Genomic DNA, 144,179 nt, shown 5'->3' with positions numbered 1-144,179 from the left:
AGAGAGCCCAGTCCATCTGGCATTTCTGAAGTAGCACCAGTGGGTAAACTAGTTTTGTTATCAACTGGTTCTACATCAGAGCAGTGAGTTACCTAATTTAGAATCTGATGTCAATGATAAAGCCTTCCTGAGGATTATAGATGGCTAACGGTGAAATCTGGGTATGTTTTTCACTGAGGAGTTCTAAGTGACATCAAACAGACAAGAGTGAAGTTTGAGTAATCTATGATGTCGCCAGAACCCCCTTGGTGACAAACATCCCTGTAACTCGCTTTTTACCCATCTATAATTTTATGTTCCTCAAAATCATGTGCAACTGCTTTCAGCTTCTACACAATATGACCTCTAATTAATACATATATATATATATATATTACCTAGCAGAAGTCGCCACTAGGTAGTTATAGTGAGGTCTGCTTTTCAATGGAAAGAGCGTTTTTTGGTTTGCTAATAACTTTGGCCCATTTCACACATCTTCACAAAACTTTTATTCTTTTTACTTCACCCACCTCAGCTCCTTCCTAGAAAGTTTCAGGGTAATCCGTCAAGCGGGGACGAGGAAAAAAGGAAGGTTGCAAAAGGCAAAATCCCCATGCATTTTACATAGACAAGGCTGCAGCAAAAACTGTTGAACAACGTTAAACCAAATTTGGCAGGAAGCTAGATCTTTGTCCACATATTGAGCTTTTTGTGATATGCTATAAATCCATTCAGTAGTTTTTGATAAATTTAGGGGAAAAAATAATTGTAAATTTAGGCAGTAGGATCAGCAGGAGTCTCAAGACTCATCAAGGAGCACCAATTTAAAAGTAGAACATTCTGATTTGCCTTGGTAGCTTTATTTACCTTGGAGTACCTTGCTCCCACGGTAGTCAGACTCCAGCGAGCGCTCTGATTGGTTGCCAGCAACATGAGAAAAATGTTTCTGGCAGCCATTACAGGACTCTAGCACTCGGTCCCCTATCCCCCCCTTTCCAGACCCTTAAGAAGTCCCAGGGAGCCCAACCCTGGAACAACATTTTGTAAAATAGGAAGGGGGCTCACCCTGGGGCCGATTACTTTAAGCGAGGGGGGCACACCGTGTCGGTCCCGGAGCCACTAATGATGTCCAGGGACCCCATCCCCAAGGGCCAGCTCAAATGCTATGTCCCAGGGAGCGTATCCCAGCACATAGTGGCTTCCTTGCCCACAGCGGCACGGGCAGGGAAACCTGTGTTTGCTCTTGCTTGGCAGGAACATTTTCAACACTTCCGCCAAGCGGGAGCAAATACTAAGTTCGCTCCCAGCGGGCGGGAGCTTAAAAAATGCTCCCGCTAACCAATCAAAATATTGCTCCAGCCTAAAGGGAGCAGCATTAGTAGCTACTCCTTGTGGGTGGGGAGCAATGCTGGCTGCCACTGTATGCGGGGAGCAGGCTGGGGTCGTGGTGGTCTTGGGGCTCCCCACCGCTGCCCCCAACTAGACTATGGTATGCGCCCTGGGTGAGCACCAGGGCACCCACCTTTTTTTTTTGAGCAGGGCCCTGGGGCCGAAATCGGCTCAAGTAGGAAGGCGCGTGCCCATTCCCACTAAGAGGGGTGCCGGGGTATGGGGTCTCCGGGGCAAAGTCGACCCGGGTAGGGGGGCCGCATGCCCCATTCTCATGAAAATTGCACGGGGTTGGGACCCTGGGCTAAAGTTAGCTTGAGGAGGGGGGCTGTGTGCGCCCCTCCCCCTAAAAATTATGCATGGCACCAGGGGGTCCCCAGGGCTGAAATCAGCCAGGGGCGGGGGCTGGCACATGCCCCCCTTCCCCTGATAATAATGCCAGGCCCAGGGATGGAGGCCCAGGGACGGAGGCCCAGGGACACACATACACCTGCTCTACCACTTCCTCTTTGCTCTTCTACAGAAGCTGTGCTCCCTGTTGTCCAATAATGCTCTGACAAGCTGTTGAGAGAGCCAAACTAGGGTAGCCTGAAATTTCTTTATGACGTAGCAACAGTGTTTAACACGGTCTGTTACCCACCGTTGATATGTCATAGCAGTGAAAAATCATATAAACAATTGTTTATATGATTTTTTTATTGCAAAAACACTAAGAAATTACAGCGAACTGTAAACTCAACTTGCATGACTGACAGTGGGCCCAATACAAAAGGGAGTACACTTGTTTGGTAAATGTAATATTTTGAGGCCATTTATAATGTTCACAGAATGCTCTGTGATTATATGCAAATACACAAAGAACTGATGCATGGTTAGTGATCGTTTTCAAAATAAAATGTAGCCAAGTAATATTTGAAATCTGTAAAAAAGAGTGAAGGTTACAGGCAGTTCTGCTAAACTATTGTACACATTTTAAAGGACCCCTTTAAATACAATGTATCTTAGGGTACTAATTAAACATTTGATCCATGGCATGGATCAAATGTGGTGCGGTGCAGCGGCCAGGGCAGCTGACTTTGGAGCACAGGGTTCACAGTTCGATCCCCGACTCCAGCGGCAGCTCAGCTCAGCCCCATGTGACTCTGGGCAATAGCTCACTTAATTTCCACAACGGCCCCCAGCGCCTTGAGACCCGTAAGGGTGAATAGTTTGCGCTTTACAAATACAGATTTTTATTTTTTTATTTAAAAAACATAATAATGGGAGATCAGTGTTAAACCATTAAGAGCAGTGTTATTATAGGCAACATTAAAAAAAAACAAATTAATTAGTGGTCCCATTCTTAAAGTTCCGAAAGAACACCCACAGTTCTATGGCCTTGTACTGGAGCAGATTAAAACTTTCATGAATTCACAAGAGTTTACAGAAACAGGCCTGGAAACAATACTTCACTTTTCTGAAATCCATTTTTTGAACAAACAAAACAGGTGCTTATGTGAAAATCTACAGAGCAAGCATCAATTCACTAGTGAATAACTTTTTTTTTCTTTTTACCACTTGGGGGGATTTTTTCCTAACCCCCCACCTTTTTATTGGGGAAAAGGGGGGGGGGTCCCATTCCACCATGTAAAACATTTACTCCTGCCTTGTCAAGTGTAAATTATTATTATCTTTTTTTTTTTAGGGTAGGAATGGGTAGAGAGGAGGTAGTGAAAACCCTTAAACATATAAGTTTGTGGGTGAGCACAAACTCGCAGGGCATTTTAGACCTGGAACTACCACTTCCCATCCACTTCCAGCTCCGGTAAGTAGATTTGTTACTACACAGATCTTCACGTGAGTAAATTCTTTTGAGTGTAAAACTAACTTTAGCACATGTAAGTCAAATCAAATCAAATATATACTTTATTCGATTTTTGGCATTAACAATCATCAAAGTAACATGTTAAAAAAAAAAAACCTTCAAAGAAACATTAAAAATATACGCAGTAATTCCATATTTACATAGATCTCAACTCTAGCAGTACCCGTCAGTTAGTTCTTTAGACTCCTAAAGAAGGAACTAGATTTATAGGCAATAGTCAGCATCATACTAATTTTCCCAAATTATGCTTTTCCTTTTTTTCAATATGGATTTCAAAAATCCAGCCATGACGCCCACACAATAATCATTTTCCAACATTTGCAAATATAAAAAGGCAGGACGACTTGCCTACAACCCCCTCTCTTTAACAGTGGCAAAATCCATCTACCTCTTTCAGGTGTATAAAATTTGCAAAATAAAATCATATGTATTGTTGATTGGAAAGACATCTCATCGCATGGGCATCGGCATAAATCTCTGGTCCAGTCGTTTACTGTAGGGAACTAACTAATCGGTGGAAGCTATCAAATCTAAATCTGGTAAGAACATACCTGTCATAACCTCCTATACACCAGTCCAGATATGGTTGTATAGTGGGGGTTACAAGAGTTAACTGGTGTGGGATCACAGTGCATTTCTTCATTTCTGATGCAGTTCTTAGAGACTCCAAGTGAGACGGACATACCACTTTAAAATTCTTCCTGGACATTGAACTCATCGTTTCCGGATGAATATAAAAATCAGGTTTGCCCACATCTATTAAAAATCTTCTAATATAGTTCAGCCAGGTAATTTTATTTGCATGGCATAGACTCATGGCATCTCTAATAATATCTCTAATAAAACTCTATGCCATAGTAACAAAGGCTGCATCGTGATCATATCAGAAATATAGGGAATCCCCAGTTCATTATGACAGTTATAGACTGACAACGCGGGACTGCTAAAATAAATTTAAAAAAGTGTTTTTCTCTTTTTGTAATGGGGCTACATCCTGGTAACCCCAGATTCCTGCCCCGTACATTGCTATACTCAAGCATTTAGCTTGATAAATTTTAAGAAGAATCCCCGGGGGCCTTTTACCCAATTTTTTAGCAAAATTTACCACAGCCCCGATTGACTTCTTAAAAAGGAGAGTCCTGCTCTTAACCGCCGGGTTCCAGGAGCCAGTATGTTCCAATAGGACACCCGGATAGGTGAATGTATTAGTTACTTCTATCCTGTCATTCCCCAAAGGCAGGCTTTTACATTTAATTATCCCCTTCCCACATGTCATTCTGAAGGTTTTCTTAACATTAAGTGTTAGGCCCGACAATCCATAAAACAAATATATGTTCTAATGGCACTCTGAAGGCCCAGCTGGGTTCTCGCCATTAGCACTGCATCGTCCGCGTAGAGTAGCAACACAATAGGCTTGTTGTTATAATATGGAGGGTTTCTTGTCCTGGCCAATAATTCTTCCTCTAGTGCGTTGGTATATAAAGAGAACAGAAAGGGGGCCAGGACACAGCCCTGCCTCACACACTTCTCCATAGCGAACAACGCCGTGCATTCGCCCCCTAATCCATACCTCACCTTTGCAGAAGCCCCAGCATACAATTGTCTCAAAAACTGGACTAAGATAGGGTCAACCTTTACATCCAGCAAAATATCCCAGAGTCTATTATGGATAACGCAGTCAAATGCGGCCATAAGGTCCACAAATGCTACGTAGAGTTTCCCTTCTTTGGCTTGAGTGTATTTTCCCGTTAGCATAGTAAAATTCAACACCCGCTCCATTGTCCCTAGCCCTTGTCTAAAACCATACTGTACCGCACTCAAAACTTTATTATCCTCAGCCCAGGTTTGTAATCTATTCAAGACAATTCTACCCACTACCTTAACTAAAGAATCTAAAAGAGAAATCGGTCGGTAGCATGCAGGATTGTCACGTTCCCCCCCTTTTTAAAAATCGGAATAATCACTGATTCAGACCACGACTTTATAAAGCCCTTCGCACAGCAGGCCTCCAGCACCCGAGTCAGCAAAGGGGACCATAATGGTGGGATGGACTTAAACAAGTCCATCGGCCCGCCATCTGGCCCCGGGGCTTTACCGCCTTTACTTGCATTAATTGCCGCTGTAACTTCGTCCAATGTGACGCGCAGCTCTATAGGCGCAAAGCTTTCCATACCTCCCTGTTCCAGAGGATCAATATCAATAGGAGATTCTTCAGCCCCCTTAATACTATATACACTTGAAAAAAATGGATCCATGTATTTTCATCAATAGCGACCTCGATCTTGGCTCGATCATTATTAGAAAGAAATGGAGCATTTACTGCCTGCCAGAATAAAATGCAATCCTTCCTTAGTGATGCCTCATGAAGTAAGTCCCACGCCTGGTCTTTGAAGTCTTTTTTTCTATTTTTTCTGGCCACATTGTATGCCTTCCTGCATAATTTAATCTCTTCTTGATTTCTCTCTATCTTATGGAGAGCATCTTTCAGGTGGGTATAAGCTTTAGTACATTATGAGTCAAACCATCCGTTAGTCCTCACCGTGGATGCCTTATTTTGGGCTCTTAACGAATTTTGAATCTCACCCGTAATAGAAGAAAAGGCCCTCAAAATTCCATCATAGTCAGTACTATCTTGTAGACGCACTACTATCTGTTCGTAAGCGTTAACAATAATCCATTTAATGACCTCCTCAGCATTTATCTTGTCCCAACGTAAAGAGTAGCCATTCTTTTTTTTTTTTTAAATATTTTTATTGCCATTTTCATATTTCACACATCGTATATCATACACAGTTTTCGAACAGTGAAGTTAGACTGTACATTCCATGGTGGTACATAATATCTGTATATACTGGTGATACATCAAGTGAGAGCTTAAACAACTTACAGATATATCGTGATGTGTGTACCCAGTTATCTCAGGTTCCAGACCTGGCACAGGAACTGGGGTGGAACGGGGCAGAACCTAGGGAACGGGCATGGAAGAACCTCTCCAGAATCGCTAGCGAGCGTATGGTAAAGAGTAGCCATTCTGGCGGACTAAGCTAATATTTTGTGTCCACTCCAAATAATTATTATTCGGTTGACCAACTTGTTTAGGGAGGACTAGGTTGATATCAGGGGCAGGTGGTCACTCAGGATATTGGGATAAATTTTAAAATTATCAAACCATGTTGCGTAGCGATTAGGGACAATTATAAAGTCTATTAGTGATGCTAGTCCTCTGCCAATAAACGTATGTGTAAAATCAACAGGCGGGGTACACAGCATGTTTTCAAAGCCCAAATCATGTGCGGCCATTAGATCATTAAACCTCTCCCCCTCACAGTGTGCATAAAATGTGGCATAGGTACATTAACTTCATCATGTACACTACACAACCCGCATTCTACGTGAGAACAGGCACTAACATTAAAATCCCCGCCCCATAGCGTAATCATATCAGTACCATTTGAGACCATTATTTTGCTTAGTTCATCACTGAGTGAATTTACAATTTCACTCATTTGTCCCTTTTCGATGTTATTATAAAAATTAATTACACATACTACTACATTTGAGTTCAAATAAATGACCAGCATTTGGTAGTATCTTGTTGATTTTGTTGTTTCTATTTTTATGACCTTTATCAAATTCGAAATGTACACACATATCCCACCTTTATGTCTTCCATGCATAGACCGAACAGCAGGGATATGAAAGGTCTTATAGCCGTCTATATTAATCCCCTCCAATATTCAAGTCTCCTGGAAGCATAAAATATCAAAACTATGTATAAAGTCAATCCAAATAGATTTATGTACTTTTGATTGTAGTCCAGCGATATTCCAAAAAAGTTCACTAATTCTCTCTGGGGCAAATACATTTGGAATATCAGGAGAACTGTCGCTATGGGTCAGTGCAATATGCTCACCGCTTTCTATGACAACATTTAGGCATGCATCACTAGTTTCAACATTCAATGATTCTACCATTTCATCCCTAGTATCTTTTATCTCGCTTCGAGCAAAATTGTGTCCCCCATCCTTACTGACTAGCATATTCACCCAGGGATTTAGAGGTGCAGCATTATCTACACAGCTAAACAAATTGCTAATGTCAGGGAGTCAATCATTCTTGTCTAGGGACTAAAGTGGCCTAAATCTATTTGTCACTTCTACATTATATACCGACTTACTTATGGGCTGAATAAAGGAATGCCTATCCCTATTCCAATTAGAGGATCTTGGCTGATAGAAATAGCTCAGGGGTACAACCTTTATGCCTGCTTCCAAATTGTTATTATTATTGCCCAATCGTCGAAAGATTTCACGAACCAGAGATGGGGTTCCTAGGGAGAGCACAACACAGTTCCCTTGAACGCAATTTCTAATCGTACCCACCCATGGGACATGTCTTACCATTTTAAAGGCTGAGAACATATCCGTTGTTTAACCTGTTCTGATCCCCAGGCAATGAATTGCCCTATTCCTTAGCATATACCATGTTTCCTTTTCCCCCTCAAGAAATGGGGGAACATTTGTCAACACAACTGTATATGGTAACACCGCGGGAGGTAAATTTAAAATTTGGTGTTTTGGTGGTTGTTCGTAAGTTTTAATATTTGAAAGCCCAGAGTTAGGGCCGGTTTCCCTTTGTTGGTTGACACCCTGTAGTTTTTCGGTCCTGTCAATTCCCTTTTCTATAGGTTCTGTCCCGTTACCTAAACCTCTGGCAGACAAAGTATCGTTTGGTTTCTTGGATTCTTCGACTATAGTAATATTGTCTCCTGTATTTGTCTGAATTCCGTGAGGCATATCATTACCTAAAGTGTTCAGGCTACGCGATTTAGGTGCTTCTCCCACTATAACGTCCTCTTTTTGATTAATTTTGCCTTCCAATATGAGGTGCCTATTTTGGTTCTCTACTATAGATGCCAGGCCCAGCTCTATCTTTACTAGTCTAGTTAAATCAGCCAATTCACTTAATACACTATATGTTTCAGTATCGTGGGTACCATTGCCCTTTCTTTTAGCTCTCCTTCCAGCACCTTTACTTATACTCTGTAACATAATGCCTTTGCCCTGTTTATTGTTAACTATAGTTTTAAGCAAAACCGGCTCAGACGGAGCATCATGTATCATGACCTGCGGGCTTCCAGACGTATCCTTGGAATTGGGCTTACAACATCTTTTAGGTGGGGGAAGCAACTCTGCATCCAGATCACTAGTAATGATCTCGTCGCTAGTAACCTGGATGCAGCCATTTAAGGACTCCATATTAGAGTTAGCTAAAGATCTCTGTTCCCCAATCCCTGTTTGATGTGAAACAGTGGTCTTGTTTGTAATAACGACACCCTGTGGTTCCCTTTTTAAACCTTTGTGTGCTCATGACGAGCTGGACTCGTAATGGCACACAGTCGTCGTGTGCTCATGACGAGTCCAGCTCGTCATGACACCCACCCACAGGGGAAGCAATGGCGCTCACCCCGTGGGAGGGTTATCGTAACCGGTGAAGGCAGGGGAAGACCTTCCCCTGCCTCCCCCTGCCCCCCCTCCGCGTCATCAATTACGTCAGCGCGCAAGTCGCGCTGACGTCATTGGAGGTGTCCTTTTGATCACCGACGCGCAGGAAGCCGTTTGCTTCCTGCACGTCAGTGAACAAAGAGATAATTTTTGGGGCTGGGGAGGGGGGGTATTTTCTCAAAAGAGACATCGAGGGAAAGGAAAGGGTTTTCCTTTCCCTCGATGCCTCTTTTGTGCATTCCTGCTGCACGATCGTGCAGCAGGAATGCCCATTAGACGCCAGGAATTATTATTATTTTTTTTTTAAAGGGACAAGGCTTTACTGTTTAGGGGGAGCGGCCCCTTAGGCAAGGGTCGCTCCCCCTTTTGGGGGCAATATATTCTTGCTTTGTCTGCCCCCCCCGGGGGGGGGGGGGGGAGGGGGGTGCACACTTATTTTTTTTTTGTTTTTAAATCGGCCCACTAAAAGAGATGTAGTAGGGAGTGGCCCCTTAATGGCACACAGTCGTCGTGTGCTCATGACGAGTCCAGCTCGTCATGACACCCACCCACAGGGGAAGCAATGGCGCTCCCCCCGTGGGAGGGTTATCGTAACCGGTGAAGGCAGGGGAAGACCTTCCCCTGCCTCCCCCTGCCCCCCCTCCGCGTCATCAATTACGTCAGCGCGCAAGTCGCGCTGACGTCATTGGAGGTGTCCCTTTGATCACCGACGCGCAGGAAGCCATTTGCTTCCTGCGCGTCAGTGAACAAAGAGATAATTTTTGGGGCTGGGGAGGGGGGGTATTTTCTCAAAAGAGACATCGAGGGAAAGGAAAGGGTTTTCCTTTCCCTCGATGCCTCTTTTGTGCATTCCTGCTGCACGATCGTGCAGCAGGAATGCCCATTAGACGCCAGGAATTATTATTATTTTTTTTTAAAGGGACAAGGCTTTACTGTTTAGGGGGAGCGGCCCCTTAGGCAAGGGTCACTCCCCTTTGGGGGCTTACGATTTTGGTTGTCTGCCCCCATGGGGGGGGGGGGGGGGGGAGGGGGGGGGGGGAAGGGGGGGCAGGTTTTGCCATTTTCAGGTCGAGCATTCGAGACCTCTTGTATATACTTTAGTATATACTTATATGTTTATATAGTTGGTGGGCTCTGGAGATCAGCCCTAGGACTTGTCTGCTTCCGCTGAGAGACTTTTTTTTCAGATCAAGTGCCTCTATTTAACTTTCTTGATAGAAAACGACCAGCAGAGGTCAGTAAAATACCAGAATCACTTCAGCATTCTCTAGTTTTCAGTCCATAGAAATTGTCTTCCACGAGCACCCATAGACAATAATATTTTCTTTAAATCTTGTATTTTCAGTGATATGACCACCGAAGGCCCAGATTTTATATTAAAAACAGAGCTTTGGACTATACAATTTCCCGCTGAAAGGCAATATTTCTCACCCGTGTGTTCCAATACTTGGCGTGTCACGCAGTTTGGTGCTTACTTTTCCTCCATGTCAAAGAACAGCAGATGTTTCAGGGCGCAGGCTAATGTGCTGCATAGCTAAGTACATATAAGGTCCCAAAGGCGATACCGATTGCATTACAAATGCTTGTTTAATGTAGGGCCCACTAGGCCACCAGGGAGTTATTTGTGGAAAGGGTCACTCTCCTTTGGGGCCAATATTTGTGGTTGTGTCTGCCCCGCAGGGGACCAGATCGCCATTTGTTTTTTAAATTGGGCCCACTAGACCACCAAGGATTTTTTTGTGGGGCGTGGACCCTTGGGCAAGGGTTGCTCCCATTTGGTGAGCATTAATTTGGCTGTTTCTGCCACCCTGAGGGGCAGATCGGCTGATTTGTTTTTTTGTAGGGCCACTAGGCCACCCAGGTTTTTTTTTTTTTATGTTGGGGAGCGGCCCCTTGGACAAGGGTCGCTCCCCTTTATGGGAGGATGATTGTGGTCATTTCTGCCCTCTTTGGGTGGCAGAATAGCAGTATGTTTTTAGGCCCATCTGCCCTCAAGGGGGGCAGAAGCCACTAGACACCGTTTTTTTTTAATTTAAATGTTTGTGTTTGGGAGTGCCCTCAAAGGCAAGGGTTGCTCCCCTTTTACGGGGGTGAATATTTTATTTATACTCTTAGGCCCACCTACCCCTTAGCTTGGCTGGTGGATTGTGTGTGGACTGGTGCATTATTTGCATATGTGATTGTAATGTTTTTTTCTCCTTTTTATTCTAGTGTAAAGCTTTTGATTCCCGTTTGCGATTTCGACAGTGGTGTTCTGCAGTTTTGCGTAGTTGCATTTTTTTGGTAAGAAAAACATTTTTGTTGTATTTTCTCCAAAGGAGTATTTTTGTCATGTAAGAATGAATTTTTTTGTAAGTGATGTCATAATGGCAGCTTATTTAGTTAGTGTTTTGTGCATGGAATTCTTTGTGATGTGTTTTGCATTGTCTTATGTGTAATTTTCTTTTCTCTTTCTTTTTTTTAGTGGGATATTGTTGATCCATACTGTGTCTGTGCAGAGTAGGTGGTGGTGAATTTAGCTGCTTCTGGCAAGTGAGTGGTATCGTTTTGGAGTATATAGGTATTTCTGATAAAGGTGCATTTTGTTTATTACTTATTTTACAAAGTGTTTGTTGTTATTGACATGTTTGACAAGTTACTTTTATTAGTAAGCAGTATGGCTAGCCGTAGAATGACTGCTCAGCAGGTGGTTGGTATGCTTCTTGGATCTTCCTCTGAGCAGGATTATGAGACTGACAGTGCGTCTGAGGTAGAGGAGGGAGGGGAAGATTCAGGCAGTGAGTTTTCTCTCCACATGGAATCATCGAATGATGAAGGTACTCTAAGTGCAGATGAAGTGCCTATTTTAGAGGAGGATACTGCTGTGCCGATGGTGCAAGAGGCATCTGGATTGCAGCCTGAGGCTGCTAGGCTTCCTACTGGAAGTGCTGGACTCTGGGTTGATCCTAACATGGTGCAGCCGGTTTTGCCTGCCTTTCGTGGAGATGCAGGATGTAGAGTGGATTGTGAACATTTTTTTTTGCCAAACAGTTTTTAAAGTTGTTTATGGATGATGTATTTTTGGGTGAGATGGTTGAGCAGACTAATTTGTATGCTGAACAGTTTTTGAGGGACAACAGTGACAAACTTAGGCCCCACTCTAGAGCTACCCGGTGGACTCCCACAAATTTGGAAGAGATGAAGTTTTTGGGTTTGACTTTATTGATGGGTTTGATGAGGAAGCCGTCCATGGCTTCATATTGGTCTACTAGTCCGTTGATGGCAACGGCCATATTTCCTGCAGTTATGACTCATGATCGGTATTTACTTTTGCTACGGATGCTGCATTTTGTTGATAATTCTTTGGCGTTGCCACAAGATCACCCTGACTGTGACCATCTTTTTAAGATTCGGCCTGTTCTTGATCACTTTGTAGATCGATTTTCAGAGATCTATACTCCAGGGAAAGAAATATCTATTGACGAGTCTTTGGTCTTGTTTAAGGGCCGTTTGGTTTTTAGGCAGTACAAGAGGGCACGCTATGGAATTAAGCTGCATATGTTGTCTGAGAGTAGGACAGGATATGTTTTTAATTTCCGTGTGTACACTGGTAGGGATTCCACTATTGACCCCCCTGGTTGTCCGTCCACTTTTGGAGTTTGAGAAAATTGTGTGGGATCTTGCTAGAGGACTGTTTAACAGAGGCCACCATTTGTACCTTGATAACTTCTACACTGCTGTGCAATTGTTTAGGGAATTGTTCACAGTGGACACTTTTGCTTGTGGCACAATCCGCTCTAACCGTAAAGGTTATCCAAAAGAGCTTGTTTGCAGAAAACTTCAGAGGGGACAGTGCAGTTCCTTGCGTAGTGATGAACTACTAGCTGTGAAATGTGTGGACAGGAGGGATGTGTACATGCTGACTACCATCCATGAGGAGTACTTCACCTGTGGCTGTTTGGGGTCAGATTTCTGAAATGCGCAAACCTGTGTGCATTTTAGACTACAATAAGCACATGGGTGGTGTTGATAGAGTAGATCAGAGGTTGGAACCTTACACTGCTATTCGTAAGGCTTACATTTGGTTTAAGAAGTTGGCCATCCATCGCTTTAATTTAGCAACTTTCAATGCTTTTGTTGTGTTCAAGGAGTGTTCTCCTGCATCAAAGTTGACTTTTGTTCAGTTTCAGCAATCTCTGATAGGCAGCCTTGTTGTTGTGGAACAGGCAAGAGTTCCTACAGTTGGAGTGGTGGAGGATGTGGCTCGATTGAAAGATCACCACTTTCCTGATTACATTCCTCCCGCATCCTCAAAAGACTTTCCCACTAGGAGATGTAGAGTCTGTTGGCGAAGAGGTACGCGGAAGGAGACTCGTATGTACTGCCCCGAGTGTCCTTCTAACCCTGGGCTGTGTGTCCCTGCTTGTTTTAGAGAGTACCACACGCAAAATAATTTTTGGGAGCATTTGGGAGCATCCATGAGTGGTAAAGTGAACTGCCTGGTCTGTATTCTATAAAAAATTTGATTCGGTTTCAAGGTTGGCATTAGTGCAATGTATTTAGTTTCAGATTTTGTGTTAGTAGTTATTTTTGTCTTAAAAAAAATCTTAAATGTGATGGCGGTGTGTGTAGGCTGGCGCTTGGCTGGTGGTGTGCGTGGGCTGGCGGTGTGCGTGGACTGGCGCTTGGCTGGCGGTGTGCGTGGACTGGTGCTCGACTAGTGGTGTGCGTGGACTGGCACTTGGCTAGCAGTGTGTGTGGACTGGCGCTTGGCTGGCGGTGTGCGTGGACTGGCGCTTGGCTGGCGGTGTGCGTGGACTGGCACTTGGCTGGCGGTGTGTGTGGACTGGCGCTTGGCTGGCAGTGTGCATGGATTGGCGATTGGCTGGCGATGTGCCTGGACTGGCGCTTGACTGGTGGTGTGTGTGGACTGGCGCTTGGCTGGCAGTGTGCGTGGATTGGCGCTTGGCTGGCGGTGTGCGTGGATTGGCGCTTGGCTGGCAGTGTGCGTGGCTGGCGGTGTGCGTGGTTTGGCAGTGTGCGTGGACTGGTGTTTGGCTAACGGTGTGCGTGGACTGGCGCTCGGCTGGCAGTGTGTGAGTAGTGACTTGCTGCTGGTCACTAAACACACTGCTAGCTGAGTGCCACTCCACGCAATCCATCAGCTTGTGTGGTTGCTGTGTCAGGAATGTGGGCGTGTGAAAGTGATGGGCCCTTGAATGGCGCTGTCTGCTGGTGTGAGTCTTGTAATGTGATGGGCCCGCGGCTGGCGGTGTGAATGGTTTTGTATGTGTCGCACGTATGAAAGGTGTATGAATGGCCTGTAAAGAGGTTGGTGCCTTGTCATGGCTTTACAGCTCACGAGCTGTGAGTCAATGGTTCAGTTTCTCGCCCTTTCAATTATTAACAGTGCATTTCATTTTTGTGAAATTACTTGCTAATACAATTGTATATACTGAACCATCACTCACCCGCGTGCCAAACCAAACCAGTATGTGTGTGCGCTTGAGGATTAGATGGCTGTGCAGTAATATTTGTCATTCTGAAGCAGGGTGTACCTTGTCCCTTTTTGTGCATGTTGTAATGTGTTGTTTTTGTGCCTGGTGGTGTGAATGGTCTTGTGTGTATCACGTATGAAAGGTGTGTGAATGGCATGTAAAGTGGTTGGTGCCTTGCCGTGGCTTTACAGCCCAAGAGCTGCGAGTCACTGGTTCGTTTTTTTGTCCATTTAATTGACAGTGCATTTCATTTTTGTGAAATCTCGTTAATAAAAATGTATATATTCCCATGGTACGACGGGGGTATTGCGCTTCCAGACATCCGACGGTACTATTGGGCCACCCAGCTGAGTGCGATTAATCATGGGTTTTATGGCCCTGCCCTCAGCCCTGGGTATGCCATGGACAGGTGGTTGCTGTGTGGTGGTAACTATTACAGGGCGTTGTATTCGCGGTCCCTGGACTCGTCCCTCACGGGGCCCACTGGTGTGGCGGTGCGTGTGTGGAAGATGGCACCTGACTCGCTGGGCTGGAAGGATAGGCTCACCCTCGCTACCCCGCTGTTTGAATCTGAGAGACTGGGTAGGCTTTGGCACACAAAAGGCTTTGACAAATGGGACTTGATCGGCATCTCCAGGGTCGGAGATGTCCTGATTAAGGGGAGGGTAAAGTCCTTTGAAGAGTTGCAGAAGGAGTATGAGCTGGGGCCATCTGAGTTTTTCCGCTATATTCAGGTGCGTCACGCCCTCCGATCAGTCCTCATAGAGGGTGAGAAGGTGCCTGAGTCCTCTCCTTTGGAGGACCGGGTCCTTGATGGCCATATGCCCGAGAGCACGATCTTGCTCATCTATAAGAAACTGATCAACGTCCGGGCGGATATGCTTCTGGGGTTGAGGGACCAGTGGTCTAGGGATGGCCTCGAGTTGGATGACGAGGATTGGCAGTCTGCTGTTTCCTCTCCTAAGGAGGTTGCGATCCCGTCGCGTCTGAGGCTGGTGCAGCTTAAAATACTGCATCGAGTGTATGTGACGGGGCCAAGGCTGGTTCACATGGGATTCTCGGAGGACGGCCTATGCAGGAGGGGATGTGGTATGGTGGGTACTTTCCTGCATATCATTTGGGAATGTGGTGTCATCACGGAATTCTGGAGGGGAGTCCATGCAGTGATGGGGGAGGTGACGGGCATTGCTATGCAGCCGGAAGCGCGGTGTTGTCTCCTGAATGTCTGGGGGCCCACTGATCATAATGCGGCGCAGACCCAATGGGTGACTCTGGGTAACATGGTCGCTAAGAGAGATATAGTGCGATTGTGGGGATCCGTGGGGCCCCCCCCATTGACCGCGTGGAAAGAAAATATGGACTGGAGTATGCTAAGGGAGAAGACGGTATATTGCGCTAGAGGCCGCCCTCGGAAGTGGCACGCCATCTGGGGGCGGTGGAATCAATACAGGGGGGGAATTTGTCTTGCCCCTGATTTGGATCCCCCCCGAGGAACAGCTTTCCTCCTAACCTTCTTTCCAGCTCAGTATGGTTAATGGACTTCTTTGGCCTCTGCTGTCCCCCTTCTTCCTCTTTTCACAGTACTGTAAATGGTAGATGATTGGGGTCCTGCCTCCCCTGGGGGGCTATCACCATGGGCATTTAGTGTTCTTGCCTTGCTGGGGGTTGTTGTGTGTTTTGTGTTTATTTAAAAAATGGAATCTTTGCACTCCTCCTTCACTGTACTGTGGACGCGTCTCTGTTCCTCTTTATCGAAGCTGCCGAACCTCCGGGTTGTCGGCTGAATAGCTGTGTCCAGACTTTTGAAAATAAAGGTTTTTATAAAAATAAAAAAAAAATAAAAAAAAAAAACCATTCTCAAAAGTGCCCATTTCAGCTACAAGAGACTTTCTCAGCTTTGATGGTTGTGTTATTTGAAGGGCAAATCTTACAAATTATATTCCTGAACTGAGCTGGTATAGAGAAAGTCACTTTGGCTGACATACAGCTGTCTTTTTCATTGAAATAAAAACCTCAGAATGTGAAGAAAAAAAAAAAAAAAAAAAAAAAAAAAAAAACATTTATATACTGAACTATCATTCGTCCTTGTGTCAAATACAACCAGTATGTGTGTGTGTTTGAGGAATAGATGGCTGTGCAGGAATCTTTGTCTTTTTAGTCTCTCTGCCAAGGTGTACATTCCATCTAAGAATAACCTACCAACTGTAGATATTGTGGTAAACCCATGGGAGTTCATGGTGGTGTCTCTCTTGTGAATTCCAACAAGTTATTTTATCCAAAATGTCCTGCAAACCTCAAAATGTCTGTCACATTTTCTTTGCAATATTGTGCCGGAATTCTCACGCTGTAGAAATAAACAACTAATTATGTCAAAACAAACAAACTGGTTTTACAAGGGGGGTCACCTGTGTTTTTGGCCCCGTGCTCGGCGGCCATCTAGGGCAACCTACCAAACCCACACATTTTTTTTTTAAAGTAGACACCCGGGCTTCCAGGGAGGTATGGCTTGCGTGGATCCCCCAACGTTTCCTTACCCAGAATCCCCTACAAACTTCAATTTTAGCTGAAAAGATCACTTTTTTCACACATTTTTGTGCGGGTAAGTTGTGGCATCACCAGGCTCACACATATTTCCCCACCACCCAGCGTTCCCCCAGGTATCCTGGTAAAAATGGTGCCTCACTTGTGTGGGAGGCCCAAGTACCCGCGACAGGCAAGGGCCCAAAACGTAGTGAGGCAAAATCAAAATTGCCTATCTCAAAAGCACCTGGTTTTGCAAGGGGGGTCACCTGGGTTCTTGGCCCCGTGCTGGGAGGCCATCTAGGGAAACCTACCAAACCCACACATTTCTGAAAACTAGACACCCGGGGGGCTTCCAGGGAGGTCGCACATCACCGGGCTCACACAAATTTCCCACCACCCGCGACAGGCATGGGCCCCAAAAAATTTTTGATAGGCAATGTTGATGTCGCCTCACTACATTTTGGGCCCTTGCCTGTCGCGGGTACTTGGACCTCCCACACAAGTGAGGCACCATTTTTACCGGGAGACCTGGGGGAACGCTGGGTGGTGGGAAATTTGTGTGAGCCCGGTGATGCCACAACTTTCCCACACAAAAATGTGTGAAAAAAGTGATTTTTTCAGCCTATATTGAGGTTTGCAGGGGATTCTGGGTAAGGAAACGTTGGGGGATCCACACAAGCCATACCTCCCTGGAAGCCCCCGGGTGTCTAGTTTTCAGAATTGTGTGAGTTTGGTAGGTTTTCCTAGGTGCCGGCAGAGCTAGGGTTAAAAAACTACAGCTAGGCACTTTGCCAAAAAAAGGGTCATTTTTCACTGCGAAATTGAGGTGTGACCACATTGCGTTTTGCGCCGTTTCCTGTCGCGGACACTAGGCCGACCCACACAAGTGAGGTACCATTTTTCTAGGAAGACTTTGGGGAACGCGGGGTGGGTGGAAAATTGTGGATCCACGCAGATTCCAGAACTTTCCACCACAGAAATGTGGGGAAAATGTGTGTTTTTTGGACAATATTTTAGGTTTGCAAGGGATTCTGGGTAACAGACCCTGGTGGGAGGCAGTCAAGTCACCACATCCTGGATTCCCCTGGGTGTCTAGTTTTCAAAAATGTATAGGTTTGCTACGTTTCCCTAGGTGCCGGCAGAGCTAGTGTTAAAAAACTACAGCTAGATACTTCGCAAAAAAAGGGTACATTTTCATTGTGAAAATGTGGTGTGTTCATGTTGGGTTTTGAGCCATTTCCTGTCGTGGGCACTATGCCTACCCACACAAGTGAGGTACCATTTTTATCGGGAGACTTAAGGTAATTCAGATTTGTAAAGCAACTGTTATTACCTATTGATTTTTGATGCATTTCTGCCTTCCAAATGAGACATTGTGTAAAAAAGAAGTCATTTTGAAAAATGACCGATAATTCTCATGCTAGTATGAGTATTCCCAATTTCGAAAATGTGCAAATATGTACTGTTTCTAAACTCTATAATTTGTTCCTATTTCAGAAATACATAGGTGTCTTTCATACCGATTTTTCCATGTATACATTTTCCCACAATAATTGCTATATACCCGGAACATAATAACAAAACCATTGCAAATTGCTGCTCTGTTTTTGACTCTGGGTTCGTCAGGTTCTTGGTGAACCTACAAGTCCTATATATCCCCACAACCAGGAAGGACCAGCGGATGTAATGGTATATTGCTTTCAAAGAGCTGTTATAATTAGAAGAAGTTACAGGTGAAAACGTTGACATAAATGGCTGTTTTTTTCAAATAATTTTCATTTTTTCCTATATTTAACTGTTAGTTTCTATAAAGAAACCTTGATGGATCTACACAAATGACCCCCCTTGCTGAATTCAGAATTTTATCAACGTTTCTAAAATGTATAGCTTTCCAGGATACATTATTGCTTTCACACCCATTTCTACCATTAACTGGAAGGTGGTTGAAAGCACAAAAAATAGCAAAAATAGGCTATGTCCCAGAAAAATGCCAAAACTGTGAAAAACTGTTGGTTTTCTGACAAAAGTCTGTCATTCCCTAAAAGCTGAGAAATGGTGATTTCAGCCCCACAAACCCTTTTTTGATACCATTTGCAGAGAAAAACCCAGACGCTTTCATTTGCAGCCGGTTTTTCCAATTTTTCCCCCCAAAAAACACAATTTTGCTGTATTTTGGCTAATTTCTGGGACACCTCCAGGGAAATCCACAAACCCTGGATACCTTTAGAATCCCCATGATGTTGGAAGAAAAGGACGCAAATTTGGCGTGGATACCTTGTGGTCAAAAAGTTACAGGGGCCTAAGCACGCACTACCCCAAACAGCCCAAAAAAGGCTTAGCACAGAGAGAGGGGGGCGGGGGGGGGGGCATTTCCTAGAGCCGGTATTTTGTTTTTTAAACCAAAAGGATTATCATTGTACTGTATTGTTTGGGGGGCTGCAGGAGCTGTGGTCAATGCTCCTTGGGGTCTTTTACTCTTTTTAACTTGCTAAACTTACCTGCACTAGCACTTTGTTCCTGGGCATCGCTTAATACTGGGTTAGCGTTCTAGCTCTCGCTACCCTCATTGCGCAGGTCACGTCTTTGCGGCTACATTAAGGCCGATGACGCGGACGCGCAGCGGGCGCTCCGCTGGCGTGCCTAAGGAAAGCCCGTCTGCGCCCGTCCGCGCCTGGACGGGCCCGGGCGCCATGACCCCTGATGCCCCAACCGGACACCCCCTAATTTACACCAATGAGGAGCTTAAGACCCTTAGACCCAAACTCCCTAATAAATGTGGTCCCACGATGAAATCTGACAAACCGATTATAGAATGTACCCTATGCCAATTTAAACCATGTTCCATTCTTAAAGTTTCTGAGGACTATGACACTATAAATAGTGTTAAAATGTTGCTCTTAAACTGCCGTTCTTTGGCTAAACACGCAGAAGAAATATGCCTACTGCTGGATGATGAAAAGCCTGATTTGCTTTTTTAAACAGAAACTTGGCTGAATGACGAAGGGGGTCCGGTGATCATTCGAGCCCTACCCTCGGGTTATGCTATATCTAGGCTCGATAGGACTACAGGGAGAGGCGGGGGGGCCTAGCTATTATTTACAAGGACAGTTTTAAATGTTGTATTATGCCTAGTCCCTTACTCAACTGTCAAAGCCTTTATTTTACGATTAGCCTATCGCAGACTAACACATTCTCAGGCATCTTAGTTTATCGCCCTCCTGGCCCGGCAGGCAATTTTTGGAAACATCTTTTGGATAAGGTTGCCAGCCTGGCCAGTCCACTCCCTAATTTTACGCTTCTTGGAGATTTCAATCTCCACTTTGATGAAGTTTTTCTTTCCTCAGTAGTAGAGGTGACCGAAGGTCTTGAAATACTGGATTTAAAACAGTTGAGTAACAAACCCACACACAACAAAGGACATACTCTCGATCCCATTTTATCGAATGCTGCCAACTTAATGGTGGCTGACCCGAATCCCCTCCCTTGGTCGGACCATTTTTTGATTCATTTTTCCTGGACAATTCAAGAGACAGTTCCACAGGTAAAGGAAAGTACCTGATGGGTACAACCCTGGGCTAAACTATCGTACGAATCCTGGACAAGGCATCTAAAAGAGTCAGCCTCCACAGTAGATTCCAATCCAGCTATTGCTAATGACCAGTTCAATAAATGGATAGAATCGTCTCTGGATATGGTTCTACCTAAGAAACTTATACATAAAAAAAAAGAAGGGGCCACTATAATTTATGGTACACACCCAAGCTGCGTGCTCTTAGACAAACTTCTAAGCAGCTAGAGAGGCATTGGAGGAAAGATCCGACAGCGGTTAGGAAGGAGGAATATAGAACTTCTATCAGAACCTACAAGCATGAAATAAAATTAGCTAAATCCATTTTCTTCGAAAGGGAAATCCTTTTAGCAGAAAATCGACCCCGTGAAATATTTAAAATTGCCAAATATCTTTCTTTCCCCCCTCCCCCAGCAATGATAAGGATATCCCCCGACGTTGTAATTTAATTGCTAAAATTTTTTACGACAAAATTCAAGCCATTTATCAATCATTTCCTGCGGTGTTGGAACCCTAAATAACGCCCTCCACATGTCTTGCTGCTAATTTGCTAGAGCTTATTCCCCCTTTACATTTGACCACTCTTCAGAATATCTTTAATCAAGTTAAATCTGGAGCCCCTTCAGATGTAGCCCCTCCTGCTATCCTAAAACAAGTCTCTGAAATAGTTGCGCCGACAATTCTTAAAGTAATTAATGCGTCCTTCGAAGCAGGATTTGTGCCTCTCCTGTGGAAGCAGGCAATGGTGAGAGCCTTATTGAAGAAACCTAATTTAGATTCTGACATCTTATCTAATTATCGCCCCATTTCATTACTGCCTGGCATGGGGAAATTGGCAGAGAAATGTCTCAACACCACAATTTCAACCTTTCTAGAAGATCATAACTGCCTCCACCCTACCCAGACTGGGTTCAGAGCTCAACAGAGCACGGAAACTGCTCTGTTAGTTGTGGTGGAAAGTTTAAGAAAAATCACGGATAACGGGGGCTGCGCGGCACTGATTTTACTTGACCATAGCGCAGCCTTCGATACCGTGAATCACTAGCTTCTGATCCAGAGGCTAAAGGGCGTCGGAATTTCTGGTATGGCATTAATGTGGTTGCAGTCCTTCCTTGAGGACCGATCATTTGTGGTTTTTGATGAACATTTTTCATCGGAACCATTACCTCTTAGGTGTGGGGTGCCTCAGGGCTCGTCCCTGAGCCCCACGCTTTTTAACGTGTATATGAGCCCTTTGGCGGTACTGGTAACCCCTCATGGCATCCAGATTGTTACATATGCAGACAACACCCAGTTAGTAGTTTCTTTTAGTCAAGAAGATAAGTCTGCTCCTAATCTGGCGTTGTGTTTGTAGGAGAGTAGGGTCTGCAATCCTATGATCACCCAGATTTTTTGCTTTTGCTTCATTGGTTTACGACTTTCCCCGGCTGTGGGCCTGCCAATCAGACCCACAGCCTAGCTGTTCTCTCTCGAAATTAACACACATGTACATTAGGTGCATCCACTAATTGGAACTGGGCCGCCGTGTCAGTCCCTGTCTCAGCATACCACAGGTATCCAGGGCATCGGTGTACCCAGGGCCTACCAAGGGCTGCGTTAGAACTAAGGGCAAACCCAATAATCACTGGGACCTGGGTAACAAACAGTGGAATAGAAATGGTCCCAGAGCATACATAGAGATTGAGAAAAATCAACAAAACAAATATTACAACAATTTCAAGGCAGGACCATAGTGTTATTTAATCACACTAGGAACAGGCACATAAATGCATAGGGTAAATCACACTATTTACAATATTTACAAAAGTGCGGGGTGCCACGGGGAAGGGGAGGGAGTGACGAGTTGGGTAGGGTAGTAAAATAAGTGACATAAACAAGTTCATAACAATGGTACAAATCAATTGCTGGGCACCTAAGTGTCGTGCCAAATATTCAAGAGTCGTTCATTGACAAAATTAAATATTATTGCCAAAAAGCCATATACAGGTGAAAGTCCACAGTGCTCAACGCACTATTGAAGGTACTGGCATGATGGGATGTCGACGTTTCGACCCCTCTTCAAAGGTAGGTAGATTATTTCCTTACAGGTGGGGTCTTCCTCAGGACAAAGAGGATGGTGAGCCGGGGAAAGGTAGGCACCTATACAAAAATATGGGTGGGAATTAAAAAAGGAATAGTGCCAAGCGGAAATTCAACTGTAGGACTGGATAAGGATATGACTGCCATAGTTACCAGGGAAAGCGAGAGCATCAAATCAGTGACAGCTTGGCATCTGGGCACAAAAGGCTCCGAAATCGGGTGGGAGTGAAAGTCACCTAAAGATTAATTAAAAAGCGACAGTAGGGTCAACCATGGAGTTTGACTAAAGGTGAGGGAGGTGGGTATTTGACTCCAAATGAATCTAAACTCACGTGTATTGTTTAGCAAAGAAGGGAGGATTAGATTACTCCATCGACAACACACCGCTATGTAATCGGTATGTGAGGTGAGATGAATCACCGGGAAAAACAGCCTCTAAAAACAAATGGAGAGAGCGCTCTTTTAATGAGAGAAACGATTGGTAGTCCTAAACTAGAGAAATACAGAAAAACAGGACCAGGCAACCCACATTATCATCCGTCTACTAAAACATCAGAAAGCGGGACTGGCAAGTCCAGTGTATAATAAAACTGAGAAACTGTATTATTGATGAGTCAAACCAGCATAATTAGCTTATATCCAAAGGGTTGAAAAATCCCCGTAATCAGAAGGGCGATACAATGTGTTGTACACGAGGACCCAATAACCGGACTGAAATGTAACTAGAGGCAAATCCGGTTGAAAAACCGTAACATTAATGGATAAGGCAAAAATTTACTGTAAGTAAAAAGGGGGACTAGACATATGGACAAGTACAAAAATCCTAGGTCGAATTACCGTAACAATAAAGGATAAGGCAAAAATTAACTGAAGGTGAAAAGGGGGACTGAACATATGGACAAGTACAAAAATACTACGTCGAAATAGCCAAGGCACACGGAGTATCTTCCAAATGGTTCTCTTACCTTGAGACGGCGTACAAGTCTGAGCCCGCTCGACTCTGACGGCTAACTGAGGACGCGGAGCGGCTCCCAGATAAAGAGAACGCTGAAAACCGCGTGACGTTAAACCGGGTGCAGCAGCTGGATGCTGCCAGCACCGGAAGATTAGAAGAAAGACCATTCGGGTAGTTTGATTGCGTTGTTTGAAGATAAGATGTGGGTAAGCGGAATCACGGACACAATAAATAAAGTAAATAGACTACATACCAGTGTCAGATTGAATAAGTGTGTAAATGAATGTCGTTCAGTAGAGTGGAAAGACTAAAAGGGCCTCGTCGGGGCCCGGGGGATCGAACTGATCGACGAATTGGGGTTGGGATGGTGAAACATACACGTAAAGGAACGTAAAAAAGTCATGAGAAAGGGTCTAATCAATTACAATCGTATGTGCACGTTTAGGATTGCACAACTGCACGAACTGGAGGGCGTGCAGTCAGACTCGTGGTCTATTATTAAGTAAACACATAGATGCAGTCACTGTGGTACAATGAATGTAATGATTCGAAGCGTCTCAAGGTTGTGAAAAATACATTAAATCGGCACACCATATTAATAAAAAAGGGAACAGTGGTTGTTAAGACAGGCATATGAGCTTATATCAATCAACATTTTCTGATGAGGAAGCAAGAGAACTAGAAGGTAATTACATTGGAAGGAAAAAAGTCAATACATGTGAATGGATAAAAACTTGCTGGATATGACGTAATAGAGTTACAATGAGAAGGAAACAATCAAAAAATGCATGTGCATGATACGTACAATTGTCATACATGTCTCATGGTCAACATCATAAAGTGTCTCAGAAATAACGTTAACCACAGGTTAGATAATGGGCTGGGGAGAGCAGAGAAAAAAATGAACCTAGTTCATGAGCTACCAAGGATAGCTAATTGGGCATTGCTCGGGTCTTGTTCGTTCAAACCAGTTAGGATAGTGTCAAAGCGTATCATCATTTTTGACTCTCTAATGAGCAGGATAGAGGATATATTACCTCCCCGTGGTCCCAGTTCTGTCTTTTCCAAAACAATCCATTTCATTTCATCGGGGTGGTGTCCCAGTTGGTGATAGTGATCGACTAAAGGTGCACCTGTCACATTGCATCTTATTCGACTTTGGTGTTGAAGAATTCTGGCCTTGACTTTCTGCTGTGTCTGGCCAATATATAGTCGGTCACATGGACAAAGGATCCCATAGATGACGTTGCTAGAATTGCAGTTGGTATGTGATTGTAATGTAATGGTCTGACGCTTGTATTCAAATTTCTTTGATTGCATAGTTGTGGGGCATGCTTTACACGATCCGCACTTGAAGTGACCTATGATTGGTGGTAAACTCCAGAGTGACCGAATCGTTGGTTCAACCGGGTCCTCAAGGAAGGAATGCACCACATGGTCCTTGATGCTCATTGCTTTCTTAAAAGAATGCATCGGTGGATCGGGTTGGTCAATCTCCGTGGATATAACGTTCCAATGTTTATTGATGATCTTTTTCACTGCATTACTGCGAGTAGAGAATGTTGTAACACATATCATTTTGTTAATCTGACGTGATGTATTGGGATGTTTGGGTGAGAGCAGAGTATCCCGTGGGTTGTACCAAGCCCTCTTACGGGCCCTCTTAACCAGGCGTTTTGGGTAACCTCTTAGTATTAACCTGGCTGTTAGGTTCTCAGACTCTGTAGTGTAGTCCGTTCGTTTGGTGCAGTTCCTGCGGATCCGTAGGAACTGTCCCACAGGGAGATTGTCGCGCAAGCCGCGCGGGTGGTGGCTACTGTATCTTAGTAGAGAATTTCTTTCCGTTGGCTTCCTATATAGGGTGGTAAGAAGTTTATCATCCTCGTGGAAGATTTTCAAATCGAGGAAGGGTATCTCCTGTGTGCTAGACTGCATGGTGAACTGAATGTTGGGGTCGCACTGGTTTAGCCATTGGTGGAACAAATTGAGTTGGATGGTCTCACCATTCCAAATCATCAATATATCGTCAATATATCTCTTCCACGTGTTGACATGTGCCAAAAACGGGTTGTTTGTGAGGACGAACCGCTTCTCAAAGTTATCCATATATAGGATCGCTAGATCTGGAGCGAAGGCAGCCCCCATCGCGACTCCTTTCGTTTGTACATAGTACTTTCCTTGGAAGTAAAAGAAATTCTTTTTCATAGCGATGGTCAAGAGAGCTATGATGAAATCCGTGGGTACCCTTGTTGGTGCTGGTCTTAGATCCAAAACTTCCCGCATAACCGCCAGTGCAGGCTCCTGCGGAATGCTGGTGTATAGCGAGACTATGTCACAGGTGACAAGTATCTGCTCACATGGGTTGAAGGGTTGTTGATCAATCATTGCAATAACTTGCATGGTGTCTCGAAGGTATGTTTGTGTTTCTTCTGCCAATGGTTTCAAGAAAATGTCTATGTACTTGCATAGAGGTTCCAATAGTGATCCGCAGCCAGATACTATAGGGCGACCTGGCGGATGTAGGATGTCCTTATGTATCTTTGGTAGCGTATATATGGTAGGTAGTCGTGGATGTTGTTGATTAAGATAATCATATTCCAATTTGCTTAGAAAGCCACAATTTAAAGCGTCCAGAGTTATTGAGTGGATTTCAACCATCAGGTCCTTCGTAGGATCAGACCTCAACAGAGAGTAACTGACACCGTCTTGTAACTGCCGTAGAATCTCCGATTTATATGCAGTCGTATCTTGCACCACTATAGCCCCGCCCTTATCGGCAGACTTGATCACAATATCTTTGTTATTGCGGAGGGTTTGGAGAGCCGCTTTCTCAGACTTACTGGTATTCGGTATGGTGTGTTTGTATGTTGAAAGTAAGGTGCCAACATCGTTCAGAACCATGCTCTCATAAGCCAAAATCCTGCTACTCATAGCATTGGCAGGTGGAAAAAACTTCGATGGAGGCCTTAATCCAGTGACCGACTTGGGTAAACTGTCTTCCTTGTTTTTAAAAAAATACCTGAGACGGATCTTACGAAAGAACCCTTGGAGTTCAGTTTTTAGGTTGAATGAATTCGGATGGGCAGTTGGGACAAAGGACAGGCCCTTGCAAAGTACAGCCTGTTCGTCAGCGTTGAGATTATATGCAGAGATGTTAACCACCGGACTGTCACTGGACTCTACCATCTGTAGACTTTGCGCCTCGTCGATATCTCTCCGTGGTTCTCTTGCTGGAATCGAACTTGTTTCGGGGTTGTCCCTCGGCCTCTGTCCCAATTGGTGCTCGGTTGGTTCTGCTGGCCTCGCGGAGGCCCCCTTGGCCAGTTGCCACCTCGTCCTCGCGGTGGTCTCCATTGGCCTTCTCCTAAAAAAGGGAAAAAACCTTGGGGGGGGTACCAGTTGTCTCGGTAGTTGTAGTCGTAACTAGGGCCAGGAGCCTCTGGATCACTGTCCGAACTAACCGTAGAATCGGAGAAAGTGGTGTAATTCCTTCTTCCTCTGAGGCCAGCAGAACCAACCGAGCACCAATTGGGACAGAGGCCGAGGGACAACCCCGAAACAAGTTCGATTCCAGCAAGAGAACCACGGAGAGATATCGACGAGGCGCAAAGTCTACAGATGGTAGAGTCCAGTGACAGTCCGGTGGTTAACATCTCTGCATATAATCTCAACGCTGACGAACAGGCTGTACTTTGCAAGGGCCTGTCCTTTGTCCCAACTGCCCATCCGAATTCATTCAACCTAAAAACTGAACTCCAAGGGTTCTTTCGTAAGATCCGTCTCAGGTATTTTTTTAAAAACAAGGAAGACAGTTTACCCAAGTCGGTCACTGGATTAAGGCCTCCATCGAAGTTTTTTCCACCTGCCAATGCTATGAGTAGCAGGATTTTGGCTTATGAGAGCATGGTTCTGAACGATGTTGGCACCTTACTTTCAACATACAAACACACCATACCGAATACCAGTAAGTCTGAGAAAGCGGCTCTCCAAACCCTCCGCAATAACAAAGATATTGTGATCAAGTCTGCCGATAAGGGCGGGGCTATAGTGGTGCAAGATACGACTGCATATAAATCGGAGATTCTACGGCAGTTACAAGACGGTGTCAGTTACTCTCTGTTGAGGTCTGATCCTACGAAGGACCTGATGGTTGAAATCCACTCAATAACTCTGGACGCTTTAAATTGTGGCTTTCTAAGCAAATTGGAATATGATTATCTTAATCAACAACATCCACGACTACCTACCATATATACGCTACCAAAGATACATAAGGACATCCTACATCCGCCAGGTCGCCCTATAGTATCTGGCTGCGGATCACTATTGGAACCTCTATGCAAGTACATAGACATTTTCTTGAAACCATTGGCAGAAGAAACACAAACATACCTTCGAGACACCATGCAAGTTATTGCAATGATTGATCAACAACCCTTCAACCCATGTGAGCAGATACTTGTCACCTGTGACATAGTCTCGCTATACACCAGCATTCCGCAGGAGCCTGCACTGGCGGTTATGCGGGAAGTTTTGGATCTAAGACCAGCACCAACAAGGGTACCCACGGATTTCATCATAGCTCTCTTGACCATCGCTATGAAAAAGAATTTCTTTTACTTCCAAGGAAAGTACTATGTACAAACGAAAGGAGTCGCGATGGGGGCTGCCTTCGCTCCAGATCTAGCGATCCTATATATGGATAACTTTGAGAAGCGGTTCGTCCTCACAAACAACCCGTTTTTGGCACATGTCAACACGTGGAAGAGATATATTGACGATATATTGATGATTTGGAATGGTGAGACCATCCAACTCAATTTGTTCCACCAATGGCTAAACCAGTGCGACCCCAACATTCAGTTCACCATGCAGTCTAGCACACAGGAGATACCCTTCCTCGATTTGAAAATCTTCCACGAGGATGATAAACTTCTTACCACCCTATATAGGAAGCCAACGGAAAGAAATTCTCTACTAAGATACAGTAGCCACCACCCGCGCGGCTTGCGCGACAATCTCCCTGTGGGACAGTTCCTACGGATCCGCAGGAACTGCACCAAACGAACGGACTACACTACAGAGTCTGAGAACCTAACAGCCAGGTTAATACTAAGAGGTTACCCAAAACGCCTGGTTAAGAGGGCCCGTAAGAGGGCTTGGTACAACCCACGGGATACTCTGCTCTCACCCAAACATCCCAATACATCACGTCAGATTAACAAAATGATATGTGTTACAACATTCTCTACTCGCAGTAATGCAGTGAAAAAGATCATCAATAAACATTGGAACGTTATATCCACGGAGATTGACCAACCCGATCCACCGATGCATTCTTTTAAGAAAGCAATGAGCATCAAGGACCATGTGGTGCATTCCTTCCTTGAGGACCCGGTTGAACCAACGATTCGGTCACTCTGGAGTTTACCACCAATCATAGGTCACTTCAAGTGCGGATCGTGTAAAGCATGCCCCACAACTATGCAATCAAAGAAATTTGAATACAAGCGTCAGACCATTACATTACAATCACATACCAACTGCAATTCTAGCAACGTCATCTATGGGATCCTTTGTCCATGTGACCGACTATATATTGGCCAGACACAGCAGAAAGTCAAGGCCAGAATTCTTCAACACCAAAGTCGAATAAGATGCAATGTGACAGGTGCACCTTTAGTCGATCACTATCACCAACTGGGACACCACCCCGATGAAATGAAATGGATTGTTTTGGAAAAGACAGAACTGGGACCACGGGGAGGTAATATATCCTCTATCCTGCTCATTAGAGAGTCAAAAATGATGATACGCTTTGACACTATCCTAACTGGTTTGAACGAACAAGACCCGAGCAATGCCCAATTAGCTATCCTTGGTAGCTCATGAACTAGGTTCATTTTTTTCTCTGCTCTCCCCAGCCCATTATCTAACCTGTGGTTAACGTTATTTCTGAGACACTTTATGATGTTGACCATGAGACATGTATGACAATTGTACGTATCATGCACATGCATTTTTTGATTGTTTCCTTCTCATTGTAACTCTATTACGTCATATCCAGCAAGTTTTTATCCATTCACATGTATTGACTTTTTTCCTTCCAATGTAATTACCTTCTAGTTCTCTTGCTTCCTCATCAGAAAATGTTGATTGATATAAGCTCATATGCCTGTCTTAACAACCACTGTTCCCTTTTTTATTAATATGGTGTGCCGATTTAATGTATTTTTCACAACCTTGAGACGCTTCGAATCATTACATTCATTGTACCACAGTGACTGCATCTATGTGTTTACTTAATAATAGACCACGAGTCTGACTGCACGCCCTCCAGTTCGTGCAGTTGTGCAATCCTAAACGTGCACATACGATTGTAATTGATTAGACCCTTTCTCATGACTTTTTTACGTTCCTTTACGTGTATGTTTCACCATCCCAACCCCAATTCGTCGATCAGTTCGATCCCCCGGGCCCCGACGAGGCCCTTTTAGTCTTTCCACTCTACTGAACGACATTCATTTACACACTTATTCAATCTGACACTGGTATGTAGTCTATTTACTTTATTTATTGTGTCCGTGATTCCGCTTACCCACATCTTATCTTCAAACAACGCAATCAAACTACCCGAATGGTCTTTCTTCTAATCTTCCGGTGCTGGCAGCATCCAGCTGCTGCACCCGGTTTAACGTCACGCGGTTTTCAGCGTTCTCTTTATCTGGGAGCCGCTCCGCGTCCTCAGTTAGCCGTCAGAGTCGAGCGGGCTCAGACTTGTACGCCGTCTCAAGGTAAGAGAACCATTTGGAAGATACTCCGTGTGCCTTGGCTATTTCGACGTAGTATTTTTGTACTTGTCCATATGTTCAGTCCCCCTTTTCACCTTCAGTTAATTTTTGCCTTATCCTTTATTGTTACGGTAATTCGACCTAGGATTTTTGTACTTGTCCATATGTCTAGTCCCCCTTTTTACTTACAGTAAATTTTTGCCTTATCCATTAATGTTACGGTTTTTCAACCGGATTTGCCTCTAGTTACATTTCAGTCCGGTTATTGGGTCCTCGTGTACAACACATTGTATCGCCCTTCTGATTACGGGGATTTTTCAACCCTTTGGATATAAGCTAATTATGCTGGTTTGACTCATCAATAATACAGTTTCTCAGTTTTATTATACACTGGACTTGCCAGTCCCGCTTTCTGATATTTTAGTAGACGGATGATAATGTGGGTTGCCTGGTCCTGTTTTTCTGTATTTCTCTAGTTTAGGACTACCAATCGTTTCTCTCATTAAAAGAGCGCTCTCTCCATTTGTTTTTAGAGGCTGTTTTTCCCGGTGATTCATCTCACCTCACATACCGATTACATAGCGGTGTGTTGTCGATGGAGTAATCTAATCCTCCCTTCTTTGCTAAACAATACACGTGAGTTTAGATTCATTTGGAGTCAAATACCCACCTCCCTCACCTTTAGTCAAACTCCATGGTTGACCCTACTGTCGCTTTTTAATTAATCTTTAGGTGACTTTCACTCCCACCCGATTTCGGAGCCTTTTGTGCCCAGATGCCAAGCTGTCACTGATTTGATGCTCTCGCTTTCCCTGGTAACTATGGCAGTCATATCCTTATCCAGTCCTACAGTTGAATTTCCGCTTGGCACTATTCCTTTTTTAATTCCCACCCATATTTTTGTATAGGTGCCTACCTTTCCCCGGCTCACCATCCTCTTTGTCCTGAGGAAGACCCCACCTGTAAGGAAATAATCTACCTACCTTTGAAGAGGGGTCGAAACGTCGACATCCCATCATGCCAGTACCTTCAATAGTGCGTTGAGCACTGTGGACTTTCACCTGTATATGGCTTTTTGGCAATAATATTTAATTTTGTCAATGAACGACTCTTGAATATTTGGCACGACACTTAGGTGCCCAGCAATTGATTTGTACCATTGTTATGAACTTGTTTATGTCACTTATTTTACTACCCTACCCAACTCGTCACTCCCTCCCCTTCCCCGTGGCACCCCGCACTTTTGTAAATATTGTAAATAGTGTGATTTACCCTATGCATTTATGTGCCTGTTCCTAGTGTGATTAAATAACACTATGGTCCTGCCTTGAAATTGTTGTAATATTTGTTTTGTTGATTTTTCTCAATCTCTATGTATGCTCTGGGACCATTTCTATTCCACTACCAAGGGCTGCAGCATGTATTATGCCACCCCTGGATGGCCGCCCAAATCTGACACAACTGGCTGCACGACAGCGGGGGCAAAGTGGTGTAATCACCCGTTGCTGTAGGTGTAGTCTTCCTACACCTAACCCTAAAATGGACACATGGATTCCTATCAGTCACTCCTATGGCAGGCCTTATCAATCCTGAAGGCAGAGTGCAGGGAATCATGTGGGACGGTGCTCTGGCGCGAGCTGAGCCCGTCGACGGCTTGCGGAACCAAGTCCTAATAGCCGTTCCATGGTGACGCGGGCCAACTACTTTTAATGCATTATAATCCTGGTGGTTATTTGCTAACTGTGGCATCGCATCACCTACACAGGTCGAGTAAGGTGTCATACGAATTGGAATACGAACCCCTCGCCAGTTCTGGCGACGGGGATAGCATTCCCCCCTTTTAGAGGGGCACGACATGGAAGTAACCTTGAACCCCGGTTAAAGTTGACTCAAGCCTCAGCATCACAAAATGGATGCTGCCACCAGACACAAGTCTGACCTCCTGCTGCTGGGAGACCTTCCAGCGAGGGGAGCTTGGACAAAGGGTTTCCTGTCGAGGGCGGTGTTCGCACCATCCCAGACAGGGTTTGTGTATCCCAGGTAGGCAGGGCTGAAAGGAAGGTGATTGCCAGTGGCACCCCGGTGCTCACTGTGCATAGCCCGGCTCAAACCAGTTTCGGGGGCAACCCTGCCCCTGAGCCGGGGTGAAGCCGGACAAAGGATAGGGGTGTCACCACCCCCCTCCTGGCTCCACCCATAGGTAGGACCTAGTCACGGGCCAGCCCCTTTTCTTAGAATAAAGGTAGGAGCGAGTCCCCTTCCCAAATTGGATAATTCTGAATCTTGAACTACTTTCCACGAAAGGAACTCTTGACTATTTCTGAAGACTCTCCCTTGTGGCTAAGGAGTAGCCACCCTGCACCAGCAGGCACCACCTAAGCGCTTGCGGTTTGCTGTAAGTCTCTCCTACGGATCAAGACTGCCCAGCTCGACGAGACCCGAGTTCCCTGCCATCTCTGACCTTTTACCTACATCATCATCCCAGCTGAGAGTCGTAGGTGTGACGAGACCTGCGGGACCGGCCATCTTCAGAACCTGCACGACGCTTATCTAGCACGCCCACCGAGGGACCCTCGAGTGAGTGCACCTAGGGTTTGAGAAGCCCTAAACCCTGAGCAGCTCCAGCACCGAAGCCTGCCTCCCCAGCATCCACGAGATCTGCGTGGGGGCCCTTCCGCTCCTTGCTGTTCACTGCATTGTCCGACCACTTGCCGACCGGCTTGTGGCCCTCTTCACGACGCACCAAGATTGTTTCATCACTAGTCTGGTTGCTCCAGACTGGCTCTTGCTCCCCTTCAACAGAGGAGTACCACGGACCCTCCTGGTCCACTCCAGACGCCATCTTGACTCCACCGCGTGGGCTTGCCACTGCCAAGACCTGCTGCCCCACTCCTGGGCCCAGCATCATCGACAGCAGACACCTGCGTGGGACAGCTCGCCCTCCATCCTGGTCGCCGCCGTGCCTCCTGGTCCGAGGAACAGCCGAGTCCGACGTCATCCACTCACCTGGTCGAGGTGACTTCAGCCGGTACCCTCCTGGTGCCCACACGATCGCTGGCTAGCGGTTGAGAACTGATTCCCCTCTGCTTTCAGGTTTCCTTCATCACCGATCCAGGCTTGGATCTCGCTGAACATCGTCACTGGTCGCCTGCCAGCAACTTCTTCTTTCAGGCTCCTGAGACTACAACGAGGACTCCCGACATCTTGCCGAACCTCCCGCAGCCTCTGGGCTAGGTAACTCGAGCATTTCGGTGCTCCATCGCAGGTTCGCTCTACAAGTGTCTAGTTCCTTTTTTTCGTTTAGTCCCACTGATCGGAACACTCCGGAATCAGTACCTCCAGACTCTATCCATTCGCATTTCCCTGTAAGTGTAGATGGTTTCCCGTGCCCCTCGGGCATTTGTGTAAATTGTGCAACCAGTAGTATTTTCCTAAGAGTTTTGTAGTGTGCTTAGCTCCCTGACTCATAAAGAGCCAGGGTAGTCTTGTTATAAATAAATATCCTTTATTTTCATAACAACTTGTGTGGTGTCCTTTCACGTGGTGTTCAAGGGGTAAATGTGGTGGTAAAACAGCTGGCTTAACACGCCCTCTAGAGTTTAGCCTAAGACTGCTCGTATCCACGCTACTAGGATAGCTGGTCTATAAGGTTGACTTACAACCATTCATCAATAAGGGTCGTTTGGAATGATACACAGTGATCACTAGAATAGTGAGCACTACATATCAGGCCAACTTCTCACAGTGTTTGCAAGAAGTGTCGAGGTGGATGGATGACTCTTATTTGAAGCTTAACAGTGACAAAACTGAACTTTTGTTCTTGGGAAACTGTCCCCTGTGCACTATTGCTCCCTCCTGGCCCAAATGTCTTGGCCCTTCTCCAACCCAAAAAGCTGAAATTAAGAGTCTGGATAGACCATAATCTGAATTTTAAAAAAACAAGCAAGCAAAGAGGATGCTATGGATTGCTCAGAATGCTCAGGAAGTTTCTCCATCTACTTCCTCTCACTGTTAGGAGAACAGTGGTCCAGGCACTTATTCTTTCTCGCCTGGACTGTGCAAATGTTCTTTATCTGGGCGCCCCTTTGGTAGCCACCAATAGGCTCCAGGTCATCCAGAACTGCGCAGCACGATTACTCACCAACTCTGCTAGACGTACGTCTGCTAGACCTTCTCTCGCAACATTGCATTGGCTGCCGGTTGTGCAAAGGATCCATTTTAAAGCATTATGCATTGCTCATAAGGCCCTCTCTAACAAGGGCCCGCCTGTTAGATCCCTCATCCAGCCATACTGTCCATCCAGACCACTGAGATCAGAAAAAAAGCATCTTGTCCTAGTCCCTACTATAAAGAGGATGCGCAGTGGAGGACGTCGCTACGGGTATAATGCTGCTAAACTTTGGAACAGTCTGCCATTGATGATTCGGTCTAACTATCTTCTGTTCCGTAAACGTTTAAAGACTCATCTGTTCCCTTAAATCTTTTATCTGCTCTAGGATTTGCTATAGCGTTGGGACGCTCTAGGGTATCCATGCGCTCTATAAATGCCCTTTCAATTCAATGGCACAGCGCCCAGATTACCCAGATACATCCAACACTATTAGACGGGAGTACCCGACTGACTATTGGGCTCAAAAGAATCGGAGTTTGTGGTACCGCCACTAGTTATCAGCCCCTCTAGCTCCTCCAGCATGAGAGACCCCTTATGTGTGCGTATGCCACTGCTTACTTGTGACTATGATATATGTACTATTTGGTTCAGGGAAGACCTGGCTTGGCAGTTCGGGCTGAACTGTTCCCATGAGGCACAGGGTCTTGACTGATTTGCATATAGCTGGGTATGAACTGAGGTGGCGACGTGAGCTGAAGAATGATGATGGGTTCAACCCAGATCTGTGACTGGGGGGTTAGTGTCTGAAAAGTTTCAGTGCTCCGTCCATCATCTCATTGTGTTTGGTAGGCACCGTGTGCGCCTGAGTAGTTCCATGAGCGATATCTTCTGGGAGGTTAGTGCATCGGAGTACACATAACAATACCCACAGCAAGAAGTAAACCGTGGATAATTGTATTACTAGATCATAGGCACTAAGGTTTGTGCCCAGCGGCCATCAGCATCCTTGCATTCACGTGCTCCTGATCTTGCTACTGCTGCTAACAACTTCCCACATATTTCGGAGGCGTCTTAGCTGACCCACGTGAACCATTTAAAAAAAAAAAAAAAACCTTACATCAGGTATCATCGTCACACCGTGAACAGAACAATTCATAAACTAAAGTGCTGATTTCCCCGAGGGAAAACAAAATGGCGGCCTCGCTAGTGACAGAAAATTGGATGAAAAAAAAACTCTGGCATAAACAACCACAATGAGTACTAAAACCAAGAAAAAGGATAAGGTCAAGAATCACAAAATTCAATGTCACAATGGCAGACCATAAATACTGCACCTCACTTCATGTTTCAGCAAATCAAAGTCCAGTGCACTGCAGTTCCTGTACCTGCCATTGTTTGGTACCGCTGTTCAGCAGAAAAATTGTAATAATACAAATGGAAAGGTGCACTGGGGAAAGTGTTCTCATCCAAAAAGTTTCCAAGCAATAGTTATAAACGGTCCTTTTTATTTTTTCTTCTTTTTCACTTGAAATCCATAAATGTACATATATCATCCAGCCAACGCGTTTCATTCAAAACATCTCTTTTGAACTTCATCAGGGCTCATATATATTGTGGTAAAAAAAATTCTCATCTCCTATTGCAAAGTCTCTTATGATATTCCAATTAATATAAAAGTTGGTACTTGATTCAGTTCCTTCTAGAAATGGGTCATCTCGGTTCCAAAAGTACTTTCCAACCCCTTTGTCTGTAGGTACTGAAACGGGAAATATATACCCGTCATGGATACCTCAAATGTCTCATATCCCTCCTCAGGCAGCCCAAGGATTCGAAGTTCCAGATCGTTTTTTATGGGAAAACTCGGATCGTCTCAGAACCAAAAGACCTTCAAACATTTCTGAACTCCTCAGTCCTGTCAGCTATGAATAGTTAATAATCTCCCAATATCTACACATGCTGATATGTTGTTTAGCCGTTGTTTAGCCTGCCCCCACTACACTGATCCCATTGCAGACCTAACATGAACCAACGGTTGGTTCACAGCTCATCTGCGACAGTTCTCTCAGCGTATGGTCTGGCTACATCTTGAGCAACCGCTACACTACATTCAACATGGAATACTGAACATCTTTCATACAGGTAGTGCAGTGTTTTCACTAATATTACTAACTTTTCTTGTGGCACTGTTATAAGATACAGTTCATACGTTTTGTCACTTGGGACCTCACCCGCTCTTTCTGTGCTTGACCTGCAATCATGAATCTGCACCTGGATCATCCTCAACGGTTACATAAGCTTGTTATACTCCTATGGTTGCATGATTGTCACTCTTCCAGTTGACACAAACGTAATGTTTTTGAGACTAACAATAGGGATCAGTATCGACTGGTTTCCATTTGCTTAAATAGCTGCGTAACACCCTTCTATCTCTCTTGACATCAACAGACCTACTTGTTAAATACCAACATTCTAGGTTGTGCTTATCTATACAGAATATGCCAGTTATCATAAGTACAATGTATCCCATAATGGTGTACTTATAATAGATAATCCTGACGAATGATTAGAGATATTGCATTAGTTTTGGAATACTATTTATGACACGCTTTACAATATGTCGGTGTTGCTACTGATATTATGGTTTTTACGTTACCTGTTTCTTCCTACAGGAAATATCAGTTGTAATGAGTACTATGTTTGATGCGCCTGGTTTAAATCTGCTCAAGACTCTGGTATCTTGTTCACGATCATGCTTCATAGGATGCCTGTACCACGCCCATATACGCTACAAACTGATTCACCGAACCGTCTCTCAAAATCATGGGGAACACCCCACCTTCTCCTTACACTACCTTATATCCTTAACTTACCAATAACCTGATAAAGTTGATAGAGGTTTCAAATAACCAATGCTCAAATCCTCCTTGCAGAGACTCCTCTAGCCAACATACTTGTCCCGCACTTTTGTAAACTCTAACCCTTATTTCAGCCGATCCCGATGGGAATCTGTTTGTTTTGAATTCTGCATCGCGCACCCGTATTTCTCAATAATTCATCTACTAAATTTTAGACTCACATCAAACCCTCACACATGATACAATACTCTTTATCTTGGCTATCTGCCTTGCAGGGCTGGGTAGCTTCCCGGCCAGATTGGGGCAAGCCAACTCATGGCTTAGTGTGTCCCGGATATAACATGCGTGGGGGAATGAATCTTATATGCATTCCGTGGTTGGGAAGAGAGAGGTTGTCGATGGTTACGGTTTTTATGGCAAATTTAGATCCACTGGCCCCTTTTATCATTCTCCTATCCTTTCTCTGTTCCCTGGAACATTTGGCTCTCACGGTTAGCTACATGGGCAGCTCCCCAACTCACAATATACCTCGGCACCAACTAACACAATTCGGAACACCAGTCTTACCCAGGCCCCAAGAACATCACGGGCAGTCACACACATCAAGTAAAACCACAATGCTTCATATTAATACTGCAGAAACGCCAAACCAGCTTAAATCTCTCACCCAAACACCAATAGGACACATATACCATCAGCTGCCCAACGACTCGCTCAGAGAGTACCCATGCAACATTAACAATCCCATCCTTGGTGGCGAATCCACCACCGTAAACACACCGCACCAGAACATTAGCTCAAAACTTTCCCCAATACCACCTCCCACAAGATACGGATGAATAAAGGGGGTACATGAGTAATATCATACCTATGTGTTCACGTTGATATTGAAATGAACTCGTGAAACAACCTCCAAATACCCTATACAAAAACCAGGGCAGCAACAAGAGTGAATGAGGCAAATGTAAGGCTGGAGTCATTGTAGGCAGTGTGAAAACCCAGGCATGACACGGTCAGGAGTGGTGGTCGCTATTGGCTATCAAATGCCATGCCACAAATTTAATCCCCATTCTCCACTCAACAAAACCAAATAAAGAGCCGCTTTACGAACAGATTTGCATGCCTACACCAAAATGCCAAGATATGAGTTACTTTGTATGGACAAAGAAGAAAACTATATAACTGCAGAAATTACATTAATGTGTGGCCCTGGAAGGGTGCATTCACTCCTATAAGGAAGAAGGGGTGTGGAGTTGCCAGAAAATGCCTTTTCCTATTACCGGTGAGTTTACAAAAGTGCACTTGTAACTTGACCCACACCTCTAGGTAAACACTACCACCTAAAAATCTTTTCTTGTTACTGGCATGGCTTGTATCACATGGCTTGTATGTCGTACAAGCTGCTGAAGGCAATCTATAGTGCCTGTGCAAATTTTAATAAGAACAGAACAAACCAGCTTAGTTAAAGGTCCGCTGCAAGAACTCCACTCTTTTACATTGTCGGTGCTTCAATCTTCATGAAATGAAACATATCAGGCGCCTAAGAATCTTTCTGCTCCCAGCGCGAGAGGAAATAAACCATTTATTTACATGTGGAGGGACAGCCGGAAAGGAAAACAAACAACCTTAAATGTGGAACAGGTGGATCGAGAACAAATCTAAATGAAACCCCTGTTCTTTGTTGTGCAGAAAACGTTTGTGTGTGTTGGTCGAGTTAAATTTTCTTGCAAAACCGCTATTAAAAATAAACATAAACCGGTGACCCTATCCGTTTGTAAAGGATACCTAGGCTTGACCCAAAAATGGTGGGGTTATACTAGTATCGAAAAAAAAAAAATCAGATGTATCAGTCATATCAACTCTCATGATTAATTGGGTAGGTGGCCTATCTTCAAGGTGAAAAGAAGAGAGCTAGAGTTTTTTGTTGTAAACATTTATGCACCAAATGACAACGCCTTCGAATTTTGGAGGGACCTTGACAAACAAAACTCAGAGCTCCCGGATAACTTGGGCATTGTCTTGGGCACCGATTTTAATTTGCCTATGGACAGCATGTCTGCCTACAAATTTATGGGTAATAAAGAGGATAAACAACTCAGAATCTGCTGTAATAATAATAATATTGATTTGGTAGACATCTGGCGGCTTCATAAACCTGCTGGGAGCGACTACACCTTCTATTCCATTCTTACGAATAGATTACATCATGGTGAGCAAATCACTGCTCCACTTCTCCCAATCCCCAAGAATTTAACCCATCATGATTTCTGATCACGCAAATGTGTCAATCCAACTAACTCAAGAGATCCCATCTAGCCACCCAGTCAGTGGTGCTCTAATGATGACCTCCTCGATGACCCCAACAAAAAAGAGATCAACACGGACATAAAATATTTTCTCAAAGACAAACTGCCAAATGACACATCCTCTACTACCCCATAGGGAAGCCCTCAAGGCAGCATTAGGAGGAATACTGATTCATCTTGCATCCTTAAAAAAGAAAGCAATGACTAACCGGCTCAAGGAACTTGACCAATCTATTCAAAATCTCAGGACCCAACACAGGCATTCAAAGGCTCCTCTCTCCTCCCCAGAATACGCTCAGAACAATATGAATTCAATCAAATCCAGAGTCCAAAAATGGTTTGATGTGGTCAAAGCGGGTAGACTCTATAAACAACAACAAAGCTCTGGCTAACTATCTAAAATATAAAAAAAAACAAATCTCTTTTAGCGGCCATAAAAAACACGAATGGAGAGATCACCACAGCCACAAGTGGCATACTTTATTTGTTTAAGTGCTTCTATTATACAACTCCAATGCCACTGCCCTCTTACTAAAATTAACGACTACCTCAAATCCTGTAACCTCCCCATGCTATCACCGCAAAATTAATTAGCTATTAACAAACCCATCACAGAAGAAGAGATCATTGCAGCTATACGCTCCCTCAAAACTGGGAACGCCCCTGGCCCAGATGGCTATACAGCTAAAGTTTACAAAACCTTTGCCAACAGGGTGACGGGTCCCCTGCATGCAGTTTTCCATCAATATGCCTCCATGGGCCTTAGCACTGGGTACGCCACTGAAGCTACCAGAATAGTGATACCCAAGGAAGGGAAAGGCCATCTAAATGTCAACAATTACAGACTGATCTCCCTTCTTATTGATTGCAAACTTTACGCAAAAATTGCTGCTCGCAAACTTGAATCTGTTAGCCAACAGCTGATCCGAAACTCACAAACGGCCTTCCTTAAGGGCAGACTCACAGTGGATAATATCTGGACATTCTGCAACACCCTAGAAAGAGCCAAATTATCCCATGACTTTTTTTTTTTTTTTTTTTTTTTTTTTTTTCCCTTTCCTTTCTTTCCTTTGAAAAAGTTTTTATTGAGCAACAATTCGGTCACAAGTATGGGCCTACAACCACCCGGGCCGGCCGCTAGGTACATAAGGAAATACACACATATCAAAGTTGCAATCCGTCCCCCGGGCACTGCCCCGCAGTGGCTCAAGATAGTTCTCGAAGAACAGCAAGCGTCAGTCCAACAGTAACAGAAACAAAAAAAAAAAAAAAAAAAAAAAAAAACAATAAAAACAAAAGGCGAGTTACGAGGGATACCAGTGCGGTTCGGGCTCCCCCCGGGAAACTCCAGTCAGAACATTGGAGCAATCCGCTAAAGAGAGGAGTACCGGGAGGCCGGGGACGGAGGGGGGGGGGGAAAAGGGGGGTCAAGGAGGATGAACGTCCCTATGTAGTTGTTACAAAAAGCGCCAGGAACCGTCGAGGGTCAGGGGGACATGGCGATATCAGTGTCTACCAGGGGGGGCGTACAGATGCCTCCGCGATACGCATTCCATTGGCCCCAAATTCTACCCCATGCCCCCGGCTTGCCACGGGCCACATACACTGTCTTCTCCCGAAACATACACCAGTCCATATTCTCCTTCCATACTGACACGGTGGGCGGCCGTTGAGCGCCCCAAAGTTGCGCTATATCCCTCTTGGCAATCATGTTCCCTAGGGCCGCCCACCGAGTCTGAGCCGCGTTGTAGTCATTGGGCTCCCACACATTCAGGACACAGCGACGCACCTCCGGCAGCAGTACAACCCCGGTGACCTGTCCCATAACCGTGTGGACCCGGCGCCAATAGTCCGCCACCTCGCGACACTCCCAAAGGATATGAAGAAAGGTGGCGCTGAGCCCGCAGCCTCGTTTACAGAGCCCGTCGTCGGAAAATCCCATCGCGACCAAGCGCGGACCCGTAACATACACCCGGTGGAGAATCTTGAGCTGTACCAACCGGAGACGAGCCGGAATGGCAACCTCCTTGGGGGACGACAGTGCAGACTGCCAGTCTTCGTCGTCCAATTCGATCCCATCCCCAGTCCAAGCCCCCCGAAGGCGCACCAGGAGATCCGCCCGGTGATTGATCAATTTTTTATAAATTAAAGAAATAGTACTATCAGGGACATGTCCGTCAAGTACGCGGTCCTCGAGGGGCGAGGAAACAGGGATCTTGGTCCCCTCCCCGAAGACCGAGAGCAGGGCGTGTCGAACCTGGGCGTAGCGGAAGAACTCCCTGTCGGTCAGCTCGTATTCGGCCTGGAGCACCGCGAAAGTCTTGACCGCGCCCTTGTGCCACAGGTCTCCCACTTTGCTGATACCAATCGTGTCCCACTGGTCAAACCCCTTGGTGGTCCACAAGCTGCCCAGGCGGTCGGAGGCAAACAAGGGAGTAGCACATGTCATTCGCTCACTCCAGCCCATGGCCGCAGTGGCAGCCCTCCAGGTCCGCACAGCAATCTTAGTAGGACCCGTAAGGGTCCGGTCAGCCAGGCGGGAATAAAGTGCCCTGTTGTAGTTCCCGCCGGGAAGCAGGAACTTGTCCATCTCATACGCCGGATTCAAGCCGGGCGCATACGTGGCGTGGTTAATGGCAGATAGCTGCGAGGCCCAATAGTACCTGCGAATGTCAGGAAGCGCGATGCCCCCGTCATACCAGGGGAGAGTGAGCTTGGCAAGAGCAATACGCGCCCGGCCGTTCCACACCAGTCTCCTCTGCAGGCTCTCCACCTCCCGAAAGTAGGCCACTGGGATAACGTCAAAGGAGTTCTGGAGTGCATAGAGGAACCTGGGAAGGGACATCATTTTAAACAGCGCGGCCCGACCCAGCGGGGACAGGGGCAGCCTGCACCACCGGGCCGTGTCCTCCCGCAGCCGCCGAAGTGGACGCAGAAGATTCTGCTCGTAGCGAGCCACCGGGTCCAGCGAAACGTATATCCCCAGGTACTTAAAGCCGCTCAGAGATATTTGAATCGGGAGCCGAGGCGGCAGGAGAGGAGGACCACCAGCGATGGGATAAACGCAGGATTTAGACCAATTGATCGTGAGACCCGAATTGTTCCCAAAGGAGGTCAGAACGTCAAAGAGGACGTCGAGTGACTGCCGCGGTGAGGTGAGGTACAGGAGAATGTCGTCCGCATACAGCGAGACCCGATCTTCAAAGCCCGGGCCCCACCGGATCCCTCTAAGCGAGGGCTCCCAACGGAGCCAGGCAGCGAGTGGCTCCAGGGCGAGAGCAAAAAGCAACGGGGACAACGGGCACCCCTGCCTCGTGCCCCTGCCGAGGGCAAAGGGCCGAGAGACCCGCCCATTCACCACCACTTGAGCCATGGGTCCCGTGTAAAGGAGCCTCACCCAGCCAATAAATCCCTCCCCAAAGCCGAATTTATCCAAGACGGCCCAGAGGAATGGCCACTCAATAGTGTCAAATGCCATCGTGGCATCCAAAGAGACCAGCACGGCCGGCTCGGTGAGGAGCTCCGCCCTGGCGAGGACCCCGTGCAGACGCCGCAAGTTAAGAGCGGTGTTGCGGTGCGGGATGAAGCCGCATTGGTCCGGATGAATAAGGTCGCACACGACACTCAACAATCGATTGGCCAGGACTTTCGCCAGGATTTTAGGCTCTGCATTGAGCAGTGAAATAGGCCGGTAAGAGGTACAGCGGTCACGCGGCTTGCCCTCCTTGGGGAGAACGACTATAGTGGCCAGGCGCTGGTCGGCCGGAAGGGAACCCGCCGCAAGAGAGTCGCGGAACATGCGGCCGAGGAAGGGCGCAAGCTTATCAGGACGCAATTTGTATAGTTCAATGGGCAGACCGTTAGGACCCATAGCCTTGCCCGAGCGAAGGGAACGAATCGCGGTCGCTATTTCATCCGACGATAAGGGGGCGTCCAGCCGCTCCCGGTCCTCGACGGACAGGCCGGGCAGAGCAATATCTCTCAATAGGAGGCGAGAGTCATCTTCGTCCCTGTCAGTCACCGGGGAGTACACCGCCCGGAGGTGGTCAGCGAAGCATTCCACAATCTCATCCGGTTCAGTCACACACCCACCATCCGCAGCACGCAACTCGGGGACCACGCGATTCACTCTCTCCTTTTTGTCCAGCCACGCAATCAACTTTCCCGCCTTGTCCCCCGCGTCATACAATCGGCCCTGCTGCTCCCTATACATAGTTTGGGCCGCGTCAGTGACCAGGGACCTATATTCGAACTGTTTCAGGCTAAGGGCATGTAGCCCGTCCGGAGTAATATTCGCCTCCAAGGCCGACTCCAGCCCCGAGACGTCAGTCTCCAGCTTCACCACCGCCTCGCTCCTAACCTTCTTGGCCACCACTATCTGGGCGAGGGCGTGTCCGCGTATAACAGTTTTAAAGGCTTCCCAAAGGGACAACGCAGACGACACCGACCCCTCGTTTTCACTGAAGTATTGGTCCATGGCCTTAGCCAGGCTGTCACGGGTCACAGGGTCCCGCAGGTACCAGGGGTTAATGGGAGCTATCCGCCCTGCGGACCGCGGCCCGGTGTCAAAGAGAAGCCACAGCGGAGAATGGTCGGAGATACCACGCGCCAGGTGTCTGACCTCTCGAATCCGACCAGTCTGCGCCGCTGGCATAAGGAAGTAGTCTAACCTGGAGAGACTCCCATGCGCCCCCGAATGAAAAGTGAACTGGCACTGGGTCGGATGCAGTAGTCTCCAACTATCCACCAAGCCGAAGGTCTCCAACATCCCACCCAGCCATGACTGGGCAGCGGGGAGGGTCCTCGGTGGGTGACGATCCAGTTCACCCGAAACCACAGAATTAAAGTCCCCGCCCATGAGCAGGAGGCCGTCCGGGAGGTCAAGCAGCATTCGACCCAAATCAGCAAAGGTGGAGTTCTGGAGGCCCGGGGGGACGTAGACTGAAACCAGGGTAAGGGGCTGCCCCTCCCACCTCCCAATCAGACACACATAGCGCCCTCTGTCATCCGAGACTATCCTCGTGATCTCCACCGGAAGGGAGGTTCGCAGGAGAATGCCCACCCCCCTGGAGCCAGTTGTGAAACCAGAATGGGCTACGAGGCGGTATCCCCCTCTGTGCATCGCATGGCAGACATTGCCGACCAAATGCGTCTCCTGGAGAAACACCACATCAGGAGTCAAACGGCGCAAATATTGCAGTACAACACCCCGCTTAATACGGTCCCCCAACCCATTGACGTTCCACGACATAAGCCTCAACCCGTCTCCCCCCATCCCCTCCAATAGAGCAAGAAGCCCCCAGCCCGCAGCACCGCTCCCAAAAATGGATAAAAATCAATTCCTCGCCCTGTAAACAAAAAACACACAACTAAACAACCCCTCTTCCCCCCCAACCCCACCCCAAGTCCACCGCCCCCCACCCTGCACCCCTGCGGGCCTAAGACCCCCCCAACTTGCAGTGTGCCTGTCGCCCCGCTAACCCCATTCTACAAAAAGACCCCGGAGGAGGAAAGGGACCCGAACCCGCCCGCACCCCTCACAGTCCTGGTAAAACACAGTATGCAAAAGAAGTAAGACCCAACTGTACAGTGCAAAAACGCAAAAGCAAGGACCAAAGGTCAGTCTAAGGGGACCCGTCACCTGCGGTGCCCCCAGAGGGCCCGGGCCGGCCACCCCCGTCCGGCAACGAATCCAGCCAGTCACTTGCGGCCACAGGAGTGTCAAAAAAGACTGTCCGCTCTCCATGCTCCACTCGAAGTTTCGCCGGGTAGAGCATCGAATACTTCAGGCCTAGCTCGCGGAGACGGCGCTTCACCCCCTGGAATCCCATCCGCTGTTTCTGGACCAGTTGCGTGAAGTCCGGGTAAAAGTTGACGATCGAGTTCTCGTAGCGGACCGGGCCACGGGTCCGTGAAGCCTGCAGAATAGCATCGCGGTCCCTGTAATGGAACAGTTTAGCCACGATAGGCCTCGGGGGGGCCCCCGGCCGCGGCCGGCCGCCAGGAACCCGATGGGCCCGCTCCACAGCGAAGAATTTACTTAGGCCAACCGGGGACAGCTGCTGCAGGATAAGTTCCTCGACCACGAGGTCCACCGGGCGGCTGTCGGAGGACTCCGGTACCCCAATGATACGGATATTGTTGCGTCGGGCCCGTCCCTCGAAGTCCTCAAGCCGCCGGGCCATGTGGTCGTTGACCACTCTAATGTCCCCAAGCGCGGCCCGCAGATCCGACACCTCCGCACCCAAGGTGGAGGTCCGTGTATCAAGGGCCTGGACCTTCTCGTTGGTTTTAGAGAGGTCGGCCCGAATCAGGGTGACGTCGATCGCGACAGTGTCGATCTTACGGGCCAGGGCCTCATATTGCGTCGCGATAGTTTCCCTGATGCCCTCGATGGCGCCCATAATGTCCTGTAGGGAAGGTTCCGCAGCGACGGTCGTGCCTCCCCCCGCAGCATCCGGGGAGAGGCCAGCAGCGCCAGGGGACCCCCTGCCCTGGGTATAGCGGTCCATGTTGTTGCTCTGGACCGCTCCCCCGCGCAGTGAGGCCTTGGTCTTGCGCCCCTCCGGTCCCCCTTTGCCCGCCATGTGAGCGCCGTCACTCACTGGGACCTCCGATCAAGGGGCGCACGGGTGCCAGAGAAAGGATCACAAACTGTCGGTGTAGGGGTCGGAGGCGTCAGACCCGTCCGTAGCAGATGGAAGCAAACCTCGGACAGAGGCCCAAGAGGCACCCCGCCACCTTGAGCACGCACGCCAGCTGATCTCCTGAAGGCCAAAATCGAAACCGAAAGTGCTGAATCGGTGACTGGCACCGCGCTGAGGCCGCTGTTGTTCAATTGCAGCCCGGCCCCACGGGTCACCTCCACCCCGGCCTCCTCCGTCGGGTGGGTCCCAAAAGTTCCGGCGACGATAACTCAGGATTCCCAGGTCCGATTAGAATTTTGGAAAGAGATATATAGTCAGCTGGTCTTCTTCTCTCAGATTCCATACACCAACTCAGGATAGTCTCAGGATTTATTCCGAGGAGCAGAAAGGGTCCGGGGAGCCCTGTGCTCACGCGACCATCTTGGATGCGCGCTAGGCTCCTCCTGATCCCATGACTCTTAACGCCCCTGACACCATCCACTTACCAGTGGGACACCAGGCGTGCAAACATGGCATCAGCCAAGGCGAAGTAGGATCGCCCAGTATGCGATCTGCTCCTGAAGAGCACAGTGGAATCCCAGGCGACAAAGCGCCTTTGGGGGAGCTGAAACCAGCCGGCGGAGGAGAGGGTGCTGAAAGCCCTGCAACTCATGAATTCCTGGAGGCGTTGTTCGCCTCCCTTCGATAAGATCTACTAGCTGTAAAAGATTTACCTATAGATGGAACTTAGAGAAGTGTGTTGAGACGTCAACACCGTTGGCGAGAGACTAGTGGCCCTTGAGGAGAGCTCAGTAGCCAGAGATGAAGCAAACGTAGCCTTCCAACAGGAAGTCATTCGATTACAGGACCAACAGCTTGAGCTGCAGGTCCACACAGAAGACCTGGAGAATAGGTCCAGGCGGAATATACGCATCTGTGCGGTCCCTACGAGCACAGAGGGCTCAGACCTGGAGGGGTATGTTAAGGCCCTGTTAAGCTTTGTCCTGGGCTCCACAGCTGTGAATGTAGTCAAAATAGATGGAGGTCCGCTTATAGAGGAGAACTGTGTATGTCACCAACGGCGAAAATGGCAATGTCAAAAAGGGGGCACCACCGCCATGTAATGATGGACTAATACACTGTGTTGATATAAAATGTTGTATTTGTAACGAAAGGTATGCGATGCAATTTTGAATTTGAAAAGTTAAGAATCAATAAAAATTGTTAAAATAAAAAATAGAGGTCATCGTGTGGGCCCTCCCCGCCAGCCCAATCGCCCTTCTGCAGATATTTTGTGCACAACTTTCAAGTAAAAGAAGCAATACTCAAGGCGGCCCGAGCTGCTCAGACGCTGCAATTCAGGGACCACACTCCGCAACTCTTCCAGGACCTCGCTGCAAGCACCTTACAGAAGAGAAAGGACTTTCGGCCTGTCACCAATTATCTTCATTCAACGGGAATTGCCTACTCTTGGGGCCACCCCTTTCGTCTTATTTTTCGCCACCAAGGCAAAATCCACCAGTTGCTCTCTCTGGCTGAAACTTGTAAGATCCTCAACCTAGACCTCAGTGAGCATGCCCCCAACGATCCCCTGCAGAGGATAAGGCCTCAGTTGGAGGCCGAAGACTGTGACTTGGATCCAGATTTTAACGCCTCTGCCCTGACACGAATAAAATCGTTAAGGAAAGGTCAGCTGTGCTGCGCTCACTCTCTGGCACGGGGGGGGGGGGAGGGGAGAGAAGAAGCTGACCCTCCCTCCTGAGGTTTCCTGGAACCTAAAGTTGATTGGTGATTTAGGCCTGGTGGGGTCGGGGGCTTTGACTCTCAATGCTATTGAATGACTCTCGCCTCCTTGACTCCTCCCTAAGTACTGGCCTTCCTACTGTGATGGACTCTGCCTATCTCACATATGTTAATAATTTTCTTTGTTTTGTTGCATTGTTAGGGTTTATATTGGTTTGTTGGGGGACCCCTTCCGACGAGCCAACTTCACTATGCCCTCCACACACAAACATCTCTGGGAGAATTTACTTCCTACTATATATCACTAGCATCACACATAGGACCAGGTTGACACTTGCTTGGTCCCCTAAGCCTTGCTCTTGTCCCTATGACCCTGGAGACTAAGATAATCAGCCTCAATGTTCGAGGCCTCAACAATCCTATCAAGAGCTTGGCAGTGCTTTCTTTGCTGGAGCACGTGCAGGGTGACAAATGTATGCTTCAGGAGACACTTATTCTCAAAAGATACACACAGAATGCACACTAAGAGGTTCCCACAGCAATTCTGGTCCTCTAGGAGGGGGAAGAAGGGGGGAGTGGCTATTTTCCTTTCCAAACACTTTTCTGGTACTGTCCCGGGTCCTTTTGTGGAAATTAAAGCTGCCTGCTGGCCCTCCGGGTGCGGATGGGCACATTCCATTTCACAGTGGCATCGATTCTCGCCCCAAACAAGCAGCAAGAGACCTTTCTAACAGAAGACCTAGCCATACCCCCAATGCGGCAGTGGTGGTGGGTGGGCACCTAAACATAGTGATGAATGCGGAGTATGACCGTTCAGGCCTTCGATCTGGTAACACAGGGGCTCTCTCAGAAGCGGGACGTGAATGGTTGGAAGAATGTGGGATGAGAGAGGTGTGGCGCTCCCTACATCCTGATGAGCGGGACTACCACCTACTCTGCGGCCCATAAAATATATGCTGTTAGATCACTTCCTCGCCTCCCAGTCTGCCTGGGAGCGAGTGCTGGCTTCCACCATCGCTGCCCGCTTGCTTTCAGATCACGCATGCATATCGCTTACCCTACGCACTTCTCCCACCCCTACACAGGCCCCTCTGTGGCGTCTCCAAGATGACAGTGCTGCATTTGCACACAACGTTTGCGTTTAAAAACACTATACAGGATTACTTTACATTTAATGACACTGGGTCCACTGCGCTGTCTTCGACTTGGGAGGCTCTAAAGCTGGTGACCCATGGGGCTCTTATAGCTGAAGCCGTGCACAAAAATAAGACGAGGAAAGCTAAGAGGGGGGAGTTGGAGACAATGGTGAGGGGAAACTGAAATCCTTTCATAAACGCACCGGGGCTCCTCGGATATGGAGGCAACTCAATAGAGAACGCCTACAACTTAAACGCCTTGATTTAGATAGAGCCGAACACGTGATGGTATGCCGCAAAAATAAATATTATGTAGGGACTAACAAAGAAGGTTGTATACTTGCGCATCGCCTTCGCAGTAAGCAATTTGCACAAGCTGTTAAGTCGCTCCAGACAGCCTCTAGAGCAGAAGTGACTAGTATGGCAGATACATTCCAGGCCTACTATGCCGAATTGTACATACGCGATACCCCGAACTCATCAGATCCACAAGATTACTTAACGTCTTCTGCGATTATCCCCCTTCCCACGGTGGAAGCTGAAGTCCTAGACAAGCACATTCGTATCAAAGAAGTGATCTCGGCGATTGCTCCTCTGAAATCCCTGTAGGCACCTGGCCAGGACAGGTTCAGTGCGGCTTTCTATAAGACTTTCTGTTCAGAACTAGCTCCCATACTCACACGCCTGTTCAATTCCTCTGCCGAAAAGGGCACACTCACCGAAACTATGCTTTAAGCCTCGATCTCAGTCATCCCAAAGCCTGGTAAAGACCCTAAGCAGTGCAGCTCATATTGTCAGATTTCGCTTCTGAACATTGACGCGAAATTGTTTTCTAGCGTTCTAGCCCAGAGACTCAATCCCTTGATGCCCGGTCTCATTGACCCAGACCAGGCAGGGTTCATTCCCGGGCATCAGTGTGGGGACAACACTAAATGCATATGTCACTTGATGGACAAAGTACACCGATCCCGGGAAGAGACCCTGTGACTGGCAGTGGATGCGGTAAAAGTGTTTGATAGGGTGCACTGGCCCCCATCTATGCACGACTCTCAAACATTTCGGTATGGGGGACATGCATCCAGAGCTGGATTTCAAGCATCTATAGCTCCCCCAGTGCAGCGGTCAGAATGAACAGCGTCAGATCTAGCAGCTTCCCTATAGGTCGTGGCACGGCTGTCCTCTCTCGCCACTTCTCTTTGCTCTATATATGGAGCCCTTGGCGCAGAAGCTACACAACAAACCAAACGCTAGGGTCATCCCTTTTGGTACAGATCAACATTTGATCAGCCTCTATGCTGATGTTATCTTCTCAATCACCCAGCCCTTGACTTCCCTCCCGGCTACTGTAGCTGAACTCCAGGAATTCGGGATGTCCTTGGGCTTCCAGGAAAATATGCAAAAATCACAAATCTTAAATCTCATCTCTAAATCTCACATAGAACGTACTCTGCGCACTCAGTTCGACTTCCTTTGGGTCACTGAGGGCCTCCCATATCTAGGCCTGGTCCTAAGCAGAAGTCTTCTTAAGACCGCAGAGGCCAACTATTCCAAGCTTCTTGCCCTAATTCGCAAAGATCTGACACAGTGGTAACGGCTCCCACTCTCATGGTTTGGAAGAATTGCCGCAGTAAAAATGAACGTCCTTCCCAGAGCCCTGTACATTTTCCAAACCCTTCCGCTTCTCCCACCTCCAGGCTTGAATAACAGGCTTCAAAGGCAGATTGACCGTTTTCTATGGGGAAAAGCTAAACCTAGGCTGCAGAAACAGTTTCTTCAGTTCTCAAAACAAGAGGGGGGGCTTTCAATACCCAACATGTCTCGCTACCACCTGGCTGCGCACTTGTGCTATGTGGTGGAGTGGAACTGCCCTCTCATGGTGAAACATTGGGTCGTTATGGACCAGACAGTAGCGGAATCCCACATTTGGAGGGCGGTGTGGTTGCCTCGGCCCTTTAGAGCTTGGGGGCTCTATTCCGCCTCTGTAACTCGCCAGACACTTCACATTTGGGACAAAGTTGCAAACACTGCGGGACTCACCATGTTCCCCTCGCTTATGACCCCCCCCCCTATTCTCAAACCCGGATCTCCTTCCAGGCATGGCTCCGAACATCAACAAACGATGAGTGATGGACGGGTGTAAGCGCATGGGATAACTCTTTGACCGCAATGGCCCTATACCATTCGACTATGACTTCATGGAAACAGACCGAATCACCCATATGCAAATGACACACTGGGTGCTTAGTGCGGCCACACAACTTAAGGCAGGTAGACCAATCTCCACATTTGAAAAGTGTCTGTTCCTTAAAAAAGACGATAAAACGATCATCTCGGAGATCTACGCACACCCGACAAAGACAAAACAAAAAGGCAGATCCCCAGGACAGAAACGGTGGGAGGAAGAACTGGGCTGAACACTGTCATACAAGGAGGGGAATGACATTTTCTATAGGGTGCACCATCCGGCACACACTACAGGAAACACAGAATCTGCCTACAAAATCGCATCCTATTGGTACGATACCCCCTCTTGGATAAAAAAATGGATTCCTCAATATGACAGCCTATGCTGGCGAGGGGTTAGGCAACCCTGGCACGCTACTCTACCTTCTGGGGCACTGCCCGAAGTTGTCCAGGTTCTGGGACCAGATCCCGGATGATATTGATTGCGCTTTAAACCAAACAATTCCCAGCATACATGCTCTTAGGACTACCCAACGCACTCGCATTCCCACTCCGCTCCATTAAAGGTAGGCAGATGGCCCTGGCACTCAATGTCACACACCAAGTATTTTTGTCCAGCTGGAGCACAGACAGAATCCCGGACCATCAGCAATGGCTTCACCAGCTTTGGTCGCTGCTAGGTATGGAACATTTGTCGATGGCAACTCATACACATAAGTCGGCATACACTAAAATCTGGGCCCCTTTCATCTCTCTCCTTTCTTCTGAGTTTTGGAAGCAGACTTGTCCTAAATACCTACGCATCTTGAAGCTAATTACAGACACCCAAGAAAGGGATAAATCTCTGGATAGCACTTAGGTTAAACTTAGACCTATGATTTCTCCCTTGACTGCAACAAACAAGTTATTTACCTTCAGTAACAATAGATCTGTAAGAGATATACATTAGTTATAGATTCCTTACCTTAGAATTACCCCAGGCGTCAGTCTGAATTCGGACAATTTTTCTTCAGCAGTACCCCTGCGCGTCCATAGGTGGCGTCGGTCAACTCCGTGTTCCGCGTCGTGATCGCCGGAATGACGTCGCAGTATCTACTTAGACATCACCCATGCGTGCGGACATCACTTCTTTACACGATATTCCACACCAGAAGCGCAGAGCCATGCAAGACACTGGCCACTGGTGCACAAAACTAGGGCCCTGAAAGGGAGTCCCTTACTCCAGAAGTCAGTTCGCAGAACGGGGAGGATGGGTGGGGCAGGAAGGAATCTATAACTAATATATGTCTCTTACAGATATATTGTTACCGAAGGCAAGTAACTTGTTCATCTGAAAGAGACTATTAGTTATAGATTCCTTATCTTAGAATAGATAACCCAGCAATACCAACCCAGGAGGTGGGTCTGCGAACTAAGTTCACACCAGAAAGTCCTGGAGAACTGAACGTTCAAAGAAGCCATCTCTCCCGACCGGATTATCCAAGCAATAAGGCTTAGTGAACGTGTGCAGAGATGCTCACATGGCTGGCTGGCAGATGTCACTGAGTGGGACTCCACGTCACAAAGCAGCAGTGGCTGCTGTCGCCCTGGTGAAAATGGCACGCAGCACTCACTAGTGGAAGCTCCTTTTTCGCAAAGGAATAACAGATTTTAATGCAAAGAACGACCCATCTAGAGATGGTTCGTTTGTGCACGGCCCGACCTTTCTTGACACCCACATAGCCAACAAAGAGTTGTTCGCCCACCCGAAATTGTTGTGTGTGATCCAGATAAAATGATAATGCACGTTTCGGATCCAGACGGTGGAGTCTCGCCTCCTCCTTGGAAGGATGCAGGGTGGGAAGAAGGTGGGCAAAGTGAGGGTCTGTCCTATGTGGAAAGAGGTAACCTCTTTGGGAAGAAAAGAAGGCCTAGTTCGGAGGACAACCTTGTCCGGATGGACAGCAAAGAAAGGAGGTTTAGAAGACAGAGCCTGAAGCTCACTCACCCTGAGAGCAGAGGTGATGGCAACCAGAAAATCAGTCTTTAAAGTCGGAGAGGACAATTATGCAGTGGCTCGAAAGGAGCACACATAAGGTGAGTCAACACAAGATTTAAGTCCCACTGGGGCATTTCGAAAGGATTAGGAGGAAAAAGGTGAGTAATGCCTTTAAGAAATCTATTTACAATAGGGGACTTGAAAAGAGATGCTGATCAGGAAGGAGAAGAAAGGCCGAAATGGCTGTAAGATGGCATTTAAGGGTGCCCAGATCAGAGCCCCGCTGGGCCAAAGAAAGAATGAAGAGGAGGACCTCTGAAAGAGGGGCAGAGAGGGGATACACAGCCTTTGCTGTGCACCATGCCACACATTTGTTCCATCTACAGGTGTATACCGTCTTAGCGGAGGGATAACATTTAAGGTCGAAAGCTGTCAACTGCCGCTGCTCAATCGCCACGCAAGGAGGTGGAGGCTGGGCAGGTTCGGGTGGAGGACCGTCACCTGCTGCTGCGACAGAAGATCCTCCCAAAGAGACAGTCTGATCGGAGAATCGATGGCCATGTTTAAGAGCTCAGGATACCAGACTCTTCGTGCCCAATCCGGAGCCACAAGAATGACTTGGGCCTGGTTGCGCTTGATCTTCTTCAGCACTCTGGGCAGAAGTGAAATAGGCGGAAAGGCATATAGAAGACCACAATTCCACTCATGACGAAAAGCGTCGCCGAGCGAGTGCCGCCTTGGAAATTCCAACGTGCCGAACTGCTGACATTGCGTGTTCTCTTCGGTGACCAACAGATCTAACCATGGCTCTCCCCACTGCTGAAAGAGACCTTGCACCACCGAGTAAAGACGCCATTTGTGATCCATCATGCACCAGCAGCTGAGTTCGCCCGCCCTGCCAGGTGTTGAACCACCAGGGACATGCCCTGATACTCCAGCCACGTACAAAGGCGAAGAGCCACCTGACAGAGTCCACACCCCACCTCGCCCCGTTTGTTGCAGTACCCCATGGCAGTGGTGTTGTCCGTGAACACCTGCACCACCCTTCCCCTGACAGAAGGAAGGAATGCTTTCAGTGCTTGACGAATCGCCCGGAGCCCAGTAGGTTGATGTGGAGCCTGGACTCCGCCGGAGACCAGAGGCTGATCTCTGCCTCCCCCATGTGGCCTCCCCATCCCAGGAGCGACACATCTGTCACCACTGTGAACCCTGGTTGGGGAAGGGAGAGGGATCTGCAGTTGACCCAATCCTGGTTCGTTAGTCACCACTGCAATTGGTGAGCAGTGCCCTCCGAGATCTGGACACAATTGGAAAGATTCCTCTGATGTTGCGCCCACTGGAACTTCAGGTCCCACTGCAGTGCCCGCATATACCACCTGGCATGATCGACCAGCAGGATACAGGAGGCCATGAGGCCCAGCAGCCTCAGGGCCATTCTCACCAAAATGCGGGATAGAGGCTGAAACATCGGTATCATAGCTCGGACTCGCTGCTCGGGAGGATAAGCCTGAAACTGCACTGTATCCAGAACTGCTCCAATGAAAAGGAGCTTCTGAGAGGGAATCAGGTGTGACTTCGGCACGCTGATAGTGAACCCCAGCGCGTGCAGGAGGTCCGCCATAGTCTGGAGGTGGGAGATGACAGCCTGGGGCGAGCTCGACTTCAACAGCCAGTTGTCGAGAAAGGGGAAGACTGGAACCCCTGATCTGCGCAGATGAGCTGCGACCACTGCCATCACTTTCATGAACACCTGAGGGGCACTTGCAAGGCCAAAGGGGAGCATTGTAAACTGAAAATGCTCTTGGCCTACTGTGAACCGTAGGTAACGTCTGTGGGCCGGCAGGATGGGGATGTGGAAATGAGCGTCCTGCAAGTCCAACGCTACCATCCAGTCTCCAATATCGAGGGCAGACAAGACCTGAGCCAATATCAAAATTTGAACTTCTCCTTCCGGAGAAAGCGGTTGACATCCCTGAGATCCAAGATAGGACGCAGGCCTTTGTCCTTCTTGGACACCAGGAAGTAGTGGAAATAAGAACCACAACCTATTTCTGGCACAGGGACTAGAGAGGTGGCAGCGAGGCCCAAGGATGTGGCCGTAGCCCTAGAGTCCCTGAAGCACTCGAAAGCATTGTCCGCCTTGGGGCCAAACAGGCGACGGCCATCAAAGGGCATGTCCTAAAGGATCGATTGGACATCCCCGGAAAAGCCAGTGGACCTCATCCTGGCGTAGCGCCTCAAGGCTACTGATGTAGAATTCGTTCTACCTAGCGAGTCGGCAGTATCCAGACCACATCGACTGATGAACTTCGCTGCATCTCTACCCTCTGCAACTGTATGGGAGAGTACAGTCCGGGCCTCCTCTGGGCACTGTGGCAGTATTCTCACAACCGTGTCCCACATAGAGTGGGTGTAGCGGCCCAAGAGACATGCGGTGTTCACCGACCAAAGTCCTAATCTGGCGAAAGAAAACATTTCCTTACCAAGATGGTTCAGATTCTTGGATTTCCTATCTGGGGGGGAGCAGTAGGGAAGGCGCCTTTGGATGTGGAGGCTTGGACCACCAAGCTCTCGGGGCTTGGGTGTTGGGAGAGGAAAATTGGGTCGCCCGGGGCCAGGTGGTTGCATCAGTTAATCATCCAATGCACAGGAGCCCCTGTGCTAGGCTTGGACCAAGTGCCCAGAAGGATGTCTGTGATGGCCTTGTTGAACGGCAGCAGGGGCTCCGAAGAGGCCACTGCTGGCTAAAGCACCTCAGTCAGGAGGTTAGTCTTGACTGCCAGCGTAGGAAGCTCAAGGGCCAAGGCCTCAGCCACCCAACTCAACACCACAGCGTAGGAGGCTCCGTCCTCCGTGGCCATGGTAGAGGGAGAAAGGATACCAAGGTCTGGGGAGGTGTCCAGACCTCTGGCATCACCCAACTCCTCTCTCCAGTCTGGCTCTTCTAGATGGTCTGCCAGAGGGTGTACAGACCCCTCCCAGTAGAACAGGGGTACAAAAGTACCGCCCGGCGCCGGTACCATGTAGATCGACGAAGGTCCAGCTCAGTGTCCAAATCGATGCCGGCCGTGGACATAACCGGCGTCGGAGGTGGCGGAGGCGTCGTCAGAGGAATCGGTGCCGGGGGAGGTGTTGTGAGGTCAACCGGTGCTGATCCGGATCCACGCCTGGACCCCTGGGGAACCTGTGGCGCCGAGGCCGGAGCCACAGGCGTCAAAGGCCTACAGCCCCCAGCCGAGTCCGCGGGAACCAAAGGTGGAGTCGGGCTGCCCAAAGACGGAGTGGAGAGCTCCATAAAATGCACAAAGCCGGGCAGGGGACATTCCGGCTCCCAGAAAGGGAGGGAAGCTTGGATCCGTCCCAGCAGGCTCCGCGAGCAGAGCCGAAGGACAACTACCTTCTGCATCCCGCGTCACGTCAGGCGGGGAGAAGGCGAAGAGCAACGGTGCTTCAACTTACCGAAGACAAAAACTTCAATGAGTAGAGGTGGTGGTGACTCCGTGACTGGTCCTGCGACCTCCCACTTGACCAGGACCTCGATTGGCGCGGTGCTGACTGCGGGCCTCCAGAAGCTTTCGGGACCGCTCCCACAAAGACTTCAGGTTCATGGCACGACAGTCTGAGCACGACTTCGGGTCGTGGTCACGCTCCAGGCACCAGAGGCACACAAGGTGAGGGTTCGTGACCGACATCAACTTGTGACAGGAGTCACAAGATTTGAAGCTGGTCTGACGATGGGACATCCCTATGTGCACCAGGAGTCGAACGACTCAAAAAAGATGGCGACCAAAGGCGAAAAAGTGTCAAAAAGTGACTAGGGGGACCGCTCTCTCCGGATCTGCTCTGGCTGGCGCGGCCAAAAGAAAGAACGGACGTCAGCGCGCAGGGGCGGCGTCTAAGTAGATACCGCAACGTCATTCCGCCGATCACAACGCCGACGACGAATGCGGAGTCGACCGACGTCACATACTGATGCGCAGAGGTACTGCTGAAGAAAAATTCTCTGGATTCAGTCTGACGCCTGGGGGTAATTCTAAGGTAAGGAATCTATGACTTCTAAGTCTCTTTTAGATAATTCTTTGCAAGTGGCTCGTTTGGATGGGGTTGGGGTGGTTGGGGTATTGTGGTTTTTGCCCGTGATTTCGGGGGAAATTTTCATCTTGTTTTGGGTTTGAATTCTTTAACTTGGCTGTCCTAGCAGTTATGCATGTAAAATGGCACCTCATTGGCGTTACCTTGCGACGGCACCAGGTTCTATTCATTAATTGGCATGTATATGGGCACATAGGGGGGTCCTTCTGAGACGCAGCCGGCCCACGATAGGTTGTAGGGGTCATGCTGTGTAACCATTATCTAATTGTATGAACCAATAGAATGGCTAGTGTGCTTGACACACCGGATTTGCCTTCGCAGCCGGCCCACCAGGGTGGTAGGCGAAATGCTGTGTATTGGCTTCTCTATTAGCTTAGCCAATAAAAAAGATTTAATTCTTACCGCCAGATTAAACTTGATGGGAAGACGCTATTCTGGGTTCCATGGGCTCATAAAGAAATAAACATTATACACAATCTACGTTCATGTGCCAATCCTATTCCCTGCTCCACTCTACAAACAAACTTTGACCTACCTAATATTGTCTACGACTCAAAGGTGTACGGAGTAAACAGAAACCCCCTCACGAACCAGACCTCCCGACCCTGTTAAATTTCCTTAAAAAGAGAGGCCACACTGCTTCCCTCTTGTATAAACTCCTTGACACATACAATGGTCAATTTTTGAGATTATTTACCAGAAAATGGGAATCCCAGACTCAAGCAACCAATACTTTACATTTTTGTGAAACAACTTGGCAAAACATCTCAAAATCCCCCTTTGATACCAGAATCACCCCCACTACAGCACAAGCCAGGTTCTGGTCTATTCATAAAAACATACTAGACCCCAGCTAGACTACACAAACTCGGATTGAGGGACTCGCCCATTTGCTGGCGGTGTGGGGGTAAACCCAGGAGATCTTCCATACGTTTTTTACATGCGAGATGGCAAGTGCATTCTAGACAAAAATCCAGAATCTGCTAGATCATATCACAAATATCCCAATAGAAACGGATTTCCTGTCAAATGCCCTAGAACTTCATGACAATCCCTGTACACCAGATTTTTTCCCACACATTGCATCTTTAATAGACCTCCTCCTCTTCCCAGGCACAAAAACAGTTTTTTCTGACTGGAAATCAACATCCACCACCGCCTTTGATAAGTAGTCCTGAAACATCAGACCGGCTCTTTATTGAGTGGTTGAAATAAGCACTGTAGTCGTAGCAAGTGGTTAGAGAAGTTCTGCAATGGGAATTGCAAAGAAGGCGATAACAATAACAAATGTTTTGAATTTCCAAACCAAAAAGACACCAGTTTGCTGATGTGCGTCTGCCAACAACATTTTTAATGTCTTGCACAAGAAAATAATTACAAATAGTTTAAGATACTGAGACGCAAAACACTTACCACATGGAAAATGGCAATAAAATTAGCGGGTCTTTTTAAGCCCAATATATAAATAATTGTTTTTTCCCCCTACTTGGGGGGGGGGGAGGCTTTCATTAAGAAGGTGGGGTTGGTTGGATTTTTTGGTCAGTACAAACACTCTGCAGAGATCTTCTGGAATTTTCTCCAACTGCTGCCAATTTTGTCCGTGAATGATTGAACTTCCTCTTTATGGAACTCACGTTTTACTCCTTTCCATCCCCTGGAAACGGAGTCCATTTTCTATCCCGATTACATCGAGCCCCACATCCCATCTTGCACAACACAAGTGAAAGCACAGAAATTCCTCAAAGGAGTGAGACCCTACAGCGTGTTTGGGTTGTGATCAGAATTTGGACCAGAGTCAGGAACAGAGTTAGTATTCGGCTCAGGGTGTGGAATCAGATTAATTCCCTCCTCATCCTCAGACCTGCTCTTCTTCGCTTGCATGTCCTCATTGTGGGCCTTGCGTATATGCCTATACAGGTCCCCAGACTGTGTGTAGCTACGCATGCAGTAGCGACATTCATAGGGCCTCTCGCGGGTGTGCACAGTGGCATGGCGCCGCAGGGTGTAGGAACAAGAAAAAGTCTTGCCACAGGTTTTGCATGTTGGCACATCCTCCGCAAAGAGACCAAAATTAGGGTGGGCTTCATAATCTTGGAGGTAGATCTGTTCCTGGAGGGGCGGGGACACCATGGTGCCATATGGCTGAGTACCTGGCACTGAGATCATGTGATATGGCAGGTGATCATGTGGAAGAAACCCTTCCTGTGAAGTGCTCTCGTTTGAGGCTCCCCCCTCATCAAACCCCTCCCGTGGGCGGCCACAGCCTGCCATGTGCCCAAGGTCCCCAGCCAATGGCTGGAACATGGCTTCCATTCGCAAGGCCATACTCCGGTTTCGGCGTTGCTCGGCAGCCTCCGACTCCTCATCAGAGATGACAATGGCTTCCACCTTCACCTTAACAGGACCACCACGCTCCATGTCTTTATGGTAGAACCTCGGCAGGCTCTGCACTTGATGTTCTGATGCCCTACTCTCGGAGTCAGTATCTTCAGATGGTGGAGAGGATGCAGCGTTTTCTGGTGGATAATACAAACGAGGTATAGCTTCAGTGGAGCTGCTAGGGCTCGAGAGAGATCCCTCTGGCACAAACGATGCTTTCATGGCAGAGAGCCTTGGAGAATCCCCATCAATGCCAGGTTGAGTGGTGTCAGCCACATCTGGTGTAGGAACAGTCTGCCCTTGCTGGTCAGCTTTCTGGTGGCTGCCTGAGCCCATTTCCTCTTTTCTTCTTCGGAGACCCTCAAAGAAGAGAAGTGCCTGCTCCTGGCTGGGCACAGAATATCGTGATGTGATGGACTGGGTTTCAGCGATGGATACAGGCATTACAAATCGGGAGGAGGTGGACAGGGTCTCAGTAGTGCCAGCAGATGATGTGTATTGGGAAGTTGTGGGAAGAACTTCAGTGCAGGTAGTGACTGGAACAGTCTGCCGAGAGGAAAGAGAGGGCTGAGCCTCACTGTTGCTAGAGGCTGTAATGTTCCGTGAAGTAGTAGCCAAGGTGTCAGTAGTGCCAGTGTGTGCAGTGTACCGTGTGTGAGTAGAAATGGCTTCCCCACAGCCAGCATGCATGGTGTACCGTGACGCAGCAATGAGACCATCACTTGTGCTGGCATGTGTGGTGTAGCGAGAGGTAGTGGACATAGCCTCTGTGCTGCCAGTGAGTGCATTAGATCGGGAGGCAGTGGGGAGAGTTTCAGTGTTACTAGCATGTGTGGTGAACCGGGAGGTAACAGGCAAGGACTCAGCAGAGCCAGTGTGTGTCGTGTACCGTGAGGCAGCAGACAAGGCTGGGGCAGTGCTGGCATGCATGGTGTACCGCGAGGGAGCAGACATAGCCTCAGTGGTGCTAGTGTGCGTGGTATACCGTGAAGAAGTTGGTAGAGCCTCTGCAGTGCTGGCAGGTGCAGGATAACGGGATGTGCTTGGCAGGGCCTCTGCAGTGCCAGCAGGTGGCTGCTCTTCTCTCTTGGTGCTGTCAGCCTCTGCCATGGCCCTAGCTTGTAGCTTTTTCTTGCAAACCTTAACAATGTCATTCATGTGCAGGTAGCTGGCTGCTGCAAGCACATCTTCCACAGGGATACCATTAAAGGTTAGCATCCCCTCGTACATGAACTCCAGCAGCAATCCAAACGCTGTGGCCGTGACAATCTCATTATTGATGAAGACCAGATCACGTTTGTCCAGCCGCTCTTTGTAGAACATATGGAAGAAGGTGCTACAGGAGGCCAGCACGGCCCGATGCGCCAGGAACTGGGTGTTGCCTACCAGGACTGTGCAGTCGCAGAGGAAGCCCTGGTCTCGCTGCTCCCTCAGGCTCTGCAGCAGCTGCTTGCTATGGTCTGGGAACTCCATGTTGGATAGGAAGATTCAGAAGGACAGCATGCTGGAACGGAAAGAGAAAAAACACTGAGATACAGAGGTAAAAAAAGGAAAAGGAAGCAATCTGTACATATTTGTAACAATAGTCAGTACCTAGAACTTGTTGGCAGTACTTAAATGAAGTGACAGAAGTATCTAGCCATTATTACATAAATATGGATCATTGAAAAGTTTTTCATTTAACAAAAGCATCTCTGGTTTGTCAAGACTCAAGGGTGGGTCTCTTATAGCACCATTCAAAAAACCCAACAGAAACCAACACTGACCGTCAACTTCGCACCTCCATTAGGCCGGAAGCCTTTCATATTTCAGTATTAATTTATTACAGACTGATAAGGTCTGCAATTCCAGCATTTATCAGAGAAGGAATTAGACCTTCAAAAATGGCCTTTTCTGCTTTATACCAAGTATGAATAAAGTAAAGCACTTTCTCTATTTTAGTAGCCGAGGTGTGAGTAAGGATATATTTTGTACTAACATTTATTCTGGAATGAATTTGCAATGTTATAGCTTTAAATGACCTACATTTCATGTTCATTTAAGTGTCATAAAAAAAAGTCTAAATATTTTATTATGTTTTGGCACTCCCAGGAGGACCACATAACTACAAACATATTGTGCAGAAACCAATGCAGAATGATTACAGTCAAATTATACACAGATGTATAAAATCCAGAGGGTGCCATATCATCTTAGTGCCATACTCTACCAAGAAAGCTCAAATACCAACGAAGTGCAAATGCAAAGAGGATTTCGATTCAACATTACGGTGAAATATTTAAATAGTACAAAGAACTATACATACTTAATACAGGAACAGGATAAACAGTGCAAACTCAGTAGGTACCTATCAAACATCCAACATATGAGATATGGTTTCAAGGGATAATTACAAAGAACCTATACTACCGTCATCAAACAGACACAATACCAATAAACAGTAGATGCAAACAAAGCAATATATGAATACATTTAACAAATATTATAAAATTGTTGATTTTTTTTTTTTTGAACATTTTGTGAGCAGTCTGTTTCAGTTGGAGGGGGAACATACAAATATGACATGACTTAGATCTTGTAAATAGTTCAACCAGAGATCATACAGCCTCTCATCCCTATTACCAGTCCTTCGCATCAAGGTAAAGGCCTTATCCATGTGCATGGCGGTGTGTCTCTCTCACCTGGTACTTTTGTTTTATTCACTTCACCTATTTTAATTGTATTATTGGGCCGTCTTCTACCTATGGAAGCAGTTCCCTTCCGTGTGGCCACTGTGTCCCACACTTTAGTTCCCAGATACTAATTCCCCACATTCAAGTCCATGTGACAGGAATCCCAGGTAACTGCTTGGTATATTAGTAGTGCTCGGTTACTTGCTGTACTCCTTTCCTCAATGTTCAATTTATCTTTCTTTCCACTGCACAGTACCCCATTAATGATGCTTGGAACCCATTTGGCCTGAGGTTGTCTTCACGCATCTCCGCCCAGACTACTACTGTGCCTTACATCAGAAATTTTGTGCAGTTTTGCCTTCGAAGGACCACCAATTGGTTCCTTCTTGGTGAGTTCACTTTTTTCCCTCCAGCCGCTCATGTCATATCATCACTGCCTCTTCACTACTTCGCACCTCTCACTGATATTTTTGTGCTGCCAACACTATTATGCATGTTTTTATAGATTCACTCCAATCACATCCAATTAACGACTTTTATGTGTTTAGTCACATACATGGATGTACCTAGGCACGTAACACATACTTCATGTTTAGACCGATGGTCGTACCCTGCCTGTTTATTCATGACATGTAATGTATTTTCTCCTTTCTTTTTTCCTTTTTGTTTTCCCCTCTGCCTCTTCTCTTTTAGCTGGCATGAGGTTACATAGGTCGCAACCCATATACTGTCTCAGGCACAACCTTAAATGTCCTGATGAGGATCCCTATATCTAACTAAGGGTTCAAAATGTTGTCGACTATGGTACCTTGACTCAAATGCTAAAATTGTTCATTACTACATGTGAGCATTGGTCCTTACAGTTTGTGAACTAACTATTGTGTTCTCATTCTTGTCACATTGATATGCCTTAGTTTAGAAGCTTTATGTGACCTTCCTTCTGTTTGTGTTCCTGCTTCAATGTTTTTACCTTGTTTTAAAAAATATAAATTAGTATTCATATCTACATCATACGTAGACTTCATTGTAGCTCTATGTATAACTCATTTGACACATTCCTCACTTAAGGAGCCCTTGTTCCTTTAGAATTTCAAACATTGGTAAAGCCAATATCATAGCACTTTCATTATAAAGATAAGACATACTGGCTTTGCAAGGATTGTTCTCTTTTACAGGGGGACACCACCTCAACCCTTGCCCCTCTGTAAATGAGTCCGTATGATGCTCTTTTAATCCTATGTACTTGGTCCTTCACCAGAGCCCACAGCTTCACCTCACATCATTTGAAATGGTTTCCGGTTTGCTTTAGACCTGCCAACTTCTCCTTTACCCTCCTTCCCCTCTCCCAACCAACTTACCTCACCTTGTGGGATGACGTATTCAGAGCTGGGGTTCTGTTCCAGACATTTCCTTCCTCAACTTACCATTATCTGATATGACACTTTTACTGAAAATGTATTTTTTGCTGTCTATATGCTTTACTTTTATTCATGGCAGTGCTAATTTTCAAGTCGGACTTTAGCCGACACCTTTTGATATATATCTCACTAAAAAAAACAAAGGTTAGAGTAACATAGGTGAGAATTAGCAGTGCATAGCAAGGGCGTGAGTCACAGTTAGCAGAGTATCTGTTTTTCGGGCACGGAAACAGAACACAAGTCGGCTCTCAGTTGGTGGGCGCATGCTTAAATGTCATTTGGCTGGAAGCAGACTTGCCTTCGTCTGGTCAGGTCTGGTGGCTCAGTGAACTAATGCATCCACTGCAGAAGCCTGTGTTCGACCTCATTGTCACAGGTTCAAATCCCAGCAGGTCCACTCCGCCTTACATCCATCTGAGGTCGATAAAACGAGTACCACTGAGTTGGGTAACAATAAACATCTGTTATTCAGCGCCTTGAGACCCATGGGTGATAAATGCGCTTTACAAATACACATGTTAAGTTATGCCTCCACTCCTGCAGACAGGGAAGGCATGTTTGACCTCTTCTGACAAGAGATTTCATAATGCTCCCACCAGGCAAAAGCAAACATGTGTTGTGTCTCGGAGCCCTGGACACAGTAATTGAGCCGGCCTGGGGGATGTGTGTGTGTGTGTGTGTGTGTGTGTGTGTGTGTGTGTGTGTGTGGTGGGGGTGGGGGTGGGGGTGGGGGTGGGGGTGGGGGTGGGGGGGGGTTGGGTGTGTGTCGCAGGGGCCTTTAAAGGCTCAAGGAGAAGAGCCACAGGACCATCCTCCCTTTAAAATACTGTTACGGCCCGGGGTTGGAGTCCTGGGGCCTTTTTAAGGCTCTAGTGGGGCTTGTGGCCCCCCCCCTCCCCTTTTATTGTACATTTTGGCCCCAGGATATGGAGTCCCTCCTGGGGCCTAATTAGGCTTTGGGAGAAGGGCCGCATACCCCTCTCCCTCCATTTATTTGCTTGGACCCAGGGTACGGGGTCTACCAGGGCTTTTTTCAGGCACAGTAAAGGGGTGTGTGGCCCCCTCCTCTTCGATTATACATTGTGGCCCCAGGGGATGGGTCCATGGGGCCTAATTAGGCTTCTGAGAAGGCTGCAAGCTCCCTTTCCACCATTTATTTACTCAGCCCCAAGCAATGGAGTCTCCCGGGGCCTTTTTTAGGCTCAGAGTGAGGTTTATTTTTGCATCTGCTGGAGCCTGCAGGGTTTTTTTTATTTCACTTTAGATTTGTGGATCTTCAGTGAATGTGTGGCAACATTCAGTTTAAAAAAAAAACAAAAATAAAAAAACATGTTTTGGCCCCAGGCAGGGTCCCCATCACCGGGACTAGAGGATCAAGGTATCCTTACCCTGCCTCCTAAGTCTGCAGCAATTATCAGAGTCCGTGGCTCTTACCTCTGCCTCCCAACAGTATTCTAATGAACAACTAGCTAACATTCAATATTTATTACGTAAGTGTAACATGCCGACGTCATCCTTATGTAATCAAAACTGTAATATTTCCTTTAGAAATTATAAAAATGAGAGGGTCTCATTCCCATAGAAATTATGGTTAGTGCTCTCAAAAACTAAAATTAGGCCATATTTTCGGAGTTCTTAAATAGCAACAATGCACTTTTAAATTATTTGATATATATATATATATATATATATATATATATATATATATATATTTATACAGTTGATCACTTGATTATGTTACACTTAGGGGAGAGGATGTGGCATTATGGCCAGAGCTGCAGACTTTGCAACTGGGGAAACAGGTTTGAGTTTCGGGCATCAGCGCGACAGTCAATGATTCTGGGCAAACCACCTAATTTCCCCATGCCTAAAACCAAAATGAATGTGTCATTGTGTAATGTAATTGACGATCATGTTCAGTACTTCGATACCTTCGGGTCAAGTCTATGCTATATAAAACTGCAACAAAAAAAACCCAACAATGCAAGTGTTTTGCACACTGCTGTCATTAGGCTATACTTGGGCTACATTTGGGTGGCATTTGTACATCATTTTGGCTCTTTTTTCTCCAGTGGCCATCTTGGGAGACTTGTTTCCTCATTTACTGCAGTACCCTTGGTTTAAAATGCTTTCATTTTTCAACTTCAATTCCATCAAGATGGTGATCAGATGTGCCACACTTTTGATATAAATTCAGAATGTTAGCACACTTGTTGCTCATTAGAACACAGTAAAAGCTGCTGATCACCAGGGAGTTAACTGCAGTCTGCTGCCGACGTTGAAAGTGCATGTGCCAGTCTGCATGTCAGAATGTTTCAATGCAATAGAAGAGGAAGATATTTGAGAACTCACTTAAAACGGGTCCTCATTTTATTTTCTACAGCACTAACCATAATTTCCATGACAAAACGAACCCTCTCATTTTGTCCCTTTCTAAATTAAATGTTTTAAGTATTACTAGTTTGATTCAATCAAGATGGCTTCAGGTGTGCCATATTTCTGTCATAAATTAAACTGTTAGCGCTCTAGTTGCTCTTTAAAAAGCTTTGGGAGGCTGCAGTAGAACACAAGGGAATCAACTGGCAGACTGCTCCTGTTGGAAGTAAACGTTTTACTGAGAATGTTAGACTTAATTCTATGTCAGGACCGGAGGCTTTGGATTATGCTTTCTTTCTTTGCCGTTTATTAACATTTTTCACAGCAGCCAATTAAAATTCATAATTTCAAAGAACTACATTTCCCAGTAATCCACACTTGATGTCATCCTCAAAACACCCAATCAGGTCATGCCTCTGCCGATATAATGCAGGGACGCCATATCTATTCCTCTTTCTTTGGTGCTTCGCAACAGAGATAGGTACCTCCGAACTTTATTCTGAACTTTATTCTTGCTCTTGTGTTTACAGTGTTTAGAACATTATCACAAGCACATCGTGGGTGCTTTACTGCATATCATGCACCCGACACGGGTGCTCAGGAAGCGGAAGTAGAGCATTTATCACTCGGACGTCCTCGTTCTATTTCTAGCTCGCATCTGCGTGCTGCGAGAAGTCCTGGTATACTGGGCAGAGCGAGCCACACTGCCTCCAAAAGTGAGCACCTGCATCTCCGTAGCTGCGATTACAGATAATACAGGCTTTGGCTAATGGGCTGGTGCCACTTGAGGTTTGCCTCTTGGTCTCCCTAATCACTTTGTTATCATCGGGCTGACTTTATCATGGTAGGGCGTCAGTTTATTGCTGAGGACGCCTACCAACCTGACATGCAGGATGGTCTACACCTCCTTGAGGAGAGTTTGGTAGAGGTTATAGATGCCTCAATAACACATTCTGTGACCCGACGCTAGCAGCTGCCCTCCAGCCTTTTTAAAAGTCACCTGCAGTGGTATACCCTCAATCCGCCCCTCTATCAAGCACGTCCCACGCAGATAACGACCTGCTCTCCAATGACTGGCCCCACATTGCGATTTTGACCCCCATCTCCAGCACCTTTAACTCTGATCATGTGTACTCTGCACACAACGTGTCACCAGAGGAGGCAATCCCCTTGCTCTCCACTCATATGACACACAGATTCTGACCCTCCCTCCTCTTCAGAGACAGATTTGTTAAAGATATTGGGAAATTGGTGCAAACCTTTACAGTGCTCGACAAAGTGCAGTCCTCGCTGCACAATGTGTTCCGCAACCAACGCCTTTTTGGGTGGGCTGGCCGATAGAGAGGGCGTTCGACCGGGTGTCCGTATACATCAGGCCCTTCCAGAACACGTCCATACACATCAAGCCCGTCCAGAACATACTAAGGCATAAGCCGTACCTACGACGCTAAGGTGCATCCCAAGTTCTACCCTTCCAGAAGCCGTGGAGGGCACTATTGCTACCACCGAGGTCTTCCCTGAGGCTGAAGAAATTTCAACCCCTCTTTAGGCGCCTCAGGTAAGACTTATTTCCTCTTCATCCGTTCAACTGGGTGACAGGACACAGCTCTTCCCCCACAATTGGAAGTCCATCACGCAGGATCCGTGGGTTCTGGAAACTCTCCAATTTCAAACTTGAGTTTTTCGGGACAGCCCATCAACCCCTCTCCCACGACCCCTTTTTTCCCTTCAAGATCCAACTTTTATTTGAGACGGACTGACCCAACTACGCCAGAAAGGGCAGATCTGCCATTGCCACCCTGACCCCGGGGGTTTTGTAGCAACATCTTTGTGGTCCCTAAAAGGGAAAAGTGCCCATCTGGTCATGAACTTGAAGGAGGTAAATTCGCGGACTCTTTATCGCCATTTTGAAAATGGAGGGTATTCATCTCCTCAGAGGCCTCCTACAGGACAGAGGTTGGATGGTCCATCTCAACCTGAAGGACGCATATCTATTTCCATTCTTCCCCCCATCGCAAGTTCCTCCAATTCATGTGGGAGGGTCAATGGTTCCATTTGAAGGCCCTTCCTTTCGGTCTGTCCTCGGCACCGTGGTGCTTCACCAAGATGATTCGTCGGGTAGTGGACAAACTCCACGCCCGAAGAGTTTGTCTCATCATATATCTTGACGACATCTTGATGGCGCAGGACAAACACCTGCTTCTAACCCATCTTTCATGGACCATTCAACTGTTCCAGGATTTGGGCTTTCTGGTCAATCAAAAGAAGTCCAGTCTTTGCCCCTCCCAGTGCATAGAAGTCCTTAGCTTCCAAATAGACTCAGTGTTAACCCTCCTGTCCCTTCCCCGTCCAAAGTTGAAACTGGTTCAGAAGGAAATTCGCTCAGCTATTCCCGCAGACAGTCTCTCTCTGAGGGTTCTAGCAAGAATTGTGGGTCTGTTAGCTTCCGCCAAACAGGCAATATTGCCAGCCCCCTTGCATTATCAAGCTTTACAATGCCTAAAGATCCGACACCTTCAACAGGGTCATTCCTGGCATTTTGTGCCAGGTTTCCTTCCTCTTAAAGCCGAAAAAGGAGACATACCAGTAACTGAATTTGGAGTGGTGTGATAAGCCCACAACATTTCTTGTAGCGCTTGTTCAGTGGGAATTCTATTGACAACCGCCAATTGTATACAACCTATGACCATGCGGTTCATTCTTTCCACTAAACCATTGGCCCTTGGACAGTATAGAGGCGTTCTCAAATGTGATATATTAAGTTTTCCAAGAAACTCTGTCATGGCATGAGAAGTAAATTGGACTCCATTATCAGTGATTATGGAGGATGGTATGCCTTCTAGAACAAATGTATCTTTTAGAAACTGAATGACAGATACGGTTGTTACTTGGTAGACCATTTTGACCACAGTCCAATGAGAATGGAAGTCAATTAAGACCAGTGCGAACTGTTTTACCACCCCCTTGAAATTGAAAGGACCTATAATGTCTAATGGAATCTTCTCTCATGGTTTATCAGGTACAGATATTGGGGAGCTGGGGGATTTCCTGGTTATCCTAGATTTGTCACTGTTGGCACATGTAAAAGGCAATCTTTTACTTTTGTCTGCACCAACGAGTCCATGTTGGGGAACCAATACCTTTCACGTAACCTTGCTTTAGTTAAGCTTCTGCCTAAGTGGCCCTCATGAACAAGGTCGCTTATTTTATTCCTAAGAGCTTCTGGTGGGATTATTTTATCATTTCTGAATAAAATACCCTGATCCATGCTGAGTTCATAACGTACCTCCCAGAACTTCCTCACATCTGCACTTATTTGATCAGAAGAATTGGGCCAACCCTGTACAGTGTAAGAAATGATCTGTGTCATAGTGTTGTCTGAGTTCATGCAATCTAGCCATTCTTGTGTAGTGATGGTGTTTAGGTTGAGCTGGAAGACAGGGTACTCAAGAGTTTCAAATTGTTCTTCCTTGTCAATGGGACTTCTAGACAGGAAATCTGCTGCAGAATTTTGAATACCTGGAACATATTTGATTGTAAAACAGAAACCCTCCAAGCCTAGTAACCACTTAGCTATACGGGGAGTGTTACAAGAGTTATTTTTTGGTTTAAACATAAAAATTAGGCATTTATGATCGGTACGCAAGCAAAATTGAATTCCCCAAAGAAAGAATTTGAAATGTTTCACTCCCCAAAAACAAGCCAGCGCTTCTCTTTCCACCACCGAATAGTTCCTTTCCGCTTTGGTAAGGGATCGTGAGGCACATGCAACAATCCTTTCTTTGCCATCAATAATTTGCGAGAGGGTAGCCCCTAAACCTTTTCCACTCGCATCTGTAGTGAGAAAAGTCTGACGGTTGCGTTCATCTTTGTTGGTAGGTGCAGGAGCATCCCTTACCGCTTCAATGAGACAATGTTTGGGTTTAAACCCTTCCTTAGAGATACAATGTCCTAGGTACTCTACAGACTCCACACCTAATTGGCATTTCTCTTTTTTAAGTGTAAGTCCAGCATCTCTGAATTTAGAAAGAACCTGTCTTAAGATAGTGTTATGTTCATCAATATTAGCACCATAGATTAGAACATCATCCTGAAAGCAAAGCGTCTTTGGTACATCTTTTAAGATATGTCGCATAATTTTCTGAAATACCCCTGCCGCAGAGGCCAATCCGAAAGGCATGCGACAGAACATGAAGGTTCCCATCGGTGTAGTGAAGGCAGTGAGTTTTCTAGAGTCCGGATGCAGCTCCACTTGATGGTGCGCAATGGAGAGATCCAGGACACTGAAATAAGTTGCTCCACCCATGGTGCTTAGCATCTCATGGATGCGGGGTAAAGGATATCTATCTACTAGTATGTGGTTATTTAGGTCGCGTAGATCAATGCACATTCGAATGTCTTGACTATGACCCTTCTTTTGCAATAACAATGGGGGCGACCCATTCGGAACAATCAACGGGTTGTATGATGTTGAGTTTTTCTAATCTATCTAACTTTTTTTAAAGGTTCCCACATCAGATGTGGAATGGGTCTAGTTTTGTGGATCACTGGTTTAGCATTTTGTTTTAACTGAATTCTGTGTTGAAATTCACCTAAATTTTCTGAAAAAACTTCCGGGAACTCACTTGCGATGTGTTCACTGATATTTGAAGGATTTACCACCAAGACATGTTCGGGATTATTTAGGTCGAATTTAATTCCTAGTTCTTTTTGATGTTGCTATCCTAATAAATTTGACCCATTCTCTACAACGTAAACTTTACCTACAGTGGAACGGTCTTTAAAAGAAATAAGAGATTTAAACATTCCTTTCATAGGTATGGGGTCTCTGTTATAACCACTGGGAGCTATGTCTGCCTTATAAAGTTTATCTTGCTCTTTTCCTAAGATGGATTGAAAGTCCGAGAAGTTCACAAGAGTGAAAGGCGAACAAGAATCCGCATACATTTTGACATTTTTCCCATCAATGGAGACGTTACATTCAGAATAGCTTTGTTGTTCGTGAACTGCGACTTCATTCATTTGTAGAATAATTTTCCTGACTTGCGTTTTATCATCGATGACCCAATTTCCCCCCATCTTCTTTGGAAAGCATCCACAAACTCTTGCTAGGTGCCCTTTCTTGTTACATTTTCTGCACCAAGCATACTTGGCTTGACAGTTGGGGTTGTTTGCTAAATGATTGTTGCTCCCACAACGATAGCATTTCAGTTTTGAATTCTCCGAATCTTCCGTTTGATTACGCCAATTGTCATTTTTAGTTTTGGATGGTTCATTTTTAATTTTGTATACTTCGGATTCTTCATCTAGATTGGTTATTTCTTTTACCTTATCATTAGAATCTGATGACTTTATCTCTTTTATGCAAATCGCTGTATGTTCAAAGGATTTGGCAATTTGTATTGCCTCCTGGAGATCTGGTTGTTTTTCTAATAATTTCCTCTGAATTTCTTTATTGTTTGTACAACGTACCAATTGGTCTCTGATTAATGAATCATTGAGATCATTGAAATCGCATAGTTTGCTGAGACCTCTGAGAACAGCAACATAAGTGGACACACTCTCTTGCTTGCCTTGTGAACGACTGAAGAATTTGTGTCTTTCCAAAACTATATTAACTTTGTCCCCAAAATGAATACGTAACTTAACTAAAGTGGTTTCATAGACATCCTCATCTTCTTCCTCTATTTCTGGTTCCGGTAGTGATTCAAATATTTTCCTTCCATTTGAACCCAATGTGCTGCTTCCTGAAAGCACTGAATTTTCTCCTCCTATGGCTACAAGATAAGATTCAAAGATTTTCTCCCAATCTTCCCATGGAATGCTGGGTTCTCCGAATTCATTCAGAAATGGCGCTGGTTGCGACATGCTTGCAGCTGCCATAATGGAAGAGAACTAAGAAAACGTACTGGTGAGCGTATCACCGTTTGTAGTTTGTAGCAAGGTACGCTCAAAATGATAAATATAAGAGAAGTGCCTTGCACCAACAATCAGTACATAAAATGAAAATTAAAAATGATCCCTGTAAGCATAAACAATTATGTACTTTTAAAGATATAGAGATGAAAACCTGGTGATAATATGTCTAATTCAGATATCAATATGGAATAACATTTTGCACACTCCTAAATATAACATTACGCATTTATCCATGTTACCAGAAGATAGTAGCAAATGCCACCTTAAACAACGAGGTTGAAGGTGTGTGTATCACCGTAAATAAGGTTGGAACACACAGTGTAAACGTTTGCCTTGGATAAATTATTCTAATATGCAAATTATTTATGGTGTGCGTGTCACCGTGAAGTCAAGTTCGACACTCCAATTAGAGAGGTTTACTTGTACTTATAAGGTTGAAGGTGTGTGTATCACCGTAACTGAAGGTAAAACACACAATCACTGTGAAGCTAAGCGACTGTAATATGCATTTATTTTAAGGTGTGCGTGTCACCGTGAAATTATTTCCAACACGCTATATTCTTAAAGGTGTGCGTGTCACCGTGGAAACGAAGCATGGATACGCTAAGGAGTGCGTATCTCCGAACAAGAAATTGAAGGTATTAGTTCCCTTAACGTACGGCCCCACAGTAGCTGGTGCGTCGGAAGCATCCGCCGAGAGGAAGTCGGCTGTGAAGCGGCAGGAGCATCGGAGGCGTTCCTGACAGGAACACTGACTTCGGCGAAACGACCTCAGAAGGACAAATTCGAAGGCAAACACATCAGTAACTGCACTTCCAGAGCTGTAGGAAACGCGGTCATCGATCGCACAACAGCACTACAGTAGACAGGAGCTCCGGCACGAGGGGCAGGAAAGGTCAAGATTCCCAAGCTGAATGTCCGCCTGGTGGAAAGCACAAACACAACTTCCAAAATCAATAGATGCGAGTCTCCATGCCCAACAGTGTTGGCGGTGCTGCAAGCTTGTAAATAGAGCCAGACAGGGAAATGACAATGCGAGTCTTAGAAGCGCAGCGCTAGAGGAAAACCCCTTGGGATCAAGGCAAAGCTTAATCATAAAGCAACATCCAGTTACGCTAAGAATAGTTTTTCCTCTCTTCTGTTAATGAAGCGGTAAAAAGAAGAGAGCTGCACTCAAAGCGCTTGACAAAGAATGTGTTATTAATTCAACGGACGATTATAGAACGTCAGCAGCCCCCCAAATTGTTTAAGTCACCTCACCAGACTTGGAGTGATGGCATCACAGGTGGCATACATGAAGAGTTAGCGGAAGTCTCACAGGTTGCTGGCCACCACACCCTCGTGAACAGCTGGTGGAGTAGCACACAGAAGGGGAGGAGCAGGATACATATGTCCCCTTGCACAGATCGTCGCCAGTGATTAAAAGACGTAATCTCCAGAAGGTAAGAGTAGAGCTTTATTTCCCAACTCCTCTCTCCACCAGTATTCCTAAGACTCCACACTCAACATTCTAAGGTCGCCTCCAGAGACCAGGAGCGAACCAATACGAAACAGGGGTGAGCAAGGAGGAACATACCAAGTGTTAATATACAAAATAAATGCGCATATTATAAATTGGTAAAGGAAAACACGTTGTAACAGGTCTCTTAGGAGAAGCACCTGGTGACAACAGTACATTTGGGGCCCACTCGGTCAGAGGAGCAATGGCCTCCAAATCACTTCTCCTGGGTTCTCAACTATAGGACATTATGAGGGCCACTGATTGGTCCTCAGATTCTACTTTAAAAAAAATCTACTGCAAACCTGTTTTACCTCGGTGGTATTCAATCAGCTTTGAATAAGCATAATCCGAAGCCTCCGGTCCTGCCAGAGAATTTTTTTTAATTCTAAAGTGTCTAGAATTTTCTATTTTATTAAGGAATCTGATGCGAGGATTATCCCACCCGATTCATTTTACAAATTATGTCTGTTGGTTTTTTGCATTATGTATTATTGCCCACCATTATGTTTGATAAACCTCATTGTTTCCGATCTTTCATTGATGGCTGAAGGATCATGACAACGAGATTTGTGGAGATTTTTTTCTCGCAATTTAGAAATTATAAATTTTTCCTTTTGCCAGGTTCCGACCAGAATATGCAATAAGAGTGTTCCAGTGGGATGTTCCTGGGTTCTAGTTTTCAGATTCCGCTCCAGTTTGACAGAGTGGTCAATTGTGTTTGTTCAGATCAACCGGTTCTCAGAGTACTCAAGTTCATAAGACTGTTCGCCATCGCTGGCAAAGAAAGAGGAATAGATATGGCGTCCCAGCGTTATATCGGCAAAGGCATGACCTCATTGGGTGTTTTGAGGAAAAAGTCGTGTGTATTACTGGGATTTCTTTTTTTTTTTTTAAATGATGAATTTGAATTGCCTGCTGTGAAATTATGTTAATAAACAGCGAAGAAAGAGAAAGCATAATCCTCAATTCCGAATCCTTAATAGTATTGAAAATTCTAGACCAGTTAGCTAAAAAAAGAAAAAAGGATTCTCATTTTAGCTTCTAAAGCACGTTCCATAATCTCTATAGGAAAATCAGGAGTCATGAAATCCCAGCCAGCAGAAGGATTTTACACAGGGTAAAATCACCTTAGATCACACCACAATTGCTAAAATTAGTATGATACCACCAACTTATAGTGTAAGTAAAATCCGTTATCACCCTTTATACGTTCTCTTTTTTGTGGCCCTCAAAACCTGGCATTCACTACAATGCATTTCAATGGGGTGCCATCATGTATATTGGTTCCAAGATGGCTGCCACAACTACCTGGTTGAAGTGCTGACAGCCAATCAGATCTAACCATGAGATCTGTGCTTAGGCTCCGCCCAGATACACAAATTTAATTTTCTTTAAATATCTCCAAATCTACTGAATGGATTTACACCAAATAACAACAAGCATTGGCATAGCCAATAGGTCTAGCCTTTGGGACCTTATACGTGTTTAGTTATCCAGCACAATAGCCTTGGTGCAACAACATCAAGTGTTGCATGGCTAAACACTTATAAAATCCCAAAGGCGAGATCTACTGGCTATGCCAATGCTTGTTTATCTTCTTAGAGGAATTCCAAATATTTGACTGTTATTTTACTAACCTTAGCAAACTGTTTTGCTATCCCAACTGCGCATTGTATTTTAATCTACCCGCTGTATGGATGGTTTAGGCCACATTGATTTTATGAACTGCCTAGTATTTTGCACGACCATATCTTGCTGCTAGTGAACATATGAAATGTTCTCGTTATAAACATGAACTTACTGTAGTCTGTGAAAAGACGGTTATATATTTTATATATTGTATTTTTGGTTCTGTTATGTACTTTTAAATGTGATTATGGTTTTTAATGTATGTGCTTTTAGGACCGTTTTTGGTGGCATAAAGACTTATTGATTGACAGCCAACATCAGGTATAGTTTTCACAATTCCAATCCCTTACCATAAATAACAGTAACAGAAGCAGTGCTCTGTTGCTGAACGTAGACTTACAGTTCATAGGCAGTAGTTTTACTTCAGTCTGTAAAACAGAGAGTGACATAGTGGTGGGAAAGAAGGAGAGGGATATATACATGAAGAGGGAGAGACAGAAGGTTGGAACAAGAGAGTGAACACTGAGAAAAGCAAGTGAGGGTCCGCCAGCTGAGAGAATGGATGGCGAAAAACAGATACAGAAAGATGATGAGGGTACAAGAGAGAAGGACGAAGAGGAAACAGGTAGAAGGCACACAAAAAGGTGAGGTAGAAAAAATGTGGTAGGGAGAGTCTAATGGCAAGAGTAGAAGAAGCAAATACAGAAAAGTGAAAGTGAGAGAGAAAAGAGTGTGAACAGAGAGATTATATATTTGTACAAATTGTAACTTGCAGGTCACACATTTCAATTCCAGCAGCAAACTTTAAGAGAGCTCATGTTGATTTTGTGTGTAGAGCTCTTCTCGAGAGTCCTGCCCAAAAGTCGAATTGGGTAGGAAAAACAGCCATTCCTGAGGGAGGAATCCTGGAAAGTGTGGAGGTAGTTTTCTCAGGTGGGGGCAGACTGTCACCTTTGGGATAGGTAGAGGTCCCTGGTGGGGAGGGCGGTAAGGACACACGGAGATGAGGATGCATGCAGTCCAGGGAGGCTAGGAGGCCAAAGTAACAGCGCATGAAAGTAGGTGGGGTCCGGGTACTCTTGGGCGAAGGGGGTGTTCTACATCTAAGCTGAGCGGCAGGGCACGGCTGCACCGGTGGCTTAGCCCACGTACCACGTGGTGGGCCTCGCAGCAGCGCGTATTGAGGACTGCACTGCCCCCTGCACAAAGTCATTTGGAAGCAGTAGTGAAACAAGGTGTGGGAAAGAGCACATCCATGAGTAGTGGAGGGCGAGAGTTTTAGTGCGCGCTAAAAGAAAAAAAAAGGGACGCGAATGCTGCGCGCGCGCGACGGGAAAAGTGAAAGCAGGCTGGCGAGTGGTGTGCGATGTGCACGCACCATGACGAGAGAAGAAAGTCAGATGGCGCCCCTGCTCGTCATTGTGCGCGTAACCGAACGCTCTATGCCACCCGGTCGGACTTTTGAAAGCCCACTCACTAAATGGCTCGCCAGAGCAGCGCATGTGCTGGCTCAGGAGAGACCTAAAAAGGGTTCTTTCTGGAGCAAGAGCTAGCTTTCTGTCAAATTTGGTGTAATTTCATCTAGCAGTTCGGGCTGTAGTAGTGTATAAAAAAATATCTATGGGAATTAACATGGGAAAAGCACTTTACCCCCCCCACCCCTCCCTTTTCTCGGCCCTGCCTGACAGATCACTCCAATATTTTCCATGCACAACTAGAATCAGGAGGACACTTTTATGGGGGAAATTTCAGGAAGGTTCGTCAAACTGCGCCTAAGTTATAAGCGAGTCAAAAATCGTTTTCCCTATGGAAACTAGGTCTGAAGTATAACTACCTACTGGGGACTGCCAGAAGGTAAAAAAATATATATATAATAATATTTTTTCGTGAAGATTCGTCAAACAGCACCCAAGTTATTGGCAAATGAAAAAACGCTCTTCCTATGGAAACTAGGTCCTAACTATAACAACGTATTGGCGCTCGCCAGTAGGTAGTTATAGTTAGGACCTAATTTCTATAGGAAGAGCGTTTTTTCATTTGCCGTCAACTTTGGCACAGTTTGACAAATCTTCACAACGTTTTCAAAACGGATATGATGCTCACTTCAGCTGCTATCTTGAACGTTTCGGGATGTTCTGGGGGCCGAGAACCAGGGGGTGCTTAAAAGCGCGTTTTCCCATGTCAATTCCCGTAGGACCTTTAGACACGGCTACAGCCCAAAATTGATGAACAGAATTACACCAAATTTGGCAGGAAGGTAGATGTTGGTTCAAGGAAGAGCCTTTGTGATTTGGTGTAAATCTATTCAGTAGTTGTGGTGTTATTTAAAGGTTTTTCAGATATACAACTGGGGATGTGGAGGATCCGCGACCCTACCCGAGATCTCGTGCTGAGATCTGATTGGCTGCCAACACTTTAAACCAGGAAGTGTTGGCAGCCATTTATGACTCAGTTGAACCGAGTCACAGGAAAAAAACATTACTAGTAAAGAAACGGGGGCAGGGTAGAAACACCCTGACCCCCATGGGTGGGTACTACTGGGACCCCCGGGGGCAAAAAAAAAAAAAATAAATAAAAAAAAAAGCTTTTTTTGTAATTTTAGGTGGGAGTTGCACTGGATCTGCAACTCCTGCTGAAAAAATAAAGATGAAGCGATGGCTCGCGCGCTTCATTTGGAATCGGCCCCCGGGTGGGCAAGGTCCTGGGGGAAAGTGTATATACTTAGGAGGGGGGTGCACGGGCCCCCCAACATGGAGCATTAAAGCCCCAGGCACCGCCACCTCCCCAGGGCATATTATTATAGAATGACCAGCCCCAGGGACCACCATCTCCCTGGGACAAATTACAACATTTAAAGTTGGGGGGGCACAAATGGCCACCCGCAGCCACGGGGACCACCACCTCCCTAGGACTGTGTTCTGCATTGGTGAGGGGCCGCAAGGCCCCCCTCCAGAAGCCAAAGATGGCGCTGGGGACCGCTACCCCCAAGGGCCAGCTCCACAATGTCCCAGGATGACCAACCCTGGGACATTGAAGTTTGCTCCCGCCAAGCTATAGCAAACACTGCTCTGCTTCGAGTAAGCAAGAGCAGAAAATGCCTGCAGAAAGAACCTGCCCCTCCGACTGCGAGAGGAGGTCTGCCCTCAGAGGGAGACGGAGCGGAAGGCACGAGGAGAGGTGGAGAAGATCTGTGTACCACACCCTTCTTGGCCAATCCGGGGCGATCAATATGACTTGGGCCCGGTCTTGGCGAATCTTCCTCAGAACCCGAGGAAACAAGGGTATGGGAGGAAACGTGTAAAGGAGTTGTGAGCCCCAACTCAACTGAAACGCGTCCCCCAACGCCCCCTGCATCGGATACTGGAGACTGCCGAATGACTGGCAGTGCGCGTTCTCAAAAGTGGCAAACAGGTCCACCTGAGGAGTTCCCCACGTCCGTAAGACGTGACGAACCAAGGTGAGGAGTCCACTGGCAGATGTATCCATCAGAAACAATAATACATTGAGCTCAATGGGAGTTTTAAGTTATTTGCAATAGATTACTTTCAGGATTACTTTTCTAACTCCAGGACTGGATCCTAGATTCAGTCCTGGGACAGTTCTTGGAAACAAGTGAGTAAAGTCGACTTAGTTACTGTTGTGATTTTTAGGCAATATTTTGCTATTTTAAAAGTTGACACTTCGAAGAAATTTCATTGAAAAACAGTCAATGATTCCCTATGGGAGAAAATTCAAGTTATAGGTATAGTATGTTCTTGTTACTTTTGTAATCCAGTACTGGGCTCCTAGGCTCAGTACTGGGACCTCTATCTAAAACAGGTAAGTAATTACGTTTTCACAGTTGGTACGATTTTTAAAGAATATTTGTAGTTTGCAAGAATCGACACTTAGAAGAAATTTCACAGAAAAACAGTCAATGATTTCCTATGGAAGAAAATTGGGTTAATGGCAAGTACGGTTGTGAGTACTTTTCAGGTTCAGTGCTGGGCACCAAGATCCAGCACTGGGATCTCTCCTAATAGCAGGTGAGTATTTTCGTTACACGGTTGATTTTAGGTGAATATTTTAAGTTTTAGAAACTCTACACTTAGAAGAAATTTCAGAAGAAACCAGTCAATGTTACCCTATGGAGAAAATTGGGTTATCGGCTTTTGGGTAAGTACTCGACTGGCAGAGTTAAGGTTCTGGGCACAGACTCAGGGGTCTCCCAGGGTCAGGTAAGTACAGTTGTTACACCCTCAGCTGCACAGGGGCAGCCGGGTGCAGAGTGAGTTAGGCCCAATGTTATCCTATGGGAGTCAGGGGGCCCTTGGTTGGTGGCTGCTGACTAGCAGGCCACGCAGCTGTGGGAGCTGGGCTCCTGGTCACTTGCTCAGGGAAAATGGGGAAGTAGGTAGGAGTAGAAGTTACACTGCCAGGGCCGCCTGGGTGCAGGGTGCTTTTGAGCCTTCGGGCGCTCAATGGATTTCAATGGGAAAGCTCAAGGATGAACAAAGGCTGCAAGCTCGGGGACGAAGATTCTTCAGGTGCCACCACCACTGTGACAGGTAAGTTGGGTAGTTGGAGGATAGGTAGGTACCCAGGAGTTGGGCACAGGGGGCCGCAGGGCGCCTTTTGATGTCGGGAAATCTTACCCTCTGTTGATCGCGGTTGGGGTGGTACCTGGTTCTGAGGCTGCAGGCGTCGTCAGGAGCGTCGAGATGGGTCCTTGGGTGCCGGAATCGAGGTCACAGTCGCCGGGGGGACGCCCTCGAGGTCTTTTTTCACGCCGGACTTGGCGGGTGCAGGGTTCGCGGTTCCGGGCTGATGCCAGGGGTTAGAATTTGCTTTGAGCAGAGCCACTGCTCATGGGAGTCCCAGATGCTCAGAGTCACAAGGTAGCCAGGTCCTCCGGGGTTTGTGAGGTTGCTGGCCACAAGAGGTGCCGGGATTTAGCAGGATCGAGGGTCGACAGGCCGGTAGGGCTGGGGCCAAAGCAATTGGTGTCTTCCTCTTCTTAGCAGCTGCACGGCAGGTCTTATTTCTATTTGCTCTTCTTTGCTTTTTCAGAATCTGGAATCTAAGGATGCCTAGATTTAGGGGCGTTACAGGTAGGTAAAGGGCAGGGACCAATGGGTCCCTGCCCTGGGGTGGGTACACCCCCTATCCTGCCACTCTCCTGTGGGAGGGAGGCAGTAGCCTATTCCTGATTGGGCAGGGCGTCCCATCTTCAAGATGGCGAGAGCCCGGAGATGTGCTTCACCTCGCCTCCCCCACCTGAGGGGTGGGGTTGGCAGAGGCTGGCATATCCCCGGTCCTTACTTGGGGTTTCCGGCCAGTCTTCCCGCCAGAGTGGGGGTCAGAACCGGTGGGGGCCAGTTGCTGAGTACAGCAAGTGGCCTGGAGAAGCTCACAAAGGCGGCATGCCTTTGAAGCTTCCCCCTGCCCATCCTGGGGGAGGAGACCTAGCACCTCGCCCAGGATGTACATTGTTGCAGGCCCCGGAGAGTGGGGGATCTCCACCCAGGGGTCCAGCAACATGTCTGCTGTGTGGCAGCCTAGGCAGCCTCTCAGACCAGACGTGGATTGTAGGTTAGGTTTCAGAGGGCATCTCTAAGATAGTGCTTTGTACATTAAAACCCACACTGGCATCAGTGCGGGTTTAATGTGCTGAGAAGTTTGATACCAAACTTCTCAGTCTTCAGTGTTGCCATTATGGTGCTGTGGAGTTTGTGTTTGACAAGCTCTCAGCACCATATACTCTTAAATGGCAGCACTGCACTTACAGTGCCCAGGAATGGACCTGGGTACTGTAGGGGCACAGGGCTCATGCTCCTATGCCCACACCACTGGCATAGTGCACCCAGCTAGAGGGGTGGCTGATGTATGCCAGGGCAGTGTAGGTTGTGGGCATGGCACACCGGGATGTGTGCCATGTCGACTCTTTGTCTTGTCTTGTACCCAGACACTCAGCCTGCAAGGGCAGTGTGTTTGTGTTAGGGTACAGGGCTTCTAAGGGTGGCACAATACGTGCTGCAGCCCTTAGAGGCCTCCCCTGGTCACAAGGCCCTTGGTACCTAGGGTACCATTTACCAGGGGCTGAAATGTGGCCAGGGTTTGCCAATTTGGGTTTGAGGTTTTAGGGAAGGAACATAGGCCCTGGGCACCTGATTGGCAGGAGTCCAGGGCACACTCAGTCAAAGTACATTCAGCAATTCAGCAAAAAGTGGGGCATATAATGCAAGAAAGATGGCACTTTCTCACAGCTACTAAATAGTATAGCTGAAGATTGGGAACTCCAAACCCTCCCCTATAGTAAGGCAGAGTCAATAACTCCCAGCGGACCCTAGATCGTTTGCATCCCCAAGTCAGTCGGATGAGATGGGTTTGTAATGTCTTGAAGAACCTATTCGCTAGTGGGATAGGGATGTTGTCCAATAGATATAGGAATTTGGGGAGGACAATCATTTTAATCAGTGCTCCACGTCCTGGAATTGAGAGTAGAAGTCGTAGCCATCTGTCAACCTGCATTTCAAGTGAGTGTACAGCCTTGCCATAATTTAGTTTAATAATTTCAGGTGTCCAAATTGATATTAATCCTCAAGTATTTCAGTGAATCCGTACCCCAGGCAAGTGTGAACTCGCATTCACATTTCTTGGTGCTTTCAGTAAGGGGAAATATCACTGACTTGTGCCAGTTTGCCCCAAGGCCAGAGAATCTGCCAAATCGAATAATCTCTCTGACTAACGGATCCAAGTTAATCTGCGGGTCACGCACATAGAGAATAATGTCATCTGCGTATAATGACACCAGAAGGGGCCCTGTGTTAAATTGGAGCCTCTCTGCAGATGGCGTTCCTGAAACTGTCTGACAAGTGGATCCATTGCCAGTATGAACAGGAGTGGCGATAGGGGGCAACCCTGTCGGATGCCTCGAGATAAAGTGAAGGAGCGAGATAGTGTGTCTTTTATGCGAATCCTGGCAGTGGGAGCGGAGTATAGGAGGGCCGTGAGATCAATGAACCCCTTTGGGCATGCCCAGTCTGCGCATTGTAAATAGTAACAAGCATTGACATAGCCAATAGGTCTCGCCTTTGGGACCTTATAAGTGTTTAGTTAATCAGCACAATATCCTTGGTGCAACAACATCAAGTGTTGCATGGCTAGGTTGGAACGTACTCCTGAGGCGGAAGCCGGGAGCGCTCGTCCTTGTTTTTAAAGCTGAATTTTTGTGTCTTGACATACCTGTGCTGTGTTTTCCTTATATTTTACTTGTGTTCACTCACCCCTCGTCTCTCTGACCGCGCAGCTGATTAAGGTGCTGCCGCAGGGCGAGAGATTGCCTTGCCGCCATTGCTGGGGAATCCCTGGGCCGAGGACACGCCCACTACCGCTAGGCCACGCCCTCCCAGGCCCTACTTCAACGATGTGCCTGTCCTGGCCGCGCAGCGGGCGCACCGCCAGCGCGCCGAAGGCGCGCTAAAGGCAAGCCCGTCTGCGCCCGTCAGCGCCTGGCCGGGCCCAGGGGCCCTGACCCTGTCGGTATCCTCACATATTCTTCTACTCAACTGTTGGCCTGCTACGTCACCTGGCCCATCAGTCCACCTACCTTGGCTAAGATTAACTCTCTAGACATTGCGCGACCCGTTCCCATTGTCTCTTCTAATTCCATACCTATGCCCCATGCCTTGCTATCATCCCCTTCCTCCCCCTCTCTCTCCCCGAAACCATCGGGTATCCCCCCTTATTCAGCCTCGATCTCTCTTCTAAACACTCGTTCCGCCGTCAAGCACCAATTGGAGCTTTTCGACTTTCTCAACACTTCCAGCCCTGAAATCCTGTGCCTGACTGAAACCTAGTACACCGCCGACTCTCTATCTGATGTTCTCTCCTCTCTCCCAGACTCCTATTATATCCTCCGCGCTGACCGCCCTGAGGGTAAGACGGGCGGGGGAGTGGCGATGATTATTCGCTCCAACCTTTTATTTCAACCTCTCCCTTTTCTCCCTATCACATCTGTCGACCTTTTGGTGGTTCGATCGACTAATCTTGCGATCCCTCTCACCGTTGTATTGCTTTATCGTCCCCCGCAATCCACGCCTCATTTTATCTCAGCTATGCAGGACCTTCTAGCCACCCTGGTCGTTAACAACTCCTCTCTTCTGTTATTAGGGGATTTCAATTTTTGTCCAGGGGATCCGCGTGAAGACTCCTTGTCTAAAGATTTCTCTGACACCCTCCATAGCATTAATTTCACCCCTCACATTTTTGTTCCCACTCACACCCACGGTCACATTCTCGACCAAGTGTGGGCCGTCAACCTACCCATCTCCACACCTAACATATCCCCGTGTCTGGTCAGATCATTCTCTGATCACCTTCTCTGCTCCCCTGGCAGAGGTTAACCCTCCCCCCTGCCCTAAAAACACCTATGCTCGCAATTGGAACAGAGTAGACATGGTTGCCCTAGGTTTCTCTTTAGCCTCTTCGGCCTCCACCCTGACTGATTCTCTCCCAAACAAGCAGGTAACCCTCATTAACACCTGGCTTTCAGAAGTCTGCAATCAGGTCGCTCCTCTCAGATGCGTCAGAACCTGTCGCCCCCATGATGCCAACAGATGGTTTTCTAATACCCTTAAATCTCAGAAACTTGTACTCCTTCAGGAGGAGCGTCATTGGTGCCGCAAATATTGTCCCGATTCCAAGCTTCATTACCTTACCCTTTTGCAGGCGTACAAAAAGTCCATCCTCTCCGCTAAGCAGGAATACTTCTCTCAGAAAATCCAGCTGGCAGCTAATAAACCTAAGGCGATTTTCACAATTGTGCACGAACTCTCCGCTTCGGATAGAGCCGCTTCTAGGCCTATTCCTTCCCAAACCCTTTGCAATGTCCTCAATAACTTCTTTATTGAGAAGATTGCCACTATAAAACAGAACATTCCCTCGGCTCCTGCCTTCTTTACCTGCCCCCCGTTATCTCCATCCTCCTCCTTCATTGACCAATTTCCCTTGATCTCTGAAGAGGCCTTTCGCACTCTTCTGGTCAAAGTCACCTCGGGATCCCCTGCTGATCTTTGCCCAGCACATATCTTAAGAGATATTTTCTCCCGTTGGCCGGCCCCCCCCCTATCACTCTTCTTAATACTTCCATCACCCTCGGCATTGTACCGGATTTGTTCAAATCTGCCACTGTTATTCTTATCCTCAAAAAGCCCGGTGCCGATCCTGCCGTCCCGTCAAACTTCAGACCCATCTCATTATTGCCACTCTTAAGCAAAATTTTGGAGAGTCACATCACTACTTCACTCTCCCACCACACTGAAACTCATCGCCTCCTAGCAACTAATCAGGCTGGCTTTCGGCCAGCCCACTCTACGGAATCTGTCGTCCTTTCTGTAGTAGATGAGCTCAGGCGCAGTGCCGATATTAATTCCCCTCAGGCCCTAGTTCATCTCGATCTCTCTGCCGCCTTCGACACGGTCGACCACTCCATTCTTCTCGACCGTGTCGAGGGCGCCGGCCTGCGGGGTTCGGCCCTGGCCTGGCTCGCCTCCTTCTTAACTGGCCGCACACAGGCTGTTCGCCTGGAGGGCTTTCTCGCTCCCATCAACTCCGTCACCTGTGGAGTACCTCAGGGCTCATCATTATCTCCCCTTTTGTTTAATCTATATATTCATCCCCTTATTGCTGCTCTTCAGGATATGGAGGTCACGGCGTTTAATTACGCCGATGACCTCCAGCTCGTTTTCAACCTCTCTCCCTCCTCTGATTCCAGCCTCAAGGTGCACTCCACTCTTACGTTCATACTCAACTGGATGAATTTCAACCAATTGAAATTGAACCCTGATAAAACCGAGTTGGTTCTCTTTGGTGGTCCCTCTAACCCTTGGTCCTCAGCTTTCTGGCCCCCCATTTTTGGCCCCCCTCCTTTATCCTCCGCCTCTGTGAAAACCCTGGGCATTAAAGTTAGACAAGACCTCTCTATGCGCCCCCAGATTAGTTCCGTAGTCTCTTCATGCTTCCTGGTCCTCAGGACCATTCGCAAAATCTCACGATACTTCTCCACTGAAGCTCTTAAACTCATCATCTTAGCGCTTATTTCATCTCGCTTGGATTACGGCAATGTCCTTTACGTAGGCATTCCCGTTTATGAATATCGTCGCCTGCAGCTTATTCAGAACCAAGCTGCCCGCCTCATTTACAGGCTCCCCAAATCTAACCACATCACCCCTGTCTTACGGACCCTGCATTGGCTCCCTATCAGGGAGCGCTCGCTCTTCAAGATAGGTTGCTTGACTTTCATGTCCCTTACTGGTACTGCCCCTGCTTTCATCAGATCTAAAATAAACGCATATGTCCCTTGCCGAGACCTTCGTTCCTCCACTCAGTTTCTTCTTAAGGTCCCCCGTTTTCGTAAAGAAGAAATCCGGTGGCACCAGATTTTCTACTCTTGCCCCTCTTTTCTGGAATTCACTCCCTTTCGGGATCCGATCCACTCCTTCCTACTTAGATTTTTGAGCTAAACTCAAAACCCATTTGTTCTTCCTAGCCTACCCCTCCTAATTTGCTTCCCTTCCTTTCTCAGGTTTAGTTTCCTTCCTACAGCGCCAAGAAACCGCTTGGTGATCGAGCGCTAAATAAATACCTTTCACCTTCAACTTCATGGCTAAACACTTATAAGGTCCCAAAGGTGAGACCTATTGGCTATGCCAATGCTTGTTTTGAGTGAGTGGCTCATGCAGGTATGCCAATGTGAGGTAGAGATGCGGCGAGTGCTTTTACATGAGCCCCTGTGACATTGCGCCTCTTCAAAATGCATCTTGGGTCTGGTGTAATACTTCTAGCCCCTATTCCCGTCTTCTCGCACCCAATGCATCCTTAAAATGTCCCATGTACAGCCGGGGTTGACACTTTACCTGTCACAGGTGGTGGTGGTGGTGGTGGACGTGGTAGTGGACGTGGACGTGGTAGTGGTGGTGGACGTGGACGTGGTAGTGGTGGTGGACGTGGTAGTGGACGTGGTAGTGGACGTGGTAGTGGTGGTGGACGTGGTGGTGGACGTGGTAATGGACGTGGTAGTGGACGTGGTGGTGGACGTGGTGGTGGACGTGGTGGTGGACGTGGTGGTGGACGTGGTGGTGGACGTGGTAGAGGACGTGGTAGAGGACGTGGTAGAGGACGTGGTAGAGGACGTGGTGGTGGACGACGTGGTGGTGGTGGACGTGGTGGTGGTGGACGTGGTGGTGGTGGACGTGGTGGTGGTGGACGTGGTGGTGGTGGACGTGGTGGTGGTGGACGTGGTGGTGGTGGTGGTGGTAGATGTGGTGATGGTGGTGGTAGACGTGGTGGTGGTGCTGGTGGACGCGGTGGTGCTGGTGGACGCGGTGATGGTGGGGGACGCGGTGGTGGTGGGGGGACGCGGTGGTGGTGGGGGGACGCGGTGGTGGTGGGGGGACGCGGTGGTGGTGGTGGTAGACGCGGTGGTGGTGGGGGGACGCGGTGGTGGTGGGGGGACGCGGTGGTGGTGGGGGGACGCGGTGGTGGTGGGGGGACGCGGTGGTGGTGGGGGGACGCGGTGGTGGTGGGGGGACGCGGTGGTGGTGGGGGGACGCGGTGGTGGGGGACGCGGTGGTGGGGGACGCGGTGGTGGGGGACGCGGTGGTGGGGGACGTGGTGGTGGGGGACGTGGTGGTGGGGGATGTGGTGAACGCGGTGGTTTCTCGCTCCCATCAACTCCGTCACCTGTGGAGTACCTCAGGGCTCATCATTATCTCCCCTTTTGTTTAATCTATATATTCATCCCCTTATTGCTGCTCTTCAGGATATGGAGGTCACGGCGTTTAATTACGCCGATGACCTCCAGCTCGTTTTCAACCTCTCTCCCTCCTCTGATTCCAGCCTCAAGGTGCACTCCACTCTTACGTTCATACTCAACTGGATGAATTTCAACCAATTGAAATTGAACCCTGATAAAACCGAGTTGGTTCTCTTTGGTGGTCCCTCTAACCCTTGGTCCTCAGCTTTCTGGCCCCCCATTTTTGGCCCCCCTCCTTTATCCTCCGCCTCTGTGAAAACCCTGGGCATTAAAGTTAGACAAGACCTCTCTATGCGCCCCCAGATTAGTTCCGTAGTCTCTTCATGCTTCCTGGTCCTCAGGACCATTCGCAAAATCTCACGATACTTCTCCACTGAAGCTCTTAAACTCATCATCTTAGCGCTTATTTCATCTCGCTTGGATTACGGCAATGCCCTTTACGTAGGCATTCCCGTTTATGAATATCGTCGCCTGCAGCTTATTCAGAACCAAGCTGCCCGCCTCATTTACAGGCTCCCCAAATCTAACCACATCACCCCTGTCTTACGGACCCTGCATTGGCTCCCTATCAGGGAGCGCTCGCTCTTCAAGATAGGTTGCTTGACTTTCATGTCCCTTACTGGTACTGCCCCTGCTTTCATCAGATCTAAAATAAACGCATATGTCCCTTGCCGAGACCTTCGTTCCTCCACTCAGTTTCTTCTTAAGGTCCCCCGTTTTCGTAAAGAAGAAATCCGGTGGCACCAGATTTTCTACTCTTGCCCCTCTTTTCTGGAATTCACTCCCTTTCGGGATCCGATCCACTCCTTCCTACTTAGATTTTTGAGCTAAACTCAAAACCCATTTGTTCTTCCTAGCCTACCCCTCCTAATTTGCTTCCCTTCCTTTCTCAGGTTTAGTTTCCTTCCTACAGCGCCAAGAAACCGCTTGGTGATCGAGCGCTAAATAAATACCTTTCACCTTCAACTTCATGGCTAAACACTTATAAGGTCCCAAAGGTGAGACCTATTGGCTATGCCAATGCTTGTTTTGAGTGAGTGGCTCATGCAGGTATGCCAATGTGAGGTAGAGATGCGGCGAGTGCTTTTACATGAGCCCCTGTGACATTGCGCCTCTTCAAAATGCATCTTGGGTCTGGTGTAATACTTCTAGCCCCTATTCCCGTCTTCTCGCACCCAATGCATCCTTAAAATGTCCCATGTACAGCCGGGGTTGACACTTTACCTGTCACAGGTGGTGGTGGTGGTGGTGGACGTGGTAGTGGACGTGGACGTGGACGTGGTAGTGGTGGTGGACGTGGACGTGGTAGTGGTGGTGGACGTGGACGTGGTAGTGGTGGTGGACGTGGTAGTGGACGTGGTAGTGGTGGTGGACGTGGTGGTGGACGTGGTAATGGACGTGGTAGTGGACGTGGTGGTGGACGTGGTGGTGGACGTGGTGGTGGACGTGGTGGTGGACGTGGTAGAGGACGTGGTAGAGGACGTGGTAGAGGACGTGGTAGAGGACGTGGTAGAGGACGTGGTAGAGGACGTGGTAGAGGACGTGGTGGTGGACGACGTGGTGGTGGTGGACGTGGTGGTGGTGGACGTGGTGGTGGTGGACGTGGTGGTGGTGGACGTGGTGGTGGTGGACGTGGTGGTGGTGGACGTGGTGGTGGTGGTGGTGGTGGTAGATGTGGTGGTGGTGGTGGTAGACGTGGTGGTGGTGCTGGTGGACGCGGTGGTGCTGGTGGACGCGGTGATGGTGGGGGACGCGGTGGTGGTGGGGGGACGCGGTGGTGGTGGGGGGACGCGGTGGTGGTGGGGGGACGCGGTGGTGGTGGGGGGACGCGGTGGTGGTGGTGGTAGACGCGGTGGTGGTGGGGGGACGCGGTGGTGGTGGTGGTAGACGCGGTGGTGGTGGGGGGACGCGGTGGTGGTGGGGGGACGCGGTGGTGGTGGGGGGACGCGGTGGTGGTGGGGGACGCGGTGGTGGTGGGGGACGCGGTGGTGGGGGACGCGGTGGTGGGGGACGTGGTGGTGGGGGACGTGGTGGTGGGGGACGTGGTGAACGCGGTGGTGGTGAACGCGGTGGTGGTGAACGCGGTGGTGGTGAACTTTGTGGTGGTGGACGTGGATGGGGTGGTGGTGGACGTGGATGGGGTGGTGGTGGACGCGGATGGGGTGGTGGTGGACGCGGATGTGGTGGTGGTGGTGGACGTGGTGGTGGTGGTGGACGTGGTGGTGGTGGTGGACGTGGTGGTGGTGGTGGACGTGGTGGTGGTGGTGGACGTGGTGGTGGTGGTGGACGTGGTGGTGGTGGTGGACGTGGTGGTGGTGGACGTGGTGGTGGTGGTGGACGTGGTGGTGGTGGTGGACGTGGTGGTGGTGGTGGACGTGGTGGTGGATGTGGTGAACGCAGTGGTGGTGGATGTGGTGAACGCAGTGGTGGTGGATGTGGTGAACGCAGTGGTGGTGGATGTGGTGAACGCAGTGGTGGTGGATGTGGTGGGCGACGTGGTGGTGCTGGGCGACGTGGTGGTGGGCGACGTGGTGGTGGTGGGCGACGTGGTGGTGGTGGTGGACGTGGTGGTGGTGGACGTGGTGGTGGTGGTGGACGTGGTGGTGGTGGTGGACGTGGTGGTGGTGGTGGACGTGGTGGTGGTGGTGGACGTGGTGGTGGATGTGGTGAACGCAGTGGTGGTGGATGTGGTGAACGCAGTGGTGGTGGATGTGGTGAACGCAGTGGTGGTGGATGTGGTGGTGGATGTGGTGGTGCTGGGCGACGTGGTGGTGCTGGGCGACGTGGTGGTGGTGGGCGACGTGGTGGTGGTGGGCGACGTGGTGGTGGTGGGCGACGTGGTGGTGGTGGGCGACGTGGTGGTGGTGGGCGACGTGGTGGTGGTGGGCGACGTGGTGGTGGTGGGCGACGTGGTGGTGGTGGGCGACGTGGTGGTGGTGGGCGACGTGGTGGTGGTGGGCGACGTGGTGGTGGTGGGCGACGTGGTGGTGGGCGACGTGGTGGTGGGCGACGTGGTGGTGGGCGACGTGGTGGTGGGCGACGTGGTGGTGGGCGACGTGGTGGTGGGCGACGTGGTGGTGGGCGACGTGGTGGTGGGCGACGTGGTGGTGGGCGACGTGGTGGTGGGCGACGTGGTGGTGGGCGACGTGGTGGTGGGCGACGTGGTGGTGGGCGACGTGGTGGTGGGCGACGTGGTGGTGGGCGACGTGGTGGTGGACGTGGTGGACGTGGTGGACGTGGTGGTGGTGGACGTGGTGGACGTGGTGGTGGTGGACGTGGTGGTGGACGTGGTGGTGGTGGTGAACGTGGTGGTGGTGGTGGACGTGGTGGTGGTGGTGGACGTGGTGGTGGTGGACGTGGTGGTGGTGGACGTGGTGGTGGTGGACGTGGTGGTGGACGTGGTGGTGGTGGACGTGGTGACGTTGTGGTGGTGGTGGACGTAGTGGTGGATGTGGATGCATTAGTGGTGGATGCGTTGGTGGTGGATGTGGATGCGTTGGTGGTGGACGTGGTGGTGTGGATGTGGTGGTGTGGATGTGGTGGTGGTGGATGTGGTGGAGGACGTGGTGATGGAGGACGTGGTGGACGTGGTGGAGGAGGTGGTGGACGTGTTGGAGGAGGTGGTGGACGTGGTGGAGGAGGTGGTGGACATGGTGGAAGTGGTGGGGGAGGTGGTGGGGGAGGAGGTGGGGGAGGAGGTGGGGGAGGAGGTGTGGTGGACATGGTGGTGGATTTAGTGGTACGTGGTGGTGTTGGACTTGGTGGTGGTCATGGTGGACATGGTGGGGGTGGACGTAGTGGTGGTGGTGGACGTAGTGGTGGTGGACATGGTGGTGGTGGACATAGTGGTGGTGGACATAGTGGTGGGCGTGGACATAGTGGTGGTGGATGTGGATGCGTTGGTGGTGGATGTGGATGCGTTGGTGGTGGTGGATGAGTGGTGGTGGACGTGGTGGTGGACGTGGTGGTGGAGGAGGTGGACGTGGTGGTGGAGGAGGTGGTGGACGTGGAGGTGGAGGAGGTGGTGGACGTGGAGGTGGTGGAGGTGGTGGTGGAGGAGGTGGTGGGGGACGTGGTGGAGGAGGTGGTGGGGGACGTGGTGGAGGAGGTGGTGGGGGACGTGGTGGAGGAGGTGGTGGGGGACGTGGTGTGGTGGACATGGTGGTGGATTTGGTGGTACGTGGTGGTGTTGGACGTGGTGGTGTTGGACGTGGTGGTGGACAGGATGGTGGTGGTGGACATGGTAGTGGTGGTGGACGTGGTGATGGACGTGGTGGTGGTGGACGTGGTGGTGGTGGACGTGGTGGTCAAATAGCTGGCACATTTGCCGTTAAGATCCATACAGCATGGTGATACAGGACATTTGCTACAACAAAACTTCCACTGTACGAGTGAAATATCAGATGCTATTTAAAAAGACACATATAAATGAAACACATTTAAAATATTTTGACTGTTGGAAAAATTAAGGGCTTTCACTTCTAATTTCCCCAGAGGGAATTGATTAAAAAGTGCTGTCAGTAATAAAGTTAAATCGGGGAGATGAGTCATCCGCAAGATGACAAAACAAGGAATGCGCGTGAGAGAGAGGGGGAGCAGGAGGTGAGCCCGGGAGTGGTGCCTGCGTGCGCGCACAGTCTGCTCATTTTCAAGCACTGCACTCGTGCTTGTGGTGCGCCCCTGCTCGCTCCAGCAAGGTGAATGCCGACACAAGCACGAGTGTGTGCTTGACAATGAGCAGAGCGACGGCTAAAGGCCCTCCTATGCAGCGCATGCGTGTTGCATAGGTGAGACCTAAAAAGGGCCACTCTAAGGAGTCGAAGGCTTTCTCGGTGTCCAACAGGACTGCTGCAGCTGGAACCGCTGAGTTAATTCGATGTATTACAGTAAACAGTGAGCGTAAATTAAAGGAAGTAGATCTATGGGGCACAAAACCAGATTGAACTGGGGATATTATCTTGTCCAATAGTAGGGCGAGCCGCAGTGCAATCATTTTTGCTAAAATTTTGTAGCCTTAAGTTTTGCAATGGCAATGGCCTATAAGACACGTATAACAAGGGGTTTTGCCGGGTTTGGGCAGTAGAACAATCACTGCTTCTCTAAGAGTGGGAGGAAGTTGCTTCTGTTCCAGTGATTCATTATAAACCTGGAGAAGAGGAGGGACCAATCTTTCTTTGTACATTTTATAAAAATCACCTGTAAAGCCATTGAGGCCAGGGGCAGTGGAGCCATTCAACGCATCAATTGCGCTGAGGAGAATGGTTCAGCAAGGAAATCTTGCATGTATTTTTCCATGTAGACCAAAGCAATCTCTTCTTGGTCTGCAGAATCGTGCACCACTTTGGACGCATATAATGTCTCGTAATACGCAAGGAATGTATTGCGGATCTCAGAGGTATCCGTTAAAAGATGCCCGGTGATGTATAATTTGGCATATGGGGGTCTCAGTAGTTGTGACAGGGTGCGTCCCGGTCTCTCACCCTCGTATCTGCGAGCTGTGGCATATCAATTCAAATAGTATTTGATAAAATCTACAATACAGATGGATGCAAAAAAATAAACTTGACATAAAATGAACAAACATTTGCAATGCAATAGGTCTCGCATTTACGCAAGTTTTAAGTATTTGGCATTGTAAATGACAATGCGTTTTATTTATTTAAAAACCAAAACATAAATAAAAGGCATTGTCATTTACAATGCCAATAGCTCAAACTCGCGTAAATGCGAGACCTATTGGATTGCAAATGGTAGGGATGACGGACAACGGGAAGGAGGGGGAGAAGGCACGGATAATGGGAGGGAGGGCGGGCGGAGCAACTAAAACAATACATATGCAAATTGAAGCGTGCTGTACCCCTGTGAGCGCCTAAAATGACAAAACGTATTTCATTTTAATAAGTGAACTTGATGTGAGTGATTGCGTAAGAGGTCCTAGGAGTCCGGCTGTTGGGTGGAGTGTGTAAAAGTGAGTTTTCAAGAGGTTTCCATGGAGTGGTCGGTCTGTTTACACTGATGTGTTTCACTATTTAAATTAATTCAAGGCGTGGTGTGTCGTTACATTTCAGAATGAGTGTTTTCAGTGTTCTATTTAGTTTGCACGCAGCCTGTAATCGTAGAATGAATGATTTTATTGATGACTAACTACAGTTAGGAAGCTCAGGAGTATGAGGTGATGACAAGGGGGCAGAGAAATAGGGGTGGGCTCAGTATGTTGCAGCAAAAGTATTAATGAGGAGAGTTGATTTTAACAGCTTCAACCTATAGCTGCGATGATTCTGTGGGAACGATTTACACGTCCAATTGAGTCCTTACCCTTGCACTATGACGCAGTTCATTAAATCAGATTATAAATACATATTAATTTACCGAGCACGCCCGCTTCCCCTCCTCACCTATAGTCGGTGCCGTCCGTGGTAGTGGTTGCGGTAGCGTACGAAGTCGGCAGATCTCAGGCACTGAGGGGCGCGTCATTGCAAGCCACCAAGAAAGCAGCTCCGGGCTGGGGAGGAGACCTGGGAGGGCTGCCCGCGCATGCGCAGTACCTGTCACTTTCGCGTGCAGCCGGTGTGGGAGCTGAAGTCCCGGGTCCCAGGAGGGGGCCCGGGTGAAGAGCGGCAGATAGCAGTGCGGGGCTCCCATGCATAAGGAGAGAGCCCCGCGTCGTGCTGGCAGTAGTGGAGCTGGAGTGCTCCGGAAGCCGCCGTTCAGAAGGATTCCCCCCGCAGACCGGGTGAGTTCTCCATATGTCGAAAGTGAAACTAAATGCTGGCTTGCGAGGGAAGAGGGACAGGAGATGTGCACGCCGCGTGGCTGTAGGCGCGTACACCAACTCAAATCCGCCAAAAGCCTGCGCGTGCACATCTCCTGTCCCCCTTCCGAGGCAAGTCAGCAACAATAGATCTCGCTGGCGACAGCAGCGCTTCGCGCTGTGTTCGCCAGGCGAGACCTAAAAACAGCATATGAGATCAAAAAGGACATAAAACCAATTTTGTAAAAGACTTAGACTTAGATCTAAAACGCTATATACATAGAGTGGCATAATGCCTCACAGTAGACAATGTGTAAAGTGCAAGTGCTACATATGTGATTAACAGTATTCCAAAATTGTAAAACATTCCATAATGGTAAATGATTTTAATCACAAATAATGGGACATAAATATCTATAATAGGGTCACACCTCGTTGGGCTCTAATCCTAATTTGCCAAGCTTGGCCTAAACATTTGGCCACTCCACAAGAAATTAAGACACTGGGATCAGATTTTAAAATACGCATAGCAGACCGGTGATCGTGGGTGCCCATGCCATTACAAATTGGTTTTAACCATTTGCTCCTAGCTTTATTGTAGGCAGGGCAGGAAAACAGGACATGGGCATCACACTCCACCGGAGCTCCACAGCATGGGCAGCTCTCTGTCGTGTCCTCGGCTTTACACCACTTTGCCTTTCGAATATTAACAGGGAGCGTGCCGTATCTAAACTGGACGTATAGGGTCCTATCTCGTGGGACCTGGATCACATCTAAATAACGCTCCATGCTTCTAGTGTGTTTGAACAGGAGGAACTCCTCTGTCAGTCTGCCCAACATTGGCTTGCAAAGTTCTTGCCTGTCAATCCAATCCCAATAGTATCTCTTGAGTTCCACTTTACTAGGGGGAACCTGACTGTCCCATGCATCTCTCAGACCAAGCTGCATCATAACTTTCTTTACATACGATAACCATTTGACCTTATAGTTAACATCCAACTTCATTACCTCCGTTAGAGCTGCAGCATGATTGGTAAGCTCTACAGTGCGCCAAAGGCGGGCCCAAAAGAGCAATGGTCGCAACCTAGCGATTGCTCTAAACGCACGCCTACCCATGTCATACATTAGCAGTGTTAAAGGGGTATTGCGGGGGGAGCGTCACCAGTTCCCTCACAAATGTATGCTCAGACCTACTTATTTCGTCCACGTTTTCAAACCCCCATATCTCGGCTCCATACATGGCTGAACTAACTGCCTTTGCTTCATAAATTGCTAACGCAGGGGCAACTGGCCTACTGTACGAGGAGCGATGTTCTTTGCTTAGTGCCCCAGTCACGCGTTTGTGATTCAGAAGCCTTTTGGATATATGGGGCCTCCAGAGCATTTTGTCGGAGAGGCGTATGCCGAGGTAATCAAAGTTCCCAACTCTTTCCAGAGGGGTACCATTGAATGTAAAATAATTCCTAAAAGATTTCGGGGGGTTAAAAACCATAAGCTTGGTTTTCGTGGTATTAATAACTAGGCCCCGTGCATCACAAAAGGATTGATATCTGAACAACAATTTTTGAAGCCCAACTGGAGTCTTAGACACCAACAGGGTGTCGTCAGCGAATAGAAGCGTTGACACTTTGTTACCCACTAAAATAGGCGCATCCGCTGGGTTCTCCTGTAGAAACCTCACCACCCCGTTCACATACAGGGAGAACAGGGTGGGAGCCATTACGCAACCCTGGCGCACTCCCTTGTCGACAGAAATCCGCTTCGTTAGCCGACCCTGAGCACCCCATCTCACCTGAGCATAATTACCCTCATGAAGACGGATTAACAAATTAAGAATAAGTGGAGGAATGCCCATATCATTTAGAATACGCCACAAATTAGCCCTCAGTACCAGATCAAAAGCTGTTTTTAAATCGATAAAGGCCATATAAAGGCTACCTTTCCCGATTTTGAGCATTAGTCTAAAAACCTGATCGATTGTCCCAGTATTAGCCCTAAACCCCGCCTGGTATTGTGAGAGAATATGTTCATCATCACACCATGATTGTATTCTCTGCAGGAGAACCCTACCAAGCACCTTTTGCATTACATCAGTCAGGCTTATGGGCCTATAGTTTGAAGGGTCTTCCCTATCACCTTTTTTGTAAATGGGAACTACTTCAGTGCCTTTCCAGGAATCTGGTACTGGGCATCCTGCAGCAATGGCATGAACCCCTTGAGTGCCCATGACGAGATGGTCTCGTCATGGGCCGCGGTTGCGCTGTGCCCATGACGAGACTATCTCGTAATGAACCCCGCCCGCTAATTCAACGCCCGGCACAGGGCGGGGAAAGGGCGGGGCACACAAGGGGTTAAACAACAAGTAAAAATAACTTGACCACCCTCTAGAGTCAAACAAAAATAAATCTCCTGGCAGACCATCCGGTCCAGGGGCCTTAGCAGGAACTAATTTTAAAATTGCAGACTCTATTTCGACCCGCGAAAAGGGGTCTCTATCATTCCCCAAAGGAGGAACATCTGTGATGCCGCATAGCTCCTCCAGACTTCCGTCCTCAATAAAGGAATATAACTTTGTAAAGAGGTTATGCCGAACATATCCAGTGATATGATTTGGCACAATATTTAAATCCCTATTGGCTCCACGACTCACTAAAGATCAGAAGAGATTCTTGTTCTTTTCCTGGCTAACATCTTTTAGCTCTGACCAGTGTCGCTCATCCCACTCAGTCTTCGCTTTATGTAGAGATACCTTAGTCTTTTCTAGCCATTTTAACCCTAGAATTTTTTTTAGTTCTAACTGCTAGGATCAGTGATTGTCTTTTAAGCTTACAGTCTGAAGTGTACCATGAATTTTTCCTTTGTTTGCGAGCCCCCAAAGTCCCATCCTTACGTGGAGCCTGGAAATACGAGCTTAGTGTCTCCACAGTATTAGCATGAGCTTTAGGGATCATATCACCCTTAGATTTATCCGTGGTGTAGGAGAGTAGGGTCTGCTTTCTATGTTCATCCCCACTTTTTGCTTTTGCTTTACTGGTTTTCGACTTAGATGTGGCTGTGGGCCTGCTAATCAGACCCACAGCCCTGCTGTTCTCTCTCTAAATTAATACTATGTACTTTAGGTGCATAACCCATTTGGATAGGATCACCTTATTGGCCCCTGTACAGTGTACCCTAGGTACCCAGGGCATAGGTGTACCCTAGGCCTACCAGGGGCTGCAGCATGTATTATGCCACCCCTGGCCTGGCCTTCCATTTTGACACAACTGGCTGATCACTCAGCTGGGGCAAGGTCGTGTAATCACCCCTTGCTTAGGTGTAGTATCCCTATACCTAACTTACATATAGACACATGTGTACCTATCAGTCACTCCTATGGCAGGCCTTGACAATCCTGGAGGCAGAGTGCTTGGTAACATGTGAGATGGTGCTCTAGCATGAGCTGAGCCTGTCTGCAGCTTTCGGAACCTTGTCCTTATAGCTGTTCTATGATATAGCCTACCATATACTCTTAAAGTGCCTTATAATCTTAGACGGTTATGGTAACTATGGTTTGGCTTTATCGAAACATGTCGTGTAAGGTGTCTAACACTGTGGAATAATACCCCCATGCCATTTCTGGACATGAGAATATTATTCCCCCCTTCTAGAGGGAAAGACATGTTAAAATCATACTTCAACTGTTAGCCTCTGACCAAAGCCTCAGCATCACAAAATGGATGCTGCTGCCACGACACAAGTCTGACCTCCTGCAGCTGGGAGTGATCCCAGCCAGGGAGGCCTGGACAATAGGTTTCCTGCTTGGGGAGGTGCTAGCACCTCCCCAGACAGCCTTTAGTGTATTGGGGCAGGGTGGGCTGAAAGGAATGAGACATGCCTGGGGCACACAAGGTGTTCCTTGCATAGTCCAGTTCAAACCGGCGCTGGGGCACTCCAGCCCCAGCTCTGGCGCGAAACTGGACAAAGGGAAGTGGGTGTAACCACCCCCTCCCAGGTCCCACCCATAAGGCGTAACCTAGCAGGTATCCCAGCCCCCCAGATTAGTATAAGAGTGGGAGTTGGGCCTCAAGACTTTAGATTATCCTGAACCTGCAAAACTGAACAGAAACTCTGGACCTTCGACATTCGACGAAAGAAGAAGACTGAAGAATCTCCCTTGTAGCCAAGGAGTGGCTACCCTGTGCAAACAGGCACCATCAAGAGACTACCCTCTGCTTTGCCCACGTTCTACGAGGAACCGACTGCAGAGCCCGACCAGAGCCTTGACTTCCAGACTTCTCCGACCCTGATCCACATCCACAGCAAAGCTGAGATCCGTGGAGGCGACGAGCGACGTGGGACCGGCTACCTGGAAAAAGTGGCTAGTAACTTAAAGCGCAGCTTCTGAGGTCCCCTCGAAGTTGTGCACCGGGGATTGAGAAGCCCCAACCCCAAGCACCATCTGCACCGAAGATCAGCCCCCCACACTCCACGAGTCCTGCGTGGGGCCCTTCAGCATTTTCCTGCTTGCCGCGTCTGTCCGGTTGCTTGCCCGCTGGCTAGTGGCCTTTGTGACGACGCTCCCTGAAATCTTCTGCGCTGGTTTGGCTCCTCCAGACTGGCTCCCGCTTCTCTGCAAAGAAGAAGCACCCCAGACCTTCCTGGTCTGCACCAGAAGCAAGTCCTTCGTTCTTCGTGGGTTCCGCTTGCCAAGGCTTGGTGAGTCCTAGTCCAACTTCGACGCCGCCGACAGCAAGAGCCTTCGTGGGACAGCTCGCCTCCTGGTCCTGGTCGTCCTCGACGCTTCCTGGTCCTCCTGGCTGCAGCGACAAGCTTCACCTTCACCTGCAATCTTCACGACATCGCCTGGTTCCTCCCTGGTTCCACGTGGTCACTGGCTAGTGACCTTGACTCTGTCCCTTCTGCTTGCAGGTTTCTTCTCTCTTGATCCCAGCCTTGGGATCCACCGGACACTCTTCACTGACTGCCTGTCAGCATCTTTCTTCAGGCATCCATAGGAGTCGACGACGAAAACGACACAGCTTCACCCCTATGCACCCGCAGCCTGTGGGCTAGGTAACTTGGGTACTCCGGTGCTCATCAGGATAGTGACGATCCTAGTGTCTAGTTTTCAAGTCTCAACTTCCTAGCTACTCCGGAAGTGTCCTAAATCTACCGTTTTCTAAACTGTACTATTGCTATTGACTTTTACGCATTACGCGTGAGTGTTTCCACTCTGCACACGAATCCCGTGGGCCTCCCACTTCCTAACTAACGCTAGTGTAGTGTAGCCCCAGCGATTCCCTAGGCCTATTCTATTTCCGTGACAGTGGTTCTTATACCACTTACTTAGTATATGGTTTGCGTGGCCCCTAGGGCCTAACTGTATTACTTACCTGTGTGACTTAATGTATGCTTAAATAAGACTGTGTTGTACTTACCTCTAATCTCATAAAGAGTGCTGAGGGTTTGCTTAGAATAAATACACTTTATTTTATATATATACCTGTTGTGGTGTCCTTTCATTTGGTATTCAAGGGATTATATATGGTATCACAGCTGGCTTCACATGCCATTCAGAGTTTAGCCTAAGACTGCTCTTGTCCATGCTACCACTAGGATAGCTGGTCTATAAGGTTGACTTTACAACCAATCACCATAAGGGTATTTGGACTGATATAAGGTGTACACTAGAACTAGTGACATCATACATCAGGCCAACTTCTCACACGTGGTCATAATACCTTTTCCCACTTTAGACGCCTCTTACAATTGGAGGGTATGATGTTCATAATACAAGTTGCTGCCTTGCTAATCATGGGACTTAAAATAGGCCACGGGTTTGTCATAGTCATACACAAAGGGTTGTGGTCACTGTCAGTCGTGGTACCTACAAACATATCAGTCTTCTCATCCCACAAATTTACATCCAGTAAAATATAATCAATTCGCGAGCAACAGCCAACTCTATTAAAAGTATTTGCCCCCTGTGTGTCAGAGGGAGTTCTTCCATTAGTTGCCTTAAGATCAAACTCTGCGGTCAGCGCGTTAAGTTGGATAGCTAAGCTTGTCCATTTTTTGATGGGGGTAAGTTAAGACGAGGAATTATCCATTTATCAACAGCCCTGTCATGCTCCAGCAAATTATCTGAGCTCAAGGGCTCAAAAGTGCAATTTAAGTCGCCAGCGACCATAATACGATTTCCTGACGAACAGCTGGAAATGGCCTGTTCTAAAAGCGTGATTGTAGGCGATTGATTGCCCCCCTTAGTTCCTCTGCTATAGACATTAAACAAATCTAAGATGTCCCCACCTTTTGGGCCGCTAATAGATGCATGAGAACACGACAGCCTAGGGCAATATTTACCCAGACAATCAAACCTCCCGAGGGACGCCCTCTCCCCACAGTAGTAGCTGGAATACAATAACACGCATATCCTATTTTATGTAATGGTACCAGGCTCCAGGTCTCTTGAAAAATACATACATCAAATCCCTCAGTAAATTAATTAAAATGAGGGAGTAAAAGTTTATTTTGAAAGCCTGCGACATTCCATGATATAATCCTAAGTTTACTGGCCGTAGAAGTCACTCAAGAAGTTTGGTTCCCTGTGTGAGAAAGTGGCTCTGTATATAGTGTTCCCAAATAGGTACAGGGTGTACACAGTCCACAGTCCCCAGAGGTTTGGCAGAGGCTAAAGTTAGATATAACCTTACTCTCTAAAGTGGTGGCTTGGTCGAGCAGTAAGGCAGTATCAGAGGACAGTGTAAAGCATTTGTTGTACACACTCAGTTAGCAAAACGATTTCACACACTCAATAACTGAACTCTAGGCCAACGGTTTATATAAAAAATATATGTGATTTATTTTAGAACCAACAATAGGAATTAAAATATACTTTCTCAGAATGAGATGCTTTATATAAATACTTTTGTAATAGGCAATTGGCTTTTGTAGAAAGTTACAAGTTATTGCAATAGGCAACACAGTTTAAAACACAACAATGCATTGAGTTCAATCGAAGTTTTAAGTTATTTGCAATAGATTACTTTTGAGATTCCAGGACTGGGTCCTAGATTCAGTCCTGGGACAGTTCTTAGAAACAAGTGATAAAAGTCGACTTGGTTACTACTAGGATTTTTTTGTAATATTTTGCCATTTTAAAAGTTGACACTTGGAAGAAATTTCATAGAAAACAGTCAATGATTCCCTATGGAAGAAAATTCAAGTTGCAGTTATAGTATGTTCTTGTTACTTTTGTAATCCAGTACTGGGTGCCTAGCCTCAGTACTGGGACCTTTATCCAAAACAGGTGTGTAATTGCGTTTTCAGAAATTATACGATTTTTAAAGAATATTTAGTTTGCAGAAATTGACAAGAAATTTCACAGAAAAACAGTCAATGATTTCCTATGGGAGAAAATTGGGTTACTGGTAAGTACAGTTGTAAGTATTTTTCAGAGTCAGTGCTGGGCACCAAGATCCAGCACTGGGAGCTCATCTAATAGCAGGTGAGTGTTTGTTACTCGGCTAATTTTTGGTGAATATTTTAAGTTTTGAAAACTCCACACTTAGAAGAAATTTCAGAAGAAACCGGTCAATGTTACCCTATGGAGAAAATTGAGTTATCGGTTTAAAGGTAAGTACTCGACTGGCAGAGTTAAGGTTCTGGGCATAGACTCAGGGGTCTCCCAGTGTCAGGTAGGTACAGTTGTTTCACCCTCAGCGGCACAGGGGCAGCCGGGTGCAGAGAGAGTTAGGCCCAATGTTATCCTATGAGAGGTAGGGGGGGCCTTGGTTGGTGGCTGTTGACTAGCAGGCCACGCGGCTGTGGGAGCTGGGCTCCTGGTCACTTGCTCAGGGCAAATGGGGGAAGTAGATAGGTGTAGATGCTCCGTCCATCACCACCCCCTTTTGTACCGAAGAGTCACAACGTGGCCCATCATTTTCCCCACTACTATACAGGACCTACCCTCATTATCTATGTGGCTCTTGAGAAGCGAGAAAGGGAGTCTCTTATGTATCAATATCGCAGTGTTCCGGGCACACGTACTGTAGTTGGAAAAACAGACTATGCAGGCCCCAGCTGGCTGCAAAGTGTGTGGCATCTGACTTTGGCAAGTGCTTCTCTTGTGCCCAGCTTAATAGAAAGTAAGAAATAGGACATTAATTCGGTCTCAACTGTTGGATGGCTGCTTTCAACACATGAAACAACTATTCCGAGCCGACAATTGAGGTTAGTCATGAGAAAAAAGATAGACGCTGGCAACAGAGCCGCTGTTGGGGGGGGGGGGGAGAGAGAAGAGCCAACACCAGCGTCCTTTTGTTGACTGTTAGAGTGTTTGTAGGATCTGCAAAATTCCTGGGCCTCGGTAGGTGTGTCAAAAATACGGGGTCGATCATTAATGTCCACTCGTAGGCATGCAGGATATAGCATGCCATACCGGAGGCCCAGGTTTCGTAGATTTAACACCGGAGTATTAGTGCCACACCTCTTGAATCATATTTGTGAAATCCGGATAAAGCACTATTGTGGAGCCCTGCCAGGTAAGTGCTCCTTGTTCCCTGGCCAGGCGTAGCGCAGCGTCTCGATCGCGAAAGTTTATTATGCGCGCGATGATGGGCCTCGACGGGCAACCAGGGTTTGGACAAGGTCCTAATGAGCGATGAGCACGCTCCACAACAAAGCCGGTAAGACCTCTTTCCCAAAAATGTCAGTGAGCAATGATTCCACAAACTGATCCTGTGTTGGTCGATTCCGTGACCCTAATAATGTGAAGACTGTTGCGGCGACGGCGCGCTTCTAAATCTTCGCTACTTCCTTTAGAAGTCTTTCCATGCGCTCCACACGTTAATTGACTGGGCCACACCATCCTCAAGGTCAGAAAAACTCAGCCTTCCACGGTGTCGAGGCGTCGATCATCAAAATCTTCTTATGATAATGCCCATGAGTCATCTAGCAAACAGGTTCTCAGTGGGCCTGAGGTGAAGGTTAAATCTTCAGAAGCATGCACTTGAATTGAGCAAAGGATGTGAGGAGTGCAGCACTATCTCCACCTCCATGTAGAGAGGCTCCTATTCTTGCAGAGATGAATGTAATCCTCTGAGGTAGATGATGTAAGTCTGAGAACCAAAGCTGGTGCCTACGGTGCAATTGCCCCTGATCTTCTGCATAGTCCACTGAAAGGAAGGCTTCCATTACAAGGATGACTACTTTCTGCTAGAGATGAGGTATCTCCCAGATAAACATGTTAATCTGGGAGATACCTCATCTCTCCCACACGGTACTAAAGGAGAGTTTGCCTCTGAAGTCTATACCCATACTCTCAAGAATTGATCGTGGTCCTGAGTTACCGACTGACAGGTAAAAGGGGAACCCCACTGAGTTTGGGTAGACGGCCCCATCACAAAGTTGAAAGCAAGGGTGGAAGGACACTGGCAAACCTTGTCTGGCTGCCCACCAGCTGATCCAAAAATATTTCCAGGTGAAGCTGAAGGAACTGCACATGGACCAAGGCAAAGCGATCCACCCATAAGCTCAGAGACCTCTGAAACCACCAGGAAGAAACAAACTGGTTAGTTTGATAATGATCTGTGCTTAATGTGCTTAAATAATAAAAGGAAAGGCCTTTACCAGGCTCAACTCTAGATTTACTACTATTACCAAATCCTTTTGGAGGGCACCATGGACAATTTGGAGTAGTTCATCGAGAGACAAGAATAAAGCAACAATTCAGTCTCTGTGGCTTCCTATTTTTCCACCCTGATGCAGCGGTCATCCATGTAAGGCTAGCAGGGGTTCGTCAGTGAATTAGAAACAGAGGTCAGGATCTGGGCGAAGAACTAATGTACAGCATTTATACCAGTGGTCTGCATCCTGAGCGGACAGTGTTGGGTTCACACTGAAAAACTGAGGTACTTCTACGGGGCAGATAACTGATAGTAGGTGTTCTATAGGTCAACCAAGCACAGCCAGTGGTTTTGTTGGCTGTTTGACAAGACCATTTCTGCAGGTTGACCTTCTGCAGAGAGGAATGTTCAGCTAGTAAATATTTAGGAAGCAGGGGACTTGTCCACCATTTTTCTTTACAAGGAAATTGCAGGTTTAATATCCATCACTACTTTCAGAGGAAGGAATGGACTGGCCCATCACCGATACGCCTACTAAAGAAATGTTTGGGATGCTGAATGGTGAAGAGATGGTATGTACAGGGGAGCTGGAGACGGAACCACTTAAAGACCTAGGCATTAACGGTTATCTGGAAACAATGATGGTAGTGGACAGAAGAAATAAATAACATCCTTCTAGCAACCACCTTACCACCATGGTATGACTAGGATAAAGCCTGATAATCAAAGCCAGCTCTGAGGGGCGAGGTGCCTGCGCCTGCTCTTAACTTTAGGAACAGCACCAGACATGTACGGATTCAGTCTCAGTAGAGAAAGTCCATAGAAGCTTTTTTTTTTTTTTAAATCTGTCCATACTCCTCTTGCCTCCAGAGAGTGCAATGCTCTTATTGCATCTCTGGGCCCATACCCCTTCAATTTTGGTGGGTAGGTTTAGGCAAGTAAATGTCATGCTCGGGAATCTTATATGTTTTGTCCACCAACACACAGCCTATAGGTATGTTACAGTTGTTGGAAATTCATTAAGTTTCAAATATCTTGGAAGTGCAATAGCCACGTGCCCAGGCACAAGGCATGTACACATACTGTAGAAGAAATTACCCGTTTACACTGCACCATTTTCAGATGTGCACTCACTGTTGCATCCGGGATCAACAATTTTGTTTACACCATTAAAGGTTTTTTTTAGTGTTCAATTCCTTATTTTTTATGTAGTATATTTTCCACACATCAAATTATTTAGTGATGCACACCAGTGTAATCTAAGATGCCCACAGAATTTCATGCTTGTTTGAGATTCTTTAACGCCTCGTGTGTTACAGTGAGGTAATATTGTAACAGATAGCAATAACTCACATAGTTTCATTCACTACTTATTGTAATCACATTCCTAAAACATATGCCTTAAAGCTTAATCTGTATGCAGTCAATAACCAGGTTCTACTACCAATCACCGTTTAATTAATCCTAGGTTTCATAAAAGCATGATGCAGCTCTCTACAACCGAATACCAACAAGCAACCACAAGGGGAGAGGATGTGACCTAAGGACTAGAGCGGTCGACCTCGAAGCTGGAGAACCGGGTTCGAGTCTTGGCAGGAACGCTCAACATCCTGGGCAAATCACCTAATCTCCCCGTGCCTACCAAAAACAAGCATTGGCAAGCCAATAGGTCTCGCCTTTGGGACCTTATAAGTGTTTAGCCATTCAGCACATTATACATTCCATTACAAGTTTGCATTGCCGAATGAAATGTATCTTTTAGTCATATATAAAGTACATTATGCAAAGTTCCCCGTTGCTTGTGCTCTACATATATACCAGTAAATGGCATAATCGCCCTGCCTCTTAAAATACAAACTCAACAGCACTTGACATACGTGCAAGAGTAGAAACTGAAATGTGCTACAAACCTCCACAGACCTCTCAAATAATAATCATTATTAATTGTATTTTTAGAACTGTACCTTTTGTCAGCCTTACTGTGACGTGGAGACACCAATCGTCAAGGAAGGAAAAGGACTTCAACTAGATCTATAGAACCTCCAGCATATGCAGCCCTTTTGAAAAGTAGGTATTTTTTTTTCTAATGAATATTTTTAACTTTCAACATCTGACAGACTGTCAGCAGAAGCAGGTCCAGCTACATTGCCTTTTTCCTGCTTTCTGTTTAAAATAAATAAATGAGCCTAATGAGGCAGACGTGTCTAAAGTTGGTGCAGGAGCAGCGGCGGCGAACTGGAACGGCGCGTGGTCTTGTGGACACATTCATTATGCAACTGGGGCGTAAACTGAGTCACATAAATGTGTGTGTGATCCTGGAAGTGTGTAAAAATGTTGTTGTGTTAATGGCCAATTCAGTCTGAAGCCACTATAATGAAAACATGCAACAGTGAGCACCAGAATATTAAGAATCCATGATTAAAAACAAGGATTGGAGAGGAGCCTAGCGCGCAACCAAGATGACCGCGTAGGTGCGAGGCTCCCGAGGACCTCCGCAACCTCCTACGTTTATCCTGTCTTCATCCTGCCTCGGTTGAGGGGACTGTGTCGGTGAGCCTGAGCCGAGGTGGTACCCGTTCCCCGTTCTCGAATCGGACTTCGGGTACCGGAGTGAGCACCGATTGAAGTTTGCGGCCTACTTCTCGCCGGACCCCGGATTTGCGCTGGGGGGTGACCCAGTGGCAAAGTGAACAACAACGGCGGACTGGGCCTGGCGAGTCGCGTACCCCGCACTTTCGCTTTCACTTTCGCACCCCCTTGCCGTCTCTGCAAGTGAGATCGCGGAGCTCTTTGTGTTGGTGTGGCCTCGCTGGGAGACCCTGCCTGCCTGCCGGCTGTGACCCACCTCGCCGACCTGGGGTGGCCCCCCGGAGCTCGTGGCCTTGATTGCTTGCCCTCTACGGCGTAGCTGGTGCGGGTGTGAGACCCGGGGCGATGGCCACGAAACAAGATGGAGATCGGTCGAAGACCAAGTCGACCCGGCGTGGCGCCGTACATCAGGCCAACATCATGGACCGCTATACCCTCCAGAAGGGATCTCCCGGCGGACCGCACAAGTCCTCTGAGGGCCCCCCTGATGCCCCAGATTTGCCCGCGGACCTGACTCTGCAAGACGTCATGGGCGCCATTGCTGAGATGAAGGCCTCGGTGGGCCAGCGGTTTGACACCTTGGCGCATAAGATCGACGCGGTCCTCGTGGATGTCGGCCTGGTGAGGGCTGATCTCTCCAAGACTAACGACCGGGTTGGTTCTTTGGCCCAAACCGCGTCGGGCCTCACGACTGAGGTGGCGACCCTCCAAACGGAGGTGCACCGACTTAGTCAGGCGAGTGCGCTTATGGATCGGCGCCTGGAGGATTCCGAGAGTCGGGCCCGGAGGAATAACATCCGCATCATCGGAGTACCCGAGGGACGGGAGGAGGCGGCGGCGGATCTTTTTGTAGAGGACCTGATCGCTACCCATCTCCAGCCTCGGGGACTGAGTAAATTCTTTGCCGTGGAGAGGGCCCACAGAGTTCCCGGGGGAAGGCCGAAGGTCGGGGCCCCTCCGCGGCCTCTCATTGCCCGGATTTTTAACTTTCGGGACAGGGACGCGATCTTGCAAGCCTCCAAACTGCAAGGGCCGATTAAGCTGGAAAATATGGAGGTGAACTTTTATCCTGATTTTACCCAAGCGGTCCAGAAGCAGAGACTGAGTTTCCTGGGCGTCAAGCGCCGGCACCGGGACATGAACTTAAAATACGCCATGCTCTTCCCGGCCAAGCTGCGGGTGGAGGTGGATGGTCGCACGCACTTTTTTGATCGTCCCGAAGCGGCCGGGGACTGGCTGGACACTCTGTCTGGGGGTAGTGATCGAGATGGTGGGGGGGGGGGGCGGCGGGAGGAGACGGCCCACTGGATCGGGACTGAGGGGTTGATATTGGGCCTCACTCTGGACGACTATGATGCCACTTTCGACCAAGCTTCTGTCTTTGTTCTTTCCCCTCCCTTGGAGGTTGTGTGGGGTCTAGAAGGGGTACTCTTTCCTCCTCTAGGGGGTCTAGCTAGTTTCATTATATAGGGGCGACAGGCACACTGCAAGTTGGGGGGGGCTGTCTGGGCTCATGCAGGGGTGCAGGGAGGGGGGAGTTTTGTTGGGGCGGGTGGGTGGGGGTGGGGTGTTGTTTGTTTACACCACAAGGCAAAAGTATCGTTGTGTTATTTCTAAAGTGCTCTCTGGGGGACGAGTGATGGCTTATGTTTATGATGGGGGGTAGGGGACTGAGTCTGTTGTCCTGGAATGTTAATGGATTGGGGGACAGGATAAAACGAGGTGTGGTCCTGCAGTTCTTGAAGCGAATTTCGCCCGATATAGTTTTTCTGCAGGAGACGCACCTCATTGGCAACTCCTTTTGTGCTATGAATCGACGGGGCTACCGCCTTGTGGCCCATTCGGGCTATACGTCTGGTTCAAGGGGTGTGGGCATTATGGTTAAGAACTCGCTCCCGTTGGAGATTGATGAGGTGCTCCATGACGACAGGGGACGTTACACGGTTTTGGTGGGTAGACTGGAGGGCAGAGTGGTCGTTTTCGTGTCTGTCTATGTCCCGCCGGGGCTGCAGACGACCACCTTTGCGGATCTGGGGCGCCTCCTCCTTGGCCTTGCGGAGGGGATTCTAGTGGTGGGGGGGGATTTTAATGCTGTGGTTTCCGGAACTGTGGATCGTCACCCCCCTAGGGATCTCCCCCGTGCCCAGGCGTGGTTGTCTGGCCTCTTGGATACCTTGGGGCTGGTGGATTGTTGGCGTCTGAAACATCCCATGCAGCTACAGTACACCTTCCATTCAGGGGCTCATGGTAGTCTCTCACGGCTAGATTATGTCCTGGTTCCGGCGGCGCATGTGGGGAGGATAGGGGAGGTGCGCCATTTGGCACGGGGTATTTCGGACCACTCCCCGCTCTTGTTGCACTTTGATATTCTTCCGAGGGGAGAGGGTAGGGTGATCCCGATTAATCCCTGGTACCTGCGTGACCCCACCATTCGCGCAGAGCTGGTTAAATCCCTTAAGCGCTACTTTGACGAGAATGTGGGGTCTGTGTCATCGGCGGTCTCACTGTGGGAGGCGTTCAAGACGGTACTCCGGGGAGAGGCCCTGTCCCTTATTTCCCATTCCCGGAGGCGCGAGCGGGAGGAGGTGACCCGTGTTGAAGCTGAGATAACCGAGTTGGAGGGTGATCTAGAATGTGGGGTGACGGATGACAAATTACATGTTCTCCGACTCAAGCAAGCGGCCTATAATGCCCTCGTCACGGAGGCGGCCAGGGGCCTCAGTAGAGAGCAACAGGGGAGGCTGTATGATGTGGGTGATAAGGCTGGTAAATTGATTGCGTGGCTGGACAAAAAGGAGAGAGCGAGTCGAGTTGTCCCGTTGCTGGAGAAAAAGAATGGTGTGTGTGTCACTGAACCAGAAGAAATTGTCTCCTGCTTTGCAGACTATTTCCGTGGGGTGTATTCCCCGGTGTCCTCCCGCTCTGAAGAGGATTCCCATGCCCTGCTCCGGGATATCGCGCTGCCTTCCCTTTCGGAGGAGGACAGAGTGTCGTTGGACGCCGCTCCAACTTCTGAAGAAATTGCCCTCGCCATACGCTCGGTCGCTTCCGGCAAGGCCATGGGTCCTAATGGTCTTCCCATCGAGTTGTATAAACTGCGACCGGATACGCTGGCGCCGCATCTCCGTGCTATGTTCCTCGCGGCCCACTCGGCGGGTTCTCTCCCACTAGACCAGCGTCTAGCTACTATCGTGGTTATCCATAAGGAGGGGAGGCCACGGGACCGGGTCACATCCTATCGGCCTATTTCGCTATTGAATGCGGAGCCCAAAATTCTCGCCAAGGTGTTGGCCAATCGGCTGGTCGGCGTAGTGTGCGACTTGATTCACCAGGATCAGTCCGGCTTTATCCCTCATCGCAACACAGCGCTTAACCTGCGGCGTTTGCATGGGGTGCTCGCACGTGTCCCGTTCATGCGGGAGCCGGCCATTTTGGCGTCCTTGGACGCCACTATGGCGTTTGACACACTTGAATGGCCATATATTTGGGCGACGCTCGCGAAGTTTGGGTTTGGCCCAGGATTCATCGGTTGGGTAAAATTGTTGTACTCTGGCCCGCTGGCGCAGGTGGTTGTGAACGGTAGAGTGTCGGCTCCATTTGAGCTGGGCAGGGGCACGCGACAGGGCTGCCCATTATCACCGCTCCTCTTCGCGCTTGCCCTGGAGCCCCTGGCGGAGTGGCTGCGGTGGGAACCTTCTATTCGTGGTCTCCGCTGGTCCCCAGAGTATGAGGACCGCGTATCTCTATACGCTGATGATATTCTCCTGTACCTGGCTTCCCCACGTAAATCACTGATAGTACTGGTTGATGTATTGCATTCATTTGGCCTTAACTCCGGCCTTGTCATCAACTGGGCTAAATCGTGCGTGTATGTTCTCTCTGGGGAGGATCCTATCCTTCCGCGGGGCTGTCCTATCCAGATCGCCCCGCGGGGATTTAGGTACCTGGGTGTCTTCATTACCCTGGACGCGGAGGCCCGATATAGTCAGAACTTGCTTCCCCCCCTCCAGCGCCTGAAGGAGGATGTCGCGCGTTGGAGGCGCTTGCCGCTCTCGCCGCTCGGCCGGGCGGCATTGTTTAAGATGATGTCGCTGCCGCGTTTCCTGTACGCTCTGCAGAACACAATGGACGTCGTCCCGGCGCGCTACTTTCGCGAGGTGGAGAGTTTGCAGCGCCGACTGTTCTGGGAAGGTAGACCGCGTATCGCCCTGGCGAAGCCGACGCTCCCGTGGTATGACGGGGGGATTGCCCTCCCGGATATCAAACGGTATTATTGGGCCTCCCAGCTGGCTGCGATTAATCACGGCCTGTACGGGCCCGCTCTAAACCCGGCCTTTGAAATGGATAAGATGTTACTGCCGGGTGGTGATTATAACCGAGCGCTTTACTCCAGCTCGCTTGACGCACGTCTGACGGGCCCCACGCGTGTCATGGTACGAGTGTGGCACGCGGCTAACGTGGCGATGGGGTGGAAAGATCGTTTGACCCGGGCATCGCCACTATACGCATCTGAGCAGTTGGGCTCCCTGTGGACCTCGAAGGGCTTTGAGAAGTGGGACATGATGGGCATCAGCAGGGTGGGTGATCTCTGGACGAGGGGGGGGATTCAAAACGTTCGAGATGCTGCAGACAGAATTCCAGTTGCAGGACAGGGAGTACTTTCGGTATATGCAGATCCGTCACGCGCTATGCTCCGTATTCCCGGACGTTGCCTCCATTCCGGAGTATTCCCCTCTGGAGGATAGAGTGCTAGATGGACATGTACCGGACAGCACGATTTCATTAATCTATAAAAAACTTATCAATGACCGCTCGGGACTGCTGACTAACCTTCGTGAGGCATGGGTTGCCGATGGATTGGAGCTGGATGACGAGGACTGGGTATCTGCGGTGGCCTCCCCGAAAGAGGTGGCCATACCGGCCCGCCTTCGCTTCGTCCAGCTCAAGCTACTCCATAGGGTCTATGTTACGGGGCCAAGGCTACTGCGTATGGGCTATGCTGTGGACGGGTTGTGTAAGCGTGGGTGTGGTTCTTTGGGGACCTTTCTCCATATTTTGTGGGAATGCCCGGAGGTGGAGCGATTCTGGCGTGGTGTGCATGAGGTCCTGCGGGTGGTTACGCGTGTGTCGCTGCTGCCCGAAGCGAGGAGATGCCTTCTGAATGTGTGGGAGCCAACCGACTACTCGGTGCCGCAGACGTGGTGGGTGACTCTGGGATATATGGTGGCCAAACGCGACATTGCTCAACTGTGGGGTTCCCAGAGGTCGCCGACTGTCTCGGCATGGAAGGATAACATGGATTGGTGCATGTTTCGGGAAAAGGTAGTGTATGTTGCGAGAGGTAAGCCTGGGACATGGGTGAAAGTATGGGGGACCTGGAACGCCTACCGCGGGGGAATCTGTACCCCGCCGTTATTGCCCGATCCGTCACCGGCCCCGTCCCCTTAGCCAGTTTATCTCCCCGGTTCCGGGCACTGAATCCACCTAGTCCCCGTCCTGACCTTTTCCCCCCCTTGATACTCCTATGGATTGGTAGGGTCCCCCCTCTAGGGGAGCGCATGCTGCAGTTTCCGATTGTGGATTGCCTTGTGGATTTGTTTTTTTGTTGTTATTTATATTAAAATGAAACCGTTATGTGGGGTCCGGATGGTGTGGCTACCACCGCTTCTAACTCCTGTGCATCTCCCTTTGCCGCGGCACGCGCGCTATTGTTCGTATCACATGCTCCTCTTGCTTGCTAGCGGCCGGCCTGAAGGTTGTAGGCCCATCTTTGTATATTCTTTGAATTTTGTAATAAACGGTTTAAAAAAAAAAAAAATAATAAATAAATAAAAACCAAGGATTGGGGGCCCTAGGGATACTTCTACATTTGCTCTCTGTTCACGTTGCGGCGTTAACCGTGCTCTTACTAAAGAAAGGAGGACCATGAAAGACAATAAACATGTTTTACTGTTACACATTCTTTCCTGCAGCATGCTCAGAAGGCAGCGTTACATGCTGGCATCACACGCTGTAATTACAACAGGGCAGACATAGATAAATAAGCCCTCGTCTGAAAAAGAAGGCGAGGTTGTTTTGAAAAGAGCCTGGTACTGAAAAGAATAAGAGCAGCACTCATGAAACGGGCGCTGCAAGAGCATTGAAAGCATGGTGTGCTGCGCTGGAACTGCTTGGTGGCACATCAAACAAATAATGAAAAGTGGACTCTCAAAAGTAGTTCTTGGCAGCACATGAAAATAATGAACAAGCGTGAGGGAGCGTGGCGCGGCCCCGCGGCTGCGAAAGAGCAGGCAAATGCACTTGTGCTGGCATCCGCCTTGCGGGAGCGAGCATAGGTCTCGCCTTTGGGACCTTATAAGTGTTTAGCCATGCAACAGTTCATGTTGTTGCACCAAGGATATTGTGCTGCATAACTAAATACTTATAAGGTCCCAAAAGCGAGACCTATTGGCTATGCCAATGCTATGGATGTTGTTTTATGTTTTATTCCTCACGAATAAGGCAGGTGTGTTTAAACTGCATGTGATACTCCAAGGATACCAGAGAAGCAAAATTAAAACAGGTGTGACCTGCACATGCTTTCTGCCTCCTAATTATATTTTCTTCACTAATAAGGGGGTGGCGAATTGAGGCGTTGACACCTACTGGCTAGGGCTGGGAGTGACGCACTTGCGATGACTCTTGCTGGCCTTGGCTTGTAGTGCTGCTCTACAGTGGTACCTGCTGGAGAGGGCTGCAAGACCTACTTTTGCAGCAAAACCTACTAACAATCAATGGCAGCTCTGCCCTTCGAGTGACTCACTTGTGGTAAGGGATTTGGATCTCTGCTACTGCTGTCAGGAGGGCTCCTGAGGCAATGGCTGGCAAAGACTGGGAGTATGGCCTTTACACAGTGACACCTGCTGACCTGAGCAGGAAGTGCTGCCTTTCCAGTAGCATCTGCTTGCAGTGGCTATTAGTGCTGCACTGCTGCACTGCAGTGGCACCTGGGGGCCAGAGAAGGGGCTCTCTCTCATACTAATATCATCGGAGCAAGTCTGGAAGTGCTGCTCAGCCACTGACACCCAACAGCTAGCGTGTGCTTTTACTGCTATACCTGCAGCTCGGGACTAGGAGTGCTGCTCTTATGCTGACCCAGTTGGCTGGAGCTGGAATTTTGGCTCTCACAGTGACATCTGCTGGCAGGCAGTGTTGCTTTTACAGTGGCACTTGTTGGCCGGTCATTGAACAGCTACACCTGCTGGCCGGGGATGGAACTGCCGTGTCTGCTGCTGTCTGGTTAGGGTGGTATGAAGCGATGCCCACTGGCCCAAAATGGAACCTTGAGCACATTTATCAGAGTTATGACCTGAGCGTGCAACCCAGTGATATTACATTCAGTAAAAATGTGTGACTCACTTAACATGCACCTGCCTTTCTTTAAGAAATGCGCACATAAGATCGGTATGATAAAAATGTAGATCGGTATGGTAAATATGTAAACAATTTTAAAAAACACAGTCACGTGAAAAAAAACCAACTCGTACAAACGCAGGTCTATCATCACCATGTTTAAGTCCAGATATATGACTACAAGGAATTCACAAGAGTTTAATCTTGAAAACTGCAAAAGATGCCACTATCTAGAAGTTCTCCTGGTGATCATGATACACGTTTATCAGGCAAGTGCACATTCACTTGTTAAAATGTTACTTTTCAGGGGACATTGCTGCGTGCGCATCCGTCGCGTGCTTAGCACGTCATCGCGATGAAAACGAAAGTGATCGTGATGACGTGCTAAGCACGCGAGGGATGCGCACGCAGCAATCATTGGAGAGGCGGAAAGCCCCTTACTAAAGTCGAGCAAGCAGTGCATGTGCTGCTCTAGGCTCGACCTAAAAATGCAATTTGGTTTACCACAAATTGTACTGCAGTAACAGCAATGTTTTTCAGACACTGCAACATAAAATAAATAGTAATGCTGTTCTTTAGCTAATTATTAAGAGTAGTAAAAATATGATCTTTAACAGTAACTCTAAGAAGTACTAGTTCCCAGGATTTTTTTCTACTTGGTTTGGGGCACACCACTAGAGATGTCCTAGTGTACAATTTGTGAAGGATTAAGGGTGCAACCCCACCAAAATAGTATGACTTTCAAGTGCCTCGAAGATCACAAATAGCTGCTGCAATTAAGAGCGGAGAGAAGATAGCACCGGCACCCACCGACCAAGCACGAAACCTGGGAATCATCCTCGACTCAACACTCTCCATGACCAAGCAGGTCAACGCCGTCTCATCCTTCTGCGTCAACGCCGTCTCATCCTTCTGCTTCAACACCCTCCAGATGCTCCGCAAGAGCTACAGGTGGATCCCCACCGAAACAAGAAGAATGGTCACCCAGGCCCTCGTCAGCAGCAGGCTGGACTACGGAAACGCCCTCTACGCGGGAGCCTCGGCCAAACTCCTGAAATGTCTGCAACACCTACAGAACGCCTCTGCACGCCTTGTCCTCGACATCCCTCGCCACAGCCACATCACACTCCATCTGAGAGACCTGCACTGGCTCCCCGTCAACAAGAGGATCACCTTCAAGCTCCTCACCCATGCACACAAAGCACTCCACAACACCGGACCGACATACCTCAACAGACGACTCTCCTTCTACACCCCGAACCGCCAGCTCCGCTCCGCCGACCTTGCCCTCGCCACCGTCCCCCGCATCCGAAGAACGACCACCGGCAGAAGATCATTCTCCCACCTCGCCGCCAAGACCTGGAACACCCTCCCCATCCTCCTACGGCAGACCCAGGACCTACTTACCTTCAGGAGGCTAATCAAGACCTGGCTTTTCGAGCAATAGCAGCACCCCCCCCAAGCGCCTTGAGACCCTCGCGGGTGAGTAGTGCTCTTTACCAATGTCCTGATTGATTGATTGATATTATTTATAGAAAGAATCATTCATTTGTACTCCTCAGCATCTTTGAAAATGTCAAGGTTTTAATAATTCCAAATATGCTTGACACTCTGAATGTAAGTAAATGGGACTTTTCACACTGCCCTGTATTGCATTTTGTAGAGGTTAAAAATAAAGTGATTCAATGAGCTGCAACCTTACAAGACGAAAAGTACACCATACCCAAAGTCTGAAAGACAGTAAGCTGTAGCAGGACGTACCTTAAGATGAAATGCTTGTATTGGGATGCGGTTTTCTGTCACACAGGTTTCGAGATGGTTTCCTCATTGGCAGCCTAGGTAGAACATATCCTATTAGATGGTTACCAAACATTTAAATATCATTACACCTATATTCTGACATTCACATTGAGTTTTACCTATAAGATTTTAGGAATTTGGCTATACAAATGTAATATGATAGGACTGTGCGTGATTTTTCTTTAGAACATTGGCTGGTGATCAACAGACAATATCTTAACTTAGATTCCATAAATGTCCTTCCAGCGTACTGAATGCCAACCTTCTTACTTTAAGTAGTTCTTTTCTAATCTGTAATGACCAAATGAACGTTTTTCAAATTGCTCAAAGATCCAAACAGAGGCATCTAGATTTAACAGAAACAGCAGTGTGAAATATGGAAAAAAGAAACTGATGCAAACATTGAGATCATCATGCTGGTCGAAACAATGCAGTCCTAACCCATCTCACACCTGAACCTTCAGAGAGATCCAATAGCTTCACTGTGTCTACTGCAATCTGAGAGATGGCGAGTTGAAATGTTTAGCCATGGAAAACAGGAAAGATAGCATTCAGAGTTTTTCCTTCCAATCTCAAAGATGAACCTAGTTACTAGTGCATCTGCTGCCACCATTCCTACCCTGCTCCTGCCAGCCTGTCGCTGTGCTTGAGAGGCAGCGGCTCCAATAGCGACGGAGTCCAGAAAGTAAGGGGACTGTGGTTTGTAGCCATAGGCAGTTGGCGAACATACTGTGGTTTCTTGAGCCGTAGATAGAAGGTGCAGTTAGTCTCTTAGGACAGGTGTCTGACTTTGCTCTGCTGACTGGACAAGACATCCTACCTAGACACAAGACCCTAGACACAAGACAACACGGTTAGTGGTTAGTTTGTTCAGGGTCCTCGCCAGAGGAATTCGCTCTCATGCACATTTCCTTGCAGCACGCTCCCAGTTGTAGTTGATCAGCCGATCACGGACAGTAATTTAGGTTTTGTACAGTAGCTAGCATACCACAAGATAACTACTTTCTGAGTTACCAAGTTCAGGGAGAGTAAATAAGTGACATTATCATACCCCTCCACCTGCCGAGTAAGCAAATATGATCTTGTCATTTTAATTAAACAGCCACCAAAGCAAAAGGAGGGGATTTCATGTGGAAAATCGCTTTTTCACCAGTAATCTATGATGCAGTACCATCTGCCAAGAACATCTAATATTCAAATTCTAATGTGGTATGGGCAGAAAAAGACTAACTATAAGAAAATCATACCACTATTTACTGAAGAGGACCCCCCTCCTGCTTTTTGTGAGTGAGTGAGCGCAAGCAGGCAGTGGAATACTTTGAGACAGTTCACAAACGTACATGGGAACAGTCCCCACAGTTTTCAAATGGGCCAAAGTCTCCCCCTCTAAATATTTCCCCTTAAGAGCCGAAGGGTAGAGAGCACCCTAGTTCTTGTGTTTGCCATAACCCTCACAATTAGTTGTAGTAAGATGGACTGTGCCTGCAATACTAGTACGAACACTAACCAATATGTACACACTGAATTTCAGACATACTCCCAGTGTCTGTAATAGCAAAAAAACACACTGGTGTTTCACGCGAACAATTCCTGCTAAAGGAAAATGTTACGTACCCTGTAAGCACCTGTTTGTAGCGTAGAGTCCTGTAGATTCACATGCTCTGCATACTCCTGCCATCTAGTCTTGGTCTCTGACATTTACAACTGTTTTATCTTTGAATAATTTTCTTGAGGTACAAGGTATACGGAGACTTCTCCTTATGTGTGCATTGCGCATGGGCACCAAGCCCATGTTAGATTGTTTTAGTCCAGCGAGGGACAGTAGTATGGAGTGATAGAAGGAGGGGTACATGTGCATTGCTAAATAAGTATGTAAAGAACAGAAAAAAGAAAAGGATCTGCAGCCACGGCCGCACACATCTGAGGAGGAAGGTGGTTGCATGTGAATCTACAGCACCACACCCTACAAACAGATGCTTACAGGGTAAGTAAAATTGTCAGTTTGTAGCATGTGTTGCTGTAGATACACATGCTTTTCATACACTGTAAAGCAGTCGCACCATTTAAGTGGTGGCTGGCGTATGGATGGAGCATATGTTTGAATTAGCATCCTTAGGACTGTTTGGCCAACCAGAGCCTAATGGCCAACACAAATACCCAAACAGTAGTGTTTGATAAATGTGTGTGGCGTTGACTGAGTAACTGCTTTACAATAACAGCTAATGGTATATTTCTTCGGAAAGACATGGAGTCGGCCCTAAGGGGAGCAGGGAGACCTCTCTTGGCTTTAAGGTAGCAGGTTTGAATACACCCAATTATCCATCTAGTAATACCTGCCTTTGAAATAGGCTGACCATTTTTGGGATTTTTAAAAGCTATGAACAGCTGGTCTGACTTACAAATGGACTTGGTCCTATCAATGTTGTACATGGGAGCTCTTTTGACATCTAAAGTGTGGAGGGCTCTCTTAACCACAGACTGTGGTTGCAGAAAGATGGCAGGGAAATCTATGGTTTGGCTGAGATGAAAAGAAGAAACCATCTTGGGAAAAAACTTTGGATTGGTCCATAATACTACTCTACTCTATCTCTGCGGTCCTGAATGTAGGGTTCCTTTAATGTGTGTGCTTGCAGATCAGTAATGTGCTTAAGTGAGGTTATAGCCACTAGGAATGCAACTGTCCATGAGAGGAATTGCGGGGGGAAGGAATACATGGTCTCAAAAGGGAGACCCTTGAGTCTGATGAGGACTTTGTTTGGGTTTGAGGGACTGGCCCACTCCTGGGGGATTTGCTTTTTTAGGCCCTCCATGAAAGCCTTGATGACTGGTATAACGAATAACGAAGGGTGTTGTCTGTTCTGCATGTAAGTGGGTATCGCTAAACAAAGTCTAATGGAAGTGTATTCTAACACTGAATGTTGTAGGTGAAGGGGGTAGCATATGATGTCCTGATCACAGGGTTCAGCGAGTCTATATACTTTGGGATACAGCAGCAGACAACATGTTCCATTTTGCTGCATGGCAAAGTCAAGTAGTTGGTCTGTGTGCTTCCTTGAGGACTTCCATGCACTACTTTTGGAGGCGTAGGCAGCCAAACTCTAGGACCTTCAGCGCCAGATCGCTAGGTTGAACTGTTTGGGGTCTCGATGTCTGATCAGTCTGTGGTTTTTGATGAGGTCTGCTCTATTGGGCAGCTTCTCGTGGATACTGATGGACATTTCCAGTAAAGCAAGTACCAGGACTAGCTGGCCCAGGAAGGAGCTACAAGGATGAGTGTCTGACAAGTTTGCTGCAGGTTCTGTACCACCAGTGGAATGAGTGCAAGAGGTGGAAAAGGGTAAGCAAATATCCCTGATCAGTTCATCCATACTGCATTGCCCATAGACTGTGAATGAGGGAACCCGGAAGAGAAGTTTGGCATTCTGTATTCTCTGGGGTGGCTAACAGTTATATCTGCAGAGTGCCCCAGTGTTTGAAGAAGCGTTTAAGTACTTGGGGATTGCGTTCCCTCTCGTGGTATTTTTGGTGCAAGCTGCAGAGTAAGTCTGCTAGGTTGTTGTCCGCCCCTGGAAAGTACTTCGCTATCAAGCTTTTGTGGTGAGTAAGGGCCCAAGTCCAGACTGTCTGAGCTAGAACGAAAAGTCAAAAAGAGAGGGTGCCATCTTGATTTTGTAGGGAGTACATCTATGTCATGCCTGCCTGGGATAGTATTGTCTTGCATCTGAGGAAGGAAGGAAGGCTTTGAGGACCAGTTGGATTGCAAAGGAGTCCGAGATTTTTGATGTGGAATTCCTACTGTTAAGGGATCTATAATCCTTGTACTGCAGAGAGATTGAGATGTGCCCACCATCCTGCTTGTGATGTCTCTGTGATGATGGCGACATGCTGTAAAGGGCCTTTGAAAGTCGGGCCTGCAACAATTTTTTGTTGTCCTACCACTGCAAAGAGCGACGTACACTGGCCTTTACCAACACTAAATCCACCATCTGACCCTTTAGTTGGGGCCACTGTGGTGCAAGACACTCAGGCCTAGAAAAATCTACCTGTCCATTCGCAGTTGGGAGTAGTTTTAGCAGGTCGAGCTATTCTAGGCACCTACTAGTCGCATCTGGCCAGTAAACTTAGGCTGGAAAGGAACAGATGTTTTTATCTTGACACATTTGCTGTCTGTTCAAGGAACGAGGTCAAATGTCAGTTTGTCTTTTAACTAATTGCTACTTGGATAATTAGGTTTTACAAATATTTCAAAATATATCAGGAATTACAAAAGCACATGGTTTTGTAATTAAGAAGTGTGATGCAAACAAAGAGTTATATAGGCATAAAACACTAGAACACTTTACTTGGTGTTGTGCACATTGCACATATTTGCAAAAACTCAGTTTCCAAACATTATTGTTTGTACACTATATACTTTTATCAGTAAAGTCGCAGATCACTGGGAAAGTTTGTGGCCATTTCAATGTATAATCTGCTGATTACAAATGACAGTGTGCTAACACTTAATGCTTTAGTTATTTATTTATTAAAAGTGATAGCTTTTAAACATGATTTGAGAAACATTCCTGCCCCCGACAATGCTGTAAATTAACTAAGAGGCAAGTCAAGGGTCATGTGTATCCTATATACGACTAGATTTGTATTATATATGGGGAAAAGGTCTAGTCTATTAAATCAAACAAAAGAGTTTGTTGTACAGCAGACATGCTGAACTCACACATTTGAAAGTGCTCTCATGTGATAATGAAGAAAATGGTGGCTCAATGAATTACAATATTTGCCCATGATCACATCATTTGAAATCAGTTCATGGGTCAAGAGCATCACAAATAGGTTGAGTAGATTATTTAAGTCACTAGACCTGCAGGTCTAGTAACATTTTTATGATTTTGCGAGGCCTGTGCCACTGCTAAAGCAGACAAATGTGCAAACTGCCTGAGGGTACTATGAAGATAAATCAAGCCATCATGCGGAGGAGTTGCATCACTGTTCTGACCAATAGATTACTATTTGGCTGAAAAAGAGTGACAAGCTGTTGGAAAGCCATAACTCTTAGGATGCTGGGGTAGGCCTTGTGTGGATGCAGGTCAATGCTGTCAGAAATCACCTCTGCAGTTATATGAGCAAGCTGCATAGGCACCCGGTGGAGCTCCGATCACTGCGTCCTATTCCGTCACCATCCTGGACACTCCCCCTCCCGATCACTTTTAAAGATCCAAGATTTCCATGACAGGCTCCGGGCAACAATTTCCACTTCAGTTTTTAGGTCTCGTCTGAGACAGCGCATGCGTGGTCTCTTCGAGACATTTAGTAAGTGGCTTTTAAAAGTGCCACCAGAGGCTTTTGCTGGCCTCCAGCTTGCGTTCACGAGCATGTGCACGTCCACAGCTGCCATCTGTGTTTTTATTGCTGTAATCAGGCTCCACTGCTTGCACAACCCCCTCCCTCCTGGTCAGCTTAATTTGTGTCTTCTATCACTGTGAGTGCTCCTCTGCTCGCACTCCCCCCTCCCTTCTCCCCCTCCCTCTTCAGATATTCTGTTTGAACTCATTCTTCGCCCATACTAGATTTTATGAAGTTACTGGTTCCCACCCACTTATTGAATTGTTTTTTTTCTAAATTTTGGAGGTTCTCGCATTTGGAAGTGGTTTAGAAACGGAGCTTCTTGAAATTACGTTCCTGCGTGAACTGTCACAACATTAGGGCTCAAGAAGACACTGTAAATACCACAAGAACTCTAGCTCGTCCGTCTGCTCTGACGTAGCCTGTCTGCAGCTGGGTAGCTTATGACCCTCTTTCATAGCACACCCACTGAAAGGCACTTGACAGGGAGGTTTATACTTGGTGCTATTTTGAAATGTTTTGCTAAATTGCTCTGTGTTCTGTTTAGAGTTGGCCCCTGGTTTTGGCCTCTCCTATTTTACAAGCAAGCTTGAAATCGAGTTTGTAAGCTGCTTCACCAAAAGTTTGCATGAAACTAAACAGACCTGATCTGCCAAAGCTGCCCTGGTAACTAGGTGTAAATATTCATGATGGAAATGCTCTACAAAGGACTGTTTAGTTTTGGGTGTCTTGCGGGGGTACCATGGCACAGATCTTTGCTTGGGTACGGTATTCAGTGGAAGGCCATAGCTTCATTTATAGAGCGCAGCCAGCTATATGCATACTACTCTGCAGCAGAAACCTGGAGTAAATCCTTAGCTGTCAGTGTGAGATCGCCACACACCTAAGGCACTCGTTTGGATTCTCGTTGACTTCAGTTACGGGAATTCTGCACCAGAAAATAATGACACTGGAGCAAGGTGGCATTCTTTGAATGAAACATTAACGCACTATTCAGTTCCACGTTTCTGCACTGATTTCGGCAGTTTTCACCCCACATTTCGCGCTGTTTTCTGCTGACATATTCAATTACGATTTACGTGGTGAAATGTGTCCGTAGAAAGCCTTGGACTCACGATTTGGGAAGAAACTCCCATTTCTACCCATCTTTCACCGGAGGGCCCCTTTAATTCGGACTCGGGGTAGACCACATCGTCCCTTGTACGAAGATAAGACGATTTTGGATTGAGGACTGTCACATTTATATGTGATACTTGCTGTTATATAGTGTTATACAGCTGGAGCTTTGCTACAGTGGAAGTTATGTTGTTTGTAGCTTTATGTTAGATATGCCAGTAACAGGTTCAAGTCTCGGCGTCGGCTCAACAACCTGTGATTCTAGGCAAATCACATAATCTCCCTGCAAAACCAACAAGCATTGGCATAGCCAATAGGTCTCGCCTTTGGGACCTTATAAGTGTTTAGCCATGCAACACTTGATGTTGTTGCACCAAGGATATTGTGCCAGATAACTAAACACTTATAAGGTCCCAAAGGCGAGACCTATTGGCTATGCCAATGCTTGTATCTATTCTAACTGGTCTGCATGTTCTTTCACAAGAGTGTCCTTCCCTGCGTATTTCTGTCCCGGGGGCTATAGAATGCCAAACATTGGAGGCTTATAGCCCTTACTAGTTTCTTTTAACTCCTTCCCACACACTTCAGCCCTTTGCCGCTCACACTTTTACCCTGCCTCCCCCTCCACCCATCACAACATTCTTAGACGTCTCCCCCTTTCACCTCTGTCAGCCATGCCCTACCGCTCCACCTTGACTCCGTCTACTCACCCACACATCCTTCGACCATTGGATCGTTCCACTCTTTCCCCCACCCCTTAACACTTTCCAACCGCTCATTCCTCCCCAAGTAGTCACTCGTCCGCTTTTCTTCCCTCAATACATGTACTCACCCATCGGCCCTCCGCTCCCTTCCACGGTATCCACCTTTCGCTCTCACCTCTTCACCCGCCTCTCACTATTCTTAACTGCTTCTCCCAATCCGCTCGCCTCCTCTCTCTCCATTCTACCCGTCAGTCACCCCGACCGGGACTCTTATCGGTCTATCCGTCAGTCCCTCACCTATCCACTGATCCCTCACCCATCTACCCTTACGGTGCCTATTACTACCCCAACCATCTCTTCTCCACCCGCTCGTTTTTTCTCACCCCATCCACCTCTACCTCCGCACTGTCCCAATCTGCACTCCTCGCCCACTGCTCTTTATGTGTCTCGCTTCTCCAAACAGTTCAATGCAATGCAATGCAATAGGTCTTGCAGTTACGCAAGTTTGAGCTATTGGCATTGTAAATGGCTATACCTTTTATTTTGGTATTGGTTTTTAAAACATAAATAAAAGACATTGTCATTTACAATGGCAATAGCTTAAACTCGCGTAAATGCGAGACCTATTGCATTGCAAATGCTTGTTAATACTTGGTCATGTAAGTTGAGGAACTTTATCAGTTGACAGTTCATTAAGGTGTCAGTTGGATCCAACGCAGCTATGACGGCTGATCTGCACGTCCTTATTCTTCTGGTGTTCATTGCATTTTTCTAATAAAGTGACAGGTGCGTTTGAAAGTTTGGGACATATACAGACTGAGTGAATGAAGTTATCTTTGCTGCTGCCACATAGTCTGCACTCTTTCGGCCCATTGTGGACCCGTGTTGGCTGATCCCCGTGAGGCGCTTGTATTATCTTGTAGTATTTGGTTGTATCATCTGTGGGGGAGGGATACATAGCTGGATCAAGGTACCCAAGAGTATCTACAGAATAATCATCCCAGGGGTCTCCCCCATATCCTGGCTCGACAGTTATGTCAAATGGCTCATTATCCTGGTAGGGGACTATGTGATCCTGCCAAGGATTGTGGTGAACCCAGGGCTGAGTGTGCCTTTGGTAGTGTCTGGAGGTGCCAGGGGAGGGAAGGGAGGCAGTGAAGGAGGAAGGAAAGGCAGAGGAGATGGTGAAGTGGATGGGGTTAGTGCCCTTGTCCGTGTGCCTCTTTTTATGCTCGGGAGCTGGTTTGAAGCTAAATTCTCTTCAACGGTCGACTTCCTTTTGTGTGGTAGGGTGTCAACACCTTGGGTGGAAGCTCTGGGGCCGATCTTTCCCATCTGAGAATTTATGTACAGTCTTTTCTTCTGGGCACTGAGCACCACTTGGAGCTGCTCGAGGATTGGATGCTCTGAACCATCAGGGTTTTTGGAACTGGTGGTCCTCAAAGTCAATAGGTTAGCCCTCAAAAGCGACACCTTTAATGTCAGCAGTCTCTGCACGAGGTAAGTCTTGGCTCCCGGTGTTTAAGCGCCAAAAGGGGTAGTGTCTACGAGAGGACATTCAGCCCCAGCAGTGTCATAGGGTCTGCTCACGTTAGATTCCAGCACAGCTTCAGCAACAAGGAAGCTGCGATCTTAGTCTTGGCAGCTGGTTGGGAATGTTGACAGCCCGTAACAACTGTTAGTGTGCTGATCTCTAAATCAGACAAACAGCGCCACCATGGGGCAGCCTATCATAAGGGTCAATGTTGACAAGGAAGGGACGATGCAGAGCACAGGAAAACACCGGCTCAAATCAAGCACTGGTTGCCAGTCTCTTAACTTTCGGAATTTTGGCGAGATTGGAGTCGCTTGACCGAAGCTCCCACTTTGAGGATGTAAAGATTTATAAAGGAAACTAAACGCATGCAGGCCCAGCCTGGTGCATAGCTTTAAAGAAATAACATAATAAGTTATACCTTACATGTTTTGCTACAGGAAGCCTATACATATGGCAGAGAGGTTGAGACTGGGCGCTGCGAGGAATATGGCAGAGTAAGCGAGCAGGAGCATTCTAAACAATTTGCAACTGCTTTATCTGAGAGTTAGTAACACACAGATATAGCATATTGCGGTAGTCCAATCTAGAAATTATAAGACCCTGAACAATTGTTTTTTGGGTCTCAAAGGGTAAAAGCCTAAGTATCTTTCTTAGGCATCTGAGCAGACCAAAACAGCAGGCAGCACCCTTGGTGATTTACTAATCCATAGTCAGTTTATTGTTCAACCAGTAACCCAGATCTTAATTATCTCCCTAGGGGTCAACCAAGTACTATTCTCTGGCCAACAATGAGGGCCTCACAACTAGGGCCTGTTATCCAAAGACCGCCCTTCAGTTTATGTTTCACAGTTAAGCCACATCCAATTCGCCATATTCTTGAGACAGTGGACCATGCTGGATGGAGTACTGTTGTCTGGCAAGTAGAAGGATATGACGATTTGAGTGTCATTTGCATAGCAGTAAAGAGACAGGCCGTGATTTTTCACTTTTTCTGCCAGGGGGCGGATGGATAGATAATATATATCTATCAATGACAGACTCAATGAGCCTTCAGGGAGTCAGTGAGGGAACCTGTGCACAAAAGGGTTTACAAATAACCGGAAATTAATGGTCTTTCAAGAACTATTGAAGCCAAGAGAGAGCAGTGCCTTGGATGCCAGAATCTACTGGTCGCTTGAAAAGTACCCGGTGTCAAATGCGGAAATTAAATCCAAAAGAACGAAGGCAGCAGTTTCTCCTCTATCCAGCTCCTGTCTAAGATGTCCAGTAAGTCCTAGCAATGTGGAATCAGTGCTGCGTTCCGGACGATATCCAAATTGGGAAGAGTGCAACACATCATGAGATTCCCAATATGCAGACAGCTGTACACTGATGTGCTTTTAAAGAATCTTGGCATAAAGAGGAAGCAAAGAGATGGGGCGATAGTTGGCACAATGTTATGCCTCTAAATGATTGTTTGTTTTTAAGTATCTATCATTTTAAGGCACGTTTCCTTGCCCTTGGGACCGTGCCATAGGATAAAGACGTGGTCAATAGATCAATAAGGATTGGAGAGAGAATATCACTCATTAAGTTTAACTTTTCCAGGGTCAAGAGATCTGAGGGAGACTCCGACTTAATAACTCTTAATAAGGCTAAAAACGTGGTGGTCTCCAGAGGCTGAAAACCACTCAAACTATTTTGACAGTCAATAGTTCCAATAATTATATTCGTAAGGATGGCTGGATTATCAAAAGTGTGATAGATGGTATCAACTTTATTGCAAAAGAACTCTGTCAATTCGTTAGTTATTTTGAGAAAGGGTGGGCGAGGTGCTACATTAGCAGGATCTAATATAGAGGCCATAGAATTGCAGAGAAAAAAAAAGGAGTAGGTGAGAGGACAGCAACAAGCCGTGGACGGGGGAGAGCAGGGGTTATTTTCAGAAGTGGCATGACTATTGCATGTGCTGTGTTATGGGAGGGGCCGAATAAAACTAGATATTAAGCTAATAAGACACCAGGTGAGAGATCCAGAAGCTTGATGGTTTGGGTACTTAAGGCATCCAAATGATGCAGATTGGGCTGGCTGCTTTGAATATAAATTCAGAGGGAGGTCTGTGTGCACAACAGAGAGCTTGGTAGAGATATTGCAAGATTAGGAGAGATGTTTGAGGATGGAAGTGGGCTCAGGTATACAGCACATTAAGGACACAGGTGGTCATACTTCTGAAGGGCTCTACCTTGAAAGGATTTCAGAACAAGCATTTGCAATGCAATAGGTCTCGCATTTACGCGAGTTTAAGCTATTGGCATTGTAAATGACAATGCTTTTTATTTATGTTTCAAAAACAAAAACATAAATAAAAGGCATTGTCATTTACAATGCCAATAGCTCAAACTTGTGTAAATGCTAGACCTGTTGCATTGCAAATGCTTGTTTTTTGGTAGGCATGGTGAGATTAAGGGATTTGCCCAGACTCACTGGATTTTGAGCCCATACCCAGACTCGAGCATGGTTCCACAGCTCCAAATCCGGCAACTCTGGCCGTTAAGCCACATCCTGTACCCCACAGGTAAGAGTGGGGCTAGCATTCCTAGCACCCAGGTGTAAAGATGCATATGGAAGGCCTGGATTACAAAAAAAAATGTTGTGAAGGAAAGTCAAGAAAAGGTATGGAGTTCAAGTTATATGTTATGATTAAGAAATGGGTAAGAAGATACATGGGCATAAGAGCTATGTGATACGGAAGTTTATAGTGATCTTTAACATTACTAAGAGGAGCCAGAAGGTTTATAGTCTGTGCCTAATGTAGTTGCCCTTCTTTCTTTCAGAGTCTTAATTTTATGCCTACATTGCAGCTGCATTGTGCGATCTCCCTTTTTAAAAAGTCTTGTAAAATGTCCTGTATGGTTTCTCTACGCAGGCTATGACGAGACCTTGACACGGCTTGCTGCTATCCTTGCCAAGCACATTGCCGACCCTTGAATCGTTGGCACTGGAAAGTTCATTGCCCATCAGTATGGGAGTAGCGAAATAGTCTGCGCACATAGGGGCACAGTGGATTTATATGTAAAGGCAGGAACATTACTACCCCAGCTGAGAGATGCTTGGTGTTTTGTGTTCTGTCTGGAGGTGGGATAACTGGGCTCTTCGGTAGCATTATAGTTTGCTGCCGAGGGCTCTAAGGCCCTTAAAGGCCCAGAGTTACTGACTTGAGCTGCAGGCAAGCGCCTTCATCTAGGGCACTTTTAAGTCTGGCATAGCCCGAGACAAAGGATAATATTACAGGCAATGGGGTAGAATGCGGCAATGTAACAGGAAGGCAAATATTGAAATGATGAAGGAGGCCAATACCAGTCATTATTGACCCTCTACCGCTGTACCTTCAGTGCGGCACCCAACATTCCAATGTGGAAATGTATGTCTGTGCCTGGCAAAGCAGGCTTATACATCGCTTTATGGAACGTTGGATAGGAGCACTAGGAACTGTAGACGTTAGTATGTTACTTTAGGGTTTGCTTGAAATTGCCAGTGCCAAATAGAGCCCGATTTGTGAATTAATTAAAAACTGATTTACAATCTAGTTGCTTTGCATATTTCCATGAATATTAATAGACTAAAAAAATAAAGTTCACTTCATAAATAGATACTTTCGATTATGTAACTTCTACTTCTTAATGATAGACTGCAGAGAGTAATATGTTTGAATAAAAAATACATCTGCTTAGCTGCTAATAATGAAATAGCTGACATGAGCTTTCATCCCTTTTCTAATACTTTTATTGTTTTCTTTTTAAACTTTATGTATCGTTTTATACAACAAATACATTCAATGAAGCCAGAACTAAAATATAAAACAATAATGCATGTGTGGGACTAAAAATTTACTAGGAAAGAAAATGATGCACGTAAATACAAGGGCAAGGAGAACAAATTATACACAGGTTACACTTCAAAAGCAGACATAGCGCATCGGGGCACTTCAGAGCACAACAGGAGAGTGCCTTATACAGCAGTTGACAGATAACCAGTGTTTAACTTGCCATTTTATCATCTGCCGAATTATCAATGGACAACAAGTCGTCCTACAGGGGTTGCCAGATATCTTTGGGCCTGGAAGTAACTAGATGCAGGGAAGCGTACAATTCAGAGATAGTATCACAATAGGACAGATCTTTCAGCTAGGCTGACACACAGCTCGGAGAATGTAAGCAACCCTGTGAAGCGCGATCTGCTGTTTCACTAGGAGTAAGGCAATAGATGTAAAAAAATGTAATCCTAATGGTAATGGCCTAACGTACCCTAGCAAAGCAATCAGGGGGTCGGGTAGAAGAGGTTGTTCAAGCATGAGAGACAAAGTGGAATAGATATCCCCCAATAGGATGCTATCATCCCACAGGCAGTGGCGGCTGATGATTTTTTTTCACAGTGGTGAAGCGTGGGGTAAAACCGCTTGCTGTCACATAGTGGATAACTCATGTGGAGTGGGGCAGATCAAAGCATGCAGAGCCCATTATCTGTAACCAGAGGCGCAACGAGAGCCAAATTTCGGGGGGGGGGCGTAAGAAAACATTTCGGGGGGGGGGGGGCTGAATCTTTTAAGCCATAGGCAAAGTGGAACTGCAGGGGCTCTTAGAAGGGGTGAAACAACGGCAAGGTCTCATTAACATAACAAGACCTGTGAAGTGCTCGGGTGCGGCTTTGTGTGCGCCGGGAAGCTGTCTCATCCCGGGTTGCCACACACGACGGAGGGGGGGGGGGGAGGGGGGGGGCTGAAGCCCTTTGAGTCCAATGGGTGTTGCGCGCCTGTCTGTAACTGAGATTTACGAACACTTCTAAGTGGTTCTCGCTAAGGTCTTAGGCAAGCACACGGGTGAAATAAATTTGACACCACTGCCCTGATTCCTCCTTCGGGGCTCGGGACAGCGGATAACCTGAAAACGTAATGTTGGCTCTGATGAGAAGGCAGCCCACTAACCCAGGCTTGGGACCCCACCACCCCTCCCCCATCAACTGCATGAGCTGTGCAAAAACCGGGAGTTTCTTTTAATGTTGTAAGCAGACTGGTGTGCATCCAAGCTCCTTCCCACATTCAACTTTAAGGATTAAGTCATTTATACACATGTAGCTGTCTGATTTTGTGCATAATACCTACGCCAAAGTGACACTAAATATTTTCTGTGATTTTTCATATTTTTGCTTCTTTTTACATTTTGCCATGATCTGCTCATACCCTAACATTCCCATTACAGAATCTTACTCTATTGGCATGTATAATATGCAATAAATCTTAAACCCAAATGTAAGTGTATACACACATTGTATTACTGGGTCCTGTGTATTTTTCCTGTACAAAGAGAGTGAAATGTGTTTGCGGTGGGCTGTAGGGTGGCTTGTAGCTTTTTGTTCCATTTACTGGCCTCACCACCGGTCTCATGGGTGTACTCCTGGCATAGCAAGATAGCGCAGGAGGTTCAGTACTTGCTGCTGACTTCTGGTGCAGTCTATACCATGATTTTGAATACCGACAGGTCAGCTCAGACGTTCATCCTTCTAAGGCGGACAGAGTGAGTACTGTCACGTTGGGTAATAATAACTCCTCTTCTTTACAGCGGTTAGAAATAACTAGTTCATCCGGAGGATGGGAGCCCACGACAGGTCCAATAAGCAGCGGACTCGGCGGCTCTTGATCTCAGCGTTGCACATATGCATCATAGGGAACTGAATGCACAGTCCGGAGAGCCGGCCCTCTGCTCCAAGTGATGCGCGCGCTGCTCTCCGATGACGACATCAAGTCCTCCTCAACCCAAACCTAATTACGAAAAATGCAGTAAGTAATCCTTGGGTGAATTTACGAAAAGAAGAGGGTCATGGGGAGAGGGGAGAAATGGAAGGTGATATTTCTCTGGCACTAATAAATGGGCGACTTGTGTAAAGTTGTGAGAGTGGAACTCGAAAGGTCTCCTTTGCAGCGCAATAATCACAGACAGTCACACACAAAGTTAAAATTCGTGTTTATAAGGTTCACACGTGTTCTGGTGCAAGCTCGTGGCTGTGACCCAGCTTTCGTGATCTGAAGCAGGTTCTGATAATACCTTTTATTAAATGGCAACGCAGCCGTCCAGGTTTGGAGCGAATCCCCTTCAGAGCCAACCCGGGCAAACGTGTCCTTGACGGAACATCTGCATCCGATACTGCCGATGAGTTTCTTCAGTTCGGCCCACGGAAAGAGAGCTGAGCTGGTGAGTTTCACAATGACCCACCGTGGCAGGAAAACGAAACAAGCTACTGGAACAACGCAGTGCTATCTTTCGTCGGACAAACAACGGTGGAAAGTCTTTGATCCGTGCTGCACGCACCAGCGTTACTCAAAATGGATGTTAAATAAACAAGCCCGGTGGAGCGTGGCGCGCGCGCGCGCTTGGGGGCGGGGGAGTGACCCTTTGAAGTGCTCCCAAAAGGCGGATTGCATGGCGGCACGATGCGCGTGATTGTGCGCGTGCTAGCCATGCAATCCACTTTTTGGGAGCACTTTTCAAACCCCCTTACAATAGTCTCGCTTTGCGATCGCTTACGCGATAGCAAGGTCGAGACCTAAAAACACTTCTGAGACTATCATGCCCCCATTGCTAACGTTGAAGCTCAAATTACAGACACATATTAACATAAAAAACACAACGCTTTTAAACAGTTATCTTCTTTGCAGCAAAAATCCCAACATAGGCATGGCCACAACATCTTACTTTCAGGTTATGGTGATCCAAAACGTCTACATCAATTTACATAATAATGGTGCAATCATCTGATAGCTGTACCTATGCGCAATGATATTCAAGACACTTAAAGATTTACTCAACAATAAGACTACTGCTACCCAACTCATCACGACCACAATATTTAATTCTACTTGTGACACCCCAAATTCTGAAAACAACAAATTTGAATATTAAACCTTCTGAAGAACAGTCAAGATTATATCTGCAAAACAATAACAACTGTTTAACTACATGCATAATACAAATGTATAATTTACTCCCACCACCACAACCTCTGAACTCTTGCTTGACAATAACTCCAAAAGGGGAAAAGAAATGGATAGCTCCACCCTCTTTCACCTAAAAACCGCTAACTCATCCAACCTACACCCACTTATACCACCTAATGTACTCCCATGCAAGACGCTCTGAAGCCTTATTGTATGAGCTGTAAAACCATGACAAATATTGGTTTATAAAAAAAAATATTGCACTCCAATACACGATCATCTAGAAGCCCTCTTACACTTCCATGACAAAACAGAATACAAAAATCCTTGTGGCCCAACCAAAGCATACAGGGATACTACTAAACCTCTAGCAGACAAACTCATTCCACCATAATACTTCTTACAGCAACAAAAACTCCTCAGGATGCACAAGCAGTTGAAGAGCAAACTGCATGAAAACGCCTGACTAAACCTCTTTATTAACTACCAATCCTCTGTGTGCCACCTCCTCAAAGTGGGGTCCCTCAATAAATTCGATCTAATCCCAATCCTACGCTTCACAAAATAAACCCCACAAAAACAAACTTATCTGACATTAGTTTAACAGCCAAACAAACACCCTTTCATCAGGATCAGTCAAAGAGAATCCAAGAAACAGGAGTCAATTACCAACAATAGTCAGAGAGGAACCTATCTAAGTAACCTCTCATAAAACAGAGTGACTACAAATAACTGCCAAAGCCCTGTAACCAAAGTAAAGCACACTCCTCTGAAACGCTTGGCTGCAGTAAATACAGAATTTAATGCAAACATGATCACTGAACACAAGCCTGACATCTCATTTGTAAAGAAGATTTGTCTTGTGCACTCAGCTCACCCCCACATGGACCTCATGATTCCACCAGTATATAAATACTGCAAAAGTATAGGCTAGAGAAAGTAGACTCAGACACAAAGTTATCATTACATGGCACTGCAGGTACCTCTGCACACCCAATCTTTTGGATGCTTATAATTTAAGATACCCCTCCTAGGTAATAAGAACGCCATCACTGAAGTACGACTGATCTCACACTACTAGAATTCAATGATTTGACCACCACCGACTGCTTGGCAACACAGGAATAAATTCTTCAGTAAAAGCAACACCATATTTCTTATTTCGAAGCAACTCAGTTCAGCTTTCAAAACAAACATACTCACTTGAAAAAAACCACTCTGGGTGTCATTATTAATGGACCCCTAGAATAACCTATCAAAACTGACTGTTGCATCACTTCTTTTGGATGGCAGTGATGAAGAGAATAAAGATCCCCCAAAATCAAAACTTTAGTGAAAATTTGACTAGGTGAGAAGCTCAAAAACATTTCTCTGGAAGAGTAGCAATGCTCTCTATACCAAAACACTCTTAAACTGGGGAATGCCTGATCCCTAATATAACGTGTGTGATGACAGCTGTGGTGCACTCAAAATCCAATGCTAATCAAATAAACGTAGTGCTCCAAAAATAATCACAATTGGTGTGCTCTCTTTGAGGTGGTTCCACCCTACCACCATTTCTAAAGGAGAAGGGAAACTAGGGCCTAATTGTCCCAGACAAAGTGAGCACTACCTAAGGCACTCGATCTTGAGTGTATCACATATTGTACTGCCAATATTAAATACAGTTAATCAGTTTTAAATAGTTGGTCCTCATAAACATAAATTAGATGCTATAATCCAAAAGTTCAAAAAAGAAACTGAAGTTCAATGTTGTCCGATGCTTCTTTATTCTGAAGCGAAATTCATGAGCAATGAGAAACTTCAAAATCATAATACGGTGGTTTGACAATCATGGAGAAAAACATTCCCAATGCATTTCGGGTGTTCTACGCACCCTTCTTCAGGAGGAAATCTAAAATAAACATATACATTGTGAATACACACATATATAGCTTCTCATTTCCAATAATGACTGACTATGCTGGCCTTTCAATATCCGGAAGAAGAACGAACGAATGACTGAATCAAAAAATAGAAAAATCTTTCTTTGAGTAATAGAACCAAGGAAACCAGTTAGTTATTACCAGAACTCTACTTTCAGGATCCCGGTGAATTAATAAAGTCAAACTGACTAAGTGGAGAAAGGGAAAAACAAAAAGACAAGGTCACTACGCCACCACTCCGGTAGATTATGCGATTACAAGTTTTAGTGAGATTAGTGGTTGTGAGGATCACTTCTGTTAGTATACACTGGCTAAAGTAAGGAGATCTGTACCTCCTCTAGTCTGATGATGCCGAATGTAACGCAATGATTCCTTCGTAAATGGAACTGGCCTGAACGGTGATGCGCAGGAATAATGCTGCTTATATGCTGAAAACTACACAATATCCAATTGCGTTATAAAATGCTATCCAAGATAAATATCTTTTTGTTTATAAAAATCTCAGCTGCCACTTTAATGGCGAGTCTATGAAGTGATCTATGATACATTGTGAATACACACATATATAGCTTCTCATTTCCAATAATGACTGACTATGCTGGCCTTTCAATATCCGGAAGAAGAACGAACGAATGACTGAATCAAAAAATAGAAAAATCTTTCTTTGAGTAATAGAACCAAGGAAACCAGTTAGTTATTACCAGCACTCTACTTTCAGGATCCCGGTGAATTAATAAAGTCAAACTGACTAAGTGGAGAAAGGGAAAAACAAAAAGACAAGGTCACTACGCCACCACTCCGGTAGATTATGCGATTACAAGTTTTAGTGAGATTAGTGGTTGTGAGGATCACTTCTGTTAGTATACACTGGCTAAAGTAAGGAGATCTGTACCTCCTCTAGTCTGATTTAAGCCGAAACTTTACGCATCAATGAAAAACTTCTGCGTGTAGCCTGCCCAAAAATAACAATGTGAAACTTAGTGCCGTGAATGGTATAGAATACTCTACCCCAAAAAAACACCACTGTGATCTTAGTCAATGTCGCTCACCTCTTAGTGTGAGCTCCGACTATTCGGTAGATGAAACAAACTCTGAACAAGCAGAGAATAAATCTGTACGCATAATAAAAAGAATAGGCCAACTATCAGTTGCCTATTCATGTAGACTAAATGAAGATAATTCTTGAAATACTCTCAACTTCCTTGCTTTGAAACTGTCGAGATCAGAGTACAGCCCTCTTGAAAAACCGCTCACCAGAACCAGGCAGTGCCTAAGACTTCACCAGTATATGGCGTTTATTTCCCGCGAACGCCGAGAAATTCTCGGAGGGCGTCTGTGATAATAGACATAGAAAGGGGACGTGCGCTTCTACTGTAATGGCTGAGTAACGTGGTAGCCATATAGATCTAGTGGTTAGTAAAGTGAAATATAAGTTACCGCTAGCATAATAAGCCAAAATGAAACGAAAGGAAAGAAAAAGGAAAGACATTATCCTTAAGTACAATTGAATACATAAAATGATTTTCTCAAAGTTAAAAAAATATCATAGTTGCACGATTACATGCGATCATGGTAATACACGAGTAGTTTCTGAAACACTTAAATCGCTGCCACTCAAGTCAATTGTTGTATAATGATCATACTATCAAGTGAAGAAATACAATGAAAAACATGCCTCCAGTGATAACTCTAAATTAGTCAGCAACATGTGTTTGCAGAATCTCCATCACCTGGTTGTGTTTCAACTTTAAAAAAAAAAAAAAAATTTAGATAGTTTGCCTGCAAGAATATTAACAAATAGAACATGTTCAGAATCCATTTTTTTTATAGGAGCAGACACAGAAAATACTACCATACATCCAATTGTGATTTGTTCCAACATTTTCATGTAAACAATCCTCTTGAAATAATAAAACAAGCTTATATATGCAACAGATTGTAGGACGAGCTATTCATCATTTTTACATCTTTCAGCTCATTCATCAACATAATCCCAAGAATTTGCCAGTATACCATCTGATTCATTGTGAACCTACAAAAATTAACAAATAATCAAAGTGCTGATGGTGATGAAAAGATTTTTTAGTGATATCTGATAATACCACGGAAAACATAAGTTGAAATATTCATTAATAATAAATAAAGAAATAAAAACTCCGTGTCAATACACACGGCTAACCCTAAAGGAAACAAGATAATTCCAATTTATCATTCAACCCTTTGGGGATCATGGTGTCCAAATGTCTGATCCTGAAAATGTCCCTTTGGGTGATGTATTTAGACATGTCTCTATCGTTCCTTTGTGTCACAACTTCTAGTACAGAAAATCTAAGTTGTGCTATGGAATGATGTGCGGCTATTCAGTGACTGGCTAAAGGTGAATGCAATGCTCTTGTTCGGATTCTACTTTTATGTTCTGTTATACGTGTCCTCAATGCTCTTCCTGTTTTCCCTACATAAAATAAAGCGCACGGACAGCGGATCACATAAATAACACTCGGAGTATTGCAATTAGCGGTGAACCTCAAGTCTATAGGTTCCCTGACCATGGGTGTGATATGGATGTCTCGGTAAGGACATTATTGTAAAGTGAACAATTGTCGCATTTTTGCATACCTTTGTGTTGTTCTGAGCCGGTCAAAGATTTTTTTGGAAGTAGTTCTCGAAGATTGTTAGATCTCTTATACGCAAAGATTGGAGGATCCTGAAAGAGATTTCTAAAGTCAGGTTCTGATTGTAACAGATCCCATGGACGTAAGATGATTCTTTCTATAGCTGCCAATTAAGTCGAGAATGTGGATACAAACACTTCTCTTTGATGTGTTTATTTCTCTTTTTTCTCGAGTAATGACTCTCTTGGGATCTCTTCTGCCTGTCTAGCGGATGCCTCCACTATATCAATGGGATAGCCCCGGTCTAGGAAACTCTTTTTAGATTCTGTAAGTGCTGATCTGTACTGCTCATTGTCTGATGAAATGCGCTTAATCCTCAAAAATTAAGAATAGGGAAGATGTTTCTTTAAGGTATCTGGATGAAAGCTGCTGAACAGTAAAGGGTTGTTGCGATCTGTGGATTTTTTAAACACCGTAGTGGCAATAGCTGTACCATGCAATTCAACACTAAAGTCCAAATATGAAATCCTCTGTATATCCAAAGTGTATGTAAATTGGATTCTGGGGTTTATGTCATTCAACCCTTTGAGTTTGGTTTCCAAATCAATTTTAGTGCAGGCTACACGCAGAAGTTTTTCATTGATGCGTAAAGTTTCGGCTTATATCATAGACCACTTCATAGACTCACCATTAAAGTGGCAGGTGAGATTTTTATAAACAAAAAGATATTTATCTTTCTATTTATCTTAGACGGCATTTTATAACACAATTGGATATTGTGTAGTTTTCAGCATACAAGCAGCATTATTCCTGCGCATCACCGTTCAGGCCAGTTCCATTTACGAAGGAATCATTGCGCTACATTCGGCATCATCAGACTAGAGGAGGTACAGATCTCCTTACTTTAGCCAGTGTATACTAACAGAAGTGATCCTCACAACCACTAATCTCACTAAGACTTGTAATCGCATAATCTACCGGAGTGGTGGCGTAGTGACCTTGTCTTTTTGTTTTTCCCTTTCTCCACTTAGTCAGTTTGACTTTATTAATTCACCGGGATCCTGAAAGTAGAGTTCTGATAATACCACAGTGGTTTCCTTGGTTCTATTACTCAAAGATTTTTCTATTTTTTGATTCATTCATTCGTTCGTTCTTCTTCCGGATATTGAAAGGCCAGCATAGTCATTATTGGAAATGAGAAGCTATATATGTGTGTATTCACAATGTATATGCTTATTTTAGATTTCTTCTGAAGAAGGGTGCGTTGAACACCTGAAATGCATCGGGAATGTTTTTCTCCATGCTTGTCAAGCCACCGTATTATGATTTTGAAGTTTCTCATCGCTTATGAATTTTGCTTCACAATAAAAAAAAGCATCGGCCAACATTGAACTTCAGTTTCTTTTTTGGACTTTTGGATTATAGCATCTAATTTATGTTTATGAGGACCAACTATTTAAAACTGATAAACTGTATTTAATATTGGCATTACAATATGTGATACACTCAAGATTGAGTGCCTTAGGTAGTGCTCACTTTGTCTAGGACAATTAGGCCCTAGTTTCCTTGATCCCCAATATAAAAACTAGAATTCTTCCATCTCAACAATCGTGGACAAACCTACAGCAAAATACAAAAAAAAGAGAATTTAAGAAAAAATGGGTTAACAATAGATAGCCCTCACCAAGTTTAATCACTGACAGCAGAAACCAGACATTTCTAAAAAAAAAAAAGTAAATGGAGGAGGCAACCTACTCTAACTCTAAACAAGTTTTAAAAAACAGCAATAAAATCTTGAGCACTAAAGCTAACCAAATTAAAGAAGCAAACCCCCAATCATATTAGAAAAATTAAAAACTCGGACCTCTAACCCGCTCAGAAGAATATATGATGTTACAACGCAAACAATTACAACGCATGGTTTTACAACACGGTTTTTACATCACAACTACCATTACATTGCATGATTTTACAACGCATGCCATTACAACAAATTTTTCAAAACTACCATTACAACGCATACCATTACAATCCATAATACTTTTAGGGCAACAAAAGGGTAAGTGTTGGACAGTGTAGGGGTAAAAATTACAATTCCCACTCCAGTGAGTGCAACAGTAGGGTAAGTGTTGGATAGAGTGGGGGTAAAAATTACTATTCCCACTCCAGTGAGTGCAACAGTAGAGAAAGTGTTGGATAGTGTAGGGGTAAAAATTATTATTCCCATCTACCCCAAAACCCATACCCACCCTAACACTAAAAAATCTCCATTATTTACCTTATAATGCGTTGTCATGGCATGCGTTGTAGTGACATGCGATGTAAAGGCAGTTGCGTTGTAAAAGGAGTGCGATGTAATGGCAGCCTTGTAATGGATGTTTACCCGCTCAGAACAATTGCTTGCCTACAAGACACTTGCTGTAATGACGAAGCAGAATTCTTCAATAATAAAGTATATAAAATCTGAAAAGAAATTGCAGTTATCACAAATAAGCCCTACCAATCTAACATAAATATAAACAAAAGGTTATCGACTGCACTTGCATAATTATGCTCATATAACATATTTGTCTCCACCTAAACTGCACAAAAAGTATCCAGACCATACCTCCAGATGCTCTCAGGGTTTTGAAAGTGAGGCTTATTTTCTCCACATTAAATGGAACTGCCCTGTGATACGCGGCTACTGGCAGGACTGGTGGCCATGAGTTGACCACAGCTACTGTGTGGAATATAGCCCTCCAAATGAAACAATCCGTGCTGGGCACGATTCCTGGGGGAAAAAAAGAAGAGAAAAAAAGCTCAGTAGGAAATTAAGTTTACTGGGATCAGTTCTGGTCAACACAAGGGTGGCCATTAGATGGACGAGCAGCAGGCCACCATCCTTTGCTACCAGCTTAGGGATAAGGCGGAGTAGCCCATAGCCAAGGAAATCTATATGAAAAAAAGTACAGAGGGATGAGCAGTTGGCTGAAGATGTACTTGTCTGGACTAGCATGATTTACACTTTGATACTAGGACCCTTCGATCAAGTGGTTTTATGCTCTGCTCATATTGAGGGCTGATGTTAATACTTGGTCTGATCATTGCCTATTGGGTTCTGGGTCGGAGTTGAAATAATGGAGGAGGCAAAGCATCTTTGAGTCGATACATAACCAACGTGTGCTGACTGGAGTGCAGCAAACTAGGGTTCTTGTGCCAAATGGGTGACTCTATGACTGTTAGGATGGTATTAGTGTGAACTGCTTAGTTGGTTTATGATTTTCAAACGCTTATTGTATAATACGCCTTCAATGTACTGCTGAAATAGTGTGGAATATGACATGTAAACTAGAATGTCATTAAAATGTTTTTTTCTTTTTTTCCAAATCAGCTGTTTGGTATCTTCTGATTTAAACCTAATTAAACAAAAACACTAAACAAAATTGACATCCTTTACTCCCACACTCCAATAATTACCTAGAAAATATAATCACCTCAACTAAGCCTCCAAGTTATCAATTTGACCAATTCGCTCAAGTTTAATCAGGAATCACCCATGAATCACCGCCCTACCTTTCAGATGGAAGAACATTATAAACTCGTCCCCCTTGTCAAAGGCCCTATTCACACCACCCTAAAAATTGGAATAATCGGCTCAATTCTCAAGCACCCCAATGCTAATCCTAACTGAAACAAAAAGCAGCATCCCATTGCTGCTCTAGTGTTTGTAGTGAAAATCTTGGAGAACTGTGTGCCAAAACAACTATATTAAGCCACTCAAACTCTTAGAGAACTATTATGTCTTTTGCCTCACTCTTCGGTCTGGATAGGATGGTTAGTTCTTCAATATTTCAATTGTATCTACCTAATTATTGTCACATGGTAAAAATAAATTATTCCACCTGTACCCTGTTAAAAGGCCTTGAAGGGTCCCACAGTGATCAGCGTTAACCCCAACCTTGTGTGACTTAGATCTTGAACCTCTCTGAGAACTAAGACTCATTGGGTTCTTCTTAACACCAATATGTATATTTATGAAAGTATTAACACAAGTATCATGATAAACATCTAAAGAGAATGACTTTTCAGAATACAAAGCTAGATGATCAGACAAAAACTAAGACTACTGGAATTCCTGTAAATCAGCTCCAAGTCCGAAAGCAATACAGAAAAAGAACGCCTTCTACACCTTTGCTCCGAGTGGAACTTTTGTATTAGACAACTAACTTTACCATCTTCAGAAATAAAATAATTGTTAAGACAAGCTAAAGCGAATTAAATCAAACAAGGTGTTCAGCAGCAAAAACATTTTAAAACCAGTCACAAAAGCACTGGGAATATCAAGTCTTGTAATTGGAACTCCAATCTGTATCACTGTTAATTTGGCCATTTCCCAGTAGTACTTAATGAAATCACATGCTCTGAAACTAAACATCTTTTATTATCATAACAACAAAATGATTGCTCTTAGGTAGACGCAGACACTAAATTCAAATTAAAAACAATTTGTTGTTACAAAACCTCCACCCGAACCGACTCCTTTTCAGAGTTTGCTCCGAAAAGTTAGAACGGCATGCCTCCATACAAGAAATCTTTCGCATCCACTGGCATTTTTTTTTTTTTTAAACACTTACTTCTAGAACTGCTGACCACATTCTTATTGGTTCTTATACTCACTCTTCAAATAAACCACAGACATTCACTATAACCACATACTACTTACAGCGCCACTGAACCCACCTTTCGAGCAGCGAGCTATGTGGACAAAATCCAGATCTGTAGCTGGTGCATATATATTGTCCTCATGGAATTCTGCTTGCGTACCGATAAAATGCCTTGCACATACACTGGTTTCCTTTGCTCAGGGACACTAAAAAAAATACCTATGGTAAGCTTCCTATTCCTATGTGAAGCACTCTCATATCCTCTTAGATTACCTTAGCTATACAGAAAAAATGGCAGTAAATAATCAAATAAATAGACTGTTATAAGTAAGGCTACCACATGCCTCCACGTAAACAGGAACCCCATGTTCTTGTCCCGGGCTTGAGTAGTGATTGCAATGTGGTGAATGAGGTCACCCTTCATAAAGTACAGCTCTTTATAGTGTCAAGCTCCGAGCAAGCCATTGTTGTCGGTTATCCCCTTTCTTCATCCAGAGCTGCATCGCTAGTGCTATTCTCCAAATAAATCTATCTCCTCGTCACATGTTCATTTACTATTAGTTATCATTCCTTTTAAAAAACCTTTGTTTTCAGCTGCTTTAGTCCCATTGGTTCTGCTGTTATGAATCAAGACTATAACTATAAGCACCATGTTAAGAAAAGCCAGGAATCGAACACGGTGTCATCGGTAAACGGAGTTATCGGACAACTTGTAGGCCGGGCCAATAGAAGTAACTGGTCACATAATTATCTGCATAATTCTGGATTTGCTACAGAATTCATCATCTGGTCCAAGATTTGTAGATTAATTTCTAACACATAAATGTTTCTACCTTGAAAGGGCCAAAAGTTGCACATAAAAACACTACCATGCCTCTTGCCACAAGAAAGACCCCTGCAGAGGTTAACTTCCATTGCAGACTACTCGACATAGGGGTTAAATTAACGCGAATGATTTGGCGCATTAGACCAGCTAGATTCGTATTATTTGCCTTTTATTGTCGCATAAATTGGTCCTCCCCTTCCACATCATTGCAGTAGCCCTAATTATAGGGTACTGTTAGTTTACATCTACGCAGACTTGAATCATTAACAACACATCCTCACGCCTCAGCTGGGCGGCTGGGCGACTGGGCACTCGGACCCTACACACAGACAAGTCACACATGCAAAGGTGGCATCATCCCCTCAGAGGGGAGTTTGTTTAGCATGAGAAGGAACCGGACGCAGCCTCGAAGAGCAATGGTCAGCCCCGCCCCGTGCAGAAAGCAGGGTGGTCCGGCCCCACAACTACACAAGAGTGGTTGCGGTGCAATACTCAGCAGGAGCTCAGCCCCACCCACGCGTACCAGGGCGCATCCTTCTAAACAGGTGAGAGAAGCGAGTAGCACTCACCACATACAAAGCAACGACAGAGGCGGAGATATCGCAGAAGAGAGGGGTCGTTGGAAGCTGAAGCCAAGGTGGTCGTACTAAACACAGCGCACGAAAGGGGCGGATATCGGTAGCTTTCAGGGGTGGGGCCTAGTCCCGGGCATGGAGCCGTGGTGTTCACGAGCGGCAGGAGGGAGGGGGGTTGCAGGAGATGACGAGCTCATGACCATTTCACAGTCCGAGTGGCTCTGGGCGCGCAACAAAAGCTGCTCAGTGGAGTAGTCGGAGGAATGAATCCCTAAAGTACCCACCGATACAATTGAATGTTCAGAGACCTTCTCCAAATATTCTGACAGCGTTTCACCACTTACATGACGTCACTTACGGGATGAGCAACAGCGAAATGATGTGCCAAGGACGTGTGCGGGCTAGAGAGGAACTGACCCAATCAAGAAATCGCAAAGGCTTCTTCGGCCAATCGACGGACACGATAAGGCCACTCGCAGCTTCTGTGCATTATGACAAAGGCTCCTGCAACCAATCCAAGATCTCCACACTTTTTCACCACAAATAAAATAAGTATCCGCTTATGTGATTGCTTGTTAGCCTACACGGTTGTTACTCATGGACAATCGATTCCTTTATAAAAGCTTAATACTCGGTGGGATTTAATTCTCTATCGAGCGTGCAAGGACATTCCTAACTCCTAATCATTGATTATACAGGAAAGAATAATAAAAATCCAAATACATGTAAAATTTCCCAGCTATTGAAAGCGTTTCAATTCTTTTAAGGACACAAGACGAAGTTTATGTACGCCTTTCTCCACTTTTATATTTTTAGGTTGCGTTTCTCCACTTTTATTTTTTTAGGTCTCACCTAGGCATCACTTGCGCTGTTTCTTCGAGACATGCTGTATTCAGGTATGGAATTGAAGCTACGCCCCTTTCCCCCGCCCAACTTTCAATAGGATCCTGTTACTGTCCTTTCTAAATGGTTGGGTTTGATTCGTGATTAGGTTTAATAGTCCCTCCTTGGTACCGCCTTTTATATTTTTTGTAACCTCCCACGAGGACTGGCCCATTTACTTGGGTTGTTACTCCACAGGTTTCATTAACTGTCTGCAGGCACTATTTTCTTAAAGGAATTTCTCTTACCAGCTGTTGCAGGCAGGATGGCTGTGTAATGAAGAGACGGCTCAGCACGCTTCATCAAAGGTAAAATTAGTTATTCTTCAGGAGAATAAAGAAATATGTCCAACAAGTAAGCCTGGGTCAAACTGTCTTTTCTGGAATCTTGAGCACAAGAGGTGTTCCAGATTCCAGAAGGTTTGGCAAGACACCATACATTCCTCTTTGTTGGCAAACAAAAGAAAAACATTAAAGAAATAACATATGTAAATAAATGAGAACATGTGTGCTGTAAGCATTAAATACCACACACGAGTTACATATGTAAGTGAATAAAAAAACATGTTTACAGTATACATGAATAAATAACTATGATAAAAAATACAGAAAACATCAATTGCTCACATAATAATCCTTATACCAAACAGGGCATTGCCGAGATCTTTGTACATGGCGATTATTCAGAATTCCATCTTTTGAAGAAATAGACTTTCTCCAATTTGTTTTGTTGTAAGAAATTGTAGGTGACGATATATCGGTAGATACAGCAAACCTTCTATCAGGCCACAACCACTGAGGAATCTTCACCACTTTGAAAAAACTCCAAACGTTTCCATCAGACAATTCAACCACCTGACGACCAACACGAACCACTTTCAAAGGATGAGAAAAGCGAGATTCCCCAGATTTGACAAACCTACCTTTCTTCACACGAACCCAGTCATTGACTTTAACAGGAGAAGTGACAACTTTATCAAGACAGCCTTGAACTTTTATTTTAATTTTATTTTATTTTAAAGGTTTTATATAGCGCTGGCTAGACCCGGAGGTATCAGAGCGCTTTACATGAGTATCAGACCATAATTGCAGGTTACATCATTACAAAGGTTACACAGTTATTAGAGCCTGGCAACATAGTGACAAGAAAGGTCGAGACCAACAAAAAGGACATATACATAAGGGAAAAAGCAGGCAAGGGGAGAGATTCAGGGGAGGGGGGTAAGAGCAGGGGAAGTAGACAGAGAATGGAGGCAAAGAGGAGGGATGGGTGAGAGACCCAGCATGGAAAGAGTAGGGGGAGGGTGACTGGGACACAAACCGGTAGACGAGTCAGAGCTGCGTCCAAGGTCCAGTAAGCTGTGATCCCAGGGGAAGTGGTATCATTTCCCCATCTCTGTTGCGAGAGGCTCCCTATACGCAGTGGACTCTCTCAGAGGGGTCTCTGAGACTCCAAGGCCTACATACTGGATCCTTCCCCAAAAAGGGTAGAGGGAGTGCTTTGGCAAGGGGTGCCATACCATACCTCAAGTGTGAGTGGCTCCCTAGGTGCTGTGGACTCTCTCAGCGGGTTCGCTGAGACTCCAGATTATAAATATTGGATCTTTCCCCAACAAGAGGAGAAGGAGTGCTTAGTCAAAGGGCACAAAAGGATAGGGGGCTAAGCGGTGTAGCGGGCTAGGGGAAAGATTCAGGTGAGAGGGGATAGGAGCAAAGGAAGTAAGACAAAGAAAGAAAGAGTGCTAAATGGGAACAGATAGATAAATAGCAGACAAGGAAAAAGCAGAGCTACAGAAACACGATGGAGGGGTGGGCGAGACAGGCAGACTGGGAGAAAAACTGCGCCCAAAGTCCGGCTGGGTAGGTGACGGTCCGGGGATGAACCAAGGCCGATCTCCTCAAAAGCTGAACAGAGCAGCTCCACCGGGCGTCGGACATAGTGCTCGGACTCTGCTGTCATGATGGAGATCAGAAGTACTCAGAGATTGTCAGATTGGGGGGGGGGGTGAGAAACCATGGTCCGAATGAATTCCAGACGCCATCTTGAGGTCAGGCACAGTCC

At 46.8% G+C, this 144,179-nt stretch overlaps 1 protein-coding gene across 6 annotated transcripts; it reads right to left on the bottom strand.

Moving 5' to 3' along the window:
* Positions 1–58,480: 58,480 nt before the first annotated feature.
* ZBTB3 (zinc finger and BTB domain containing 3) lies at positions 58,481–141,714 on the bottom strand. Of its 6 annotated transcripts, none has more exons than XM_085626061.1 (4): positions 141,595–141,714; positions 137,798–137,962; positions 114,947–115,020; positions 58,481–61,043 (listed from the first exon to the last, which is right to left on the bottom strand). In XM_085626061.1, exon 4 carries the CDS (start codon positions 61,010–61,012, stop codon positions 58,916–58,918), a length of 2,097 nt encoding a protein of 698 aa, XP_085482187.1. In that variant the 5' UTR covers positions 61,013–61,043; positions 114,947–115,020; positions 137,798–137,962; positions 141,595–141,714; the 3' UTR covers positions 58,481–58,915. The 6 variants fall into 6 exon arrangements, with proteins under 6 accessions (XP_085482187.1, XP_085482184.1, XP_085482186.1 ...); XM_085626058.1 differs by having other exon boundaries at positions 141,581–141,706; XM_085626060.1 differs by lacking the exon at positions 141,595–141,714 and adding an exon at positions 141,521–141,590.
* Positions 141,715–144,179: the final 2,465 nt, after the last annotated feature.

This window comes from Triturus cristatus, chromosome 9 (assembly GCF_964204655.1).
Source record: "Triturus cristatus chromosome 9, aTriCri1.1, whole genome shotgun sequence".
NCBI lineage: Eukaryota > Metazoa > Chordata > Amphibia > Caudata > Salamandridae > Triturus > Triturus cristatus.
The sequence above is the reverse complement of the archived record's forward strand: the minus strand, read 5'-3'. Positions and strand labels throughout refer to the sequence as shown.

What these genes read in the sequence shown, in the direction of transcription:
- ZBTB3 (XM_085626061.1), bottom strand. Translation starts at nt 61,012, where the DNA reads ATGGAGTTCCCAGACCATAGCAAGCAGCTGCTGCAGAGCCTGAGGGAG.